The 115,973-nt window shown below is 32.2% G+C and overlaps 6 protein-coding genes and 5 pseudogenes across 6 annotated transcripts; all 11 read right to left on the bottom strand.

Moving 5' to 3' along the window:
- Nucleotides 1-19,438: 19,438 nt before the first annotated feature.
- On the bottom strand, nucleotides 19,439-21,114 carry LOC100262973 (cytochrome P450 81Q32-like; annotated as a pseudogene).
- Nucleotides 21,115-22,960: 1,846 nt separating this feature from the next.
- LOC100257845 (cytochrome P450 81Q32-like) lies at nucleotides 22,961-25,800 on the bottom strand (annotated as a pseudogene).
- A 6,126-nt stretch (nucleotides 25,801-31,926) lies between these two features.
- On the bottom strand, nucleotides 31,927-33,950 carry LOC100254242 (cytochrome P450 81Q32; the record flags this gene model as incomplete). Its single annotated transcript, XM_059737739.1, has 2 exons — nucleotides 31,927-32,564; nucleotides 33,045-33,950. Coding segments are annotated over 2 exons (1,515 nt in total), but the record flags the coding sequence as incomplete, so codon positions are not given.
- Nucleotides 33,951-35,903: 1,953 nt separating this feature from the next.
- On the bottom strand, nucleotides 35,904-37,903 carry LOC100247305 (cytochrome P450 81Q32-like; annotated as a pseudogene).
- A 5,435-nt stretch (nucleotides 37,904-43,338) lies between these two features.
- On the bottom strand, nucleotides 43,339-45,221 carry LOC100249138 (cytochrome P450 81Q32). Its single transcript, XM_002283464.4, has 2 exons — nucleotides 44,273-45,221; nucleotides 43,339-44,088 (listed from the first exon to the last, which is right to left on the bottom strand). The coding sequence occupies exons 1-2, from the start codon at nucleotides 45,173-45,175 to the stop codon at nucleotides 43,477-43,479; spliced, it is 1,515 nt and encodes a 504-aa protein (XP_002283500.1). The 5' UTR covers nucleotides 45,176-45,221; the 3' UTR covers nucleotides 43,339-43,476.
- Nucleotides 45,222-58,184: 12,963 nt separating this feature from the next.
- LOC100243973 (cytochrome P450 81Q32-like) lies at nucleotides 58,185-60,123 on the bottom strand (annotated as a pseudogene).
- Nucleotides 60,124-74,952: 14,829 nt separating this feature from the next.
- On the bottom strand, nucleotides 74,953-76,911 carry LOC100266303 (cytochrome P450 81Q32). Its single transcript, XM_002283756.5, has 2 exons — nucleotides 75,965-76,911; nucleotides 74,953-75,780 (listed from the first exon to the last, which is right to left on the bottom strand). Exons 1-2 carry the CDS (start codon nucleotides 76,865-76,867, stop codon nucleotides 75,169-75,171), a joined length of 1,515 nt encoding a protein of 504 aa, XP_002283792.2. The 5' UTR covers nucleotides 76,868-76,911; the 3' UTR covers nucleotides 74,953-75,168.
- Nucleotides 76,912-79,119: 2,208 nt separating this feature from the next.
- LOC100259279 (cytochrome P450 81Q32-like) lies at nucleotides 79,120-83,964 on the bottom strand (annotated as a pseudogene).
- Nucleotides 83,965-93,676: 9,712 nt separating this feature from the next.
- Nucleotides 93,677-95,675, bottom strand: LOC100261095 (cytochrome P450 81Q32). Its single transcript, XM_010654455.3, has 2 exons — nucleotides 94,592-95,675; nucleotides 93,677-94,468 (listed from the first exon to the last, which is right to left on the bottom strand). The coding sequence occupies exons 1-2, from the start codon at nucleotides 95,504-95,506 to the stop codon at nucleotides 93,863-93,865; spliced, it is 1,521 nt and encodes a 506-aa protein (XP_010652757.1). The 5' UTR covers nucleotides 95,507-95,675; the 3' UTR covers nucleotides 93,677-93,862.
- A 7,148-nt stretch (nucleotides 95,676-102,823) lies between these two features.
- On the bottom strand, nucleotides 102,824-104,686 carry LOC100249057 (cytochrome P450 81Q32). Its single transcript, XM_002279002.5, has 2 exons — nucleotides 103,761-104,686; nucleotides 102,824-103,575 (listed from the first exon to the last, which is right to left on the bottom strand). Exons 1-2 carry the CDS (start codon nucleotides 104,661-104,663, stop codon nucleotides 102,970-102,972), a joined length of 1,509 nt encoding a protein of 502 aa, XP_002279038.1. The 5' UTR covers nucleotides 104,664-104,686; the 3' UTR covers nucleotides 102,824-102,969.
- Nucleotides 104,687-107,106: 2,420 nt separating this feature from the next.
- On the bottom strand, nucleotides 107,107-113,805 carry LOC100243905 (cytochrome P450 81Q32). The gene is made up of 4 exons (XM_019221008.2): nucleotides 113,654-113,805; nucleotides 113,389-113,539; nucleotides 107,878-108,777; nucleotides 107,107-107,786 (listed from the first exon to the last, which is right to left on the bottom strand). Exons 1-4 carry the CDS (start codon nucleotides 113,803-113,805, stop codon nucleotides 107,160-107,162), a joined length of 1,830 nt encoding a protein of 609 aa, XP_019076553.1. The 3' UTR covers nucleotides 107,107-107,159.
- Nucleotides 113,806-115,973: the final 2,168 nt, after the last annotated feature.

The following is a 115,973-nucleotide window of genomic DNA, read 5'->3' as shown; positions in this document are numbered from 1 at the left end:
AAATTGTTTTTGGGCAGAGATCCACAGACGAGCAAACTTATTTTCAAGAGAAGACACGCCCAGAATCTTTGGGGAGTGGTAAAGGACTTCAAACATTAAGGGGCTGCCACTTTGACCATCAAGAAAGCATTTTTCTTTTCTGAAACAAAACAGGTTAGTTTTTCTTTGCTTTCAACAGAACACTTTTTTCGGTTTAGATTTTGCATATCAGTTTAATTAATTCTTTGTGATAAATTCTTTTAAACTTTAACTCGCTCAATTTTTTTATTTCTCCCGGATTAGATATCTTTTCTTTGTGATAGTAGTTTTTTTTTTTAATCCCATGCTAGTTTATTTTGATCCATATGATAATTTAAATGTGTTTGTGATTTTAATCTAATTCGTTTTGTCTTAATTTATTTATTTTTTAGTTTAATTTTGATTGCTGATTGGGATTTATTAGATTAATTCATTTTTTTTTTCTTTTTAGATAGAGTTTAATTTCAATCTAATTTAGTTACCATTTGTTCTCTTAATTTAAGCGTGTTTGTGATGTTAATTCCTTAGTTTAGTTTCATTGTTGATTTTGACTTATTAGTTTAATTAATTAATTTTCTTAGGTAGGGTTTAGGTTTTGATTTGGTTTATTAATTTATTCTATTCATAATTTTAATTCAATTGTCTGATTAAACCTTTAGAAAGATTGCATATTGTTTTTTTCGATTTCGATTATTTTGATTTGATCCCTATTTAATTTTGATTGATTGCTTTAGATTGAAAGGTTAAAATTTTATTTAATTTATTTTTTTTATTCCTTGCGTTATTTTGAAATGTTTGAATTTTGTTTAATCTAGTTTTGATTTTTTTATTATTAGATTGAAAAGTAAATTTTTGTTTGCTTAGTTTTGATTCATTACTTTGGTTTAAAAGGTGAGAATTTTTTTGTTTTATTTTAATTTTGATTCATTATATTACATTGAAAAATTAGAATCTTTGTGTAGTTTGGATTTGATTCCTTGCTTAGTTCGAAAAGTTAGAATTTTGCTTAGATCGGTGTTAATAGATTTAATTTTAAAAGTCTGTTTTTTTAGGAGTCAGCTTTTTATTTAGTTCAAGTGTTTTATAATTTTTAGTCTATTATTCTAATTGATCCTATGTAATAAAGTTTATGTTTTTAAGTTTATTTTGCTCACGTTCTAAAATTGATGATTCTAGTTTTTGATTAGTTAATATGTTTTAGAATTCTATGTGCTTGTGTTACTATATTCACATTATTATAATTACATGTTTAGGTGTTTGGTTGATTTTAAATTAGTTCTAGATTGTTTATCTCAATTTATGTGTTTGATTGATCCTTATAAATTCCCGATTAATATCTTATTAGTTTTATTTGATCTAAAGTCGTTTGGTTTGTTGCTTTGGTGAATATTTATTAAATTTGATTTTTAGAGGCCATTGGAAAATCATGAAGATTGGCCTCTACCATCACCATTATCATTTTTGTTAATTACTAAAAAATTTTATTTTGAGGTTTCATTTTTTTGTTTTGTTTGGTATTTTATTTCTTATATTCTATTTCTTCCCAAATTAATCCCTTTTATTTTAAAATAAAATACTTTTCTCAAAAAAATCATTTTAAAAATCTATTTCAAAAACTCATTTAGAGTCCTCAGGATCAAAATCTTTATTTATTTATTTATTTATTTTAAAAAATAATATGCAACCATATTTTGTTCGGTTTGCATCCTTCTCGGTTTCTAACAAAAAGTTTGGTTTTGAACAAAAACACGAATCAAAGCTCGTGGTCCCACATAATGGGATAATTCTGGGCTAAATTTGTGTATAATAATTTGGGGAATTGGTGAAACCCCTACATAAGAAAATCTTTTCAAAAATTATTTTTGTTGCCATTTTTGTCACTTGTTGAAATTATGTCTATCTTTTTTTAGAAATTGTATACAAGATGTGTGTGATAATTAATGTTTTCATATGCTTTGATAATTTTTTTTATGCTAATTAGATAACAAGCATGCTAGGGTTTCTTTATTTTATTATTATCTAATCCCTCATGTCTTATGGAAGCGCATTGTAAGTTATTTATGCTATCCAGGTACGCCCCCCCTATCACCTACTTTTCTAAATTTTGTAAACAATCATGTCACTGTGAAGTATGCATATGTTTGATAATCCTTAGGTGTTTAGATGTATGCTTGATTCACTATGATTAAATACATGTTGTGTGTTATACTTCTATACTAACTCTGATGTTTTATGATAGCGCTTGAAGAGCGGTTCAGGTACGCACCCTAACTCTCCGTTTTTGTGATTTGATCTTGTTTAGCATGCAAATCTTTTGAAATCACCTAGCCTACTTAGGTATCCATAATTAACCGATTAATTGCCATATTCCCCTTAACTTAATTAGTAGAGACCTCTTTAGGGCTTAGAGGGGTGCTACCTCCTAGAGGTACCTTCCCAATAAGTAACTTGATCCCCGGACCAAGACTTGGGTTTTCAAAGACACGCTTTTCCAAAAATTATGGAGTCATTTTTTTTAGGGTTTTATTTCTTGTTTTATTTTCCCTTAAAAAATAAAAATAAAATAAGTGGCGACTCCAACTTTTTTTCAAAAAATCAATTTTTCACAAATAAATAAAAAGCGAGTCTCGCCGATCGAGTGGGGACGCACGTGAAAAGTGCGGGTCCACAAATTGGCGACTCCACTGGGGATTCTTGAGGATCAAGCTTGAACACTAGTTGAGGAAAATGTGGCGTTTAATTGGTCGATTATTGGGTACCTCTTTTTTTTAGGCAAGGTGATTTGATTTGCTTGCTTGTTTGGTTTGCTATCTTAACATGTTTGATTGCCTTGGATGATCACTTGATTGTTTTGCTCACTTAGCATGATTCACTCTCACATATGTTAGATAGGACTTTGTTTGTTTGATATTTATTTGATTCGCATGACTGTTTGATGTGATCACTTAACTGTTTGTTTAGCATGATTCACTCTCATATATGCTAGATAGGACTTTGATTGTTTGATACTTATCTGCTTCGCATGACTGCTTGTTGCATGACAACCCTTTCTCTTGCATGTTCATATGATTGCTTGTCTTCGTTCACTATCTCACTTTAGATCTTAGGTTTTTTTCGGATGCACCCACATCCTTCATTGTGCACTTTAGATTATCCTTGAGTGTTGAGAGACGGGAGAGCCTTCACCATTAAGAAACCCCCTGGGAACGCGAGGAAGTGCATGTGTGGAGGTGATGACCACCTTGCATGGAAGCACCCCGTCTCCTTGGAGACGTGCAGAGGGTTGCGTACCGCCGGAGGGTACGATCGCTTCTGCTAGGGATCCTTTGACCCACCCATTTTATCTTATAGAGCCACCTTAACCTTGTAGGTTAGCCTAGATCCAATTAAGATTTCACTCCTACACGTGGGTGCGTCTATGGACTTTCAAAGCTGCCTTGGTCACAATTGGGTTCAGTTATCCTCTCCGTAGTCTCCTTTTGGTGTGCTCAGAGATTGGTGCATGTTTGAGTTTCAGTTGGGCCACCTTTTCTACATTGTGATTAATGTGTCTCCACCTTTTCTGAGTTTTCCTTCATGTCATTTATCTTTTCGTGCCTTTGTACCTTATAGGAGGGTTATTTGCTTCAGTTTAGATTCGACTTCTTAGATCAGAGTTGGAGATAGATTGGTCAAGGTTTCAAAGAAGTCAGGTATGGATCCTCAGTATGATACAGTTGATCGACTTACAGTCACCATGACTCTATTCAAGAGACATTAGCAGGTTTGAGCCAGAGGATTGATGGACAGTGAGATAGATAGTATCCAGTTCAGGATGAGATGTCGTATGATTCATTACCACCCACCCCCACCACCCAGTTAGCCAGTGACATTGTTAAGGGTGACTTCGTACATATGATGAGTTTAGTGGATTATGAGTCAAAGTTTATCAGATGAGAGTTCTTATAGAGGACATTAGTTTTTCTCAGATGGGAGATTTGATTGACATGGTTTTCTTCATGATGGGCCTGAGATGGACATGTTGGATGATAGTTGGAGTGGGCCTTATGTTATCCGAGAGTTGACTCCAAAAGGGGCTGCATGGTTGACAGACTTAGATGGAAACCAATTTTCAGAGCCTACCAACGTGGATCAACTAAAGAAGTATTATGTTTGAGACCGTGGTCGCAGGATGGGTGGCCATCATTTCGGTTAGCCTTACACCTTATCACCTTTATTGAAATATTAAACCATTGCTAGCCCATTGAGCCTCACGTGGTATATTATAGCCTTATTTCTTTCTTATAGCTTTGATTACCATTTCTATACCCGGGTTGGGGCCCTTTGATGTATATGCATGCTTTGCTAGGAAAGTCTCATGAGCTTTAGACTTATAGGTCTATCTTCTCATTTTGCTACCATCCTCTTATCACCCTATTTGTTCTATTTTATTATCATCATAAATTCATTCTCTTTCTTTTCTCTATCATTATTTGCTTCATCTTATTATTCTCTTCCTTGGGTTGATGATTCTTCACGTCTTAGTGCAAAGAAGGCAGTCATATCACTCTATTCATTCCATCATTTGACATTGATTCGGAGATCTTAGTTTGAGAGGTTGTCTCATGGGTTGGGGTTCATGTATTCATCAGTGGTCAGAGAGAGTTTGTTCATTTCTTATATTTTTCCATTGGAGTTTGATTTATTGATGATCAGAGCATGCGCAAAAAAAAAAAAAAAAAAAAAAAAGCGCAATGACATGTTTGTGTATGGTATCTTGCTCCATTGGGTACTTATATCACCTTTTGAGGTCTATTTACTGGGTATATTTGACATTGTGGGTTCTTGTGGGATGTTTATATGAGTTTTCACTCCTTGAGCCACTTTTGTTACGCATTTGGAGTGTCGAGGGTTCATGTGAGAGTTCTATGAGATCCTATGCTGCTTGGATCATGATTGATATATATTAGGTATGAGAGATGAGTGATCTTTTTACTAGGGTCTCCGGATCATTGTCTTATACCCACCATCCCATCATTGGTGATATGACTTTCCTTTATTGTATTAACATGGGTTGATCATCACTCATCCCACTTTCTCATTACCTTCTTTTGTATCCCATTACCTCTTTCCGGATCTTTGTTCCGCCTTTTATTCATTCCCTACATATTGATACCCATTACTGATTTGATACCTTCTTCACATCATTCACATATTTCATTGATGGTTTGACCATTCATCATTTCTCTCATTTCGTTATCAGCATTCCCTTTGGTTACTTCTAAGTCCATGACTCATGAGATTTTTCTATGCATTACATCTTGTACACGAGGGTACGGGTTTGATCGTTGGGTATTTGAGCCTAGTTTTCCTTCATTTCTTTCACCCTATCACCTTGGCCTACGTTACGTCCCGTGTCTTAAGACCACCCTGAGGCCACGAGATCAGACGTTATCTTTGACAGTCTTCACTTGGACAGGTTTTTGGTAGATTGGTTGAAGTTTGGTCGTTACTATGTTCTCTTTTATGGAAGATACTTTTGGAAGCATTTGGTATCTCTCTTGCTTGGCATATTGATGTTCGATGGATTTTTGGGTTTGGAGACAGTTCATTGAGGATATTAGATTCATCCTTTGGTTGTGCATTAGATGTCCATATTGGGGCATATTCCCCTTTCATTTGGTTGAGATGAGCCCCTAGTGGAGCACTTTCTTTGGGTCTGGGTATTTTCACCGACCAGAGATCCCTAGTGAGGTATGTTGAGATGATATCAGTTTTAGTGGAGCATTGTTGAGTTCATTGATGACTTTCATGATTCTAGGTTCCATTTGCGGAGTATTCCTGAGATAGACTAGTGGATTATTACTGAGTTAGAGGCAGTTTTCAGTGCAGTGTATGGATCTGGCATACTGGAGCATATTTCCCCATTTTGAGATTACCAGATTCCTATCAGATTCAGTCAGGGATTCATTAGAGACGTGCTTCTACTCCTAAGATTACCACGTCCTTCATCATTTTGGCTATTCATTTGAGGTTGGATTTAGAGTGTCTCCCTTGAGGCATTGGTCGGTACTTCATTCTGACTTCCTAGCAGATTGTTGTTGAGCTGAGGACAGTTGATTGATGATGTTGGATTCACCCTTTGGTTGTGGATTAGATATTCACACTGGGGCATATCCCCCTTTTTCTGAGATTCCTATCTGTTATTGGACGGCATGACTATCTTTATTCATGGTTATAGAGATGTTTGGTTGTTTTTAACAGACTCTTTATTGTGCATTAGATTATCCACACTGGGGCATATTCCCCTCTCCTTGATGAGATTGTGTTTGGACAGCGGTACGAGGATGGATGATCGTTGTTAGTTTGTTTGCCTCACGACTTCGACGTCCGATATCCATATTGGGGCATATTCCCCTCTCCATTACGAGATTTATTTGGGCAGTGATATGAGGATGGATGATTAGTGTCGGTTGATTAGCTTATGACTTTGACGTCAGATCTTATACTGGGGCATATTTCCCCCATTTTCTTTGAGTATCCTTGAGATTGAGACAGTGGCCAGCTTGGTTTTAGATTGAGCACTAGCCCAGAGCTCCCGACGATCAACTGTATCAGGGCCTCCCTACATGGATTTGTTGAGATAGAGACGGATCGCATCAGGTTTCACCCGAGGAGTGTGGGCGGATCCTTTAGCCAGGTGTTCATGAGACAGATTTGTTTTCATCATTGTTACCTTGCAGATTGGATTATCCAGATGAGCAGCATTTTACGTACCTTGAGGTTTACTTTTAGATGAACCATGATATACACTCTTTGAGATTTACCTTTTGAGATTCACCGACAGAGCAGCTTTTCAGATATAGAGGGTTCCTTCAGTTTAGACTTTTCAGAGGTTTGTCACGATGCATCAGTTTCTGACCTATTGATTTCAGCGGATGATTGATTTACTGGTTGTTTCGGTAGTGTGAGCACCCTGGATACTGGGGCATATTTCCCTTCTTGGTTTCAGTAGTCCAATCCTTGACATTTTGAGTATGTGGCTTTGAGCCAATTTATTCCATGTCCACTTTCGAGTTGGTCTTCTCTATTATTCCTTTCTAGGCCCTAAGCCTCATAACTTTGAGTTATTCATTCCTTCTAGACCCCGAGTCTTATAGCCTTGAGCATCCTCTTTCCCTTAGGCCCTGAGCCCGCTAGCCCTGAGCTATCCTTTTTTTTTAAGCCCTGAGCCTCGTAGCCATGAGTCATCCATTCCTTCTAGACCCTGAGTCTTATAGCCCTGAGCTATCTTTTTTCCCTTAGGCCCTGAGCCCGCTAGCCCTGAGCTATCATTTCCTATAGACCCAGAGTCTTTCCAGCTCTTAGCTGAGCTTTCATCATTTGGTCGCCCATGAGTGGTTTGACCTGGAGTTTGCGTATCGCATTCTCCTTCTAGCCGATCAGTCATAGAGCCCGGAGCTCATAGCCCTGAGCTATTCATCGACCTAGAGTCATTTTCCATCTTGACCCAGAGTCATTCTTTCCTAGTTAGAGCCCAGAGCTCTCGACCCAGAGTCATTTTCCATCTTGACCCAGAGTCATTTATAGCACCCCGAGCCCTGAGCTCACGACCCAGAGTCATTTACATCATTCTAGCCACTTGTGAGTGGCCTCGACCCGACACCTTGAGTCGGAAAGTATCCTGATCGGCTATCTATTTAGAGCCCGGAGCTCTCGACCCAGAGTCACTTTCCATTTCGACCCAGAGTCATTATTTCCTATTTTAGAGCCCAGAGCTCTCGACCCAGAGTCACTTTCCATTTCGACCCAGAGTCATTGTTTCCTATTTTAGAGCCCAGAGCTCTCGACCCAGAGTCACTTTCCATTTCGACCCAGAGTCATTATTTCCTATTTTAGAGCCCAGAGCTCTCGACCCAAAGTCACTTTCCATTTCGACCCAGAGTCATTGTTTCCTATTTTAGAGCCCGGAGCTCTCGACCCAGAGTCACTTTCCATTTCGACCCAGAGTCATTATTTCCTATTTTAGAGCCTAGAGCTCTCGACCCAGAGTCACTTTCCATTTTCGACCCAGAGTCATTGTTTCCTATTTTAGAGCCCGGAGCTCTCGACCCAGAGTCACTTTCCATTTTGACCCAGAGTCATTATTTCCTATTTTAGAGCCCGGAGCTCTCGACCCAGAGTCACTTTCCATTTCGACCCAGAGTCATTGTTTCCTATTTTAGAGCCCGGAGCTCTTGACCCAGAGTCACTTTTCATTTCGACCCAGAGTCATTATTTCCTATTTTAGAGCCCCGAGCTCTCGACCCAGAGTCGGTTTTCCATTTAGAGCCCAGAGCTCTCGACCCAGAGTCGGTTTTCCATTTAGAGCCTAGAGCTCTTGACCCAGAGTCATTTCTTTTCCATTTAGAGCCCAGAGCTCTCGACCCAGAGTCGATTTTCCATTTAGAACCCAGAGCTCTCGACCCAGAGTCGATTTTCCATTTAGAGCCCAAAGCTTTCGACCCAGAGTCGATTTTCCATTTAGAGCCCAGAGCTCTCGACCCAGAGTCGTTTTTCATTTATGACCCAGAGTCATTTCTGTTCCATTTAGAGCCTAGAGCTCTTGACCCAGTGTCGATTTTTTCACTTATGACCCAGAATCATTCTTTCTGTGCAAAGCTTTGAGCTCACGACCTGAAGTTATTCCCTTTTTTGATTGCGTCCCCGTGTTTAGATCTTACCTCTTCATTAGCTAGGACAAAATCTCTGGTCCTTCTTTAATTCTTCGGTATAGTTCACTTCATTCTGCTCATTACTCGTATTTCTACTCACATTCTCTACACTCGTGATCTATACCAAAGAGGGGCATATTTGTAGACCCTCAATTTTGTCCCTTTAGCACATGTCTTTAAAATTCGTTTTCAGTGCTTCAAAATAGTTCCTTGGTGGCCCATTACTACTCGTACAACTTACCTTTTTCTGAGTCACCTCGGAGACTTTGGTTGAGGGATTATCTGACCCTTTATTGTGATCCTTGGCAGTCTTGATTTAGACTTAGGCTTTTCTTTCCTTTTTAGGATAGTTCTTAAGCATGTTTAGGTCACTTAGACAATATCCCGATCACTTTAGGACACTTAGCTCATTAGGCACCCATGTAGGCCCGTTTAAACACTTCATCGGGCTTAATTTTTATATACATATATATATATATATAACTTTTATTATTATTATTATTATTATTGCATGCATTCGATAATTATATTTACTTTGTTTATTCATTTTCATTTTTTACCTTTTATTTGTTCATCATTATCATTGTCATTATTATTATTATTACTATTTTTATTTTTTTATTTATTTTATTTATTCACTCATGTAATAGGAAATTGCTCGAATTGTTTAGACTCCAAAATGTGCAAATAACCCTTGATTGGATGGTGGAATTATATAACCTGGTTTCTCTTTCTTGGCTTTTAAAATCGTATTTCGTTTTATTATCAATCTCATAATTTTTATCAGTTTCTTCTCTTTTCTTTTACCCTTTTTAAATTTTATTTTATGATGTTTTGCATGAGGAGCACCGGAATTTCTCAAGAAGGATCCTAGGCACCAAGGTCTCAGAGACTGCTAGGAAGAAATCTCTATGCATAGTCGCACATGGGAGGGACGACACAAAGAATGCCACTCAAGAAGAATGACACATGTGAAGTGCCACTGAAGAATGATCCACACACACGACTGTAACGCTCCAAGGGTTGCATGATTGTTTGAAAGGCATTGACACGTGGAGAGGCATGTGGGCTCTATTGGGAAGACAACACGCAGCCTGGTGATATGGGTCTGGGGCAGCACGCGGGCTCCATTAAGCAAAAGAACAAACAACCGCCACCCTTAGACATCTTTACACGCTGCCGTTCCAAGGATGCCAACACGCTGCAAGGTGGAACACGCTCTCACAGAACGACTTCAAGATTCCGTTACAAAAAGCAGGGCCAGCTGGAACCTTTTGGGGCTGCACTTTCCTCTGCGTCAAAAGCTGGGACCCATATCAAGCATAGAGGTAACCGGTTCTACTTGAGTTCGTCAGGGTCTTCATTTCGATCACGAAATTCCCCGAGCCCGGAAGACCTTCCCAGATCCGTTGTGGCTGAGATTCTCGGCGACGTAGCGAGTTTTGTTTCTGGTGAAGTGAGTCATAGCGAGAACTGCAACAATGGTGGCTGGTGATAAGCAAACAAGGCAGTGTTTATGGAGTTCACTCCCCGCCAACCGTATCGCCACGAGGACGTCATCACCAGCACCATCACCAGTCGTTCCGACGGGAGGTCCCACTCAAAGCCAAATAAGTGTGATCTTTAGCATAAAATCCAGCATGTTGAATCCGCCTTCAAACTGTTTTCTCTTCGAGGATAACTCCGCCGACATGATCTCTGCTACTGCAGTTTTTTATTCCGACTCGGCCTCGCTTAGAGGCTCGAAAATAATGCTCTCCAAAACCGCCTTGCCCAGACTGAATCAAATGCTGGCAGCCATCACCAGAATGAATGAAGATTCATGCCGAAAAATCCCAACCCGGTGTAGAGGACAGTCGACACGAGACCTGAACCAAATATCGACATGATCGACATGAAAGGATCAACATTGAAGCATAGATGGAATCCGTTTGGTTTGAGAGACCTATGCCAGAGACCGAAAAGCCCACAGCCACGCATTCGCCATTGGAAAGAAGAGAAATCCTGTGCGTGGTGGTGCAAGATAAGGTTCCTGTGATCTTCAGCCTGATCAATACAAAACGGCCATGCGATCACTAGGATTTGGACACTTACCAAAACAACATGTGGCTGCATCCTTGGGAATCTTCAATGTGAACCACATGTATGCACCTTCCTATATCACGTGCATCTTCGGAAAGGAAAGGAAATATGAGAGTGAGGCTGCCATATAAGAAAGGAGGCCATCCACGTGCGTTGGAGAAAAAAGAAGGAAATAGAATATTCCATATAAAGGAAAGAGAGTATTTCATAAAGGAGAGTGCTGTCATATAAATTAAAGAGGGATTCACACGGAGAAAGATTTTTTTTCTGGAGCAAAGAGAGGATTTTTGGGGCTTGAAAAGGAGAAAGGTGAGAAGGTTTTCTTTTTTGAGAGCAAAGGGATTCACACGGAGAAAGATTATTTTTTCTGGAGCAAAGAGAGGATTTTTGGGGCTTGAAAAGGAGAAAGGTGAGAAGGTTTTCTTTTTTGAGAGCAAAGGGATTCACACGGAGAAAGATTATTTTGCTAGGGCAGAGAGATCTAGGCACGGGGAGGAAATTGTTTTTGGGCAGAGATCCACAGACGAGCAAACTTATTTTCAAGAGAAGACACGCCCAGAATCTTTGGGGAGTGGTAAAGGACTTCAAACATTAAGGGGCTGCCACTTTGACCATCAAGAAAGCATTTTTCTTTTCTGAAACAAAACAGGTTAGTTTTTCTTTGCTTTCAACAGAACACTTTTTTCGGTTTAGATTTTGCATATCAGTTTAATTAATTCTTTGTGATAAATTCTTTTAAACTTTAACTCGCTCAATTTTTTTATTTCTCCCGGATTAGATATCTTTTCTTTGTGATAGTAGTTTTTTTTTTTAATCCCATGCTAGTTTATTTTGATCCATATGATAATTTAAATGTGTTTGTGATTTTAATCTAATTCGTTTTGTCTTAATTTATTTATTTTTTAGTTTAATTTTGATTGCTGATTGGGATTTATTAGATTAATTCATTTTTTTTTTCTTTTTAGATAGAGTTTAATTTCAATCTAATTTAGTTACCATTTGTTCTCTTAATTTAAGCGTGTTTGTGATGTTAATTCCTTAGTTTAGTTTCATTGTTGATTTTGACTTATTAGTTTAATTAATTAATTTTCTTAGGTAGGGTTTAGGTTTTGATTTGGTTTATTAATTTATTCTATTCATAATTTTAATTCAATTGTCTGATTAAACCTTTAGAAAGATTGCATATTGTTTTTTTCGATTTCGATTATTTTGATTTGATCCCTATTTAATTTTGATTGATTGCTTTAGATTGAAAGGTTAAAATTTTATTTAATTTATTTTTTTTATTCCTTGCGTTATTTTGAAATGTTTGAATTTTGTTTAATCTAGTTTTGATTTTTTTATTATTAGATTGAAAAGTAAATTTTTGTTTGCTTAGTTTTGATTCATTACTTTGGTTTAAAAGGTGAGAATTTTTTTGTTTTATTTTAATTTTGATTCATTATATTACATTGAAAAATTAGAATCTTTGTGTAGTTTGGATTTGATTCCTTGCTTAGTTCGAAAAGTTAGAATTTTGCTTAGATCGGTGTTAATAGATTTAATTTTAAAAGTCTGTTTTTTTTAGGAGTCAGCTTTTTATTTAGTTCAAGTGTTTTATAATTTTTAGTCTATTATTCTAATTGATCCTATGTAATAAAGTTTATGTTTTTAAGTTTATTTTGCTCACGTTCTAAAATTGATGATTCTAGTTTTTGATTAGTTAATATGTTTTAGAATTCTATGTGCTTGTGTTACTATATTCACATTATTATAATTACATGTTTAGGTGTTTGGTTGATTTTAAATTAGTTCTAGATTGTTTATCTCAATTTATGTGTTTGATTGATCCTTATAAATTCCCGATTAATATCTTATTAGTTTTATTTGATCTAAAGTCGTTTGGTTTGTTGCTTTGGTGAATATTTATTAAATTTGATTTTTAGAGGCCATTGGAAAATCATGAAGATTGGCCTCTACCATCACCATTATCATTTTTGTTAATTACTAAAAAATTTTATTTTGAGGTTTCATTTTTTTGTTTTGTTTGGTATTTTATTTCTTATATTCTATTTCTTCCCAAATTAATCCCTTTTATTTTAAAATAAAATACTTTTCTCAAAAAAATCATTTTAAAAATCTATTTCAAAAACTCATTTAGAGTCCTCAGGATCAAAATCTTTATTTATTTATTTATTTATTTTAAAAAATAATATGCAACCATATTTTGTTCGGTTTGCATCCTTCTCGGTTTCTAACAAAAAGTTTGGTTTTGAACAAAAACACGAATCAAAGCTCGTGGTCCCACATAATGGGATAATTCTGGGCTAAATTTGTGTATAATAATTTGGGGAATTGGTGAAACCCCTACATAAGAAAATCTTTTCAAAAATTATTTTTGTTGCCATTTTTGTCACTTGTTGAAATTATGTCTATCTTTTTTTAGAAATTGTATACAAGATGTGTGTGATAATTAATGTTTTCATATGCTTTGATAATTTTTTTTATGCTAATTAGATAACAAGCATGCTAGGGTTTCTTTATTTTATTATTATCTAATCCCTCATGTCTTATGGAAGCGCATTGTAAGTTATTTATGCTATCCAGGTACGCCCCCCCTATCACCTACTTTTCTAAATTTTGTAAACAATCATGTCACTGTGAAGTATGCATATGTTTGATAATCCTTAGGTGTTTAGATGTATGCTTGATTCACTATGATTAAATACATGTTGTGTGTTATACTTCTATACTAACTCTGATGTTTTATGATAGCGCTTGAAGAGCGGTTCAGGTACGCACCCTAACTCTCCGTTTTTGTGATTTGATCTTGTTTAGCATGCAAATCTTTTGAAATCACCTAGCCTACTTAGGTATCCATAATTAACCGATTAATTGCCATATTCCCCTTAACTTAATTAGTAGAGACCTCTTTAGGGCTTAGAGGGGTGCTACCTCCTAGAGGTACCTTCCCAATAAGTAACTTGATCCCCGGACCAAGACTTGGGTTTTCAAAGACACGCTTTTCCAAAAATTATGGAGTCATTTTTTTTAGGGTTTTATTTCTTGTTTTATTTTCCCTTAAAAAATAAAAATAAAATAAGTGGCGACTCCAACTTTTTTTCAAAAAATCAATTTTTCACAAATAAATAAAAAGCGAGTCTCGCCGATCGAGTGGGGACGCACGTGAAAAGTGCGGGTCCACATTCACTTTGTTTGATTTCCATTCCAAGGAAAGAAGTCATCAAACCTAGATCCGTCATCTAAAAAACTTTCATCATCTCTAGCTTAAACTTCTTCACAAGACTAGTGTGGTTCCCAGTCACAAGTAGATCATCCACGTACAATGAGATGATAAGAACGCCAGCTCCATTGTGCTTGGCATACAATGTTGATTTAGATAAGCTTTTAGCAAATCCTAAATTCATCAAATGTTCATCGATTCTACTGTATCAAGATCTTGAAGCTTGTTTCAGGCTATAAAGAGCCTTCTTGAGAAGATAAACCTTGTTTTCTTCTCCTTCTTTCACAAAGCCCTCAGGTTGCTCAACATAGATTTCTTCCTGCAAGTAACCGTTTAAGAAGGTTGATTTGACATCGAGTTGATACACTCTCACTACAAGAAAATGTACTTTTCGTGACAAAAATTTAGGGGCGAATTCTACTTTTGTCGCTAAAAGTAACTTTTACCAATGAAATTTTTGATGTTGTCAATAATGCCAATTTTCTACAAACTTTTCCTAACGAATTTGAAATTTTTTTCGTTGAAAGATGTGGCGGGAAAATTTGACGCTTTTTTTTGGCGCAAACACTTTTGTGACAAAAATAAACTATTTCCCTACGAAAATATTTATCACTAATTATAATTTTTGGTGATGAAAATAATTTCCTCACTAAAAGTTACAACTTTTTATCTATTTTTGCTTACAAAATGGTTTCGTCGATAATTATATTACTTCCTGACAAATTGAGTAATTTTGTCACCAAATAATATTATTAAATTGTGATATTAACAAAGAATATTAATAAATAAGTAGATGGTTTATACTATGAAATAATAAAATATATATTTGTTGACACTTAATATTTATACTATAATATTTTATTTATATAAATAATAATAAAAATTAAGGATCCATAAAATTAAATGCTAGAATGTAGATTTATTTAAATTTAAATGTTCTATTATGTAATAATAGTATTGTTATGAAATAACAAAAATGTAAATTATTTAAGCAATTAATATTTATAGTGTAATATGTTATTTATATTTTTATATATATAAATAATAACAATAGATAATCCAAGATATGTAAGATTACATCCTATGATATAAATTTATTTAAATTTCAATATTATTATATGGTGCTACACATATATAAATACTACTAAATGATTTTTATTATATTAGGTAAAAGTTATCCATACAAGTCAAATGTAGTATTAAATTTATGTTAGCTATGAATAAGTTATAGTCCTCTAATTTGTTCTCATTCAAAATCATACCTTATCCACTCAAGAAGTAAATTTATACTAACATTTAGTTACCTAGTTTAAATTAATAGTTTTTTTTTAATTATTACTTAGTTTTTAAATAATTGGTCAGAATTAAATTTCTCAAATAAATTGTCTAGTGTTTATAAAAACAAAACCTACATAAAAATCCAAATATTATTTATGTGTACGAAGATATCATATATTATTAATAAATAAATAAGTATAAGTTAAATATTATATGATATAATATATTGCAAGTACTATATGCCTAGCTCTATTTTCATATTTTCAAAATAAAAAATGTCTAATATATATAGCACATGTGAAATTCTACATAAATATAAAGTTTTTTTAAAAAGTTTTCAACCACATCTTTATTAATAATTGGTTATTTTATTTTTTATTGATCAATTATATATTTACTATTTTTAATTATTAATTACTAATTTATCAAAATTGATTAGTTATTAAGAATGAAATCTTAAATTATATCGCAACATAGTAACTTCTATGGCTACTAACTTGTAAAGGAGTTTTTATACTTGTATGCATTTTTAATCAAATATTTAAAACAAATATAGTTATAAAAATAATTGACATATATCATAAATTATTATATGATTTATATTTATAGTGTTTCATTATGTTTGATATTTTTGTTTGGAATAGATGAGAAAGGGAAAGAAAAAAAAATGATGTAGAATCCTACTTTCATTTTGATCATTATTTTATTAATGTCAATATGAGTATTACACTTTGGCATTCTCCTAACATTGTCTTTCAATTGTACTTTTATTTTATATTTCAAATTTATCACTTTAATCCATAAGTCTGAAATTGAATTTATTCTAGCTATTAATAAACTATAGTCCTCTAATTTGTTCTCATTCAACATTAGGTTTGTTTAGAGGTGACAAAATTTGATATGACTTGTCAATATGACTTGAATCTAACACCCTTTCATGATTTTGGGTTGAGTATAATTGAGTTCAAGTCAAATTCATGTCGACTTGCATACCTTATTTAATAAATAAATAGTGCATGTTGGCCTTATAGGGGGGCCAACGACCACCCTAATGGACTATGGAGAGTGAACTTAAATAATATAAGATCCCTGTTCTGATCACCAATTGGTTTTCAGAACAAATGGGGGCTTTGTCATAAAATACTCTATAGTTAAGCGTGCTACAACCAAAGAAATCTTAGGATAGGTGACCCACTGGAAAGTACAGAGCACCTCGATCAACAAGTGGTATTAGAGCCTGGTCACATGTTGACGAGTGAGCTAGCATTGTGGGTGAATGGCGAAGGCTTGGGGCGTGGCCAAGTCAACTAACAGAGACAGTAGGCCATCACTAATGAAATTAATTTGTTACCAAAAATATTTGGCAACAAAAATAAAATTCGTCGGCATTAAATATTGACGACTTATGAGACAAATTTTATTTTTTTTCATCACAAAAATTCTTACTTTTGTCGATGAAATATTTCGTTGGAAAACACCTTCGGTGACAAAATTTTATTTCATCAAGGAAAACTTTGGGCGATGAAATAAGATTTTTGTCATGAAACTTTTAGCGACAGGTCTAGGGTAACGAACAAGGCACGGAAGAATTTTCGTTAGGGAATGTTTTTGTAGACGAAATTTAGACTTTCAATGACATAATATTTTATCATTGAAAGTCAATTTTCATGTAGTGTCTCAAATCCTTTTGAGTAGCTACAACAAGTAGCAACCTGATGGTATCTAATCGAGCAGCTGGAGCAAACGTATCTAAGTAATCCATGCCAAAAATTTGATTATAACCTTTCACAACAAGTCTTGCTTTGTTTTTGTTAATAGAGCCATCAACATTAGGCTTAGTTCTATACACCCATTTAACTCTAATCACCTTCCTATTTCTAGGTCTTTCAACAAGAATCCATGTTTTGTTTTTCTCTATCATTGATAGCTCCTCTTTCATTGCAATCATCCAATTCTGATTATTCATTGCTTCTTCATAGTCTGTAGGTTCACATACAACAATATTACATATATGATATACATCAGAAAGCAACATCATGCCTTTGATTGAAACATCATTTACCATGTCATTATGCTAAACTCCGTTATTCTATTTTTCATCTTCCTAGTTTCATTTTTTATCTTCCACAAAGTGCACATCCCTGCTTATAACAATATTTCCAGTTTGTGGCTGAAAAACTTTATAAGCTTTTATAATTGAGTTGTAGCCAATGAAGATGCTTAGAAGTGCTCTTTTATCCAGCTTATCTCTCTTGATATGTTGAACGTGAGTGAAGCACAAACAACCAAATATTTTAAAGAAGTGCAAGGATGGTTTATAGCCATACCATGCCTCAAAGGGTGTTTGATCCTTCACTACTCTTGTGGGAAGCCTGTTTTGCAAGAAGACAACTATATGTGTTGCTTCTACCTAGAACTGCTTAGGTAGATTCTTCTCATGTAACATAAATCTTGTCATCTCCAAAATGTATATATTTCATCTCTCACTTACTCCATTTTGTTGCAGAGTATTTGGAGTGATAAATTGATGTTGAATGCCTGCCTTCTCATAGAATCGATTGAATGATTCAGATGTGTATTCCTTGCCATTGTCTGATCTGAGAGTTTGAATTCTACAACCACTCTCATTTTCAACTTTGACTTTAAATTTCTAGAAGACTTGTGCTACCTCCGATTTATGCTTCAAAAAGAAAATCCAACACATCTGGGTAAAATCATCAATAAATACAACATAATAAAGACTACCTTTTAGAGAAGGTGTTCTTTGAGGGCTTGCAATGTCTAAATGAATCAATTGCAACTTCTTTGATGCTCTCCATGTCGTCTTGGGGAGTGGTTTTATGTTTTGCTTACCAAACTGCTTTGCAATTTGGAATGTGATCATCAAGGTCTGGAAAGTCATTTGCCATCATCTTAGATTTCATTTTTAACAACCCTTGATGATGATAGTGCCCAAGCCTTTTGTGCCACACTGTGTGATATTTTCTTTGATTGGGAAAGTGATTTGCTCCTTCTCCAATGGATTTAGAGTAAAGTTTTTCCCTCTCATTTTTACCCTGAAAATATCTTAGCCAACCGCATCTTTAATCAAGCAATTTTTGTCTTCAAACACAACTTTATAATCTTTTTCAATTAGTTATCCAACACTTAACAAATTTTGATCTATTTCAGGGACATACAACACATCAGAAATGAGCTTTGTACCTAAACAACTTGAAATTGCAACTGTTCCCTTTTCTTCCACGGTTATGTACTAGCCATTTCAAATTCGCACCTTCGACATGTTTGTGCTTCTTAGTTCCCTAAATAGATCTTTGTCATGTGTCATGTAGTAAGTGCAACCATTGTTAATGAGCCAACTCTTACTTGATTCCATGCTAGAGAAACATGTAGCCACAAACAGTTGATCCTCCTCTTGATCAGCAACCTATGCCTCTTCACCATGTTGTTGATTTTTGTTTTTGCAGATGACAGCTTCATGCCCCATCTGGTTGCATTTGGTGCACTTGGTAAGTCTTCTCCAACATTTGAAATGCGGATGAGATTTTCCACCACAATGCTGATAGAGAGAATGGGGCTCCTTTTTGTTTCCAGCTTTGCTCTTGTTGTTGATGGTTGTATATTCTCCATTTAGCCTTGATGTTTTTTACCCTTCTTGTTCTTGTTCTTGTTATTTCTTCTATTCATGTGATGCTTGACTGGTAAAGCACATGATGTAATGGTTTCAATTGCCAACCATTTAATTAATTATTCACATATTTTATTTTCTATTATTCCATATTTAACTTAATTTTAATATGAGATAAATGATAAAAGATTAAAGCGATGTTTGGGGAAAGCATTCATCAAAAAATAATTTTTTTAAAATTATTTTAAGCGATCAATGGTCACTAATTCTTTTTTTTTTTCTTTCTTGTTTTAACTCTCTTGTTTTTGCCACTTGAATTCAAGGGGCATGTGGCTTCTTGCTTTAGAGCACAAGAGCTACAACCAATTATAGCATAAGTGATTTGTCTTCAGGATAAACTTTACTTTAACATTGAATAGCAATAAAGAAGGGACACATACTTGTTATGACTATGAGCACAATAATCATAAACTACCTGCTGTATGTCGATTGCATCTATCCACACAAATACAAATCTTAATGCTAACAGGCAATATTTAATTAACCATTGTCTCTTCATCCTGAAGGACTTTTTTAACTATTTCATATGCTCTACACATGGCTTCCAATGGCTCCATTTTGGGCATGGTAAGTCCTTTCCCTTCCATCATATCAACTTTTTTCTCACTGATCCTCTCCCATTCATAGCATTGAATCAGTGACCCTAAAGTCAAGCCAACCACCTTATTGGCCAAACCAGACCCAGGACATGCCCTCCTTCCGGTTCCAAATGGTAATAGCTTATACGTTTCACCTCTTTCTCCACCTTCAAACCTCTCCGGCTTGAAGCTAGTGGGATCATCCCACAATTTAGGGTCTCTGTGAAGGGTCCATGAATTGACCAATAACATTGTGTCTCTAGGTATATCGAATCCCCCTAATTGGCAATTTTCAGATGACATGTGAGGCAGCCAAAGTGGAGCAGGTGGGCAGAGTCTAAAGGTTTCAGAAATGATATTTTGAAGGTAGTGTAGTTTGGGAAGATCAGCCTCTTCTAGCAACCGTTCTTGTCCAACACAAGTGTCTAGTTCTACTTTAGCCTTTTTCAGCACATCGGGATGGTTAAGCAAAAGGGACATCGCCCATTCCATTGTTGCTGCCGCTGTGTCAGTTCCGGCAAAAACCAAGTTCTGCATACAAGAATTCAGAGATTAATAAAAAATCTAAAATTAATATAGTTCCAAAAAGTAAATAAAGAAGTGTTTCACTGACCATTGTTACCCCTTTAATGATTTGATCTGTGTAGTACTCTGGCTCTGATTTTTGCAGGGAAAGCAAATGATCGATCATAGTATTATTACCCATCAAACCCTTCTTACTATTACTTCTATGCTCATCAATCAAACCTTGCAAGATGGCATCTAACTCTCTACTGATATTGGCCATCATACCCCCCGTAGTCCATCCATCTTAATATGGGCAAAAAATCTCCTGGATTTGATGCCGCACTCAATAGAAAACTTTTTCTTATGATCTCCCGGAAATGCTTAGCCTCCTCAAAATCCGCCCCTTCCCCGTAGTACCGTTTTCCTGCAACCATCCTCGTTATGATATTAAACGTTAGCTCTGAAAACAATGATTTCAACTCTACCTTTGCAAAATTATCCCTTGAGTCCCGACCCAGTCTGCGGAGTAGATGCTTGAGTTCATCCTTACGGATGCCTAGAAACATGTTAAGTCGATTCGAGGAGAAGATTTCTAGCGCGCAGAGGCGGCGGAGGTTGCGCCAGTGTTCGCCGTATGGTGATGAAACTAAGCTGGTGCACTTGTACTCCAGGTACTCGCTGACCATTAAGCTGGGGCGGTTCGCGAAGATCACATCGTTCTTGGTAAAGCATTCTTCAACAGCGGAAGAAGAGGAAATTACAACAACGAGTTGGGATCCGAAGCGGAGGGAGAAGATAGGGACCGTAGGTTTCAGAAAGATGGTGTAGAGCTCGATGGAAAGGCCCTTTCAGGAGGTGGAGATGGCCCAGAATAGGAACGGCAGGTGGACCTGGTGGGAGGCTTCCATGGGTTCTTTTGCTTTGAAGCCAGAGCTTGAAAGCAATTAAGAGAAAGACAACAGACAGAGATGTGTACAGCCAGGCGTCTTCCATGGTTTTGTGGATATAAAAATCCAAGGTAGATGTGGTAAATATAAGGGCCACCATCAAACCTTGGTAGGTTCGCAGCCCCAGCCTTTAACCCGACCCGAATTTTAGGACAAAATTAAAGGATTATTTTTAATATTTAATATTTGAATTGAGTTTAGGTTAAACTTGTTAATATTGAAAATTGAAAATTGAAACTCAATTAAGATTAGAATTGAGAAAAGGTTTTGACAATTTGAGTTTGATAGAAACAATTTGATATTTTTATAATATTCATAATTCATATTATTTTATATAATAATATTTATTTGTTATTTTCTCCTTTTTTTAAATGTATTTTCATATTAAATTATAATTTTTCATTAAAGATATATAAATTCATTTTTTTTTATCACTATCTTCAAATTTTGTCTTATTTACTATTTAAGTTTTTGTATAAATATGCAATGTTTAAAAAATATTGTACAGACAATTTTGAATCATACAACTAACTTGGTTGAATATGAGCTTAAAAACATAATATTAGTTAGAATTATGTTGAGTACTTTGGATTCGAAATCATGTCGGGATGGGATCGAGCTAATTACTTCTTTAACTCACAAGATCTTATTGTCCAAGCCAGATCTTAACCACTTGCAACATTTTGCACTATATTATATTTTTATTTTGATACATTTCTTTAACAAAACCAATTAAAGTATAATTTTGAAATGATAGAATGATAAAATTAATTATAATTATGTTAAGTTAAATATAAGTTAATAGATCATGTCAAGTTAAATACAAGTCTAATAAATTTGGTTTAGAAGGTATAGATTTGATTTTCTCACAATTTTTAATTTGATTTTGATTATTAATAATTAATCTAAGCTATATATATAGAGTATGTATATTATAACCCGTCATGACTATGAGTAAACATCCGTGTATTGTTTTGATCCACATCTTATAATTCATGTTGGTCAAAACTTTATCACTAGATGTGGTGGTTAATTATCATATGAAAGTGAAGGTATATATATATTTTTGTTTTTGGAAATAAGAAGATAGACATGAATGTTCATATATTTAATTTTTTTTTTTGGGGATTAAAAAGATATGCATTACCAACCAAAAAGATTAAAAATAGAACAAAATAGTACGTTCCTATCATTTCACACCATAATCAAATATGATCATATATTGATCGATAACAAATTCTTAAACAATTCTTGTGTCACCATCGTAGACCAAATGCAATGATCCAAATTCAATCAAATCTTAAATATATATCATAATTTGGATGAAAGATTCAATTGTTGGAATTGTTGTACATATATGAATTTTTTTATTTTAAAATTAAGTCAATTTTACACATCAAAAATCGAGATGGATTCCATTTTGAAGGATTAGAGTCTTTTGGCCTTGCAAGGAAACTTAATAAATTAAGAAAAATAAATTTAATTATACCATGAAATTCAAAGTCATGATCATCTTCCAATGACCAAGAATTTAATATTATGTTAAAATAAACAATTTGATCCTCAAAACCTAACTTATCAAGTAGCTAAGGGTTAATATCGAGCTATCTAATTTAAGTTACACCCCCGACAATATAGTAAATTACAATTCAACTAATTTCAATGTCAATTTTTCCTTTAAAAAGCCAAAAAGGAAAAGTGGCTTCATTTGAATAATCTAAGCTAATTAACCACTTTTGCCACTCCCAAAAAAGATGGAAATAGAATAATGCAAAATGGATACTAATCATCAATGTCACCATTGACAATGTTGATAGAATAGGCCAAGTACCCAACTAACCACTACAAATTTTTATTATTTATATAAGATATTCATGTATCTTATTACATCATCAACACAAATACATGAATTATGATGCCCTCAAACGATAATATCTTGTATAGTTTCAAACAACCATCTTGATGATATCACGAGCTTTGCACATGGTCTCCAATGGTACAACCTTAGGCATGGTGAGTCCTAGCCCTTCCGCCATATCAACTTCTTTCTCGCTAACCCTTTTCCACGTACTCATAACATTGAATTAATAACCCTAAAGTCAAACCCATCACCTTGTTTGCTAGACCACTCCCAGGACATGCCCTCCTTCCAAGCCCAAATGGAAATAATTTGTAATTATTATTTTCTTCGCTATTAAATCTCTTTGGCTTAAAACTTGTAGGGTTATCCCATGCCTTAGGGTCCCTGTGAATAGCCCATGCATTAATCAACAACATGGTGCCTTTTGGTATATCAAATCCTCCCACTTGACAATGACTTGATGTCATATGGGGTAGCAAGAGTAGAACTGCAGGGTACAATCTATGGGTCTCAGAGATGACATTTTGAAGGTGTTGATACCTCGCGTCTTTGATGATCCACGTAGTTGCCAGATGGATGGACACGTGATTTCAACCCATAAAGGTTCTTGATCCAGTCGTTATACCTACAAGAAGGCATCCGGACAGGGTGTCCGGACGCACCCTCCGATGGTTTTGTTAGCCATGGTCAGAGAGAGAGATATAAATCAGTTGGCATTTTACTAGGTATCAGGAGATTACCAGGGGATCACCTTCCTCTTCGTGTGAAGGCTTATATATATACAATTTCAGGGGTACTGTTCTTCTCATTAATGGTGAGGAGATATTTTATATTGTTATGATGATAATAGGCGTCAGCAGGAGCATCATCACCCTACAAGCGGCTGTCAGAAACCATGGTAGGTGATGCGGCTGTCAGATATCGTGGGAAGTGATCATGTAGAATGATCGTGGGAAGTGACTTGCTGTCACTTCATCTTGTCTTCTCACTCTGCAGGTGATAGGATGTGGGCCATGGCTGTTTGTTGTGATAGCGTGTAAGACTCGCTTTACTTTAATTGATGATCCGGACGATTATATCCGGATGGCACATGCTGATTATCCGGATGTATTGCGGAGCGGATGCATTATGAAGGTTGTCCGGATGTCTATGCTCTGCCAGCGTCGTTTGCTCTTCCTTGGATAGGAGAAGCTGAAACGTCATTTGCCTTTCCTTGAGGCGGTCCGGATAGGAAAACTGCATCATGCATATCCTTAGGGGAATCCGGATGATGATGGTCCGGCTGATAACACGTGTCATGTGTCACTGTGAGATGCGTGCCACACGAGGGAGGGGTCCCTACAGAAGGTACCCCAATTTGGAGAGATCTGATTCTTCCATCAATCTTCCTTGTCCAAGTGAATGTCTATCTCTTCTCTAGCTTTGTTTAACGCATCTGGATGATTGAGTAGGAGAGCCATCGCCCATTCTATTGTTACCGCTGTTCTCTCACTTCCACCTAGGATTAGAACCTACATGTGAAAACATGTAGATTTTAGAAAAATTAAGACTTGTTTATTAACCTTTATGTAAAAAAAAGAAAAGCATGTTAGATAATAAGAAAATAAAATTAAATTTTTATTAGGAAAAATATTAATGTTTTAAAAAATAATTAGACAAATATGAAGAATACTTAAAAATATATTATCATATATAAAAATTATTTTACAATGTATTTAAAAATAAAAAAAATAAATTAAGAATATTTAAATTTTTAAAAATTATTTTAAAAAGCATTTTCCATATAGACTCTAGATCTAGGGATGTCAATAATGTTGAGTCAACTCATCCTAATCTTTCAATTTGATTCGGAACTTGAAATGATCCTCAAATAAATAATAAATTTAATGGTTAATTCTTATCCCCATCTCCTTGACCCATTCACAATTTTTAGGGTTTTTAATTCTATTATTATAAATTTTTTAATTTTACTAGAAGTAAAACTTACCAATATTTTTATTTTATTTACTTTTGAAATAGGGAAAATGAGGGAAACAAAGATAGAACAAAATATATTTAAACAAGCATATGGACACTTGTGTGGAAAATGTTAAATACTGAGCCACAAGATTCACTTACCAGTATTAGTCCTTTGATGATTTCATCAGTGTAGTACTCTGGTTCTGATTTTTGCAATGAAAGCAGATGGTCGATGGTGGTGCTTTTATCCTCTAAACCCCTCTTCTTGCTATTTCTACGCTCATCAATTAAACATTGCAGCATCGCCTCTGTCTGTCTACTGAGCTTCATCAGCTTCTTCTTGTAACCCCCATAGTCAACCCACTCCAATATGGGCAACTAGTCCATCGGGTTTGAAGTCCCACCCAACTCAAAAATCTCCCCTATGATCTCCCGAAACTGCTTAACCTCCTCCATACCCACTTCTTCGCCATGGTATCGCTTCCCTGCAATCGTCCTCGTTATAGTATTAAACGTCAGCTTTGAAAACAATGATTTCAACTCTACCTTTGCAAACTTATCCCTGGAATCCTGAGACAGTCGGCGCAACAGAAGCTTGGCTTCATCACTGCGGATGCCTAGAAACATGTTAAGGCGATTGGAGGAGAGGATTTCGATTGAGCAGAGGCGGCGGAGGTTGCGCCAGTCTTCGCCATATGGTAAGGCGTCCACAGTGGTGTGGTTGTAGCCCAGGTGCTTACCGCTCAAGAAGTGAGGACGGTTAGCGAGGACGATGTCGTTCTTGGTGAAGCATTCTTCGACGGCGGAGGGAGAGGAGACGACAACAACTGGGCGAGACCCGAGGCGGAGGGCGAATATGGGACCATACTTTTCAGAAAGAGTCTGTAGAGCTCGATGGAAAGGTAATTTCACCAGGTGGAGATCATGACCTAGTACAGGAAAAGCAGGCGGGCTTGGTGGCAATTTTTATTGAAGGGCTATTGCTTGGATGATTAGAATATGGCAAACGTGGAAGTGCCTCACCAGCTTCTCTAAAAATCTTCTCCAACAAGGTGAAGCATAAAAATATTTCATGGGGTCTACTTACTAATTTATAATTAAAACAAAGTATTGGCTTTTAACAAATCATTGACCCCGTCAAATGATAAACGCACACCCAAAAAGAATGTACACAACGACAAACAAAAAATTTAATTTGATATCTACATTGATCGAAATGTACATTTTGTTAAGGTGGAGGTAGGTGGTGAATAAACTTGGATGTTTCATAGAGTATTTCTCCATGAAAAGTTTCACATCCTTGTATCGGTTATGTGGTTGCCAGGTTATCTACTCATCATCCTTGTATTTGTGGAAAGGAAGATTGAGTGCATCTAATGAAAATATTCACCTCAACCCGGCCTCTCTTTCTCTATGCTTGGAGTGGAACCGTCCACCTTTTTGGTACACGTTTGAGGTTGTGGAATAAGTTTCATATATCACTTACAGTTAAAGAAGCCCATAAATGTTTTAGGTGGTTATTAAATGTGCATATATATAACTGAAAACTAAAAAACTAGGATTACAATCAACTCTGATAGACGGTGAACTTGAAATCTTGACTGTTTTGAGTCATCATGGATGGTCACCTCTATTTGAATACTACACTGCTTCCCTTGAAATGATTTTATATGGATTTGTCACTAAGGATCATACACGTGGTAGTCCAAGTGAAGTTTCTAAATTCTAAGCCATCAATGTGTTCTCATAACACGTATGCAATTACTAGGCAACATTTATAGTAAGATCCGGTAACCGTTTTTTTTAAATAGTAATCAGATAGGACTTTATGTCCTTTGAAAACTGTTTTTAAAAACAATACTCTTCCTCTATACGAAATAAAAGAAAAACACATTTGACAATTATAAAATCAAATTTGATTTTTTGTTTTAAAAAATAAAAAATATAATATTTTTAGATAACATCTTTCACTTATTTTAAGTTGTTTTTATTTATTTTCTAAATAATGTTTTAAAAAACAATTATATGGAGAATGATTAAAAATAGAACATAATTACTAAAAATTATTTTAAAAATGTAGAAAATAGAATAGCAGGAAGGCTTGGTGGTAGGTGGGGGTGTATTAATCTTCTTCTTCGGAGTAGGAGTTTGAAAGCAACCCATAAAAAGAGAAGAGAGAAATATGTGTTTAGCCAAGTGACTTCCATGGTTTTGTTGATGACAAACCTGATAGAAAGATGAGTTATTTGTAAGGGTTGTCAAGAGAGTCGTGACAAAGCGATATTGACCAAGGAATTAATAGTGACAAAGTAATATTGTAATACCTAGTACTAATGAATTAAATAGGTAATAATGATTATCTTAGTACTTAACTTTAAACATGTTTAATTAGATGTTAAATCTAGTTTAATGCTAATCTTGTTTAATTATGAATTAAACTTTGATTAAGGTTAAGTGAGATTAGTTAATGACTTAAGTATGCTTATTAGGTTCTTAGGGGCTGATTAGGGTTATGAAAACCTAAAGGACTAATTGAAAATTATAGGTTTAATTTTTGATAACTTGCAGGACTAAAGTGCAAAATTGGGAGGTTGGGGATTGGTGGCAGCCATGTGGCTTGCCATCTCATGCTTGGCTGCATGGAGACCCCTTTATAAGGGGTTGCAACTCATTTTGCACCATTTCACCTGTAGCAGTTTGGGTTAGAGAGAGGCTCTAGAGAGAGAAAGTGAAGATTTGAGGTAAGTAAGTTGTTTAATTTTGTAATTTTGGTTTATTTTGGTTCCTAATGGTATGTTGAAACAAATTAATGGTAAAATTTGTGTAAAAGTTAAGTATAATTAGCTATAAACATGTTTTAGTTAAAAATCACAATTAATTAAAGATTAAAGTATTTTAGTTAAATTATTTTATTAATGGTAAGATTAGCATAAATCTTTGTTTAATTTGGTTTGATTGAAAAATAAATTGATAAACCTGTTATTAATTAGGTCATTTTGACAATTAGGACTTGTTAATGGGTTAGGCTTTAGGAAAAATCAAAACAATTAGTGTTTGGTAATTAATAGGGGAATATGAGAATTAAAAATTAATAACAGTAAGTTGTAAAAAATTAGTAAGAAAGGAAAATTTCATAAGTTTTAATTGAATACATTTTCATGGTTAGGAAACCTAAATTATGTTGTTTCATTTCATTTCCTTGTAATAAGTAAAGATCACCTACATAGAAGAAACACAAAAAGGAAGTTAGTGTAAGGTAGGGAATTTTATGTTATTCTATGGTGTATTTGATTTCTTTCCTTGAATCATTTGTTGGAATTTCATGTTATTTCTATGATTTCATAAAATATTTTAATGTGTCATTGCATTTCGGTTTATTGCATTGAAATGATACAATGATATTGGGACGTATATTGGTATGAAGATCCATGGTTCTGTGTTGTCAAAATGGTTCACGGTGTGGTTTCATTGCAAGAAGGATATGGAATAATCACAAATGATATTTAGAGAATTGATTGGTGGGAAGTGTTTATGTGATGCCACAGGCATTATCCTTTGATATATTGTTTATGTGGGACCGTGGGTCCTTCGGTGAAAGTCCCTAAAGCCCTCGAGGAAGACACTCCAATGTGGGTGTATGGGGTTGGTCATGCCCCTGGGTTTTAGTCCCTAAAGACACAGGATTGGTCCTACCCTTGGGTATGAGTCCCAAAAGACACGGGGTATGACTTGCCATTGGGTGATGTCCCAGAATAGTCATTATTATATTGACCGAGTATCTTGTGGAACATTGATATTTGATGTGTAGATTGGTGGGGGGTTAGCAGTTTATCAGTTGTGAAAGGATGGATGAGGAAAAACAAAGATGAAACCAGCAAAAACATGCATACATGTTTGACATGATTACATATTTGTTAATGGATATAAAATGTTTATCATGCATGCTATTAAACATTTAATTCAATATTTTTAAGGGTATGCTTAGGATGATTATAAACTTTCCTACTGAGTTGTAAACTCACCCCTTCCACCTTTAGATGCAGGTCAGAAGACCTATACAGGAAATAATGCTTGAGCAATGTTTTACTGTGATTGGATGTTGTTTGCTCGCATTGAAAGTGTTTTAAGGTTTTATCTTTTGTATTAAAGATTGAATCTTTTTGTAGGAATGATATAATATAAATATATATATATATATATATATATATATATATATATATATATATATATATATATATATATATTTGTCAGGTACACTTGTAGTATGGGCTACCCGTAGTGAACCATGGGGTTTTAGTATATGTAAATTAATGTAGTACAAAATTCTTTTGTGAAATGAAACATATTTTGTTAACTAATTGTTACAAAGTTTAATACAAGATGTACTCTTTATAACATGTTTTACATATTCTCTTTTTAGACAAAAATCAAGTAAAAACTCAACATTTAAATTTTTGTATCCCCATATTTTGAGAGCACTTATATTGTATTTGAGTATCAATTGTTAAAAAAAAAAAAAAAAAAACCGGGGTGTGACAAATATTGACAGCCAACCTCGGTTGTCAACACTCAAAAATAGTTTTTTATTTTTATTTTTATTTTTTTTCGTAGTTTCATATGATAATATACTGTGCTTATACTAATCGGAGAGAGTGAAGGGAAGTGTTTTCCTAACCTTTTTTATGCACTCAAAATACCTACATTCCAATAATTGTTTCTTTTCAATAATGAGCTACTTCATGCAATTCATGTTTTTATTTTTAATCGATGTAACCCCCAGTAGCTATTTTCTTCGAGCCTTATTCAAAAAATGGGCCGCTAGGACGTGTGGCAACCGCCCACAGGTGATGTTAACGCTTGCTTAGAAGCACTACAGCGGGTTGTAACTTGTAAGTGACCTTATGCCTTTTTATTTTGTTTCTTCATGCAATGTTACTACTGACAGGAATTTTATACGAATCAATTTTATGTCAAGCGTTGCTCCGTATGACATAAAGTTGCTTTCAATAGTGACTTTCATTGAATAAAAATTTGAACTGTCTTCCTCTTGTTCTTGCATGTCCATCGTTAACTTTGGTGATGATAATGGAAAAGAGATGTTGATCATCTTCATTGCCACCATTATTTCTTTCTGAGAATAGTGAACGATCCAAATAATGTGTGGATTTTTGTTCATTTTAAGTTTAGGTTGCTGATGGCATAGTCAAAATAGTGTTAACAGGTGAGCTGGGTATGATTCATGAATGATTAACAGGTGAGATGGCTCTAAAAGAGTCATAGCCTGAATGAATGGGCACCTAGTACTTGTTATTTATTTGTAAATGGGCTTTTGTTTACCTGCTGATTGATTGATGGATTGAAAAGTCATCGAAAATCTTGACTTGGTGGTGGGAGGCTGGGAGCAGGGGTGATTTCCGCATAAAGACGAATAAATCATTTAGGAGTGTGATAAAGTTCAAATTTAAATACTAAAAAGTTAATAAAAGTAAAAAATATTTAATATTATTTAAATTAAGTTTTGAATTTATATTTTCATCCTTTGATGACAGAAATAACCTAAGTTTTAAAATTATTACAAATTCAACCTTATATTTGTCATATAGAATTCTTTGAAATTAAATTTAAGAATTATACATAATACCTAAATGAAGATAAAGACATATTATTTAAGTGAAGTGGTTAAATTTTTATTTAATAATATAATTTTTTTAATTATGATTACAATTATATTAAAAAAAAAAAGTATTACCCATTTTTTATTTTATAATAATAATTGTTTAATCATCATTATTATAAAGTAAGGATAAATATTTAAAATTTTTCTAAATAGTTACTTTTCATAAATTCACCTGGTCGTTTCTTTTAACTTTAAAATCTTAATTATAAGATAAAAATGAGTTAAACAAAAAATTTATTTATAATTCTATTTCTTTTACATAATAAAAACTTTATTTTAAACGAAATCAAATTTATTTTCAAAAGATTCATATACTTCTCATAAACCATCACCTTTATTACTATATTTGTCATCTTAATTAATATAATTTGATTATAAATAATTTAAATTTATGAATAAATATAATTTAACTTACCTTAAAAGTACCTCATAAATATTTAATAACAATAAAAATTTCAAATTATTTAATTTACTTTTTTATAATATTTTTTTGCTTTTAATAAAAATTGTTTAGGGTATTTATGGTTCTCCCAAAATGATAGAAAAAGGGAAAAATATTAAAAAAAATAAAATCATTTTCTTCTATTTGGCTCTCACGGAAACCAATGTGACAAAAAAAAAAAATAAGAAAGTAACATAAAAAGGTTTTGAAATATTTTTGGGAAATTTTTCATCATAAGGAAATAATCAAAGTTTGAAAAAGTTTACTTATTTAATTTCATTTCTTTCAAATTTTTTATAGATGATAATTTAGTTTTAATCTATTCATGTTTTCTTTTCCTTGTATTTTTTTAATTTATTTTATAAAAATAAATTACGAAGTAAAGGATAAATAAATATAATGTAGTACCTAATTTATTTCATCATAGTATTTATTTTTTTATCAATTTTTTTTTAAATGTTATGGTAATTCTTAGTTTTTTGTTAACCCTTTAACAAAATATTACTTTTTATAAATGAATTAAGTAGCGAATTTATTTGGAATTCTAATTTGATTATATTAAATAACTAAAAAAGATTTTATTTTAAAAGGAAATTTAATTTTAATACAAAATTGATTTAATATAATTCTTACAAATAAACTAAAATAGTTTCATAATTTTAATTTTATTACATGAATCAACTAATAATAAAAATTTTGATTTAAAAGAAAACAAATTTTAGTATAAAATTATTCAATGAAAATTTTTTATTTTACAAAAAAGATAAATATGAAATAAAAATTATAAAATTTCAAAATTTACTATAAAAAGTGGAATATTCTTCGGTCATTTTTTTCTAGATAAAAAGCTTTGGGATGACACAAGCAAAAAATTTTACAAAATCAAAGGTTGAGTGCATTTTTCTTGGACTGTTAAAATAATACATATTTTGGTTCAATAACAAACACATACACAAATATATGACTATAATGCTAACAAAAACCAAACATCGCTTCACTGTTTTAGAACACCTTTCGGATAATAGCACGAGCTTTGCACATGGCTTCCAATGGCTCCATTTTGGGCATGGTAAGTCCTTTCCCTTCAGCCATGTCAACTTCCTTCTCGCTAACCCTCTCCCATTCATAACATTGGATCAATGACCCCAGTGCCAAGCCTACTACTCGATTAGCCAAGCCAACACCGGGGCAAGCCCTTCTTCCCAAGCCAAATGGCAGTAGCTTGTAAGTCTCAGTTCCTCCAATATTTTCAAACCTCTCTGGCTTGACACTTGTAGCATCTTCCCACAACTTAGGGTCTCTGTGAATCGCCCATACATTGGCCAATAATATTGTGTCTCTTGGTATATCAAAGCCTCCTATTTGGCTATTTTCTGAAGACATATGTGGTACCAGAAGCGGGGCTGCTGGAAACAATCTTAAGGTTTCAGAAATGATATTTTGAAGATATTGTAATTTGGGAAAATCTGATTCTTCCATCAAACGATCTTTTCCAACGAGAGCATCCAATTCTACTCTAGCTTTCTTCAAAACGTCTGGATGATTGAGTAGAAGGGACATGGCCCATTCTATTGTCGTTGCAGTAGTGTCAGTTCCAGCAAGAATTAAGTCCTGATTTGTGAAAAATTAAACCAAATGTCACACCAACATTACCATATATAAATGAGTACAAAAAATGTGTAAATTTCATATTCCAAATATACGTGCTTCTCTATTTTTTGTTTTTTGTTTTAACAACCATAGAAAATTAAGGCATCTTATATTTGTTGCATTTATCTCTAATTTCCTCACATTTGCAAAATAGTATAATGAAAATAAAACTATATATGTAGCATTCAAATATCTTAAAATAAAATTTCCTGATTCCCCAATTTTTAATATTGTTGACTTTCTCCACCTGAAGGCCCAGTGGCATATATACGATGCAGTGTTTTTAACAAAAATAGAATCATTTATGCTAAGTGTCTTTTTTCAAAGAAACAAACTTTCAAGTTTAGAGGGGAGAAAAGCATCTTAATAAGATGAAGTAGTTTGCATGCAGTACTAAATACATTCAGTAGTATCCTGGCTGCTATACTGAATTCCACTCACCAGTGCAAGTCCTTTAATGATTTCATCTGTGTAATATTCTGGTTCTGATTTCTGCATTGAAAGCAGATGATCGATCATAGTGTTTTTATTCACTAGACCGGTAGGACTTCGATGCTCGTCGATAAGACCTTGGAAGATCACCTCTTTCATTCTATTGATCTTCACCAACTCCTTCTCATAACCCCCAAAATAAACCCATCTTAGTGAAAGCAAAAAGTTTCCAGGATTCCTTGCCCCAGCCAATTCGAAAATCCCTCTCATTACTTCCCGAAAATGCTTGGCTTCCTCGAAATCCACTGCTTCCCCATAATACCGCTTTCCTGCAACCATTCGCATTATAATATTACATGTTAGCTCTATAAACATTGGTCTCAACTCTACCCTTGCAAAATGATCCCTTGAATTCCGAGACAATTGGCTCAATAGAAGCTTGATTTCATCCCTGCGGATACCCAGAAACATGTTAAGGCGATTTGAAGAGAAGATTTCCAGAGTGCTGAGGCGGCGGAGATTGCGCCAGTGCTCACCATATGGTGCTGAAGCAATAGTGCTGTAGTTGTAGTCTATGTGCTTGCCGAACAAGAAGCAAGGGCGGTTGGCAAAAATGATGTCGTTCTTGGTGAAACATTCTTCAACAGTGGATGGAGAGGATATGATAACAAGAAGACGGGATCCGAAACGGAGGGAGAAGATAGGACCATATTTTTGAGAAAGAGTCTGTAGATGCCAATGAATTGGTTGTTTCAAGAGGAGATGGAGATGACCAAGAATTGGAATAGCAGGCGGGCTTGGTGGGAGGCGGGGATGCGTTCTTCTTTGGAGGAAGACACTGAAAGAAAACAAGAGAAAGAGAAGAGATAGAGATGTGCCTAGCCATGTAGCTTCCATGGTTTTGTTGATGACATATTGATCAAGAGAAAGATGTTATATGCACATGCTATTCAAACTTAACTTAACGTTGACTATTGAAGGTAAGCACTAGAGTACGTAGTGGAAACAACCACATTAATTTTTTTTTTTCTTCACGCAAGCTTATATTCAAAAGCTACTTTACTTGCACATTTTAAATTGTTTTCCTCGTGATCTTATCCATCTTTAACTGTGCCAATGACAAAAATATTTATGGAAATCCAATGAAGGAGATTAGATGTAAGAGATGGCAGTTGTCACGCGTCTTGCCTAACAGGGTTAGGGAACGTTGCGGCCGAATGCCAAATATCATTCATTGAATAATTAGGCAAGGTTTTGGGTGGAATGCCAAGTATCATTCATTCGATCATTATACAAGCTTTATACAATTTTCATACGCCAAAATACATAAAATCTAGCAACAAATCTTATAAAAATAAATGATACCACGTGCAAAAGAACGGACTAAAATATAAATTAGACGCAAGTAATAAAATTAAATTATGCATATAATCTATTATAATTAGTCTTATTTTTTATAGAAGCTATCACAAAATTTATCCAACAAGGTAAGTCGAAGGAATTTGGAGAATGAATGTATATACAATCACTCTATTTAATTTTGAAAAGGCAAACCAATGTTTTGATTTGAATTGATTAATAGATTAGCCCTCTTCTTCAATGATGTTGTGGGAAGTTGGCTACTTAAGAGGCTAACTGATGAAGGAGAAGCTTTGATGTGGTGATCATCTTGACAAAAATGATGGAGTTGGGGAGTTGGGTTTCTTCTTCACCTTCTGCCTTGCTTGTTGATAATGCCTTGCTTGTTTAAATCCTCCTATTTGGCAATTATCTGAAGACATATGTGGTACCAAAACTGGGGCTGCTGGAAATAATCTTAAAGTTTCAGAAATGATACTTTGAAGATATTGTAATTTGGGGAAATCGGATTCTTCCATCAAACAGTCTTTTCTGTCATGAGTGTCCAATTCTACTACTCTAGCTTTCTTCATAACATCAGGATGATTGAGTAGAAGAGACATGGCTCATTCTATTGTTGTTGCAGTAGTCTCAGTACCAACAAGAATTAAGATCTGCATACAATATTTGTAGCTTTGAGAAAAATTAACCCACATGTGACACCAACATTAATATAAATACTCAAAAAAAAAAAAATTGGAAATTTCATACTCCAAATACTAGTTGCGTTTGATATACTTTTTTTTTTTTCACTCTGTAATTCCTCACATCTGCAAAATTGTATTGTCAAAGAAAATAAAACTGAATATGCAGCATTCAAATATCTTGAAAGAAAATTGCTTGATTTCCCAACTTTTGTTGGCTTGCCTCTCTTGCATGCTTAATGGCATATGACCTAATTTTTTTTAAACAAAAATAGAACCATTTATGCTGATCAGTGTCTTTTCTAAGAAGCAAACTGGCCAATTTAGGTTTGAATAGCATTATTCTTTTGGCAAAAGTAGTATATCTTAAAGAGAATCAGTTTGCCTGCAATACTGAAGTTACCAATGAATGCCCTTTTATGATTTCATCTGTGTAATATTCTGGTTCTGATTTTTGCATTGAAAGCAGATGATTGATCATACTGTTTTTATTCACAAGGGCCCGGCTAGGACTTCGATGCTCATCAATAAGACCTCGGAAGATCACCTCTTTCTTTGTTTTGATCTTCACCAACTTCTTCTCCTAACCCCCGAAGTCAACCCACCGTAGTAAAGGAAAAAACTCTCCTGGATTCGATACCCAGCCAATTCAAAAAACCCTCTCATTACTTCATGAAAGTGCTTGGCTTCCTCAAAATCCACATCTTCCCCATAGTACCGCTTTCCTGCAACCATTCTCATTATAATATTACATGTTAGCTCTGTGAACATTAGTCTCAACTCTACCCTTGCAAAATTATCCCTTGAATTCTGAGACAACCGGTGTAGTAAAATCTTGATTTCATCCCTGCGGGTGCCTATAAAAATGTTGAGGCGATTTGGAGAGAAGATTTCCACTGCGCTTAGGCATGGTGATTCCTTTCCCTTCAGCCATGTCAACTTCCTTCTCGCTAACTCTCTCCCACTCATAACACTGAATCAATAACCCCAAAGTCAAACCTATCACTCGATTAGCCAGGCCAGCACCAGGGCAAGCCCTTCTTCCTAAGCCAAATGGCAATAGCTTGTACGCCTCACTTTCCTCATTTTCGAACCTCTCTGGCTTGAAACTTGTAGCATCCTTCCACGACTTAGGGTCTCTGTGAATGGCCCAAGCATTGACCAATAATATTGTGCCTCTTGGTATATCATATCCTCCTATTTGGCAATTGTCTGAAGAAATATGTGGTATCAAAAGTGGGGTTGCCGGAAACAATCTTAAGGTTTCAGAAATGATACTTCGAAGATATTGTAATTTGGGGAAGTCTGATTCTTCCATCAAACGATCTTTTCCAGCATGAGTGTCCAATTCTGCTCTAGCTTTCTTCAGAACATCAGGATGATTGAGTAGAAGAGACATAGCCCATTCTATTGTCGTTGCAGTAGTGTCAGTACCAGCAAAAATTAAGATCTGCGCAATGCAATATTTATAGATTTGAGAAAAATTAAACCACACGTCACACCAACACTAGTCTAAACACTTAAAACAAAAAAAAAAAATTGTGTGAAATTTCATACTCCGAATACTAGTTGCTTTGGATATTCTTCTATTTTTTGTTTTTGTTACAAATATTGAAAACGAAAAGTAGGACATCATTTCTTGTTGCTTTTTCACTCTTTATTTCCTCACACCTGCAAAATTTTGTTATCAATGAAAATAAAACTGAATATGCAGCGCTAAAAGAAAATTGCTTGATTTCCCAACTTTCATTGTTGGCTTGCCTCTCCTGCAGACTTAATGGCATATGAATCATTTATGGTCAGTGTCTTTTCTAAGGAGCGAACCAGCAAGCCAAGGCTTAAATATAATTATTCTTTTTGGCAACCTGTTTTTGAAAGACAAAACGCAGAAGTTCATTCACCAGTGCAAGCCCTTTTATGATTTCGTCTGTGTAATATTCTGGTTCTGATTTTTGCAGTGAAATCAGATGATCGATCATGTTTTTATTCACTAGACCCTGGTCAGGACTTCTATGCTCGTTAATAAGACCTTGGAAGATCACGTCTTTCTCTCTATTGAGCTTCACCAACTTTTTCTCATAACCCCCAAAATCAACCCACCGTAGTAAAGGCAAAAAATCTCCTGGATTTGACGCCCGAGCCAGTTCAAAAATCCCTCTCATTATTTTCTGAAAATGCTTGGCTTCCTCACTATCCACATCTTCCCCATAGTACCTCTTTCCTGTAACCATTCTCATTAGAATATTACATGTTAGCTCTGTAAACATTGGTCTCAACTCTACCCTTGCAAAATTGTCCCTTGAATTCTGAGACAATCGGTGTAGTAAAATCTTGATTTCATCCCTGCGAATGCCTAGAAACATGTTGAGGCGATTTGAGGAGAAGATTTCCAGTGCGCTGAGGCGGCGGAGATTGCGCCAGTGTTCACCATATGATGCTGAAGCAATAGTGGTGTAGTTGTAGCCTATGTACTTGCCAATCAGCCAGCGAGGCCGGTTGGCAAAAATGATGTCGTTCTTGGTGAAACATTCTTCAACAATGGACGGAGAGGATATGATAACAACAGGACTGCATGGATCCGAAGCGAAGGGAAAAGATGGACCATATTTTTTAGAAAGATTCTGTAATTGCCAATGAATGGTGGTTTAAGGAGGAGATGGAGGTGACCAGGAATCGGAATAGCAGGCGGGCTTGGTGGGAGGTGGGGATGTATTCTTCTTCTTTGGAGGAAGATATTGAAAGCAAACAAGAGAAAGAGAATTCATAGAGATGTGCTTAGCCATGTAATTTCCATGGTTGTGTTGATGACAAACATAAGAGAAAGATGGGTTCTGGGTTCAGATCTGAAGGCTGTTAAGAGTCCTGATAAAGCCAAAATTTGTTTATGATATATCTTTGCTTAGGTGTTCTAGATTGTCAACATGCAAAAAAGCATATGTGGTTTTGTTTCGCTTCGTGATCCATGAAATTGTATTTTATTCATTTGTACCAATTATAAAAAGGAAGAATCCCAATTTTCCCTTTTTTATCTTCATTTCTTTTTCTTTTTTCTTTTTGTGTAAATCTCAATGAGCAGTACTATTATCTTCTAGATCTTGCCCATCTTTTGTGAAGAATCTCAATGCCACCAACTGGTTATTAGGCAGTGTAAGCAGTGGAGTTCAGCTCCTCTTCCATAAGCAGATTGCAGCAAGAGCTTTCTTAAATGATAGCATGACGACTTGGCTGCATAGTAGGTCCAATGCTGAAATGTTAAAATTCCTCTGAGGCCCACCAATAATAGAATACATCTGCCATTCCAATTTGTTTGAAATGAGACCTCATTGATGGGGTTTTTTTATTATTTTAGTTGTATGGTAGGTTTGATATTTTAAGTTATGAGTGGAAAAAGATATGAGATGAAGATAATGATCTCATAAATATAATACGAGGTAGAAAGAAATGTAAGGATGTATCAAAAACATTCGATAGAATGAAGGATTTCTTTATTAAGGTGTAGATGAAAGTTGGAATTAATATATATGAGATGTTTCTAACCTAATAATTATATCTAATTTCTATTTGGGTAGAAGGCGAAAGTGGATATTTGAGATTAGATGGATGACACCACTGTTCTCTTTTTCTTTATTTTAACTATTAGGTTGCTGAGGATAGAGCCAATATTAGTTGAACATTTATTTGTAAATGGGTGTAGGTCAAGATGTCACCTCATGCTATCAGATTTACAAAGACCGACGAAATCAGCAATCTTTGTCTACAATTTTTTTAATTAGGTTATTTTAACTTGGCATGATACTTCCAAAACTATACAAATTTTTAAGTTAGGTGTTAATTTATTTTTTCCATTGATGTATACTTCTCGTTGTCTTGACAAGATTTGTCTTCTTTTTTTTTCGTTCCTTACACTGGAATATCCTATTTCACAAAATCTTATTCAATCCTTTTTTTGAAAAAAAAAAAAAATCCTTTAAATGCTATGTCATGGATGGTATCTACCCTTTTTTTTATTTGGGTTGGATGAAAGTCATGGACTTCAGCCCATTACCAAATGTATAAAGTTATTAGCAGTTTGTTTTGATGATTACTCATTGATGGAGTTTTTTATTATTTTAGTTGTATGGTAGGTTTGATATTTTAAGTTATTGGTAGAAAAAGATATGAGATGAAGATAATGATCTCATAAATACAATATGAGGTAGAAAGAAATGTAAGGATGTATCGAAGACATTCGATAGAATGAAGGATTTCTTTATTCAGGGTGTGGAGGAAAGTTGGAATTAATATATATGGGATGTTTCTAACCTAATAATTATATCTAATTTCTATCTGGGTAGAAGGCGAAAGTGGATATCATTATTATATTTGAAATTAGGTGGATGACACCATTGTTCTTTTTTTCTTTATTTTAACTCTTAGGTTACCGATGATAGAGCCAATATTAATAGAACATTTATTTGTTAATGGGTGTAGGTCAAGATGCCAGCTCATGCTATCAAATTTACAAAGATTGACGAAATCAACACTCTCTGTCTACAATTTTTTTAATTAGGTTATTTTAACTTGGCATGATGCTGCCCAAAACTATACAAATTTTTAAGTTGGGTGTTAAATTTTTTTTTTTCATTGATGTATACTTCTCTTTGTCTTGACAAGATTTGTCTTCTTCTTTTTTCGTTCCTTACGCTGGAGTATCCTATTTCACGGAAACTTATTCGATCCTTCTTTTGAAAAAAAAAAAAATTCTTTAAATACCATGTCATGAATAATATCTGCCCTTTTTATGATTTGGGTTGGATGAAAGTCATGGACATCGGCCCATCACCAAATGTATAAAGTTATTAGTCGTTTGTTTTGATGATCACATATTAATTTTTTTTTAAAAAAATCTTTAATTGATTGTTTTGATGATCCATGTTTAATTTGTATATTTAAAAAAAAAATCGTTATGATATCATTAATTAATTATGGTTATGTATAAAGTTGATATATTTTATTTATTGATTGGTGTCTGTTAGGGTTAGGGTTAGGTTTGTTATTTATGGGCATATTCTCACTCAACTTAGGCCCTTGATTATATGAGATAGGTGGGTTAGGTTACTCATTTTGGTCTTCCATGGGGTCTTTTGTGGTTGTTTATTGGTAATGATCATAGATATTAATTAAATGGTATGTCATCCTACACTTTTTTGGAGTGGTTACAGTTAATACTTTGTGTGTTTTATTGGCAAAAATATTACTTTTTCATAACCTTTTCTAAACAAAATTAATTTTGAAGCTTTTCTTAAAAATGTTATCTTAGGTCACTAGGGTTTAAAATTTCTTTTATATGAAAGGAAACGCAACCAATTTTTAACGGTATGCATCTTTTCATTATTTTTTTAAAACATTAATTTCTTTTTTTTGAAACACAAATCAAAGTTCATGGTTCCAAATAAAAATGGAATGATTCTTAAGCTTGAAGAATTTACTAATGTTCACATGAGGTTGAGGATACATAAATTAAACTAGTGTATAGTAAATAGGGATTTGGTGAGCCCTACATACTTTAAATTCTCAAAAGGCTAATGCCACTGTTTGATGTATTTCTAACCATTAAAAACAAATGTTTTAGGGTTTTTCTAAAAAAATTTATATATCTGAAATATGTTTTTACTTCTTAAACTTGTTAATTAAACTTTGTTTGGGCTTAAAATCCTCTTTCAATTAGGAGAACTATGTTTTTACACATGCACCTTGTTTTGGACTTGATTGTGAAAAACTAAGTTATTTCTTTTTCTTTTCTTTTCTTTTCTTTTCTTTTCTTTTTTATATATATTTTTTATTTAATCTAAGCTTCTTAATTACTTTACATTCTTGATTTGTTAAAAATTAATTCCCCAAGTAGGAGAAAAAAATTATTTTTCCACTTACTTACCTATCCTGCAATCAGGGTCTATTTGTCTTATTTTAAAAATCATTCTTATGTGATTATAAAGTAGACATGTTGAATTAATTGTGTGAATTTTGGTAGAATTTTATCATGCTTTTAAATAGGTTAATTATATTTGTTTTTATGTGTTATTGAAATATGCTCTGTCTCTAACCGACTTGCTTATGATTTATTCTGGTATTAATTGGGGAATAGTTTGATGATCAGGTCTTTTGGGTTGTAATCTAAACATATAATATATGTTATTCAATTTTTTTTATGATAAAATTCTATATTTAAGTAATTTTTTCAGATTTATTTTATCTGTTGGCCCACTGTGCTATGTTGATGAATGTTTGGAAAAGTGATGTTGAATTTAATTTAATATGGAATAATTGGTGGTGAATTGAATTGATTTGACACTTGGGTTAAATTTTAGATACTTGGAGAATGATGTACATCTTTTTTTTTTGTTTTGATAAAATATCACTTCTGAGTATTTTTATTTTTTTTGAATTTATGTTGTTTGTATCTCTATTTTTTTAAATAAAATTATTTTTTTAAAAGATGATTTCTTAAATAAATAAATAAAATCTTAAAACAAAAATCATCCTTGAGGAGACGATTTTAGTTTTCTCCAAAAGATAAAAAAATACAATTATGCTGAAATAATTTCTTACAAAGACGTTTCTTATTTTTAATCATATTTTAAACTAATAATATATATATTTTTGACAATACAATTTTTTCAAAAAGAAAAAATAATAATTCTAAAAAACAATGTAGTAATGCTAATATGGTTTGAGACTATATTTTTATAACAATAAAATTATTTAAAATATATGTATTATAAAATTATTCAATTTTATGTACTAGATTCAATATATAAATAATAATAATTAATTATTGTGGATATGTTATTTATAAATATTAATATTATCAATTAATTGTTAGATATTATTTCTAAATAATAATATTTATAAAAATATAATTATTTTAATCATGGATATATTGAAAATTAGATATTCGTATTCTCATGCATCTATAAGTACTTAATTTATAAAATTTAAATTGTTTTCAAAATATTTTAGATATCATTTAAATATAGTTTTATTGTTATTCTAATAATAAAGTTCAGGGGAATATTTTGATTTAGAAATAACCAATAATGTTAAAATCAGCATGATTTAAATACATGAGATTCATTATTTACCATTCTTTGACCTTGTCATATCCTCACTTAACACTATTTCATAGTTAATAGTGGTGAGTTTTTTGCTTAGTTGAGAAATAGTAAAGAGTTTTAAAATTCTTTTTCATGAAAGAAAAAGAAAAAAAATATGGAGAAAAAATAATGTTGGTTATTCATACCTCTTAATTCATTTTCATGATCATTAATAAATTCGATCCTCCTATCCAATAGGCATAGGCAATTATACCAGGTAACGTAAATCTTTTATCATTTTTATTTTCTTTATTTTTCAAAATGCATTTGGGCATTGTGATCTTTTTAGCAAGTGGTATTAGAGTCGTAATGTGAAAACCATAGAAAAATTATTTTAAAGATGATGTTGGTATAAAATATGATAGTAAGTCATTTGATGGGAAAAAAATCATTTCAGTATTTGGCAAAATATGGTTATAGATATTTTGGTGTATTTTGGTGCAACAAGGACTGTTTAAAGCGTTACAAGATAAGAAACCAAAGAGCATGGTGAATGAATAATGGGAAGAATTAAAGCAAAAGCAGTAAATGTTATTTGTTTAAGTCTAACTCTTCAACTAAAATATAGTGTTTTGAATGAAAGATCTCCTTCTAATTTATGGCAAAAATGAGAAAAAAAACCTTATATTTTGAAATCTTTAACAAATAGATTATATTTGAAGAAGTAATTATATGAGTTCAAAATGGATGAAAGAACAAATCTTAAGTATCATATAAATAAATCTAAGAATAGCATAACTCATTTATTGAGAATAAAAGTTGAGATTAAAGGTGAAGATAAAATTATTATTTTATTGACAGCCCTGCCAAAATCACATGAGACAGGTGGCTACACTTTCAATAAGAAAGACAATAATCGATTATGAATGAGGTGTAAACAATTCTTTTTAATACAAAAAATATTAAGCAATCAGAGAGTTTGTCTTATATTGAGTAAACTCTTGTGATAAAGAGGTATTCAAAAGTTAATCAAACACCTTTTTTTTTTTATAGGAAATGTATCAAACAGCCAAGGCTGTCCTTGAAAGTCTAAGCCTGAAGCGCCGCCACCCTCAATGAGTGGAGGCGGCCTGTTTAACACAGATTCTGATAAATTGATTTTAGTAGCGGTGAGGGTAATCGAGAAAATTAAGAAAATTAAGAAATCTGCTTATTGCATATGATACATATTTATAACGGGGACGATACTCGAAATGCATCAGAGAATGCTTATTGCATCAATACAAGCAAAACAGCAGAGTACTAATACCAACTAAATATTGTTTTCTAGTTCAAGTGAACCTCGTTTATAATCTCACGTGCCTTACACATGGCTTCCAATGGCTGCAGTTTGGGCATGGTCAGCCCTTTCCCTTCAATGGTGTCAATAGCGGTGTTGCTAATCTTCTTCCAGTCATAGCACTGAATCAACGACCCCAAAGCCAAACCCACCACTCGCTGAGCTAGGCCAGCTCCAGGACAGGCTCTTCTTCCTATTCCAAATGGTACTAGTTTGTAATTCTCACGTTCTCCATTTTCAAACCTTTCAGGTTTGAAACTTGTAGGATCTTCCCACACCTGAGGGTCTCTGTGAAGGGCCCATACATTTACCAGTAATAATGTGCCTCGTGGTATATCAAAACCCCCTATTTGACAGTCATCTGAGGACATATGGGGCAGTAACAGAGGGGCCACAGGAAATACTCTCAAAGTCTCAGAAATGATACTTCGAAGGTACCGCAGTTTGGGAAGATCAGATTCTTCTATCAAGCGGTCCTTTCCAACGTGCATATCCAACTCTGCTTTAGCTTTCTCCAAAACATCCGGATGATTGAGGAGAAGGGTCATTGCCCATTCCATTGTTGCTGCTGAAGTGTCGGTTCCAGCAAGAATTAAGACCTGTATTGAAGAATTTGTGAGATGAAAAAAGAAGTAAAAAAAACCCGCAAAAAACCAACATTATACACTTCAAAAACCAAGTTTCCCACTACAAGTATTAAACTGCACTTTTATTTTTGTTTTCTGTGAAATTTTAGAATAAACTTTGAAAATACAGCAGATACGAAAACAGCGCGTCACTCACCTGTACAAGCCCTTTAATAATGTCATCTGTGTAGTACTCTGGTTCTGTTTTTTGCAAGGATAACAGATGGTCGATCATAGAATTATTATCCACCGAACCCTTGTCATTACCACTTCTATGCTCATCAATCAAACCCTGCAAGATCGCCCTTGTCTCTCTCACGATCTTCTTTAGCTTCTTCTCATGATATCCGAGCCCAATCCATCGCAATATGGGCAAAAAATCTGCTGGATTTGATGATGCCCCGCCCAGTATGAAAAGCTGGCTGATAATCTCCCGAAAACGTTTAGCCTCCGTATATTCCACGTCTTCTCCGTAGTATCTCTTTCCTGCAACCATCCTCGTTATAATATTAAAGGTTAGCTCTGTAAGCATGGGTCTCATCTCTACCTTTGCAAAACCCTCCCTCGAATCTCGAGCCAGTCGGAGGAGTAGACGCTTGACTTCATCCCTGCGGATGCCTAGAAACATGTTGAGGCGATTGGAGGAGAAGATTTCCAGGGCGCTGAGGCGACGGAGGTTGCGCCAGTGGTCGCCGTATGATGCCGCGCCAATGGTGGTGTAGTTGTACCCCACGTACTTGCCGGACGCAAAGCGAGGGCGGTTGGCCAAGACGACGTCGTTCTTGGTGAAGCATTCTTCGACGGCGGAGGGAGAGGAAACGATGACCGCGAGCTGGGATCCTAATCGGAGGGAGAAGATTGGACCGTACTTTTGTGAAAGGAGTTGTAGAGATCGATGAACCGGTTGTTTGAGGAGGTGGAGATGACCTATAATCGGAACTGCAGGCGGGCTGGGTGGGAGATTCCCATATCTTCGTCTTCTTGGGAAGAAGATTCCGAAAGCAAGCAAGAGAAACACGAAGAGAAGAGAGAGCGATGTGTGAAGGGAAGACACATCCATGGGAGTGACACTGAAGAAGTGAAAGGAAAGGTAGGCTTAGATACAAGTGCATTCCCTGGTTATTTATGCTTTATTTATAGAATGATCAACAAGGAAGAGGACAAAGTTTTTTACCTGATCATGTTTCAATTTTAATGATTTCATTGCTTACCTTAATAATATTTGAATTATCTACATTAATTCAAATATATTTTCTCTAATTATAACTCCAAAACCCAATTCACATTTATGTAAATATTCACTCAAATAAATTTTTTAAATTAATATTAAAAATAAAAATTTATGATTTGATGTTGTTAATTACTATAATAGAAAATTTTAAAAATAATAAATTAACCATTTAAATAAATAATCAATACATCCAAATATGTGTCACATACAACCCATAAGTATTTCATAAAACTTTACATAAAATATTTCTAACATTTCTTAGCAACCAAATATAATTTAAAACTTTAATTACTATATAATTGCTAATTATTTTATATCATTAAATTTTTTGTTATTATAATGTGATCTGATATTTTAGGATATTTAAAAGTATGTTAAATTACTTATTTTTTATTTCAAATATCTTTATCTTAATTATATAAAACAAGAAAAATAAATAATTAATATTTTTACAAAAATAAAGCTGATTTATTTAGTGTGTAATAATATTTTGAAATATCAATAAATAAATAAATAAAAACAAGCTCAGTGTTTAAATTTTAAAACAATAAAATATTTATAATGATTAATTAATGAGCTTAAGTTGTATTTAACCTTAAAGCAAATTATAGTACCAAAAAAGTACAAAAACCACCCACTATCTCTCATCCGACTTCTTTGACTCCATCCTCCCTTTCTGCCTGCCTCAATTGTCCACGAATGAAATTATGAAAGGAAAGAAAAAACAGCTACTACGATTGGAGAAGGGGTCCAAAAAAAATGATGTCATGCATGAGGTTGACCTACGAATGATGTCAGGCACGACGCGAAATGTGGAAGAATTAAAAACTTCTTGTAATTCTTAATAATAAAAACCTTTCCACGCTCACAAAATCCAAAGTCCAAACACGTTGAATAATCTTTTAATTGTCTAATAATAAATTGTCTTCTTAAGAATCATACTATTTTCTAATAAGGGATTTTAATTGTTTTCGTTATTTATTGGAAATTAATTGAAAAATAGCTACATAAAATAAAAAATATTGAAAATTTATTTGAGTTAAATATATCTTATTCTATCAACCTTTTAATTTATTTTATATTTTATTTCCTCACATTTAATATTATAAATTGATATTACAAAGGAACCAACCTTATAGTCTCATAAACTAATTTGGTATCATTTTTAAAACATTAGAATGAGTTAATGTCTCATTACTATATATCATGTTAGTTAGCTATTCAAAATGACTTGACTATAGTTGGCCAAGTGAATATTCTAATCAAGAACTTTACTCCAATTAAGTTCTTTATAAATAAAACCCAACTGCAATAAAGTTCAAGTGAATATTTTGAGTTAGAATCGACCAACAATGTTGAAATCAATATAGTTTTAAATATTTGAGATTCATTGTATGCCATCATATGAGATTCATTGTATGCCATCATTTGACCTTTGTTATATTGGCTCTTAATACTATTTTATATTTAATAGTAGAGAGTTTTTTGTTTGGTTTGGTAATAGTAAAGTAAGGGTTTTAGAAATCTTTGTCATCAAAAGAAAAAAATAAGAAGAAAAAATAATATTGGTCATTTATATATCTTAATTCATTTTCATGACCATTAATAAAGAGGGGATGAGAGAACTTTAACATTTTTTTATTGTAAGGAATAAAGAAAAGAAAAAAAAGGTAAGATGAAAATAGTGAGAAATCCTTATGTTGGAGAAAAATAAAAAAACAGAAGGGTATTTTTTTCTATAAGGTTGTGTTTTATGTTTTTTTTTTTTTAATGAGTTATTTATACAAATAGAGTTGTTATTTCAACCTCTTACCCAAATAACCTTAGTGGATTCTTTTCTCAAGTAATAATTTCCTACATGATTACTCTATTTTTAACCCTTCTTTAAGACATTTGTACGGTTGAGTAGAAAAAACTTGCTCATATTATTTTTTATTTACTTTTTATTTTTTAAAAAAATTATTAATAATAAGATTCATGTTTGACCATGTTATTTTACATAATATTTTTAGACAATAAAAAAATGAGTGAAGAGTCAAAACATATAGACAAAGCTTAAATGAGTTTTGGTTAAAGAAAGGTTAGGAAAGTTTGAAAATATGAAATTTAAAGTACATTTAGAAATGATTTCGATTAAAGCACTTTTATCTACAATATTTTATAAAAGTATTTTCGAAAAATCATGCATCAAGTTATTTTCCTTTAATCAACTCAAGTAATTTTTTAGACTGTTAAAAGAGAATTTGAAAAGTTTATCAAATACCTAATTTTGTATAGGATGCGTTTCCAAGTATAGTGACTACTTTTAACTCTCTCAAAATCAATCCCAAACCCATTGTTAGTTTTGCCTTATCTCTCTCTTTTTATATGTATACACCACTAAATCAATGATTCAGACCACAATGACAACCCATAACATTGTTTCAAATAGTCAATTGTATCCTTGAAAGTCTAAGTTTGAAGCGCCGCCACCATCAATGAGGCAATGGAGGCGGCCTCTTTTTTTATGATGGTGTGAGGAAGGCCTCTCCTCAAACCAAAGTGTTGCGAGTTGGTTGCATGGAAGGCCAAATGCTGAAAAAGAACTCATATAGTAAGAATGGTTGATATAATAGTCTTAACGAGAATGGTAGTGTTGAGTTTCTTTTACAACTTCTGTCATTCTTGTTCAATCTTGCTCCATCCCTTCGCTAAAACTGTAACATATGTAAACCACAATCCTCTATTTTGTAGGTAGAAATAGTCATATGCATGTTTTGAAGTAGCTCACATCAGGTTTACATTAAGATTACTATGAGACTCTCTTAATATATTGAGTATATGCTATTCAATTTTTACTGATGCAGGTAGGCTTCAGCAGTCTGAGGACAATCTTTAGAAATAGAAACAATACATGATGTACCATGTATGCTCTATATCACGCGTGTATATATATATATATATATATTAAGATATATATTAAGAGGTGTTTTGACAATTTTTTCTTCCAAAAATAGTCTTATTATTTCTATTATATGTGATTATATCCTCTCATTATTATATCTAATTAATTCAAATGGTGTTTGTTTTTTCCAATGACAACCTATGCTTTATAAAAATTATTTTAATCTATCTTATATATAAAAATACGAAGTGTTTGTCCACTTTTTTTCCTAAAATAGTATTATCATTTCTATTATATGTGTTTATATTTTATCATTATTATATATAATTAATTCAAATGATATTTGTTTTTTCCAATAACAACCACTTTTTGTAAAAATTATTATAATTCATATTATATACAGAAATACCAAGTATTTGTCCACTTTTATTTTCTTAAAATAGTATTATCATTTCTATTACATGTTCTCATATCTCATCATTATTATATGTAATTTTCCTATAGTCTATTTTCTTGCACATAAAACTCTGGAATTAATGACCCCACAGCCAAATCCACACTATGGTTTGGTAGGTCAATCCCAGGACACGCCCTCCTTCCCACTCCAAAGAGCAGTAGTTTGGATGTATCTCTTTCCCTATTCTCAAACCTCTACAGCTTAAAACTTTCGAGGTCATTCCACAAGCTTTAATGATGTCATCTGTGTAGTATTCTAGTTCTGATTTTTGCAATGATAATAGATGGTCGATCATAGTATTATTACCCACTAAACCATTTTTATTGTATGCTCATTAATCAAAACCTTGCAAGATCGCATCTAACACTATACTATTTGCCATGCATCTTCCTCTCATAACCTCCATAATCTATCCATCGCAACAGAGGCAAAAAAATCTATTGGATTTGATGTTGCGCCCAATTCAAAGATCTTCCCTATAATATCTTGGAAATGCCTCGCCTCCTCAACGTGCAGGTCTTCACCATAGTAGCGCTTTCCTGCAATCATCCTCATTATAATATTAAATATTAGCAGCAACTCTACCTTCACAAAATTACCCCTGGAATCCCAAGACAAACGATGAATAAATGACTGATTTCATCGTTACGGTTGCCTTAGAACATGCGAAGGTGATTGGAAGAGAATACTTCAAGTGTGCTGACGAGGCGGAGGAGGGTGCGCCAGTGTTCCAGCCAATTCGAAAATCCCTCTCATTACTTCCCGAAAAAGTTTGGCTTCCTCGAAATCCACTGCTTCCCCATAATACCGATTTCCTGCAACCATTCGCATTATAATATTACATGTTAGCTCTATAAACATTGGTCTCAACTCTACCCTTGCAAAATGATCCCTTGAATTCAGAGACAATTGGCGCAATAGAAGCTTGATTTCATCCCAGCGGATACCCAGAAACATGTTAAGGCGATTTGTGGAGAAGATTTCCAGTGTGCTGAGGCGGCGGCGGAGATTGCTCCAGTGTTCACCATATGGTGCTGAAGCAATGGTAGTGTAGTTGTAGTCTTGCCGAACAAGAAGCAAGGGCGGTTGGCAAAAATGATGTCGCTCTTGGTGAAACATTCTTCAACAGTGGATGGAGAGGATATGATAACAAGAAGACGGGATCCGAAACGGAGGGAGAAGATAGGACCATATTTTTGAGAAAGAGTCTGTAGATGCCGATGAATTGGTTGTTTCAAGAGGAGATGGAGATGACTAAGAATTGGAATAGCAGGCGGGCTTGGTGGGAGGCGGGGATGTGTTCTTCTTTGTGGAGGAAGACACTGAAAGCAAACAAGAGAAAGAGAAGAGATAGAGATGTACTTAGCCATGTAGCTTCCATGGTTTTGTTGATGACATATTGATCAAGAGAAAGATGGGTTCTATGCATATGCTATTCAAACTTAACTTAATGTTGACTATTGAAGGTAAGCACTGGAGTACGTAGTGGAAACAACCACCTTAATTTTTTTTTCTCACGCAAGCTTATATTCAAAAGCTACTTTACTTGAACATTTTAAATTGTTTTCCTCGTGATCGTATCCATCTTTAACTGTGCCAATGACAAAAATATTTATGGAAATCCAATGAAGGAGATTAGATGTAAAGGATGGCAGTTGTTATTCCTTGTCACGCGTCTTGCCTAACAGGGTTCGGGAACGTTGCGGCCGAATGCCAAATATCATTCATTGAATAATTAGGCAAGGTTTTCGGTGGAATGCCAAGTGTCATTCATTCGATCATTATACAAGCTTTATACAATTTTCATATGCCAAAATAAATAAAATCTAGCAACAAATCTTATAAAAATAAATGATACCACATGCAAAAGAACGGACTAAAATATAAATTAGACGCAAGTAATGAAATTAAATTATGCATATAATCTATTATAATTAGTCTTATTTTTTGATAGAAGCTATCACAAAATTTATCCAACAAGGGAAGTCAAAGGAATTTGGAGAATGAATGCATATACAATCACTCTATTTAATTTTGAAAAGGCAAACCAATGTTTTGATTTGAATTGATTAATAGATTAGCCCTCTTCTTTAATGATGTTGTGGCAAGTTGGCTACTTAAGAGGCCAACTGCTGAAGGAGAAGCTTTGATGTGGTGATCATCTTGACAAAAATGATGGAGTTGGGGAGTTGGGTTTCTTCTTCACCTTCTGCCTTGCTTGTTGATAATGCCTTGCTTGTTTAAATCCTCCTATTTGGCAATTATCTGAAGACATATGTGGTACCAAAACTGGGGCTGCTGGAAATAATCTTAAAGTTTCAGAAATGATACTTTGAAGATATTGTAATTTGGGGAAATCGGATTCTTCCATCAAACAGTCTTTTCTGTCATGAGTGTCCAATTCTACTACTCTAGTTTTCTTCATAACATCAGGATGATTGAGTAGAAGAGACATGGCCCATTCTATTGTTGTTGCAGTAATCTCAGTACCAACAAGAATTAAGATCTGCATACAATATTTGTAGCTTTGAGAAAAATTAAACCACATGTGACACCAACATTAATATAAATACTCAAAAAACAAAAAAAAAAAAATTGGAAATTTCATACTCCAAATACTAGTTGCGTTTGATATACCATTAATATGCAGCATTCTATCCATATACGTTCTGATCGCCAACTCATACTAGATCCAGTTGTATTTTATTGTAATTGAGAGAATAACCCATATAGGAATACATTTTACTTTACTCTTTTTGTTTACGAAGTAACTCTCATCAACTAGCACTATTCTGATGTGAACCTTTAGGCGTAATTCATCGAATTGGTTAAATCTAAAATAATAACATCCCCCTCATATGATCCCCTATAGATATCTACATACATATAGATTTCCATTTCAAACAGAAACTACAAGATATAAAAGAATACGCCAATCCTAAGGATCCATAGGATTAATTGTGGATCTAACACAACAATAGAAAATTTGAGTTGTTTAGTCTTAGATTTTGTATTGTATATCTAGATAAGTATGTATCTATCCAAAATATATACATACAATAGTCTTTTTGTATTCGGGTCAATCCTTTTTTTTTAGTAAAAGATTGGGCCGAGTTTAATTGCAATTCAATTTAGGAAACGAACAATAATTACTGGATTACAAAGTATCCATTGCTGGGAATTCAAATTAGATTTCCTTCCTTAATTACTTCACAAGCAGCAGCTAGTTCAGGACTCCATTTGCTAGCTGCATGGATAATTTCATTACCCTCATGAGCAAGATCACGTCCCTCATTACGAGCTTGTACACATGCTTCAAGAGCTACTTGATTAGCTACGGCACCCGGTGCATTTCCCCAAGGGTGTCCTAAAGTTCCTCCACCGAACTGTAGTATGGAATCATCTCCAAAGATCTCGGTCAGAGCAGGCATATGCCAAACGTGAATACCCCCAGAAGCCACTGGCAGAACACCTAGTAGAGTGGATAGAACTTATAACGAGGTCTCGAAAAATAAGTAATTTTTGTTGGGCCTTTATCCTTTTTTTAGGTTCATTAGGGTTCTTATTGGTTGGAACTTCCAGTTATTTTGGTAGGAATTTGATATCTTTATTTCCGTCTCAGCAAATAATTTTTTTTCCACAAGGGATCGTGATGTCTTTCTACGGGATTGTCGGTCTCTTTATTAGCTCCTATTTGTGGTGCACAATTTCGTGGAATGTAGGTAGTGGTTATGATCGATTCGATAGAAAAGAAGGAATAGTGTGTATTTTTCGTTGGGGATTTTCTGGAAAAAATCGTCGGATCTTCCTCCGATTACTTATGAAAGATATTCAGTCCATCATAATAGCAGTTAAAGAGGATATTTATGTCTTTGTCCTTTATATGGAAATCAGAGGCCAGGGGGCCATTCCTTTGACTCGTAGAAAAAAAATTGCTTGATTTCCCAACTTTTGTTGGCTTGCCTCTCCTGCACGCTTAATGGCGCGCATATGACCTAATTTTTTTTAACAAAAATAGAACCATTTATGCTGATCAGTGTTTTTTCTAAGAAGCAAACTGGCCAATTTAGGTTTGAATAGCATTATTCTTTTGGCAAAAGTGGTATATCTTAAAGAGAATCAGTTTGCCTGCAATACTGAAGTTACCAATGAATGCCCTTTTATGATTTCATCTGTGTAATATTCTGGTTCTGATTTTTGCATTGAAAGCAGATGATTGATCATACTGTTTTTATTCACAAGGGCCCGGCTAGGACTTCGATGCTCATCAATAAGACCTCGGAAGATCACCTCTTTCTTTGTTTTGATCTTCACCAACTTCTTCTCCTAACCCCCAAAGTCAACCCACCGTAGTAAAGGAAAAAACTCTCCTGGATTGGATACCCAGCCAATTCAAAAACCCCTCTCATTACTTCATGAAAGTGCTTGGCTTCCTCAAAATCCACATCTTCCCCATAGTACCGCTTTCCTGCAACCATTCTCATTATAATATTACATGTTAGCTCTGTAAACATTAGTCTCAACTCTACCCTTGCAAAATTATCCCGTGAATTCTGAGACAATCGGTGTAGTAAAATCTTGATTTCATCCCTGCGGGTGCCTATAAACATGTTGAGGCGATTTGGAGAGAAGATTTCCAGTGCGCTTAGGCGGCGGAGATTGCGCCAGTGTTCGCCATACGGTGCTGAAGTAACGATGGTGTTGTTGTAGCCTATGTACTTGCCAAACAAAAAGATGGGCCGGTTGGCAAAAATGATGTCGTTCTTAGTGAAACATTCTTCAACCGTGCATGGAGAGGATATGATAACAAGAAGACGAGATCCGAAGCGGAGGGAGAAGATCATCATTATATTATATCGGAAAATAGGTCAATTAATGACCCAAATATCATTGTTTTATTCCTTTATTTTAACTTTTAGGTTGCTGATGACACAGCCAATGTTAGTAGAAAATTATTTGTTAATGGATGCTGATCAAGTTGGATTAAGCATCCTTCTCCATTGATTTGTGTTTCCTTCTTCATCTATTAATTATTAGGTAGAAAACAGACACGAAAATAAGTTTGCAGGCTAGTGGTTGTTATAGAGGTATAAATTATGGCCCCATTCCTACACAATTTAAGTTCTCAAGTCAATTGATAGCTCATGCTATCAGATTTACGAGGTCATGATACTATTTATTCCCTCATCCTATTTAGTTTATCTGTTATTTTGGTCAATTATCCATAAGATTACTCAGTCGTGTTTGGCAATTATTTTCTAAAATAGTTATAAAAAACAATTTTTGAAAATAATTTTTAAAAACTGTCATCTAATATTGTGTAAAACAAAAGTACGTTTAGAAACCTGAAATGTTTTTAACTTATTTTTAATATGTTTATCCAATGTTTTATTTTTAATCATTTTACATAATTGTATAATTCTTTTTTAAAATAACCCTTAGAAAACAAGTGAAAATAACATAAAACAACTAAAAATTGTTATCTTAAAATACCTTGTTTTCTGTTTTTAAGAACAGTAAACAGTTTCTAATTGCTAAACATGTTTTCTTGGTTTTAATTTTTAGAATAGAAAATTATTTTCGAAAACAATTACCAAACAGTCCTTAATTTATATAAGACTATGTTTGGTTCTCGGGAAATTTAAGGAAAAATGTGAAAGAAAGAAAATAGGAAGGAAAATGGAATGAAAGAAAATTTGAGAAAAAGAAAATTTGAAATTAATAAATTATTTTCATATGGTTCTTCAAACTCATTTCATTTATTTTTTTTAATATATACAAATTAAATAATTTTAAAATATATAAATTTGTAGTTAATTTTCATTATATTTGATTTTATTTTGTATCTTTTTATATTAAAACCAACTTTAACATTTTTTTTCCTCATTATTTATGGAAACCAAACATAGACTAAGAAATAAGATACCATAACATTTTTACATAATTACCTATAAGAGTATGCAAGATTAAAGTTAAATTGAATTCCACTTGTGAACATGTACGATGTAGAATTATAATATTCTATTATAATTATTGGCATTTTTTTCTAGACTAAAACATATATTGTTGAATTAAAGGTTGATGAATGAAGAGCTAACAAAAATGACCAAATCAACAATGCTTGTTATTTTTTTGGCATAAATATTACAATTTTTATCCGTTTATTTTGACTTGGCATGATACTGCCAAAACCATACAAAATTAAAAGTTGGGTTTAATTTTTTATTTTTTGAATGTACATTTTTCTTTTACCAATACTTAGCCAAGTCTGATGATCATGTAACTTTGTTGTGAGGAAGTTGAAAGTGAAACTAACATTTCTATGGACAGATAGGAGGTTTTCTAAGTACATATGTAATACTAATCATGTTTATAGTGATAATTTGAATGAAATTAACACTGTGTTTGATAGTACGTAATTTTGAAAAATATTTTTACCATTTCTAATTCTTGAAAAATAAATATTTCAAGTATGAAAAAGACTAAAAAATATTTTCTAAAATCATTATCAAATACACTCTATCTCCTTATTTATTAATTAATTTTGTCCTATAAGAAGCTATGTGGATACAAAGCTATTTAGTGTCCCTAACCTTTTTTTTTTTTTGTAATTATTATGGATGCAAGAGACTTTCTTAGATCATTATTTTTTCATTTATAATAAATATTGGTATTTATCTCAATTTCATTATCTTATTATCTTGGCTTGAAGCTATTTTTTCTTTTCTTTTCACTTTGAGTTATAATGATAGTTTGAATCATATTAACTCTTATTTATTAATTACGTTGAAACAAAGTTTACATGGATACATAGCTATTCAACTCTCAAACCTTTTTCTTTTAATTATAAATTGGAAGTATAGTGTAAATATGATTAGTTTATTATGTTGAAAAAAATGTAAAAACAATAAAAGATCAAGAAAGGTGAAAAGCTAGAAGAGTAGAGCTACCAACAAGTGGTATAAGAATAAGAGTATTGTTCATATCAAAGCCAAAAGATTACGGAGGGTGAAAAACGAGAAGATAAGTACCATAATACCTAAGAATATGCAAAATAGATAACAAGAAAGTTACAATTTGGTCAGCGATATTATGACGGTAAATAATTACAAATTAATTCAACCTCAACTCTTAAAATTCACAAGTAAGAATTTTAGTAACTAGTGGATTAAATGTATGTCTTATTTAGATCTTAAGATTTATAGCGTTTAATAGATCATGACTATAACAAAGTGGTTGATTCAAAAGAATTTGAGACACTATCAAAGGAGTAAAAAGACTTATTGAAATATTCTTATATATATATATAAGCACTCTATGCAATATTCTAAGCAGAAAATGAATCCATACTTGAGAAAATTTCAAAAGTAGAAGCATAAAAATAAATAAAGGTATAAATTAATCTACACAAATTATATAAATTAATGTAATGATCATGTCAAGTGAATGGCGCTACGAACATTAAGATGTGAATTCAAGTCTCTCCGTATGATTAATGACTCTAAATTGATCTCACATTATTTTGATTGGGTACTTATAAACTAGATGTGGGTTAATGGTGAAAGGCTTGATGATTAAAAAAAATATAAGAGAAAGTCATACATACGATCTTTACATGCAAAATTTGAATATGTTGTTGTAATTAAATGAAGAAAGAAGAAATATCTTCACTTTCACAATTGAAGGGTTGATGAGCGTAAGTATTCACGTGAATAATGGATGAATAAAATAATTGACTCTACTAGTTTGGAGTAGGTCTTGAAAAGTAAAACGTCTACAAGAGGTCACGATGATCAATAAAGTAGCAAAGGTCAAGGTTATGGATGTAGAGGAGGACACAACAACTCCAATCATAGAGATGGGGATATAATAAAAATTATTCTAGAGGAATGGTCAACATTCTTGGATCTAAAGACAAGTCACACTTATAATGTTTTAGATGTAAGTGGTATGGACACTACAATTCAAAATGTCGAATGAAATTATAGAATGAACAAATAGAGTCGACAAACACCATTGAGGTTGAGTAGAATTTGATATTGGTCTATAATGTAACAACATCTAACATAAACCATAAAGATGTTTGGTTCTTTGATACAAAACGGAACAATCACACGTGTGATAAGAAAAAATTGTTTTTGCAATTTGATGAATCAGTTAAATGAAAAGTTAATTTTGGAAGTAAATTTAAAGTCTCAATCATGGGCAAAGATAATATTAAAATACATTTAAATATGTCACTAATGTTACCATAGTAGATCTATTTTTTGTATTAGATTTTTTTTTAATTTGTTTAGCATGGGACAATTAACAAAAAAAAACATATCATTAGTATTTTTAGTAGAGTTTGTACTCTTAATGATAAAAATAAGAAGATGATTTCAAATGTGTAGATGACAAAAAAATATGATATTTCCTATGTTTTTTCAACCAAAACTTCATTTTATTTGAAGGCAATTGTAGAAGATTGCAATTGGCTTTGACATCTTCCCTTTTGTCATCTCAATTTTCATGGGTTGAAGCTCTTGGTGCATATGAATATGGTGATAGGATTATCACTAATTGATGATCCATATCATGTTTGTGAAGAATGTCTACTTAGGAAACAACATAGGAATCATTTTTCAATTAGAATATCCAAAAGAGTTAAACCTTTAGATTTGGTGCGTGTGTATATGATTTGATGAGATAAAATCTCTTAATTATAACAAATATATATTGACCTTTACAGATGATTTTATAAGAAAAAACTTGGATTTATTTGTTAAAAGAAAAATATAAGGTTTTTAGCAAGCTTAAAGATTTCAAAATTCTTGTTGAAAGACAGAATAGTTGCAATATTAAGATATTAGAATCTGATAATTATAGGAGGATTTACCATCAATGAATTTTATAATTATTATAAAAGTCAGGGCATTTGACAATAATTAACAATTAACTATACACCTCAATGAAACGGTATAAACAAAAGGAAGAACATAACCCTAGTAGAGATGACAAGAAGCATGTTGAAGGTCAAGACACTTCCAAAAGCTCTTTGGGAAAAAGCCATTGCATGTTGAAACCCAAAAGCATGTTAAGACAATTTGAAGGGAATATTCCAAGAAAGCCAAGGTGGGGGAGATTGCCCTATTGGGTCACCATAATGTGCTAAGGATGCATAACATGGCATAATTGTAGGCAATTTAACTGCCTTTCGAGAAGCAAGGACTGCAAGCTTTAACATATTTTTTAAAAATAGTTGGTAATGGGACTAATTGATGCAATATCTATAATTATTCAATTTAGGTTATTGTATATGATGAATGTTTAATATTTTTGGCATGAAAACTATATAACAAAATTGCTCATTTAGATAAGAAAAAAATAACAAAAAAAAGTTTACATAATCATAATCTTTTATTTTTAGACTAGGCTAGCTAAAATAACATAACAAATATATATGATGAGCACACTGATAAAATGTATGACACAAATATATGACAATTAATAATGCTAACATCAACCAGATGTCGCTTCATTGTTTTATAATACCTTTCTGATAATAGCACGAGCTTTACACATGGCTTCCAATGGCTCCAATTTGGGCATGGTGACTCCTTTCCCTTCAGCCATGTCAACCTCCTTCTCGCTAGCTCTCTCCAACTCATAACACTGAATCAATAACCCCAAAGTCAAACCTATCACTCGATTAGCCAGGCCAGCACCGGGGCAAGCCCTTCTTCCTAAGCCAAATGGCAATAGCTTGTATGCCTCACCTTCCTCATTTTCGAACCTCTCTGGCTTGAAACTTGTAGGATCTTTCCACGACTTAGGGTCTCTGTGAATGGCCCAAGCATTGACCAATAATATTGTGCCTCTTGGTATATCAAATCCTCCTATTTGGCAATTGTCTGAAGAAATATGTGGCATCAAAAGTGGGGTTGCCGGAAACAATCTTAAGGTTTCAGAAATGATACTTCGAAGATATTGTAATTTGGGGAAATCTGATTCTTCCGTCAAACGATCTTTTCCAACATGAGTGTCCAATTCTGCTCTAGCTTTCTTCAAAACATCAGGATGATTGAGTAGAAGAGACATAGCCCATTCTATTGTCGTCGCAGTAGTGTCAGTACCAGCAAAAATTAAGATCTGCGCAATGCAATATTTATAGATTTGAGAAATATTGAAAACGAAAAGTAGGACATCATTTCTTGTTGCTTTTTCACTCTTTATTTCCTCACACCTGCAAAATTTTGTTATCAATGAAAATAAAACTGAATATGCAGCGCTAAAAGAATATGCAGCGCTTGATCTCCTGCAGACTTAATGGCAAATGAATCATTTATGGTCAGTGTCTTTTCTAAGAAGCGAACCAGCAAGCCAAGGCTTAAATAGAATTATTCTTTTTGGCGACCTGTTTCTGAAAGACAAAAACGCAGAAGTTCACTCACCAGTGCAAGCCCTTTTATGATTTCGTCTGTGTAATATTCTGGCTCTGATTTTTGCAGTGAAAGCAGATGATCGATCATGCTGTTTTTATTCACTAGACCCTGGTCAGGACTTCTATGCTCCTTAATAAGACCTTGGAAGATCACGTCTTTCTCTCTATTGAGCTTCACCAACTTTTCTCATAACCCCCAAAATCAACCCACCGTAGTAAAGGCAAAAAATCTCCTGGATTTGACGCCCCAGCCAGTTCAAAAATCCCTCTCATTATTTTCTGAAAATGCTTGCCTTCCTCACTATCCACAGCTTCCCCATAGTACCTCTTTCCTGCAACCATTCTCATTAGAATATAACATGTTAGCTCTGTAAACATCGGTCTCAACTCTACCCTTGCAAAATTGTCCCTTGACTTCTGAGACAATCGGTGTAGTAAAATCTTGATTTCATCCCTGCGAATCCCTAGAAACATGTTGAGGCGATTTGAGGAGAAGATTTCCAGTGCGCTGAGGCGGTGGAGATTGCGCCAGTGTTCGTCATATGATGCTGAAGCAATAGTGGTGTAGTTGTAGCCTATGTACTTGCCGATCAGCAAGCGAGGCCGGTTGGCAAAAATGATGTCGTTCTTGGTGAAACATTCTTCAACAGTGGACGGAGAGGATATGATAACAACAGGACTGGATCCGAAGCGAAGGGAGAAGATAGGACCATATTTTTTAGAAAGATTCTGTAATTGCCGATGAATTGGTGGTTTAAGGAGGAGATGGAGGTGACCAAGAATCGGAATAGCAGGCGGGCTTGGTGGGAGGTGGGGATGTATTCTTCTTCTTTGGAGGAAGATATTGAAAGCAAACAAGAGAAAGAGAAGACATAGAGATGTGCTTAGCCATGTAATTTCCATGGTTGTGTTGATGACAAACATAAGAGAAAGATGGGTTCAGATCTGAAGGCTGTTAAGAGTCCTGATAAAGCCAAAATTTGTTTATGATATATCTTTGCTTAGGTGTTCTAGATTGTCCGGGTATTTTATGACACGTTAACATTTTTAGTTTAAAAAGTCTTATTTTGTGTTATGATTGAAAAGTCAAAAAGAAAAGTATTTGGAGAACACGTGTCAATTTCGGATTGGTGAATTTCGTTTTATTGTGTCGGTCAATTAAACGAGTTGAAATTTTATGCCATGTCAGCCTTAGGGTAGAAAATTTCTTAGGATTTTAGAAATTGAAATTTTCCGGAAAATTAAAAAAAAATGAATTGGAAATCAAATAAAACAATTAGAATAAAGAAAAGAAAATAAAATAAAATAAATAAAATAAAAATATTCATTGGGCTTTAAATATTGGCCGTTTAAGGTAATGGGTTGTAAAAGAAAAAAAATAATAATAATAATGGAGTTGGGCTTAAGTGGGTGATGTCATGGATTAGGCTTAGATATGGGCTGGTGGTAGGAAGTCTTTGTTGTTAAAAAAAAAAAAGGAAAAAGGGGAGAATTGGAAAATGGGCAGCACGCGGGGAGAGAGAGAGAGAGAGGGGGGCTACTGCAGAAAATTTGGTCACTCGCCGGATCTTTGACCGGCCGTTTGGATGGGCAAACAACCTCTGTTTCGGCCCAAATTCGGTGGAGGTGCTCTATTCGACTAGAGGAACAAGTCTACGATGGCTGATTTCGTTTTTAACGGCCAAATTTTCATATATGAGGTAGGGGAAAACTAACCCTAAAACTTAAATTTAATGTATTTTTCATTGGAAAAAAATTATAAATCTGATAATTATGAGTTAATTAGGTAATTTTGATGTTGTGTGAATTTTTTGGAATGATTTGGGATTTTTTTTGGATTTTTTTGTAATTTCCGGAATTCTTTGTAATTAATAAATAATTATTTTAGGTTGTTAAAAATTGCTAGAAATGTAGGAAAATTCCGGAATTAGGGCAAGATTTTAAATCTAGTGACTTATGAATTTTTGAAAATTGATTGGAATATTTGCGGTAATTTTATTGTGAAAAATTAGTTATTTTCAAATATTGGGAATTATTAGAGTTTTTGAAAAATTCTGAAATTGTGATATAAATTCAAGTATATTGATGTTTGAATTTTCGAAAATTTTTTGGTATATTTTCGGGAATTTTAATGTGAAAATTTTATTTTATTGGGTTATTGAGAATGTTGAAATTATTGGAATTGTAGAAATTATTAAGGAATTTTGGAATTTGTGGCATTCATTTGCATCATGGTTGTATGAAGAAATGAAAAAAAAAAATTGTGAAAAGTGTATGAAATGGAAAAAAATAAAATAGTGATGAAAAGTGAAAGCCCGTGTGAGACGAACTAAGAAGGGAGAGAGATCCCTAGGGTGAAAGACCCAAAAGTTTACCCCGGGAAGACTCCAAATGGGGAGTATATTTGGGTGCGGACGCGTATCTTTCGGTGAAAGCCCGAGAACGATAGTGCATTGTATGATTGTGTGTCACACGTTTATATGTATTCATTTAATGAGTGGATGTTGTGGAATTAAGTATAGTGTTGTATGTTAAATTGTGTGACTTGATTTATATTGGTGAATTGTTGCATTTGGGTTCTTAAAATATAGTAATCCTCCATTAACCATTTGGGTGTTAGGCACCCTACTGAGCAATGTGGAAATGCTCACTCCTTTCTTTTTATATATTTTTAGATGCAGATATCACTCCTAAGGATCCACAGATGGGACAGGGAGGACTTCAGGATGCCCCTGAAGCGGTTTAGTGGAAAAGGTTTTTTTTTTTTATTGTGTTGTGGTATTGAGACCTTGTAATAAGTGAATTATGGATAATGTAATAAGACCTTAGTTTGATTAAGGGGATTTTTATGAAATTTTATTTTGGGATGCAATGATGTTTATTAAATCTTGATGTGTTTAAGTAAGGTTTAAAATATTGTTAGTTGGTGAGAACCCTAGTGGGACTTATATGAAAAAAAAAAAAAAAATTAGAGTGTTTTAGTTGACTGCCAACGTGGAATAAGAGAAACCCTTGGGGTCAAACCTTTGACCTAGGATCACTGGCCAAATTTTGGGTCGCCCGGAATTTGGGTCATGACATTGTCAACATGCAAAAAAGTATATGTGGTTTTGTTTCGCTTCGTGATCCATGAAATTATATTTTATTAATTTGTACCAATTATAAAAATGAAGAATCCCAATTTTCCCTTTTTTATCTTCATTTCTTTTTCTTTTTTCTTTTTGGGTAAATCTCAATGAGCAGTACTATTATCTTCTAGATCTTGCCCATCTTTTGTGAAGAATCTCACACCAACTGGGTTATCAATGGCAGTGTAGGCAGTGGAGTTCAGCTCCTCTTCCATAACGCAGACTGCGGCAAGAGGTTTCTTAAATGATAGCATGACGACTTGGCTGCAAAGGAGGCCCAATGCTGAAATGTTAAAATTCCTCTGAGGCCCACCAATAATAGAATACATCTGCCATTCCAATTTTTGTGAAATGAGACCTCATTGATGGGGTTTTTTTTATTATTTTAGTTGTATGGTAGGTTTGATATTTTAAGTTATAAGTGGAAAAAGATATGAGATGAAGATAATGATCTCATAAATATAATACGAGGTAGAAAGAAATGTAAAGATGAATCGAACACATTCGATAGAATGAAGGATTTCTTTATTAAGGTGTAGATGAAAGTTGGAATTAATATATATGAGATGTTTCTAATCTAATAATTATATCTAATTTCTATCTCAGTAGAAAATAAAAGTGGATATCATTATCATATTTGAAATTAGGTGGATGACACCACTATTCTTTTTTTCTTTATTTTAACTATTAGGTTGCTAATGATAGAGTCAATATTAGTATAACATTTATTTGTAAATGGGTGTAGGTCAAGATGTCAACTCATGCTATTAGATTTATAAAGACCGACGAAATCAACACTCTCTGTCTACAATTTTTTTAATTAGGTTATTTTAACTTGGCATGATACAGCCAAAACTATACAAATTTTTAAGTTGGGTGTTAATTTTTTTTTTCCATTGATGTATACTTCTCATTGTCTTGACAAGATTTGTCTTCCTTTTTTCCATTCCTTACACTGGAATACCCTATTTCACGAAATCTTATTCGATCCTTCTTTTGAAAAAAAAAAATCCTTTAAATGCTATGTCATGAATGGTATCTACCCTTTTTTTTATTTGGGTTGGATGAAAGTCATGGACATCGGCCCATTACCAAATGTATAAAGTTATTAGTTGTTTGTTTTGATGATCACTCATTGATTGAGTTTTTTATTATTTTAGTTGTATGGTAAGTTCGATATTTTAAGTTATCAACAGAAAAAGATATGAAATGAAGATAATGATCTCATAAATACAATATGAGGTAGAAAGAAATGTAAGGATGTATCAAAGACATTAGATAGAATGAAGGATTTCTTTATTCAAGGTGTAAATGAAAGTTTGAATTAATATATATGAGATGTTTCTAACCTAATAATTATATCTAATTTCTATTTCGATAGAAGTCGAAAGTGGATATCATTATTATATTTGAAATTAGGTGAATAACACCATTGTTCTTTTTTTCTTTATTTTAACTCTTAGGTTGCTTATGACAGAGCCAATATTAGTAGAACATTTATTTGTTAATGGGTGCAAGTCAAGATGCCTGCTCATGTTATCAGATTTATAAAGATCGACGAAATTAGCACTCTCTATCTACAATTTTTTTTAATTAGGTTATTTTAACTTGGCATGATACTTCCCAAAACTATACAAATTTTTAAGTTGGGTGTTAAATTTATTTATTTTTTTCGTTGATGTATACTTCTCATTGTCTTGACAAGATTTGTCTTCTTTTTTTTTTTTTCATTCCTTTCACTAGAGTATCCTATTTCACGAAAACTTATTTGATCCTTCTTTCGAAAAAAAAATAAAATCCTTTAAATGCTATGTCATGAATAGTATCTACCCTTTTTTATGATTTGGGTTGGATGAAAGTCATGGACATCGGCCCATTATCCAATGTATAAAGTTATTAGTCGTTTGTTTTGATGATCACATATTAATTTATTTTTTAAAAATCTTTAATCCATTGTTTTGATGCTCCATGTTTAATTTGTATATCTAAAAAAAGAATCGTTAATTGATTATCAATTTAAACATTTTTTTATAATAACATGTTTTGATATCATTTATTAATTATGGTTATGTATAAAGTTGATATATTTTATCTATTCATTGGTGTCTGTTAGGGTTAGGGTTAGGTTTGTTATTTATGGGCATATTCTCACTCAATTTAGGCCCTGATTATATAAGATAGGAGGGTTAGGTTACTCATTTTGGTCTTCCATTGGGTCCTTTTGTGGTTGTTTATTGGTAATGATTATAGATATTAATTAAATTGTATGTCATCCTACACTTTTTTGGAGTGGTTACAGTTAATATTTTGTGTGTTTTATTGGCAAAAATATTACTTTTTCATATCCTTTTCTTAAAAAATTAATTTTTAAACTTTTCTTAAAAATGTTATCTTGGGTCACTAGGGTTTAAATTTTTTTTATGTAAAAGGAAATGCAACCAATTTTTAATTGTATGCATCTTTTCATTATTTTTTAAAAAATTACTTTCTTTTTCTTCGAAACACAAATCAAAGTTCATGGTTCTGGATAAAAATGGAATCATCCTTAAGCTTGATGAACTTACTAATGTTCATATGAGGTTGAGGATACATAAATTAAACTAGTGTATGGTAAATAGGGATTTGGTGAGCCCTACATACTTCAAATTTAAGCTTGATGAACTTACTATAATGTTCATATGAGGTTGAGGATACATAAATTAAACTAGTGTATAGTAAATAGGGATTTGGTGAGCCCTACATACTTTAAATTCTCAAAAGTCTAATATCACTGTTTGATGTATTTCTAACCATTAAAAACAAATGTTTTAGGGTTTTTCTAAAAAAAAATTTATATTTGAAATATATTTTCACTTCTTAAAACTTGTTAATTAAATTTTGTTTGGGCTTAAAATCCTTTTTCAATTAGGAGAATTAAGTTAGTTTTTACACATTTCCCAATCTGACCTTGTTTTGGACACTCAAGTTGATTATGAAAAACTAAGTTATTTCTTTTTCTTTTCTTTCCTTTTCTTTTCTTTTTTTTTTTATTTAATCTAAGCTTCTTAATTACTTCATATTCTTCATTTGTTAAAAATTGATTCCCCAAGTAGGAGAAAAAAATTATTTTTCCACTTACTTACCTATCCTGCAATCAGGGTCTATTTGTCTTATTTTAAAAATCATTCTTATGTGATTATAAAGTAGACATGTTGAATTAATTGTGTGAATTTTATCAGGCTTTTAAATAGGTTAATTTTTTTTTTTTTTATGTGTTATTGATGAAATATGCTCTGTTTCTGACCGACTTGCTTATGATTTATTCTGGTATTAATTGGGGCATAGTTTGATGATCAGGTCTTTTGGGTTGTAATCTAAACATATAATATATGTTATTCAATTTTTTTCATGATAAAATTCTATATTTAAGTTTTTTTTTTCAGATTTATTTTATCCGTTGACCCACTGTGCTATATTGGTGAATGTTTGGAAAAGTGACGATGAATTTAATTTAATATGGAATAATTGGTGGTGAATTGAATTGATTTGACACTTGGGTTATATTTTAGATACTTGGAGAATGATGTACATTTTTTTTTTTTTTTTTTTTGATAAAATATCACTTCTAAGTTTTTTTTTCCGAATTTATTTATTTTGTTTGTATCTCTATTTTTTAAATAAAATTGTTTCTTTAAAATATGATTTCTTAAATAAATAAAAAAATCTTAAAACAAAAATCATAGTTTTCTCTAAAAGATAAAAAAATACAATTATATTGAAATAATTTCTTACAAAGACGTTTCTTATTTTTAATCATATTTTAAACTTATAATATATATATTTTTGAAAATATGATTTTTTCAAAAAAAATAATAATAATTCTAAAAAAAATGTAGTAATGCTAATATGGTTTGAGACTATATTTTTATAACAATAAAATTATTTAAAATATTTGTATTATAAAATTATTTAATTTTATGTACTAGATTCAATATATAAATAATAATTATTAATTATTGTGGATATATTATTTATAAATAATAATATTATCAATTAATTGACTTACACATTATTTCTAAATAATAATATTTATAAAAATATAATTATTTTAATCATATTTTAAACCTATAATATATATATTTTTGAAAATATGATTTTTTCAAAAAAAATAATAATAATTCTAAAAAAAATGTAGTAATGCTAATATGGTTTGAAACTATATTTTTATAACAATAAAATTATTTAAAATATCTGTATTATAAAATTATTTAATTTTATGTACTAGATTCAATATATAAATATTAATTATTAATTATTGTCGATATATTATTTATAAATAATAATATTATCAATTAATTGACTTACATATTATTTCTAAATAATAATATTTATAAAAATATAATTATTTTAATCATGGATATATTGAAAATTAGATATTTGCATTCTCACATGTCTATAAGTACTTAATTTATAAAATTTAAATTGTTTTCAAAACATTTTAGATATCATTTAAATATAGTTTTATTGTTATTCTAATAATCAAGTTCAAGGTTGATTTAGAACTAACCAATAATATTAAAATCAGCATAATTTAAATACATGAGATTCATTATTTATCATTCTTTGACCTTATCATATCCTCACTTAACACTATTTCATAGTTAATAGTGGTGAGTTTTTTGCTTAGTTGAGAAATAGTAAAGAGTTTTAAAATTCTTTTTCATAAAAGAAAAAGAAAAAAAAATATGGAGAAAAAATAATGTTGGTTATTCATAAGTCTTAATTCCTTTTCATGACCATTAATAAATTCGATCCTCCTATCTAATAGGCATAGGCAATTATACCAAATAACATAAATCTTTAATTATTTTTATTTTTGTGGACCCCTCTTGGACCAATATTTTTTTCTCAAATCCGAAAAGAGTCATTCGAAAGTAGGGGACAACTTCCAGGTGAACCCGCATGGGACATGTGGCAAAGACGGCATGGTGGTAGCAGGAAGCAGGTGCAGACTTGTGGGAGAAGAAAAACTGAGCGGGAAGAAGATTTTTGAGGGGAGAGAGAAGAAAAAAAAAATCGGGAGAAATGGGGTTCTTTTGGGGTGAGTTTTCCAGAGATGGAGTGGGGTTCTGGGGAATTTTTGAGAGCTTGAGGGCGGGAGATATTTTGGAAGAGTGAGAAATTAGAGAAACGGAGAGAAAAGAGGAAGAAGAAGATTAGCAGGGGAATTTTCAGTTTGTAGAGAGAGAAAGCTTGAGAGTTTTCTTCAATGGTTTTGATTGTGACCTCCTCTTCTGCCATTTCTGGCCCAATTTCCATACGCTTCCTCTGATAACAAAGCTCCTCGAATTGGATCATTTTGGCTTGCGGATCGATCCAATGTTTTGTTGGCAGCCGTGAGTTTTTCACGGAGACGAAGAGCAATGGCCGGAGTTTGAGCCTTTTCACCGCCGTTGTTCTGACGGGAAACATCTTCATCACAAAACACCACAGCTCCTCTCACCCCCAGGTTCATCGTCCATTACCCCCACAGCATGATCTCGCCTCGAAAAATGGTTTCCGGGCTCCCCATCTTCAAGTTTTGGTATGTTGTTGTGAGCTGTTTTTGGATATACAGCTGAGGGAAATAGGCCTTTATTTTGGTATGTTGTTGTCTACAGACCATTACTCGTCATAAGGGTTCTTTATGCAATCAGTTTTTTTTTTATTCACCATCTGGTTATCCAGATTCTAAGATGTAGTGGAACAGCTGACACTTGTTAAGTATAATCATGTATCTTCCACGACTGATTTGGCAAAACCACATAATACTGATCTCTTTGAACCCTTAGAAATATCACCTGATGTTCTTCCACATCTTTCATCTCCTACAGAACCTTTTTCACCAATGTACCCATCCTTTCCGGCTACATATGAGCCAATCTTGACAGGGAAATGCCTTATGAATTTTTCTGCTATTTCAAGTACCCTGAACAAAACAACACCTGATTGTTCTCAACCTTCGGTTGCAATCCTGATAGCAACCCCGGGCCCCATTTTGCATGGCCACTTTTGGCCTAAATCACCATACCTTTATTTATTTACCTATTTATTTTTGTTATTTCTTCGTGTTTTGATATCCAAGTTAATTTTTCCAAAACTCCATTTTTAAATTTAATTATACAAAATATCATTATCGAAATAATTTCCTGAAATTTGATTTTAAATTTAGTTTATAAAACTTTGATTACCAAAAATTCAATTTAACTAAACTTCTTTTTTTTTTTAAATTCAATTTTCCAAGTTTCCATTTTCTAAGGTTCTAATTTTAGGCCTAATTCTCCAAGATTCAAATTTTTAAATTTAATTCTCCAACAAAATTCCATAATTTCGAATTTAATCTTTTTTAAAATGTTATCTTCAAATAAATTTTCGCAACTCTATTTCCTTTTAAATTAAATCTTCAAAAATTTCATTCTCAAATAAATCTTCAAAATGCCATTTTCTTAGACTTAATCCTCCATTTTTCACTTTCAAATAATTCTTCAAAATTCCGTTTTTCAAATTTAATTTTCAATATCAAAAATTTTACTATTCACGTTCATCGTATTATTTTTGTTATTATTATTATTATTTCATTTATTTATTTATTTTAAAAATTCCAATCTTTAAACATATTTTATAAATAAAAAAAAAGAATTTCGTCTTTCAAATTTAATTTTTAATCTCAAAAATCCACTATTCACGTTCATTCGTTCAAATATTATTTTCGTTATTATTATTATTATTATTCCATTTATTTATTTATTTATTTCTTTTAAAAATTTCAATCATTAAAGTTCAATTTTTTAAAATTCCGTTTGCAAATTTAATTTCCAATCTCAAAAATTCAACTATTCACATTCAGTTGTTTAATGATTATTTTCGTTATTATTATTATCTCATTAATTTATTTATTCACTTATTCATATATTTAAAATCTCATCTTTAAATAATTTTCTCAAATTTTCAATCTCTAAATTCAATCTTCAATCTCTAAAATTCTATTTTTCACAATTATTTATCTAATCTTTATTATTTTGTCATTATTATTATTTCATTCATTTATTTATTCACTTATTCATTTATTTAAAATCTCATCTCTAAATAATTTCTCAAATTTTCAATCTCTAAATTCAATCTCCAATCTTTAAAATTCTATTTTTCGCAATTATTTACCTAATCTTTATTATTTTGTCATTATTATTATTCCATTCATTTATTTAAAATTTTATCTCTAAATAATCCTTCAAATTTTCAATATCTAAATAATTTCCAATTTCTAAAATTTTACTTTTCGCACTTATTTATCCGATCTTTATTATTTTCGTTATTCAATTCATTTACTTATTCACTTATCCATTTATTTAAAATTCCCTCTCTAAATAATTCTTCAAATTTCCAATTTCCAAAATTCCCATCTTCATAATTATTTACTCAATCATTATTATTTTCGTTATTCTATTCATTTATTTATTCACTTATTCATTTATAATTCTTTAAATTTTCAATCCCTAAGTTCAATTTCCAATTTCCGAAATCCTAACTTCCGTAATTATGTATCCAATCATTATTATTTCGTCATTATTATTATTTCATTCATTTATTTATTCACTTATTCATTTATTTAAAATTTTGTTTTAAAATAATTTTTCAAAATTTCAATTTCCAAATTTAGTTCTCTGAAATTCCAATTGTCCAATTTTCGAACTTAATTTTCATTTTTATAATTCAATTTTCATAGTTTCTACTTCTCAAATAATTTTCAATTCTAATTTCTTTTAAAATTTAATTTCCAAAATCCCAATTTTCGTAATTTAATTTTTTTAAATCCCAAACTCTCAAATAACTTTCAAAATTTCTTCAAATTTAATTTTTAAAATTCTCATTCTTACATTTAATCTCTAAAATATCAATTTTCAAATAATCTTTAAGACTCCAATTTTCAAAAATCCAGTTTTTCCTCGAACAATTTTAATTTTTGTTTGGTGATACAGGTGATATGTTTTGTGTTCTTTATTGTACATTGACCCCATTTTTTATGATAGCACATTGCTCATTCGTGGCCCAGGTATGCATCTACTCTCATTTTGGTCATTCTTTATGCATGTTTTGATTCTCATAGGTGCATAATCGATTTGAGTATCCATTGATTTCCATATTGATTGCCACATCAGCTTCATTTTATTAGTAGAGACCCGATTTTAGGGACTTAAAAGGGTGTTACAGTCTTTACCATACCTTCCTGATAAGTAACCTAACCCTCGAACCCGATCCGATTTTTCATAGACCACCTTTTTCAAAATAATGAGTCACACTTAGAGTTTTCTTTCTTATTTTATTTACCCTTTTAAAAAATAAAGTAAAAATAAGTGACGACTCCAAGTCATTTTTTAATAAATAAAATCATTTTCAAATAAAAATTGAGCTCGCCATCGAGTGAAAACGCATGGGTCGAAATGCGGAGTCCACAATTTTCTTTATGTTTCAAAATACATTTGGGTATTGTGATTTCTTTCAACAAGTGGTACTAGAGTCATAGTGTGAAAACCATAGAAAAATTATTTTAAAGATGATGTTTGGTATAAAATATGATAGTAAGTCATTTGATGGAAAAAATCATCTCCGTATTTAGCAAAATATGGTTATAGATATTTTGGTGCAACAAGGACTTTTTAAAGCATTACAAGATAAGAAACCGAAGAGCATAGTGGATGAACAATGGGAAGAATTAAAGCAAAAGTAGTAAATGCTATTTGTTTAAGTCTAACTCGTTAACTAAAATATAGTGTTTTGAATGAAAGATCTTCTTCTGATTTATGGCAAAAATGACAAAAAAAACTTATATTTTAAAATTTTTAACAAATAGATTATATTTGAAGAAGTAATTATATGAGTTCAAAATGGATGAAAGAACAAATCTTAAGGATCACATAAATAAATTTAAGAATTGCATAACTCATTTATTGAGAATAAAAATTAAGATTAAAGATGAAGATAAAATTATTATTTTATTGACAGCCCTGCCAAAATCACATGAGACAGGCGGCTACACTTTCAATAAGAAAGACAATAATCGATTATGAATGAGGTGTAAACTATTCTTTTTAATACAAAAAATATTAAGCAATCAGAGAGTTTGTCTTACATTGAGTAGACTCTTGTGATAAAGTTGCATCATACTGTGATAGGAATAGATAAAGAGGTTTTCAAAAGTTTATCAAACACCTATTTTTTATAGGAAATGTATCAAACAGCCAAGTTGTCCTTGAAAGTCTACGCCTGAAGCGCCGCCATCCTCCATGGGGCAGTGGAGGCGGCCTGTTTAACACAAATTCTGATAAATTCATTTTGGGAGAATTGTGTTTTGGTGAGCCAAAATTAAAATCGATTTCATATATCTTTCATAATTAAGTCCAACATCCAAAAAAAAGTTTGAAAATTGAGAAGAATAATATTGTCTTTCATTAATCCCTAAAATACCCTTAACCCTTACATAAGCACATAGTGAGTGTGAATTTTAATTTTTTTGTGTTTTTTTCCCTTTTCTATTCCCTATTAAGTATTACCCATTTCTAACTTTTTTTTTTCCAATCTATAATTCTATTTTATGTCAAATAAAAAGTAATAATATTTTTATTTTTTTTAATTTTTATTTTTAAATATATTGAATCTTTTTACTCTTATTATAAGTAAGGATAAAAATTTTGGAATTTTTCATCCAAATATTTTTTATCTTTTGTATTTATCTTTTAGTTTAATTTTCATTTTTTATTTTAAATTTATATTACCCTTTCATTTATACTTTTTCTCTTATTTTTAATTATTTTTTATATATTCTACATTAACCATATTTAAAAAATTTTAAAAATGACTATCACTTCACTCTTATTATATATCCTTTTAGCTTTTTAATTTTTAATGTTTTTATTTTAAAATTTTTTAAAAGATAAATTTATTGAAAAAAATAACTAAGATATAAAGTTCTAATATTATATTAATAATTTTTCTTATATAGATAGACTAATACAAAGTATTTTGACTCACAATAAGAAAACTGTCAATACAATTTATTGAAAGTGGTATTTAATTTTTTTTATTAACTTTCAAACTTATCTAATTTTTACTTGAAAGATAATAGAACATGTTTATAAAAAAAAATTAGTTTTTCATTTTTTTAAATAAATGAGTATAAATATATTAAAAAAATTAAAGATAATTTTAGTAAAAAAATTTGATAAATATGATTATAATTTTAAATATAGATTAAATTGGATAAAATTTCACAAAAAAAAATAGTGGAAAGAAAGAACATTACTAAAACTAAAAAAACGAAATATGCAATTACAAAATTTTGATGATAAAATTTAAAAATAAAATTCGAAACAATTCTTAAGTGAGAGAATTTGAGTGCGCAAAAATCCTTGAGTTAAAAAAATGAGAAAGTTTTTCAAAATCACTTGAAATCCTTAACAAAAAGTAATCTTATACACCTTTATACAATTAGTAAATTTGTCTTGTACAGTTAGTGTAACACCCTTGTATAATAACTCAAATTTCATACATCATTTCATGAATATCTGACAATAATTCAGTTAACCATGTTTGCATTAGTTTGGTTTTAAAAAAGAAGAAAAATTGTTGTATAATTTTATTGTACAATCATCATAAGTGAGGTACTTATTTAAATGACCATATACAAATTAGATAAAATGCATGAAATGAATGTATACTTAACCAATGTGTGTAAGGAATGTCATCTATCATCAGTTAGGAAAAATAAATAAACAAGTTTTTCAGAATCACTCAAAATTTTTCACAAATAATAGTCTTGTACACCCTAATACAATTAATATATTTATCATGTATACTTAGTGTAAATACCTTGTACAGTGACTCAAAATTTCATATACCCCTACTCAATGTGTAATCATACGTAGATTAACCATGTTTTCATTGGTTTGGTTCAAAAAATAGTAGAAGATAGAAAAACAAAATTTTCTTTCAAACATCATTAGTGGGATAAGTATTCGAATTGTCATATGCGAGTTAAATAAAACGTTATTTTATTTTATTTTCAATACAAAATGTAATTAAAAATAAGACAAAGAAATTACTTAAAAATTATTATTTAAGCCAAGTTTATTTATTTATTTCCTTTTATTTTTGGAAATAAAGAAAAAAGAATAAAAAATTTATTTAATCATAAGAAATATGAATATAAGATCAGTTAGAAAATACCAAATTTATTTATTTATTTATTTATTTTATTTTGGAATTAAAGAAAAAAATAATAAAAAATTTATTTAACTATAAAAAATATTAATATAAGATATGTTAAAAAATAGAAATAACCTCAAATTTATTTACTTATTTCATTTTATTTATTTAAATTAGAAATTAATTTATTTTAATAAATCAAAATGTGTACAATTAATCTATTACTTTGTTAATTATGGATATATTAAAATTTTCTATTATACAAAAAATAAATAAAGAAAATAAAATTAAAAATAGTAATAAACATATATAATTTAGTTATTTAATTATTTTTCATGTAAAAGATAGTCACATAAAAAAACATATAATTAACCAATTCATTTGTTTAATTGTAAACCAACTATATTTTTATTATTATTATTAAAATAACTAATGGAAAAAAAATAAAAATGGATAATCAATAAATAAAATTTAATTCTTTTTATTATTTTCACATAAAAAATAGTACTAAACAAGGTTTTCAATTTTTATTTTTAAAAATAGTTTTCATTTTTTAATTAAATGTTTTTTCAAAAATAAAATATAAAAAATATAAATCATATTACCATTTTTTTAGAAAGTATTTTTTAAAATAGTTTTTGAACATAATTTTTCTTTATTTATAATTTAAAATAGAAAATAATGTTGATTTTCAATTATTTATAATAAAAAATTAAAAACAATGAAAAATTCAAATTGTTAAAATAGAATTATTATGGTTGCATGAATAGTAGTGTAAAAATTATTAAAATCCAAATTTTAAAAAAGCTTATCCGAAAGGTTATTAGGTATTTTAGTTCATCACTATTTTATATTTTTAAAAGGTAATATATAAAAATTTGAAAGGTGTATTGATTTCTTAACATCTTATATTATTTTTATTAGTTATGTAAATTATATGAACCAAATATTAATTTTTGAGTTCAGTTGGATCCAAAACACAATTATCCATAGTGGAGAGGATAATCCAGAAAATTAAGATAAGACTGAATGATATGAGATTCTGGACTAAAGAAAATTTAAGGCCCACGCAATAGTATGGTCAGGCTGTCTGCTTTAATTTGGAATGAGCCTCGACGAATGGAAATTCTCGTTACGTTGGTCAACATGATAATCATGGCGTTGAGCTTCAACTTTGGGTTGAAAAGTGATGTGAAATTAAAGTCATGGGAGAGGATAATGGAGGGAGATTTTTCAAGTCAGAAAAATGATATAATATGAATTAGACAAAGTTAGAATGATCGTCAATTTGACACATATTGTTAGTCCATTATCATGCAACAGTTCATTCATCTGCACAGCATTGGCACACATTCTCAAACAAAAAATAATGATTTTTTTTTTCATTCTCAAATATATTCAACAGAACCATTAAGTTTTAAAATCAAAGAGGAAAACGATCAATTTAAAAATTTAACAGGCAAAAAAAAAAAAGGCATATTCAAATGAGAAATTAAATATTTCAATATTTTTATTATTATGATTTTAAGATTTAGATTTCCACTCTGCTCTCCAAAGCAAAAGAAATCTGCTAGTATGATAATCGACATAACGACAATCTTAGCATATAATACATATTTATAACGGGGACGATACTCGAAATGCATCAGAGAATGCTTATTGCATCAATACAAGCAAAATACCAGAGTACTAATACCAACTAAATATTGTTTTCTAGTTCAAGTGAACCTCGTTTATAATCTCACGTGCCTTACACATGGCTTCCAATGGCTGCAGTTTGGGCATGGTCAGCCCTTTCCCTTCAATGGTGTCAATAGCGGTGTTGCTAATCTTCTTCCAGTCATAGCACTGAATCAACGACCCCAAAGCCAAACCCACCACTCGCTGAGCTAGGCCAGATCCAGGACAGGCTCTTCTTCCTATTCCAAATGGTACTAGTTTGTAATTCTCACGTTCTCCATTTTCAAACCTTTCAGGTTTGAAACTTGTAGGATCTACCCACACCTGAGGGTCTCTGTGAAGGGCCCATGCATTTACCAGTAATAATGTGCCTCGTGGTATATCAAAACCCCCTATTTGACAGTCATCTGAGGACATATGGGGCAGTAACAGAGGGGTCACAGGAAATACTCTCAAAGTCTCAGAAATGATACTTTGAAGGTACCGCAGTTTGGGAAGATCAGATTCTTCTATCAAGCGGTCCTTTCCAACGTGCATATCCAACTCTGCTTTAGCTTTCTCCAAAACATCCGGATGATTGAGGAGAAGGGTCATTGCCCATTCCATTGTTGATGCTGAAGTGTCGGTTCCAGCAAGAATTAAGACCTGTATTGAAGAATTTGTGAGATGAAAAAAGAAGTAAAAAAACCCACAAAAAAACCAACATTATACACTTCAAAAACCAAGTTTCCCACTACAAGTATTAAACTGCACTTTTATTTTTGTTTTCTGTGAAATTTTAGAATAAACTTTGAAAATACAGCAGATACGAAAACAGCGTTTCACTCACCTGTACAAGCCCTTTAATAATGTCATCTGTGTAGTACTCTGGTTCTGTTTTTTGCAAGGATAACAGATGGTCGATCATAGAATTATTATCCACCGAACCCTTGTCATTACCACTTCTATGCTCATCAATCAAACCCTGCATGATCGCCTTTGTCTCTCTCATGATATTCTTTAGCTTCTTCTCATGGTATCCGAGCCCAGTCCATCGCAATATGGGCAAAAAATCTGCTGGATTTGATGATGCCCCAACCAGTACGAAAAGCTGGCTGATAATCTCCCGAAAACGTTTAGCCTCCGTATATTCCACGTCTTCTCCGTAGTATCTCTTTCCTGCAACCATCCTCGTTATAATATTAAAGGTTAGCTCTGTAAGCATGGGTCTCAGCTCTACCTTTGCAAAACCCTCCCTCGAATCTCGAGCCAGTCGGAGGAGTAGACGCTTGACTTCATCCCTGCGGATGCCTAGAAACATGTTGAGGCGATTGGAGGAGAAGATTTCCAGGGCGCTGAGGCGACGGAGGTTGCGCCAGTGTTCGCCGTATGATGCCGCGGCAACGGTGGTGTAGTTGTACCCCATGTACTTGCCGGACGCAAAGCGAGGGCGGTTGGCCAAGACGACGTCGTTCTTGGTGAAGCATTCTTCGACGGCGGAGGGAGAGGAAACGATGACCGCGAGCTGGGATCCGAATCGGAGGGAGAAGATTGGACCGTACTTTTGTGAAAGGAGTTGTAGAGATCGATGAACCGGTTGTTTGAGGAGGTGGAGATGACCTATAATCGGAACTGCAGGCGGGCTGGGTGGGAGATTCCCATATCTTCGTCTTCTTGGGAAGAAGATTCCGAAAGCAAGCAAGAGAAACACGAAGAGAAGAGAGAGCGATGTGTGAAGGGAAGACACATCCATGGTAGTGACACTGAAGAAGTGAAAGGAAAGGTAGGCTTAGATACAAGTGCATTCCCTGGTTATTTATGCTTTATTTATAGAATGATCAACAAGGAAGAGGACAAAGTTTTTTACCTGATCATGTTTCAATTTTAATGATTTCATTGCTTACCTTAATAATATTTGAATTATCTACATTAATTCAAATATATTTTCTCTAATTATAACTCCAAAACCCAATTCACATTTATGTAAACATTCACTCAAATAATTTTTTTAATTAATATTAAAAATAAAAATGTATGATTTGATGTTGTTAATTACCATAATAGAAAATTTTAAAAATAATAAATTAACCATTTAAATAAAAAATCAATACATCCAAATATGTGTCACATACAACCCAGTAAGTATTTTATAAAAGTTTACATAAAATATTTCTAACATTTCTTAGCAACCAAATATAATTTAAAACTTTAATTACTATATAATTACTAATTATTTTATCATCATTAAATTTTTTGTTATTATAATGTAATCTGATATTTTGGGATATTTAAAAATATGTTAAATTACTTATTTTTTATTTCAAATATCTTTATCTTAATTATATAAAACAAGAAAAATAAATAATTATTTTTACAAAAATAAATCTGATTTATTTAGTATGTAATCATATTTTGAAATGTCAATAAAAAAACAAGCTCAGTGTTTAAATTTTAAAACAATAAAATATTTATAATGATTAATTAATGAGATTAAGTTGTGTTTAACCTTAAAGCAAATTATAGTACCAAAAAAATACAAAAACCACCCACTATCTCTCATCCGACTTCTTTGACTGCATCCTCCCTTTCTGCCTGCCTCAATTGCCCACGAATGAAATTATGAAAGGAAAGAAAAAACAGCTCGTACGATTAGAGAAGGAGTCCAGAAAAAATGATGTCATGCATGAGGTAGACCTACGAATGATGTCAGGCACGACGCGAAATGTGGAAGAATTAAAAACTTCTTGTAATTCTTAATAATAATAAAAACCTTTCCACGCTCGCAAACTCTGAAGTCCAAACACGCAAGTGAATATTTTGAGTTAGAATCGACCAATAATGTTATATTGGTATAATTTTAAATACATGAGATCCATTGTATGCCATCATTTGACCTTTGCTTGGTTTGGTAATAATAAAGTAAGGGTTTTAGAAATCTTTGTCATCAATAGAAAAAAATATGAAGAAAAAATAATATTGGTTATTTATATCTTTTAATTCATTTTTCATGACCATTAATAAAGAGGAGATGAGAGAATAATGAGAACTATAACAATTTTTTTATTGTGAGGATTAAAGGAAAGAAAAAAAAAGGTAAGATAAAAATAATGAGAAATCCTTATGTAAAAGGAAAATAAAAAATAGAAGGATATTTTATCCAAATAACCTTAGTGGATTCTTTTCTTAAATAATAATTTCCTACATGATTACTCTATTTTTAATATTTTTTTAAGACATTTGTACGATTGAGTAGAAAAAACTTGTCATATTATTTTTTATTTACTTTTTATTTTATTTTTTAAAATTATTAATAACAAGATTCATGTTTGACCACGTTATTTTACATAGTATTTTTAGATGGTGAAAAAATCAGTGAAGAGTCAAAACATATAGACAAAGGTAAAATGAGTTTCACTTAAAGAAAGATTAGGAAAGTTTGAAAATATGAAATTTAAAGTACATTTAGAAATTATTTCCATTAAAGCACTTTTATCTACAATATTTTATAAAAGTATTTTCGAAAAACCATGCATCAAATTATTTTCCTTTAATCAACTCAAGTAATTTTCTAGACTGTTAAAAGAGAATTTGAAAAGTTTATCAAATACCTAATTTTGTATAGAAAGCGTTTCCAAGTATGGGGACTACTTTTAACTCTCTCAAAATCAATACCAAACCCATTGTTAGTTTTGCCTTATCTCTCTCTTTTTATATGTATAAACCACTAAATCAATAATCCAAGACCACAATGACAACCCATAACATTATTTCAAACAATCAACTATATCCTTGAAAGTCTAAATCTAAAGTGCCGCCACCATCAATGGAGGCAGTGGAGGCGGCCTCTTTTTTTATGATGGTGTGAGGAAGACCTCTCCTCAAACCAAAGTGTTGCGAGTTGGTTGCGTGGGAGGCCAAATGCTGAAAAAGAACTCATATAGTAAGAATGGTTGATATAATAGTCTTAACGATAATGGTAGTGTTGAGTTTCTTTTTCAACTTCTGTCATTCTTGTTCAATCTTGCTCCTGTTACCTCCCTTCGCCAAAACTGCAACATTTGTAAACCACAATCCTCTGTTTCGTAAGCAGAAATAGTCATATGCATGTTTTGAAGTAGCTCACACCAGGTTTACGTTAAGATTACTATGAGACTCGCTAAATACATTGAGTATATGTTATTCAATTTTTACTGATGCAGGTAGGCTTCAGCAGTCTGAGGGCAATCTTTAGAAATAGAAACAATACTATATCATGCGTGTATATATATATTAAGAGGTGTTTTGACAATTTTTTTTCTTTCAAAAATAGTCTTATTATTTCTATTATATGTGATTATATCCACTCATTATTATATCTAATTAATTCAAATGATGTTTGTTTTTTCCAATGACAACCTGTTCTTTATAAAAAATTATTTTAATCTATATTATATATAAAAATACGAAGTGTTTGTCCACATTTTTTTTTCCCTAAAATAGCATTATTATTTTTATTATATGCGTTTATATTTTAGCATTATTATATATAATTAATTCAAATGATATTTGTTTTTTCCAATAACAATTACTTTTTGTAAAAATTATTATAATTTATATTATATATAGAAATACCAAGTATTTGTCCACTTTTATTTTCTTCAAATAGTATTATCATTTCTATTACATGTTCTTATATCTCATCATTATTATGTGTAATTTTCCTATAGTCTATTTTCTTGCAAATAAAACTCTGGAATTAATGACCCCACAGCCAAATCCACCCTATGGTTTGGTAGGCCAATCCCAGGACACGCCCTCCTTCCCACCCCGAAGAGCAGTAGTTTGGATATATCTCTTTCCCTATTCTCAAACCTCTACAGCTTAAAACTTTCGAGGTCATTCCACAAGCTTTAATGATGTCATCTGTGTAGTATTCTGGTTCTGATTTTTGCAATGATAATAGATGGTCGATCATAGTATTATTATCCACTAAACCCCTTTTATTGTATGCTCATTAATCAAAACCTTGCAAGATCGCATCTAACACTATACTAATATTTGCCATGCATCTTCCTCTCACAACCTCCATAATCTATCCTTCGCAACAGAGGCAAAAAAATCTGTTGGATTTGATGTTGCACCCAACGTGCACGTCTTCACCATAGTAGCGCTTTCCTGCAATCATCCTCATTATAATATTAAATATTAGCAGCAACTCTACCTTCACAAAATTACCCCTGGAATCCCTAGACAAACGATGAATAAATGACTGATTTGAGAAAGAGTCTGTAGATGCCGATGAATTGGTTGTTTCAAGAGGAGATGGAGATGACCAAGAATTGGAATAGCAGGCGGGGTTGGTGGGAGGCGGGGATGTGTTCTTCTTCTTTGGAGGAAGACACTGAAAGCAAACAAGAGAAAGAGAAGAGATAGAGATTCCATGGTTTTGTTGATGACATACTGATCAAGAGAAAGATGGGTTATATGCATATGCTATTCAAACTTAACTTAGTGTTGACTATTGAAGGTAAGCACTGGAGTACGTAGTGGAAACAACCACACTATTTTTTTTTTTCTTCACGCAAGCTTATATTCAAAAGCTACTTTACTTGAACATTTTAAATTGTTTTCCTCGTGATCTTATCCATCTTTAACTGTGCCAGTGACAAAAATATTTATGGAAATCCAATGAAGGAGATTAGATGTAAAGGATGGCAGTTGTTATTCATTGTCACGCGTCTTGCCTAACAGGGTTAGGGAACGTTGCGGCCGAATGCCAAATATCATTCATTGAATAATTAGGCAAGGTTTTGGGTGGAATGCCAAGTATCATTCATTCGATCATTATACAAGCTTTATACAATTTTCATATGCCAAAATAAATAAAATCTAGCAACAAGTCTTATAAAAATAAATGATACCACATGCAAAAGAACGGACTAAAATATAAATCAGACACAAATAATGAAATTAAATTATGCATATAATCTATTATAATTAGTCTTATTTTTTTATAGAAGCTATAACAAAATTTATCTAACAAGGGAAGTCAGAAGGAATTTGGAGAATGAATGTATATACAATCACTCTATTTAATTTTGAAAAAGCAAACCAATGTTTTGATTTGAATTGATGAATAGATTAGCCCTCTTCTTCAATGATGTTGTGGCAAGTTGGCTACTTAGGCCAACTGCTGAAGGAGATGCTTTGATGTGGTGATCATCTTGACAAAAATGGAGTTGGGGAGTTGGGGAGCTGGGGAGTTGGGGAGTTGGGGAGTTGGGGAGTTGGGTTTCTTCTTCAGCTTCTGCCTTGCTTGTTGATAATGCATCCTGCTTTATACATGGCCTCCAAAGGCTCCAATTTGGGCATGGAATGCCATTAAGGAGATCCAGTTCATCAATCAAGCAATTGTATCCAACTTGGCTCAATGCTGTCCAGCACCTCTGAAAGGCTCGGCATGAGGGATTATCACAGATGTGTTATCATGTCCCACTAGAGTTAAACATTAATAGCAATATATCCACTAGTTTACAAACTGGTACAAGTCTCTTGATAATTTAGTGTGGCTCTGATTCTTGCAAGGTAATTAAATTATTAGATATAGGATTCTATTCGCCAAATTGCCCTGGCACATGAATTGGCTCTGCATAAATGCATCCATCTTTTTCCCAATGTTCATCCCCTGCTCTCTTCTTATAGGTCTGATCATTAATCCATCATAAATTTGAAAGCCTTTCTTGAATTTCACGCCCCACCAAATATGAGGATCTCTATGCTGATTATAATGCTAACATCAGCCAATAGTTGCTGGATTGTTTTATAACACCTTTTTTATAATAGCACGCGCTTTACTGCCTTCCAATGGCTCTAATTTGGGCATGGTGATTCCTCTCCCTTCAGCCATGTCAACTTCCTTCTCGTTAGCTCTCTCCCACTCATAACACTGAATCAATGACCCCAAAGTCAAACCTAGCTGTTACTCGATTAGCTAGGCCAACACCAGGGCATGCCCTTTTTCTCAATCCAAATGGCAATAGCTTGTAAGTCTCACTTTCTCCATTTTCAAATCTTTCTGGCTTGAAACTTGTAGCATCTTTCCACAACTTAGGGTCTCTGTGAATCGCCCAAACATTGACCAATAATATTGTGTCTCTTTGTATATTAAATCCTCCTATTTGGCAATTATCTGAAGACATACGTGGTACCAAAACTGGGGCTGCTGGAAATAATCTTAAAGTTTCAGAAATGATACTTTGAAGATAGTGTAATTTGGGGAAATCGGATTCTTCCATCAAACGGTCTTTTCTGACATGAGTGTCCAATTCTACGACTCTAGCTTTCTTCATAACATCAGGATGATTGAGTAGAAGAGACATGGCCCATTCTATTGTTGTTGCAGTAGTCTCAGTACCAACAAGAATTAAGATCTGCATACAATATTTGTAGCTTCGAGAAAAATTAAACCACATGTGACACCAACATTAATATAAATACTCAAAAAACAAAAAAAAAATGGAAATTTCATACTCCAAATACTAGTTGCGTTTGATAGACCATTAATATGCAGCATTCAAATATCTTTAAAAAAAATTGCTTGATTTCCCAACTTTTGTTGGCTTGCCTCTCCTGCACGCTTAATGGCATATGACCTAATTTTTTTAACAAAAATAGAACCATTTATGCTGATCAGTGTCTTTTCTATGAAGCAAACTGGCCAATTTAGGTTTGAATAGCATTATTCTTTTGGCAAAAGTGGTATATCTTAAAGATAAGGAAAAGTGGTATATCTTAAAGAGAATCAGTTTGCCTGCAATACTGAAGTTACCAATGAATGCCCTTTTATGATTTCATCTGTGTAATATTCTGGTTCTGATTTTTGCATTGAAAGCAGAAGATTGATCATACTGTTTTTATTCACAAGGCCACGGTTAGGACTTCGATGCTTTTCAACAAGACCTAGGAGATCAGCTCTTTCTTTGTTTTGATCTTCACCAACTTCTTCTCCTAACCCCCAAAGTCAACCCACCGTAGTAAAGGAAAAAACTCTCCTGGATTCGATACCCAGCCAATTCAAAAACCCCTCTCATTACTTCATGAAAGTGCTTGGCTTCCTCAAAATCCACATCTTCCCCATAGTACCGCTTTCCTGCAACCATTCTCATTATAATATTACATGTTAGCTCTGTAAACATTAGTCTCAACTCTACCCTTGCAAAATTATCCCTTGAATTCTGAGACAATCGGTGTAGTAAAATCTTGATTTCATCCCTGCGGGTGCCTATAAACATGTTGAGGCGATTCGGAGAGAAGATTTCCAGTGCGCTTAGGCGGCGGAGATTGCGCCAGTGTTCGCCATATGGTGCTGAAGTAATGATGGTGTTGTTGTAGCCTATGTATGTTAGAATCCGTGTGAAAAATAAAGAAAACGAGAAAGAAAGAACACACAGATTTAACGTGATTCGCAAATTGCCTACGTTGACGGGAACAAAGAAGAGGATTTTTATTAATATATCAAATTAGGGTTACATAAAATGGTATTTATACTAACCCTTCAGAATGAAATTCCAAAAATACCCTTAAACCATACTGGGATCAGCGCCTCTCCAACCTATCGTTCACCTACAACAATAGAAATACAAGCCTAAATAGCAAATGTCGTCATTCCGATATTTGCCCTTTTTTTTCTATATGTCTTTCACTCAAATATGAGCTACATACTATAACAATGTACTTGCCAAACAAAAAGATGGGCCGGTTGGCAAAAATGATGTGATAACAACCTATCTTAGTGAAACATTCTTCAACCGTGCATGGAAAGGATATGATAACAACAAGATGAGATCCAAAGCGGAGAGAGAAGATCATCATTATATCATATTGGAAAATAGGTCAATTAATGACCCAAATATCATTGTTTTATTCCTTTATTTTAACTTTTAGGTTGCTGATGACACAGCCAATGTTAGTAGAAAATTATTTGTTAATGGATGCTAATCAAGTTGGATTGAGCATTCTTCTCCATTGATTTGTGTTTCCTTCTTCATCTATTAATTATTAGGTAGAAAACAAACACGAAATAATTTTTAAATATTGTTCTCTAATATTGTGTAAAATAAAAATATGTTTAGAAACTTGAAATGTTTTTAACTTGTTTTTAATATGTTTATCCAATGTTTTGTTTTTAATCATTTTACATTATAATTAATTTTTACAACAACCTTAGAAAACAAATGAAAACAATTAAAAGATATTATTTGAAAACACCTTGTTTTCTGTTTTTAAAATTAAACAGAAAATAATTTCTAATTATTAAACATGTTTTCTTGGTTTTATTTTTTAGAACATAAAATTATTTTCGAAAACAGTTGCCAAATAGGTCCTTAATTTCTGTAAGACCGTTTGGTTCTCGGAAAATTTAAGAAAAAATATGAAAGAAATAAAATAGGGAGGAAAATGGAAGGAAAGAAAAATTGAGAAAAAATAAAAAATAGATTTGAAATTAATAAATTATTTTCATATGGTTTTTCAAACTCATTTCATTTATTTTTTTAATATATACAAACTAAATAATTTTAAAATATATAAATTTGTAATTAATTTTCATTATATTTAATTTTATTTTATATTTTTTATATTAAAACCAACCTTAACATTTTTTTTCCTAATAACTTATGAAACCAAACATAACCTAAAGAAATAGGATACCATAACATTTTTACACAATTACCTGTAAGAGTCTACATGATTAATGTTAAATTGAATTCCACTTGTGAACATGTACGATGTAGAATTATAATATTCTTATATAATTATTGGTATTTTTTTTCTAGACTAAAACATATATTGTTGAATTAAAGGTTGATGAATGAAAAGTAAAAAAAAAAAGACCAAATCAACAATCGCTTGTTATTTTGCCGGCAAAAATGTTACAATTTTTATTAGTTTATTTTGGCTGGGCATGATACCGCCAAAACCATACACAATACTAATCACATTTATAATGATAATTTGAATGAAATTAATAGTGTGTTTGACAGTAATTTTAGAAAGTGTTCTTACCATTTCTAATTCTTGAAAAATAAATATTTTTAAGTATTATAAAGATTAAAAATATTTTTTAGAATCACTATCAAATTCACTTTAATTTCTTATTTATTTATTAATTTTATCTTTATAAGAAGTTATGTGGATACAAAGCTATTTAGTGTGCCAAACCTTTTTTTTTTTCTTTTTGTAATTATTATGGATGCAAGTGTTGAGATATAAGGAATGCTTTCCTTATATCATTCTTTCCTTATATCATTTAGTGTTGAGATATTAGGAATGTTTAGATATTAGGAATGTTTAGATATTAGGAAAGTTGAGATATTAGGAATATTGAGATACTAGGAATATTGAGATATTAGGAATATTGAGATATTAGGAAAGTTGATATATTAGGATATTAGTTGTTATTTCCTTATATCATTCTTTCCTTGTATCATTCTTTCCCATTCTTAAAATGGTGATTACCCTCTATATATACTCTGTACATGAACGAATGAAAGTATGAATGAAAAAAACTACTATTTATCAATTTGAAGATGGTATCAAAGCCATGGAACTAAAATCTTGGATATTTTGTCACTATGGTAGTCCGACAACGATCAACCATCCTAAGACAAACCCTAATATTGATAAGTCAACCTTCAAATGCACTCACTTCAATAAGACTAGTCCCACCAGTCTGGATATCCCACAATTTCAAAGCAACGACTCTTGGTATGACCAGGAAAACAATAAGAAACCGAGGGTTTGAACCATGGACCTTTAGATCATGTTTAGGCTATCAACACTTTGTTATTAATTATAATAATTGTGATCAACGGAAGAAAGATCCCAAGAAAACCTCGACTGCAACTGTTGCCGAAATAAAAACAGAGACTAATGTTACTAAGAAAGCCTTTGCATTGGTAGCCGCTACTGATCATGGTGGTAAGTTTTTAAATACTTTTACACCTGTTATTAATAGTGCATGGATAATTGATTCTGGTGCTACAGATCATATGACTTTTGATTCTAGACAGGTTTCACCCCTTAGACCTTCCTCACAAAAAATTGTTTCCACAGCCAATGGTAACACAACCCCAGTCATTGGGAAAGGATCCTTAACTCTTACTGATACTTTGAATTTGGATTCTGTTTTAGTTGTTTCATCTTTATATTACAATCTTTTGTCAGTTTCTCAAATCACTACAGCCTTATCTTGTATTGTCATTTTTTGGCCTGAATTTTGTGTGATTAAGGACATCCAAACAAGACAGACGATTGGTTGTGGTATTAAACGGGGAAAACTCTATTACTTGGACTTGCAATCAAATGATTCAAATAAATTGCAATAAGCCTTGATGGCAGATGGATCTGAGGGGGAGAAGAAAAAATCTGAAATTTGGTTATGGCATCGACGTTTGGGACATGTTTCCTTTGGTTATTTAAAAAAATTGTTTCCTAGTTTGTTTGCAAAGAGTGATATTTCTGGTTTCCGTTGTGATATTTGTGAATTGGCTAAAAGCCATCGTGCTTCGTTTCCGTTAATTTTGAATAAAAGTCCGTTCCCTTTTATGGTTATACATTCTGATGTTTGGGGCCCATCCAAAGTCCCAACTTTGAGTGGCTCACGTTGGTTTGTTACTTTTATTGATGATTGTACCAGAATGACATGGTTATGCTTGATGAAGACCAAAGGTGAAGTGAACTTGTTGTTTCAAAAATTTCATAAAATGATTGAAACTCAGTACAATGCAAAGGTTCGGGTTCTGCGTAGTGATAATGGTGGAGAATATCAAAGTTCTAATCTTCAAAAGTATTTGGAAGGACATGGCATCATTCATCAGACTACTTGTTCCAATACACCCCAGCAAAATGGAGTCGCTGAACGAAAAAATCGACACTTGTTAGAGGTTGTTCGTGCTTCCTTGATAGCAGCAAAAACACTAATATCTTATTGGGGAGAAGCAATCACATTTGTCACATACTTGATCAATCGGGTACCTTCTAGCTCAATTAACTTTCAAACACCTCTCCAAGCTCTTACTAATGTCATAGTTGCCCCAACCGTCCCAAATCTACCTCCTCGTGTTTTTGGTTGCGTGGCATTTGTGCATCTACACAAGCACCAACGCACCAAGTTAACTTCCCATGCATTGCAATGTGTGTTTGTTGGATATGCATTGCACAAAAAGGGATATCGATGTTACCATCCTCCAACTCAACAAATGTATATTACAATGGATGTGGTGTTTCATGAAGATTCAATGTATTTTTCATCTGAGTCTAAACTTCAGGGGGAGTATCATAAAGAAATTCAGACTCTCGATTATGATTATCATATCTCTGAGGAATATGAATCTGGACAATCTGAACTAGTGAACCAGGAAGTGGGTGAGTTGGATATGAGTGGTCAACAATTTGGGTCCGAAGATGTCTTCACTGAAATACCAAACCAATCGTCGTCTGTTGAGGGTGTTCTTAATTTGGAACCTGATCCATTCATGAAACGGTTACCACATCGTCATAATAGAGGTATTCCTAAACCCACATATGAACCTGAATTGTCTACTAAAGTCAAATATCCCATGAGCAACTATGTGTCTACCCATCGTTTGTCTAAATCAAATAAGTCATTTGTAAATCAATTATCTACTGTATCTATTCCTAACAGTGTGCAGGAAGCCTTAGCTGATCCAAGGTGGAAACCAACCATGAATGAAGAGATGAAATCATTGCAGAAGAATGAAACATGGGAACTCGTAGAATGTCCACCAGGAAAGAAGCCAGTTGGGTGTCGTTGGATCTATACTGTGAAGTACAAGGCAGATGGTAGTATTGAATGATTTAAAGCAAGACTGGTAGCAAAAGGGTACACTCAAACTTATGGAATTGACTACACAGAGACATTTGCACCTGTAGCTAAGATCAACACAATTCGAGTATTATTGTCTTTAGCTGCAAACCTAGATTGGCCATTACAACAATTCGATGTGAAAAATGTCTTTCTGCATGGCGAGTTATCTGAAGAAGTATATATGGATCTTCCACCAGGATGCATGGTGTCAGAAGGTGTGCAAATTGAAGAAGTCATTGTATGGGTTGAAGCAATCCCCGAGAGCATGGTTTGGAAGGTTCACAAAGTCAATGAGAGCTTTTGGCTATCGTCAAAGTAATTCAGATCACACTTTATTCCTAAAAAAGCAACATGGTAAGATTACAGCACTCATCGTATATGTGGATGACATGGTAGTTACAGGAAATGATCCTGAAGAAAGAAAAGCTCTGCAAAATTATCTATCTAGAGAATTCGAAATGAAAGATCTAGGTCCTCTGAAATACTTTCTTGGGATTGAAGTTTCTCGATCAAGTGAAGGAATTTTTCTATCTCAAAGAAAGTATGCCTTAGATCTTTTATAGGAGACTAGAATGTCGGGATGTCAACCTGTTAATACACCAATAGAAGAAGGTCTGAAATTGTGTGTTGAGCCTAATCAAGTATCAACCGATAAGGAAAGATACCAGAGACTTGTGGGGAGATTAATGTACTTAGCTCATACATGACCAGATCTTGATTATGCATTGAGTGTAGTGAGTCAATACATGCATAATCCTGGAGAGCAACATATGAATGCAGTCATGCGTATTTTGAGGTATTTGAAGAATGCTCCTGGGAAGGGAATTTTGTTCGCTAAAAATGTTGATCATCAGATTATAGAAGTATATACTGATGTTGATTGGGCCGGTGCAGTGGATGATAGGCGATCTACATCTGGTTACTTTACCTTTGTAGGTGGTAATCTTGTGACATGGAAAAGTAAGAAGCAGAATGTCGTCGCTCGTTCAAGTGCAGAAGCTGAATTTAGAGGTATGGCTCTAGGACTTTGTGAGGCATTATGGCTAAGACTCCTCTTACAGGATTTAGATTACCTATCTAGGCAACCAATCCGATTGTTTTGTGACAATAAAGCCGCATGTGACATTGCTCATAATCCAGTACAACATGATCGTACAAAGCATGTCGAGGTGGATAGATTCTTCATTAAGGAAAAGTTGGATGATAAGATTGTGGAATTGCCTAAGATTCGATCAGAAGATCAATTGGCCGATATCCTTACCAAAGCTGTCTCAAGTTAAGTGTTCTCAAAATTTTTAGACAAGTTGGGCATGTGTGACATCTATGCACCAACTTGAGGGGGAGTGTTGAGATATTAGGAATGCTTTCCTTATATCATTCTTTCCTTATATCATTTAGTGTTGAGATATTAGGAATGTTTAGATATTAGGAAAGTTGAGATATTATGAATATTGAGATATTAGGAATATTGAGATACTAGGAATATTGAGATATTAGGAATATTGAGATATTAGGAAAATTGATATATTAGGATATTAGTTGTTATTTCCTTATATCATTCTTTCGTTGTATCATTCTTTCCCATTCTTAGAATGGTGATTACCCTCTATATATACTCTGTACATGAACGAATGAAAGTATGAATGAAAAAAACTACCATTTATCAATTTGAAGAGCAAGAGACTTTCTTAGATCATTATTTTTTTTTCACTTATAACAAATATTGGTATTCATCTCAATTTCATTCTCTTATTATCTTGGCTTGAAGCTTCTTCTTTTTTTCTTTTCACTCTGAGTTATAATGATAGTTTGAATCATATTAACTCTTATTTATTAATTACATTGCAACAAAGTTTACATGGATACATAGCTATTCAACTCTCAAACCTTTTTTTTTTAATTATAAATTGGAAGTATAGTGTAAATATGATTAGTTTATTATGTTGAAAAAAATGTACAAACAATAAAAGATCAAGGAAGATGAAAGGCTAGAAGAGTAGAGCTACCAACAAGTGGTATAAGAATAAAAGCCTTGTTCATATCAAAGCCAAAAGATTACGGAGGGTGAAAAGTGAGAAGATAAGTACCATAATACTTAAGAATATGCAAAATATATAACAAGAAAATTACAATTTGGTCAGTGATATTATGACAATAAATAATTATAGATCAATTCAACCTTAACTCTTAAAATTCACAAGTAAGAATTTTAGTAACTAGTGCATTAAATGTGTGTCTTATTTAGATCTTAAGATTTATAGGGTCTAATGGATCACGACTACAACAAAGTGGTTGATTCAAAAGAATTTGAGGCACTGTCAAAGGAGTAAAAAGACTTATTGAAAGATTCTCAAAAAAGAAATATCAAAAAGCACTCTATGTAATATTCTAAGCAGTAAATGAATATATACTTAAGAAAATTTCAAAAGTAGAAGCATAAAAATAAATAAATAAAGGTATAGATTAATCTACACAAATTATATAAATTAAAGTAATGATCATGTCAAGTGAATGGCGCTACGAACATTAAGATGTGAATTCAAGTCTCTCCCTATCAATGGCTCTAAATTGATTTCACATTATTTTGATTGGGTACTTATAAACTAGATGTGGGTTAATGGTGAAAGGCTTGATGATTAAAAAATATAAGAGAAAGTCATACATACGATTTTTACATGCAAAATTTGAATATGTTGTTGTAACGAATGAAGAAAAAAGAAATATCTTAACTTTTACAATTGAAGGGTTGATGAGCGTATGTAGTCACATGAATAATGGATGAATAAAATAATTGACTCTACTAGTTTGGAGTAAGCCTTGAAAAGTAAAACATCTACAAGAGGTCATGAGGATCAATAAAGTAGCAAAGGTCATGATTATGGATGTAGAGGAGGACACAACAACTCCAACAATAGAGATGGAGATATAATAAAAATTATTCTAAAGGAATGATCAACATTCTTGGATCTAAAGACAAGTCACACCTATAATGTTTTAGATGTAAGTGGTATGGACACTACGATTCAAAATGTCGAATGAAATTATAGAATGAACAATAGAGTTGACAAACACCATTGAGGTTGAGTAGAATTTGACATTGGTCTATAATGTAACAACATCAAACATAAACCATAAAGATGTTTGGTTCTTTGATACAAAACGCAACAATCACATGTGTGATAAGAAAAAATTGTTTTTGCAATCTGATGAATCGGTTAAATGAAAAGTTAATTTTGGAAGTAAATTTAAAGTCTTAATCATGGGTAAAGATAATATTAAAATACATTTAAATATGTCACTAATGTTACCGTAGTAGATCTATTTTTTGTATTAGATTTTTTTTAGAATTTGTTTATCATGGGACAATTAATAAAATAAAATAAAAAACATACCATTAATATTTTTAATGGAGTTTGTACTCTTAATGATAAAAATAAGAAGATGATTTCAAATATGTAGAAGACAAAATATGATATTTCCTATCTTTTTCCAACCAAAACTTCATTTTATTTGAAGGCAATAGTAGAAGATTGCAATTGGCTTTGACATCTTCCCTTTTGTTTCATGGGTTAAAGTTCTTGGTGCATATGAATATGGTAATAGGATTATCACTAATTGATGATCCATATCATGTTTATGAAGAATGTTGTGAGACCAAGGTTTGGTTAATCTCAATTTTGATGATAACAAAACAAGGTTTAGAACTAATAATTATATTTCAAGTGTGATTAGGTAAAACGATTTCCAAAATGGCAATCACAAAGACAAATCAAGCCAAAGAGAAATCATGAAGAAGAAAACCACCTCAAAGAGAAGTTTTTTTTAAGACCCAAGCGTCATAAGATCTCTTTGTAATATTGTTGGTGCACTAGGATTTTCATGCATTACATTCTTTACTTATACACCAAAATCATCCAAGAGTTATTTTGTTTTAAATATTTTAAAATTTGATGATTTCATGTTTTCAACTAAAACCTTGTATCAAATGTTTTTCTAACTTGTTTAAAAGGTTTTAAATTGAAAAAATTGGTTTTCTAGGCCAAAACGTTGAACCGGTCAAGGCACTAGGCCAACCAACTCAACCGGCTAGGGTACCGGTCAATCGGTTCCCTTTACCCGATCGAGGAGTGCTAAAAAAAATCTCTCTCTTCCAGTAGTCTTTCCTTCCCGGTCGACCTCCGATCGAGGTCCGGTTGAAGCAACGGTAACTGCCAAAGCATTAAATGATCCAACGGCTAGTGAACCGGTTGACCCCTAGCTCGACCAATCGAACCCCTAACAACTAGTTTGGTCGTTTTCTTCTATAAAAAGGCTCCAAATCTTCATTGTTAAAAAACTCAACCTTCCCAAACCTTTCTTGAATATATTTGAGCCTTGGAAGAGTGTTTTGAGTGCACCATTGTTCTAAAATTTGCATATCATTAGTGCACCATTCAATCCCAGATTTCTTGTATCATTTGAACTTAAAATTTTTGTACTAGGATTTTGTAAGATCAATTATTTGTATATCTTTGAGATGAAGATTCTCAAGTGTGGGGTAGCACTTGAGAGGTTGTTCACGAGTGGGGTATCTCTTGAGGATTGTAAAGGGTACTTGGAGCCAAAAGTCCAAAATGGTGGATTGGAACCATAATCCAATTGTATTGCTTGAAAGCTTGATTTGGAAGCCTTGAACTAGTGGAACCTCAAGCTTGGGATTGAAGTTAGAGGAGAGTGGATGTAGGTCAGGTTGCACCAAACCACTATAAAATCTTGTGTTTGCATTCTCTCTTCCCTACTCTTTTACTTTATATGCAATTGTCTTTATATCGTTTTATTAAATACTTACGTATATTTGTCTCTAACATTCACATAGTTTAAATTTGCAAAAAGAGACCATCACTCTATTCACCCCCCTCTAAAGTGATTACCATAAGTTGGATTAACCTAATTTTTCTAACAAATGTCTCCTTAGGAAACGACATAGGAAATATTTTTCAATTAGAATATCCAAAAGAACTAAACCTTTAGATTTGGTGCATATGTATATGATTTGATGAGATAAAATCTCTTAATTATAACAAATATATATTGACCTTTATAAATGATTTTATAAGAAAAACTTGGATTTATTTGTTAATAGAAAAATATAAGGTTTTTAGCAAGCTTAAAGATTTCAAAATTCTTATTGAAAGACAAAATAATTGCAATATTAATATGTTAGAATTTGATAATTATAGGAGGAGGATTTACCGTCAATGAATTTTATAATAATTAACAATTAACTATACATCTCAATGAAAGGGTATAAGCAAAAAGAAGAACATGACCGTAGTATAGATGACAAGAAACGTGTTAAAGGCCAAGACACTTCCAAAAGCTTTTTGGGAAAAAGCCATTGCATCTTGAAACCCAAAAGCATGTTTAGACAATTTGAAGGGAACATTTCAAGAAAGCCAAGGTGGGGGAGATTGCCCTATCGGGTCACCATAATGTGCTAAGGATGAGTAACATGGTATAATTGTAGGCAATGAGTAACATGGAATAATTGTAGGCAATTTAACTGCCTTTCGAGAAGCAAGGACTGCAAGGATTGCAAGCTTTAACATATTTTTTAAAAATAGTTGGTAATGGGAATAATTGATGAAATATCTATAATTATTCAATTCAGGTTATTGTATATGATGAATGTTTAATATTTTTGGCATGAAAACTATATAACAAAGTTGCTCATTTAGATTAGAAAAAAATTACAAAAAAAGCTTACATAATCATAATCTTTTATTTTTAGACTAGGCTAGCTAAAATAACATAACAAATACATACGATGAGCACACTGATAAAATGTATCGACACAAATATATGACAATAATGCTAACATCAACCAGATGTCTCTTCGTTGTTTTATAATACCTTTCTGATAATAGCACGAGCTTTACACATGGCTTCCAATGGCTCTAATTTGGGCATGGTGACTCCTTTCCCTTCAGCCATGTCAACTTCCTTCTCACTAACTCTCTCCCACTCATAACACTGAATCAATAACCCCAAAGTCAAACCTATCACTCGATTAGCCAGGCCAGCACCAGGGCAAGCCCTTCTTCCGAAGCCAAATGGCAATAGCTTGTATGCCTCACTTTCCCCATTTTCGAACCTCTCTGGCTTGAAACTTGTAGCATCTTTCCACGACTTAGGGTCTCTGTGAATGGCCCAAGCATTGACCAATAATATTGTGCCTCTTGGGATATCATATCCTCCAATTTGGCAATTGTCTGAAGAAATATGTGGTATCAAGAGTGGGGTAGCCGGAAACAATCTTAACGTCTCAGAAATGATACTTCGAAGATATTGTAATTTGGGGAAGTCTGATTCTTCCATCAAACGATCTTTTCCAACATGAGTGTCCAATTCTGCTCTAGCTTTCTTCAGAACATCAGGATGATTGAGTAGAAGAGACATAGCCCATTCTATTGTCGTCGCAGTAGTGTCAGTACCAGCAAAAGTTAAGATCTGTGCCATTCAATATTTATAGATTTGAGAAAAATTAAACCACACATGTCACACCAACACTAGTATAAACACTCAAAAACAAAAAACAAAAAAAAAAAAAACAAAACACAGAAGTTCACTCACCAGTGCAAGCCCTTTTATGATTTCGTCTGTGTAATATTCTGGTTCTGATTTTTGCAGTGAAAGCAGATGATCGATCATGCTGTTTTTATTCACTAGACCCTGGTCAGGACTTCGATGCTCGTCAATAAGACCTTGGAAGATCACGTCTTTCTCTCTATTGAGCTTCACCAACTTCTTCTCATAACCCCCAAAATCAACCCACCGTAGTAAAGGCAAAAAATCTCCTGGATTTGATGCCCCAGCCAGTTCAAAAATCCCTCTCATTATTTTCTGAAAACGCTTGGCTTCCTCACTATCCACATCTTCCCCATAGTACCTCTTTCCTGTAACCATTCTCATTATAATATTACATGTTAGCTCTGTAAACATTGGTCTCAACTCTACCCTTGCAAAATTGTCCCTTGAATTCTGAGACAATCGGTGTAGTAAAATCTTGATTTCATCCCTGCGAGTGCCTAGAAACATGTTGAGGCGATTTGAGGAGAAGATTTCCAGTGCGCTGAGGCGGCGGAGATTGCGCCAGTGTTCGCCATATGATGCTGAAGCAATAGTGGTGTAGTTGTAGCCTATGTACTTGCCGATCAGCCAGCGAGGCCGGTTGGCAAAAATGATGTCGTTCTTAGTGAAACATTCTTCAACAGTGGACGGAGAGGATATGATAACAACAGGACTGGATCCGAAGCGAAGGGAGAAGATAGGACCATATTTTTTAGAAAGACTTTGTAATTGCCGATGAATTGGTGGTTTAAGGAGGAGATGGAGGTGACCAAGAATCGGAATAGCAGGCGGGCTTGGTGGGAGGTGGGGATGTATTCTTCTTCTTTGGAGGAAGATATTGAAAGCAAACGAGAGAAAGAGAAGACATAGAGATGTGCTTAGCCATGTAATTTCCATGGTTGTGTTGATGACAAACATAAGAGAAAGATGGGTTCAGATCTGAAGGCTGTTAAGAGTCCTGATAAAGCCAAAATTTGTTTATGATATATCTTTGCTTAGGTGTTCTAGATTGTTAACATGCAAAAAAGCATCTGTGGTTTTGTTTCGCTTTCGTGAGCCATGAAATTATATTTTATTAATTTGTACCAATTATAAAAATGAAGAATCCCAATTTTCTCTTTTTTATCTTCATTTCTTTTTCTTTTTTCTTTTTGGGTAAATCTCAATGAGCAGTACTATTATCTTCTAGATCTTGCCCATCTTTTGTGAAGAATCTCAATGCCACCAACTGGTTATCAATGGCAGTGTAGGCAGTGGAGTGCAGCTCCTCTTCCATAACGCAGACTGCAGGAAGAGCTTTCTTAAATGATAGCATGACGACTTGGCTGCATAGGAGGCCCAATGCTGAAATGTTAAAATTCCTCTGAGGCCCACCAATAATAGAATACATCTGCCATTCCAATTTGTTTGAAAACTGCCATTCCAATTTGTTTGAAATGAGACCTCAATAATAGAATACATCTGCCATTCCAATTTGTTTGAAAACTGCCATTCCAATTTGTTTGAAATGAGACCTCATTGATGGAGTTTTTTATTATTTCAGTTGTATGGTAGGTTTGATATTTTAAGTTATGAGCGGAAAAAGATATGAGATGAAGATAATGATTTCATAAATATAATATAAAGTAAAAAGAAATATAAGGATGTATCAAAGACATTCGATAAAATGAAGAATTTCTTTATTCAAGGTGTAGATGAAAGAGTTGGAATTAATATATATGAGATGTTTCTAATCTAATAATTATATATAATTTCTATCTTAGTAGAAGGCGAAAGTGGATATCATTATCATATTTGAAATTAGGTGGATGACACCAGTATTCTTTTTTCTTTATTTTAACTCTTAGGTTGTTGATGACAGAGCCAATATTAGTATAACATTTATTTGTTAATGGGTGCAGGTCAAGATGCCAGCTCATGCTATCAGATTTACAAAGACCGGCGAAATCAGCACTCTCTGTCTACAAATTTTTTAATTAGGTTATTTTAACTTGTCATGATACTGTCAAAACTATATAAATTTTTAAGTTGGGTGTTAAATTTTTTTTTTCATTGATGTATACTTCTCGTTGTCTTGACAAGATTTGTCTTTTTTTTGGTTCGTTACATTGGAATATCCTATTTCACGAAATCTGATTCAATCCTTCTTTTGAGGAAAAAAAACCATATCCTTTAAATGCTATGTCATAAATAGTATATTCTCCTTTTTTATTATTTGGGTTGGATGAAAGTCATGGACATAGCCCATTACCTAATGTATAAAGTTATTAGTTGTTTGTTTTGATGATCACATGTTAACTTATTTTTAAAAAATCTTTAATAGATTGTTTTGATGATCAATAATTAGTTTGTATATTTTTTTATAAAAAAAAATTAATTGATTATCAATTTAAACATTTTTTTGTAATAACATGTTTGATCTCATTTATTAATTATGGTTATGTATGAAGTTGATATATTTTATTTATTGATCGGTGTCTGTTAGGGTTAGGGTTAGGTTTGTTATTTATATAAGATAGGTGACCATAACCTTTTCCAAAAAAAAAAAAAAAAAATTTAAACTTTTCTTAACAATATTATCTTGGGTCACCAGGGTTTAAATTTTTTGTATATGAAAGGACATGCAACCAATTTTTAACCGTATGCATCTTTTCATTATTTTTTTTTAAAATGAATTTCATTTTTTTGAAACACAAATCAAAGTTCATGGTTTCAAATAAAAATGGAATGATTCTTAAGCTTGATGAACTTACTAATGTTCATATGAGGTTGAGGATACATAAATTAAACTAGTGTATAGTAAATAGGGATTTTGTGAGCCCTACATACTTTAAATTCTCAAAAGTCTAATGTCACTGTTTGATGTATTTCTAACCATAAAAAACAAATGGTTTAGGGTTTTTCTAAAAAAAATTCAACTTCTTAAACTTGTTAATTAAATTTTGATCGGGCTTAAAATCATTTTCCAATTACGAGAACTAAGTTAGTTTTTACACATGCCCCAATCTGACATTGTTTTGAACACTGAGTTGATTGTGAAAAAATAAGTTATTTCTTTTTCTTTTCTTTTCTTTTTTGATATTTTTTATTTAATCTAAGCTTCTTAATTACTTTATATTCTTGATTTGTTAAAAAATGATTCCCAAAGTAGGAGAAAAAAATTATTTTTCCACTTACTACATTGACCTATTCTGCAATCAGGGTCTATTTGTCTTATTTTAAAAATCATTCTTATGTGATTTAATTATTCTGTAATTTTTTCTATAAAGTAGACATCTTGAATTAATTGTGTGAATTTTGGTAGAATTTTATCATGCTTCTAAATAGGTTAATTATATTTGTTTTTATGTGTTATTGAAATATGCTCTGTTTCTGACCAACTTGCTTATGATTTATTCTGGTATTAATTGGGGCATGGTTGGATGATCAGGCCTTTTTGGTTGTAATCTAAACATATAATATATGTTGGTGAATGTTTGGAAAAGTGATGATGAATTTAATTTAATATGGAATAATTGGTGGTGAATTGGATTAATTTGACACTTGGGTTATATTTTAGATACTTGGAGAATGATGTACATTTTTTTTATTTGATAAAATATCACTTCTAAGTTTTTTTTTTCGAACTTATTTTGTTTCGTATCTCTATTTTTTTTAAGTAAAATTATTTCTTTAAGAGAAGATTTTTTAAATAAAAAAAATCTTGAGACAAAAATCATCCTTGAAGAGACTATTTTAGTTTTCTCTAAAAGATAAAAAATACAATTATGTTAAAATAATTTCTTACAAAGATGTTTCTTATTTTTAAACTAATAATATATATATTTTTGAAAATACGATTTTTTTTAAAAAAAATAATTCTAAAAAATGTAGTAATGCTAATATGGTTTGAGACTATATTTTTATAACAATAAAATTATTTAAAATATATATATTTGTTGAACCAAAAATTTATCTCAATTTTATTTTTATATTAATTTTGAATTCAATTTTATCTTTAAATTTTAAATCCCAATTATATATAATATTTTAACTCATTCATCATCTAATTATTAATTTTTATTATTGTGTATATTATTATTATTATTATTTTCTTTTTCTTTTTTTTTCTTTTCTTTTTTTTTCTCTTTTTTTTTTTCTTTTCTCTCCCCTCTCTCCTCTCTCTTCCAACCTTCCCCCAACCACCCCAATCCATACCTCCCTCTCCTCTCTTCTCTCTCATCTCTCTTCTCTTTTTCCATTTTTACTTTGGGCTTTTTCCTTCCCATTGGCAGCTCTCTTTGGGGGCTCCCTCTCACTCACAATGGACTGGAGGAAAAAAAAAAAAAAACACTCAGAGCCCGGATTTTTTTCGGCTTCTTCCTTCCCTCATTTTCCCTCCCTAAACACCCTTCTTTTGATTCCTTGTCATTTTCTTTTCTTTCATTTCTTTTAATTATTATTATTATTATTTTCTACTATCCTCTCACCATACCCATTCTCTCTCCATCCACCACCCTCACCGCCATTGTCGATCACCACCAACCATCGCCCGCCATTGCCAGCTAGCAATCGGGCCATCCATAATTCTTTAAAAAAAAATTTGGTAAATTTCTTTTTTACATTATTTTATTTTCATGTTTTTATCTTTTTTTTTTTTTTTTTTTTTTGCACAATAATTGATTTAAACTTAAGTCTATTGCTTATTGGTTATTTGTTTGGGTTTATTGGATTAGGTTTGAGATATAATTTCCTTTAACGATGTATATTATTAATGTGGGCTTGTTATTTGGTTATTTGTTTGGGCTTATTAGATTGGACTTGAGATATTATTTCCTTTGGTCATGTATGTTATTAATGTGACCTTGTTAATTTATATAAATTTTAAGTCCACAATGTGGATGAGATTTGTTGGATGACTTGAATATTTGATATAGGTTTTGCCAATTTGAACTATTTAATTTAGACATGGGACAATTGTGGTGTTTATTAAATTAGGCTTAAATTATGGAATATTAAATTTAGGCCTAGTAAAATTTATTTTAATTTATCCAATTTTAGGTTTGGTTGATTGTATTTATATTTTTGGTTATTAATTTGGATATTTTGGACTAAGACCTATTGTAATTTGAGCTCATTTTAATTGGCAAAATTTATGGGACTAATTTGAAATTTGAATTTGGGTTTGAATATTTGTTTGGAATTTTGTACATCTCTAAATATTTACATTTAGGTTTTTTTTTTGTTTTTGCATGGACTTATTCTACAATCTTGTTAGTTGAATACGAATTTATAACATATGGAACATGAAATTTCATGAAATAAAGTGAAACTCAAAAAGTTGTAGGAAGACATTGAACTTGTTGTAAGTTTATTTAGGTATACGTTTTATTTCCCACTACTATTTTATTTTATTTTTATTAGTTTTTGTAAATATTTGTTTATATATATTTACTTATTATGTACAAAATTAGATATCGAACAAACCAGAAATTTTGTTTAAATAAGAAGAACAATTCAGTAAACATGTTTTAATATAATAATAATTTTAAAATATTATTATTAATAAAATAAAGTTTTTTTAAATAAAAATTCAGAAAATTCTTTTAGAAAAATCCCAAAAAAAAAAATTAATAGAATTTGAAAAATTATTTTGTAAATAAAGTTGTCCCAAAAATTAATTTTTAATAAAATTATCCAAAAAAATGTTTTTTTAAATGAATTATTTTTCCTTAATTAAAATGGGATTAAAAGTATTTTTTTGAAATAGAGGATTTATTTTTATTTTTAATTAAAAATTATTTGCAAATAAAGTTATATATTTTTAAATAATTTGTATAAATCACTTTTCTTAAATGAAAACAAATTGAAATATTTTTGTAAATAAAATTGTAAAAATTCATTATTTTTTTGTAAAAACAAGTAAAAATAATTTTTGTTGCCAAATTGAAATTTGGAATAAATTTTTTTGATACAATAAGTGTAAATAAATTTTTCTGAAAATTAAATATAAATGAAATTGAATCAAATCACTTGAAGAAAATATTTTATAAATAAATAAATTGAAATCACTCATTCAAAATTGTTTTTAATAAAATCCTTTAAAATTTTCGGAAAACTAATTTTTTTCAAATATTTTTTTTAATTAGTCCAATAAATCAATTTGCATAATTCTATTGTCTTTAATTTGTACATTCTTGTAATTTTATTTTGTTGTCATCTTTATGTATATTGTCTTATTCCTTTAATCTTGGTATCTATGATTAATTAATTAATTACTACAATTTTCTTAATTCGTTTAATAGAGACCGTACTATACGGGTTTAGAGGGGGGTGCTACGACTCACCATCGTACCTTCCCAATAGGTAACTTGATCCCCAGAACCAGATTCAGTTTTTCATATACCTGTTTTTTCTTCAAGAGTAACACTTAGGGTTTTTATTTCTTATTTTGTTTTTTCCTTCAAAAATAAAATAAAAATAAGTAGCTAGTCCAAGTCTTTTCTAAAAATAATATTTTTCACCAAATAAATAAAAAGTAAGTATTGCCATTGAGTGGGGACGTACGTGAAAAACGTGGGTCAACATTATTATAAAATTATTCAATTTTATGTACTAGATTCAATATATAAATAATAATTTTAATTATTGTGGATATATTATTTATAAATAATAATATTATCAATTAATTGACTTACATATTATTTCTAAATAATAATATTTATATAAATATAATTATTTTAATCATGAATATATTGAAAATTAGATATTAGCATTCTTATGCATCTAAAAGTATTTAATTTATAAAATTTAAATTGTTTTCAAAACATTTTAGATGTCATTTGAATATAGTTTTATTGTTATTCTAATAATAAAGTTCAGGTCAATATTTTGATTTAGAACTAACCAACAATGTTAAAAAAAGAATTTAAAAACATGAGATTCACTATTTACCATTATTTGACCTTGTCATATCCTCACTTAACACTATTTCATAGTTAAAGTGGTGAGTTTTTTCGCTTAGTTGAGAAATAGTAAAGAGTTTTAAAATTCTTTATCGTGAAAGAAAAAAGAAAAAAAAATATGGAGAAAAAATAATGTTCGTTATTCATATCTTTTAATTCATTTTCATGACCATTAATAAATTTAATCTTCCTATCCAATAGGTGTAGACAATTATACTAAATAACGTAAATCTTTTATCTTTTTTATTTTCTTTATTTTTCAAAATGCATTTGGGTATTATGATTTTTTACAATAAGAGGTACTAGAGTCGTAGTATGAAAACCGAGGAAAAATATTTTGAAGATGATGTTTGGTATAAAATATGATAGTAAGTCATTTGATGGAAAAAATCATCTCAGCATTTGGCAAAGTATGGTTATATATATTTTGGTACAATAAGGACTTCTTAAAGCGTTACAAGGTAAGAAACCAAAGAGCACAGTGGATGAACAATGGGAATAATTAAAGTAAAAGCAGTAAGTGCTATTAATTTAAGCCTAACTCCTCAACTAAAATATAGTATTTTGAATAAATTAAAAGATCTCCTTCTAATTTACGACAGAAATTAGAAAAAAAACTTATATTTTGAAATCTTTAACAAATAAATTATATTTGAAGAAGTAATCATATGAGTTCAAAATGATGGAAAAACAAATCTTAAACATCATATAAATAAATTTAAGAAGTGTATAACTTGAGAATAAAAGTTAAAGATTAATGATGAAGATAAAATTATTATTTTATTGACAGCCCTACCAAAATCACATCAGACACTGGTGACTACACTTTCAATAAATAATTGATTATGAATGAGGTGTGAACTATTCTTTTTAATACAAAAAATATTAAGCAATCAGAGAGTTTGTCTTATATTGAGTAAACTCTTGTGATAGAGTTGCATCATATTGCAATAGGAATAGATAAAGTGGAAGTAATATGGAAGGAGAGATAATCTCTCCCAGGCACACATTTGGAGGAATGTGAACTACCACAAAAACGGTACATAGTCCTCTTAGATTGCAGCTAGATCAACGTGATAATCATGGCGTTGAGCTTCAACTTTTGGGTTGAAAAGTGATGTGAAATTAAATTCATGGGAGAGGATAATGGAGGGAGATTTTTCAAGTCGGAAAAACGATATAGTATGAATCAGACAAAGTTAGAATGATCGTCAATTTGACACATTGTTAGTCCATTATCATCTAACAGTTCAATTTTATTTTTTTTAATAATTTAAGAAAGTCTCTGAGCTTTGACAAATTGATATAACGACAATCTTAGCACGTAATACATATTTATAACGGGCACGATACTCGAAATGCATCCGAGAATGCTTATTGCAACAATACAAGCAAATGACCAGAGTGCCAATACCAACTAAATATTGTTCTCTAGTTCTAGTGAACCTGGTTTATAATCTCACGTGCCTTACACATGGCTTCCAATGGCTCCAGTTTGGGCATGGAGAGCCCTTTCCCTTCAGTGGTGTCAATAGCGGTGTTGCTTATCTTCTTCCAGTCATAGCACTGAATCAACGACCCCAAAGCCAAACCCACCACTCGCTGAGCAAGGCCAGCTCCAGGACAGGCTCTTCTTCCTATTCCAAATGGTACTAGTTTGTAATCCTCACGTTCTCCATTTTCAAACCTTTCAGGTTTGAAACTTGTAGGATCTTCCCACACCTGAGGGTCTCTGTGAAGGGCCCATGCATTTACCAATAATAATGTGCCTCGTGGTATATCAAAACCCCCTATTTGACAGTCATCTGAGGACATATGGGGCACTAAAAGAGGGCCCACAGGAAATGCTCTCATAGTTTCAGAAATGATACTTTGAAGGTACCGCAGTTTGGGAAGATCAGATTCTTCTATCAAGCGGTCCTTTCCAACATGCATATCCAACTCTACTTTAGCTTTCTCCAAAACATCCGGATGATTGAGGAGAAGAGTCATTGCCCATTCCATTGTTGCTGCTGAAGTGTCGGTTCCACCAAGAATTAAGACCTGTATGGAAGAATTTGTGAGATGAAAAAAGAAGTAAAAAAACCCCCACAAGAAACCAACATTATTCACTTCAAAAACCAACTTTCCCACTACAAGTATTAAATTGCATTTTTATTTTTGTTTTCTGTGAAATTTTAGAATGAACTTTGAAATTACAGCAGATACGAAACCAGCATTTCACTCACCAGTACAAGCCCTTTAATAATGTCATCTGTGTAGTACTCTGGTTCTGTTTTTTGCAAGGATAACAGATGGTCGATCATAGAATTATTATCCACCGAACCCTTGTCATTACCACTTCTATGCTCATCAATCAAACCCTGCAAGATCGCCTTTGTCTCTCTCGTGATCTTCTTTAGCTTCTTCTCATGATTTCCGAACCCAATCCATCGCAATATGGGCAAAAAATCTGCTGGATTTGATAATGCCCCAAGCAGTTCGAAAATCTCGCTGATAATATCCCGAAAACGTTTAGCCTCCGCATATTCCAAGTCTTCTCCGTAGTATCGCTTTCCTGCAACCATCCTCGTTATAATATTAAAGTTTAGTTCTGTAAGCATGGGTCTCATCTCTACCTTTGCAAAACCCTCCCTCGAATCTCGAGCCAGTCGGAGGAGTAGACGCTTGACTTCATCCCTGCGGATGCCTAGAAACATGTTGAGGCGATTGGAGGAGAAGATTTCAAGGGCGCTGACGCGCCGGAGGTTGCGCCAGTGTTCGCCGTATGATGCCGCGGTAATGGTGGTGTAGTTGAACCCCACGTACTTGCCGGACGCAAGGCGAGGGCGGTCGGCCAAGACGACGTCGTTCTTGGTGAAGCATTCTTCGACGGCGGAGGGAGAGGAAACGATGACCGCGAGCTGGGATCCGAATCGGAGGGAGAAGATTGGACCGTACTTTTGTGAAAGGCGTTGTAGAGATCGATGGACCGGTTGTTTGAGGAGGTGGAGATGACCTATAATCGGAAGTGCAGGCGGGCTGGGTGGGAGATTCCCATATCTTCGTCTTCTTGGGAAGAAGATTCCGAAAGCAAGCAAGAGAAAGACGAAGAGAAGAGAGAGGGGTGTGTGAAGGGAAGACACTTCCATGGCTGTGACGTTGAAGAAGTGAAAGGAAAGGTGGGCTTAGATACAACTGCATTATGTTTATGCTTTATTTATAGAATAATCAACGAGAAAGAGGAGAAAGTTTTGGACCAAATATTTCAATTTTTGCGATATGATTCCTTACCTTAATAATATTTATTTCCACTTATTAATTAATTATTCACTACAATCAATAATTTAATCAACATTAAAAATAATAAGTTTATGACTTGATAATGATTACTAGAATATAAAATTTCAGAAATGATAAATTAACCATTTAACTTTTAAATTAAAAAATTAATATATCTAAATATGTGTCATTAATAGTGGTTTGTTAGTTATTATAGGAAGCATTTCTAATACTTTTAATACTTAAAAAAATTTATCTTTTAAGTGTTAAAAGTGTTAAAAACGCTCTTTATAATCACTGTTAAATAGATTTTTTAAAATCCGTTTGATAGTGATTTTAGAAAGTGTTTTTATGAAAGATAAAAATTTTTAAATATTAGAAATATCATAAACATTTTTTAAAATTACTATCAAACACATTTTAAGTATTTAATAAAATTTTACATAAAATATTCTTAATATTTCTTAGCAATCAAGTATAATTAAAAAACTTAATTATGATATAATTATTAATTATTTTAACTAATTAGATCATCCTTAAAATTTTTGTTATTATAATGTAATCTGATTTTTTTGGATGTTTAAAAATATTTTAAATTACTTTCAAATATTTTTATCCTAATTATATAAAACAAGAAAAATAAATAATTATTTTTATGAAAATAAAGATGACTCATTTAATATGTAATAATATTTAAAAATATCAGTAAAAAAACACCTCAGTATTTAAAACAATAAAATATTTATAATGATTAATTAATGAGATTAAGTTGTATTTAACATTAAATCAAATTTAAAGTACCCAAAATAATACAAAAGCCACCTTCCTCCCATTCTTAACACACCTAGTACGAATTAGTGAAAGGGTCTACGACAAGCATTCATTTGACCCGACGACCTTTGACTTTTCTTTAAATGTGGAAGGGACACGTGCATTCATTTGACCCGACCACCTTTGACTGTTTTTATTGTATTTTGGACCAAGTCAAGTAAAAAATTAAGTTTTAGTCTATATAAGTTTATTATTTAAGCTCAAAACTTAGAAGAAGCATGAAAATTAAGAAGAAGAATATGAATTTTTTATCTTTCAAAAAATGATTTTTATTAACTACGAAAAAAAGAGTAAAAAAACAATAATTTAAATTTTATTCTTTTTGTAAACCTCAATAAAATTTAATTTAATTTAGTGATTTGGAAAAAAAATATATCATTTTCCAAAAACATAAAAATAGATTATTATTACTATTATTTAAAAATTAAACATCTTGAAAAATATATATATTTAAAATTATGTGCATAAAAAATAACTAATGTCAAAATTATTTTTTTAAAATGATATATTTTTAAAATATATTTTTTAAAAAATTAGTTTTCTAAAAACAATAAATTTTCAAAATAATTATTAAAAAAATTAAGATGAAATATGTAGAAAATACTCAAAATAATTTTGAATGGTATATTAGTCTCTTCACATTTTATATACTTTCCATCAATTATGTAACTTTTATGAATCAAATCTTAATTTTTAGGTCTAATTAGATCTAAAACACAATTATACCAATGTGGAAGCAATAAGCACAAAAAACGACAAGGAATAATTTTTATTTATTTTCTTAATAAAAATTCTTGAAAGGACTTTAACTGGTTTCATTGTTTATTAGAAGTTATTTCAAAAAATAATTACATATAATAAAAAATATTAAAAATAATTTTTCATCATTCTATAATTTATTTTTTAATACTTACTCTTTTACAATATACAAAATTATTTTCGACTTATCTTTGTTCATTTAATCTCATCAATATTTAATCACATCTGGAATTCGTTAAAAGAGTAATACTTAACCCGCTCAACTTGTTAAAAGTTAATGAAATAAATGTTAGATAAAACTGTTTCCAATTCACCGAACCCGAAAGCTAAGGACATCATAACCATTTTACATATCAAATCTCAAAATTCAACAACGATAAATACAATGGTTATCATAAACACTTAAAAAAAATTTAAAAATCAATATTAAATTCAGTCTTAGGTAAAAATCTTAAATAATCAATTCTAAAATTGTTTCTATCTCCACGGTGGAGCCACCCTGTGCACTCCCCCCAAAAAATTATGTTGGTTAACCTATGATTTTGAGTAAATATGGATAGTGAAACATGTTGACTTAAACAAAGATTTTACATCGTATCAATATATATTACTTATTAGAACGAGTACTTGGTTTTTTGGGAATAGAATTGAATATTTAAAAAGTGGAACGTTGGGTTCCCATTTAGCTGATATTGCCACGTCAGCATAAAACTAAAGTAATGCATATTTATTGTATATGACATTCAACGCATAAAATTCAGAACTCATCATAACGCCTACAAGACAGTTTTATACCCTTCAAAAACCTTTTTGAGGACATCACGTGGTTTACACATGGCCTCCAGCGGAGTCTTCTTTGGCATGGTGAGTCCTTCGGCCCCACTCATATCAACTTCCTTGTCGCTAACCCTCTCCCAGCTATAACACTGAATCAAGGTCCCTAACGTCAGTCCAATCAGTCGGTTCGCCATGCTTGCTCCAGGACAAGCTCTCCTTCCTACTCCATATGGTAGGAACTTGTAAGTCTCTGCTTTCCCAGTCTCAAATCTCTCTGGCCGAAAACTTGTGGCATCGGGCCATAGTTTAGGGTCCCTTTGAATGGCCCATGCATTGACCATCACCATTGTGTGTTTTGGTATATGGTATCCCCCTATTTCACATTCCTCAGAGGATACATGGGGCACTAGCAATGGCCCTGGTGGGTACAGTCTCAGGGTCTCCCTTACGATATTTTGAAGGTAAGGCAGGTTGGGGAGATCGGTTTCGTCCATTATTCGTTCTTGGCCGACTCGATCGTCTATTTCTGCGATTGCTTTTTTCAACGAATTTGGATGGTTGAGCAAAAGAGCCATTGCCCATTCCGTCGTTGTTGCAGATGTCTCAGTTCCGGCGAGAATCAGGACCTGCAGTTTGAAATTAGTGATCGAGTACTTGAAGAAATAAAGGAATTTAAATAATGAAAACGGACGGCATGTTTAGTTTATCTCCACTGACCATAATAAGCCCTTTGATGATGTCATCTGTGTAGTACTCTGGTTGGGATTTTTGCAGGGAAAGGAGATGGTCAATCATGGTGTTTCTACTTTCCAAAGAGCTTCTGTCACTTCGGTGCTCATCGATCAAGCCCTGCATAAACACATCTGACTTTCCACTAACCTCAATCATCTTCCTCTCAAAACCCTGATAATCAATCCATCGAAATATGGGTAGTAAATCTGCGGGATTAGTTGCCTCAGCAGATTGAAATATCTCGTTTATAAGATTCCGAAAATTGAGTGACACCTCAGCATCCACGTCTTCTCCATAAAAACGCTTCCCTGCAACCGCTCTCGTTATGATATTAAACGTTAACTCTGAAAACTTAGATTTCAACTCTACCTTGCCAAACCCATCCCTCGAGTCCGGAGATAGCCTTTGCAGTAGACATTTAACTTCATCTTTCTGGATGCCCACAATCAAGTCAAGTCGACTGGGGGAGAAGACCTCAAGTGTACTAAGGCGACGAAGGTTGCGCCAATGGTCTCCATATCCCGCCCAAGCCAGAGCCGTAAAGTTGTAGCCAAGGTACTTGCCCAGGAGGAAGAGAGGACGGTTTGCCAAAACAATATCGTTTTTGGTGAAGCATTCTTCCACCACTGACGGAGATGAAACAATGACTGTCGGTTGCCACCCGAGCTGGAGAAACAAGATGGGACCATACTTTTCAGAAAGGCTTCGAAAAGTTCGATGAAGTCCTCCTCCTCTAACAAGATGAAGATGACCTATAATCGGAAGAGGAGGAGGACTTGGTGGAAGGTTTCTATGTCGTCTTCTTCCTCGTACAAACACCTTCAACAGAATCAAACAGAAAATAAAAAGAGCTGTGTACAACATGTTATGCCTTCTCTTTTCCCTCTGATAAAATACCAATATCAATATCATGTCCAACAATAAAGAAATATATAAATTATCATTTTTTTAGCTATTTTTTGGAGTGAAATTCTGTATCTATTTTCTAGTAACATCTTTGATGCAATAAATGGCAACAAATCATCATGGTCTGGATGTTAAATAAAGTAATTAATATAATTTTATTTTTAGTATCTATAATGAATAATAATTTTATTTTTGCTAAAAAAAAAAAATCTACCATATAAGACTTTTATACCAAACAATACAGATCTAAAATTTGATACCCTCTTTTAGTTTATATTGGGAAAATATAATTTTTTATAGAAACACACCACATTTAAAGTAATACTATGCATTTAAAGCTATAATAATTTGTAATAATTAATAATATTTTATATATTACCAATGGGGTATGTTATATACTATATTAATATTTCATTTTTTTTAAACAAATGAAAATTAGAATATAGAAAAAAGTATATATATGAAATCTTTGTCGTATGAAACATTATTTAGATATCTCTACAATTTACTCTTTCATACATGAAAAAAATATATACATAATATTAATAATTAAAATGTTTAAAATTTTATGAACAAAAATATTAATATATATTAAAATGGTCTATTTGGCAAAGTGATCATATAAAAAAAATTCAAAAACTATGAATAGAAAATAAAAAAAAAATTAGGATCTGTTTGGTAACTATTTTAGGAAACAATTCTAAAAATTAGTTTTTGAAAATTATTCTTTGTGTGACAAAAATTTGTTTGAAACTTAAAGATAATTTTAACCTATTTTTAATATTTTTTAAATATGTTTCAAAAATAATTTTTATATATAATATCTTATTTTTAATTAATCTATATGTCTATATAATTATTTTTTAAAATATTTGTAAGAAAATAAGTGAAAATAACAAAAAAAACAATTAAAAATGTTTTTTGAAAACATTATATTTTATGTTCTAAAAAAACAATTTTTGATAGTCAAATATGTTTTCTATATTTTTTGTTCTATAAAATAGAAAATTGTTCTCAAAAACAATTTTCAAATAAAACTTTATATTCCACAAATTTGTATATCTCATGTAAAATCACTATTCATTAAATCCCATATAAATCTATTAAAAAGAGGGAAGATAAATTAATTTATATTTAATTCTGAATCAAATATGTATTCAAGATAAATGGTGGGATCATTGCCAAATAAGTATAGAGTATGATTTATTATTCCTTTTGTGATCATATCATATTCATATCTATGAAATCAAATATAGTATTTAAGTATTTTAAATTAATAATTATTTTGAAAAAACATTTATTAGTTATGTCCATTTGAGGAACCAAGTCCTGCAATTGTATTCTGGCATTGACTGCCAAAAAAAATATATATATATTGCTTAAAAATAGAAAATTTGGAAAATGACAGCTTTCTAGATCTTTAATGTATAAGATAGAAACTTATAAGCCAAAAAATCAGCCAATTTAGCGGACTTCACGGAATTGATTGAACCAATACCTTATTTAGTTAAAATACCAAAAATCTCGTATTTACATAAAAAGAAAATTAACTTTTGAAAGGAATAAAATATTAATTTTGATATAATTATTTTCAAAAATCAACTAACCTTGGATTTAATTATATTATTTTGGAAAAAATTATCCAAAATTATGAAGTAATCGAAATATTAAAACATGTACTAAAAATGATGTTTGAGAAATTATTATTATTAATAAAAACAATTTAAGCAAATTTCAATTAAATAATTTAATATTATTATTAGTATTAGTATAACTAAGTTTATTTTTATCGATATTGTAGAGGGTTTTAACAAATACTTTTTTTATACCCGGGTTAGGTTTTTGTTAAGTTTTCTTAATGTTAACTCAATTTCGAGTTGGATTTGACAACTTCAACCTTAAACAAAGTTGATTTAATATCTTATAATATTTGTAATTTATCTTATTATACCAATATTTTGTTTATATTACTTTAAATAATTTTAAAAGAAAAAAACATCAAATTTAGTTATATTATTTATTATTTTATATTTTTAGAAAGACAATTATATTTTTTTATTATTATTTCAAAATGATATGTTATTTGCTATTTAAAGTTCGGTATAAATGTACAAAATATAAAGTTAAAAAAACAATTACATATAGGTTTTATCCAACTTGTATCTAATTTAATCAAATAGGTTCCACCCACCTTCTATCCCATCTAATCAATATGAACCTAATCCAAACTTAATTTGTGACAAAAAAATGCGGGAATGAGTTAAGTTTGGATTAAGTATTTTTTAGGTTTCATCAAACTTGTGTCAAATCTAATCAAGTGACTAAAAATGTGGGAATAGGTTAAGTTTGAATTAAGCATTTTTAGCTTTCATCAAACTTGTATCCAATCTAATCAAATGACTAAAAATGTGAGAAATGGGTTAAGTTTAGATTGAACATTTTGATTAGAGGTTGAATTAGAATTTTGGTTGAATATTTATTAATTAAAGTTAGCTCCAAATCCAATCCAACCAACCCAACTTAAAGTTGTTGTTAATATTATCAATTTATTATTTAAATATTTATTATTATGATGTCATCGGATACAAACTAACGTTAAAATATATAATTTAAAAATTGTGTTAATTTTACAACATAGATACCCAAAAAGTATGATGAATCATTATATGAATTAATTATAAATTAAAATTTTTTTGGATTGTTTACATAAACAAACACTTGTAGGAGGTTGGTATTAAAAAATTATAAGACATAAGTTTCATTATAAAATATTGATAATAAGAATGTGTAGACCCTCGTTTTGATCTATAAGTCTTTAGGATATTTGAGGGCTTATTTTCACCACTTTGAGGAGCTTTTGGCAGCTGGTATGAGAGAGTGGCATGAGAGGAGTGATCCTAGAGGTAAGAAATCAGGGATTGACACGTTGCATGGGGGTATTCTGGCAGTAGTGAGGCACGTATTTTTCTGTTATATGAGGTAGGTGCTGATTGGTGCAAGGGAACCTTTTTGGCAGGAGGTGGTGCTTTTTAGAGGGCTGCCTGGAGATATTGTTAGGGGGCCTTTGCTTGAAAGAAAAGGGAAACGGAGGAAGTTTCTGGAGAGAAGAGGGAGTGCATTGTGAGTAGCAGCAGAGAGCTTAGGTGAGGAGTTGCAGAGAGGGAGTTTTCGGGAGCTTAGAGAGACATTCTGGAGGAGCAAGCTGGATATTCAGAGGGAGAGCCTCTGTTGAGGACGAGAAGGAATACGTAGGAGAAGAGTTTTGAAGGAAGAAGGTTCAGGTATCATCTCTATAGGCTTTAGTATTTTTTTTTATGTTCATGCTTTTTGTTTGGGTTATCTGGATATTAATGAGTGTTGGTGTTTGAATGTGCTCACTGTTAGTTGCTCATTTGATACATCCTTGATTTCTAACCGATTCCGTGCCCTCTGCCTTTGGGATTTTATGGGAAATATTGGTGTTTATGTCCTGATTTGGTTTTAAAACTCATTAGAAAAACTGTTTTGACCCACTCTAATATCTGAGCCCATTGATGAATGCATGAAATGAGGCTCGCATGGATTCATTTAGTTCCCATTTATTATACTCTGTTTTGGATGTCTTCTTCTGTTCTTGGTATTCTTCCATGGCACATATCTGCTCCCTCACCTCCGCCTGAAGAAGCTACACGAGGGCTTTCAGTGGTTTTTTCTGAGTTCATTCAGACTTGAGATGCTCTTGTTGTTGAGAGTCTCCAATTTCTGGCTCATTTGATGGCCTCTGATGTAGCTGGCATCGTTGATGGAATCATTGTAGCAAGAGATGGCTCGTTTATCCTTCTTTCGGACCAAAGCTGGATTTACTTGAAATATCAAGATCCATGAAAGAATTTCATGAAGGATGAAATCCGTGAAGAGATTGTCAAAGCCACTGGGTTCTGTTACAATTTATTTGGCATTTGGGTTGATTGTGAGGGTTGAATGCCATTTGATATCGAAATCTAAGTTTCCGGGACCAAGAAAAGCCATGATTAAAAGATTTGATGCGTGCGTGGTGCCTCAAATTGCTGGGAGTGTTCCTTATTAAAACTGCTATGTATACCGATGGGTCGCTATACGACTGAATCTCTTTGATAGAGATCAGTGCAGCAGCTGTAGCCAAGAAGTCACCATGCCCATATATCCACCCTTCATGCATGTCGTTTCGTCATTACACCCAGCGTTCCAATGCCAATGCACCCAGAGCTATATCCCATTTTCTCCATTAATTACCCCATACCATCATACCCATAACCTCATGCATGACTGAACCCATTCATACCCATCACCCTCTGTTCATTTCCTACACCCTGCATAACCTCCAAAATCCATCCAAAGTCCTCATCAAAGTTCCATGTTCACCCATCCATGTGCATGAGAACCCCGCACGTCACTCACCTATATCCTTCATACCCCTCATCTATCCTCTATTCCCTATCCCACGTGCACGGATACTCATTAGCTGAGGCAGTTTGTATAACATGATAAGAGATACAGAGCAAATGAAAAGAATTATGCAGATAATGAGGAAAGTAGGTCTCCGTCTTGATGTTTTTCTGGGTATCCAAGTACCGATAAAGCTGAACTGAATCCCCTTTCTTTCCTCGGCACTACCATGCAGCTGAATGCAAGCTGTGCGGACTTGAGAATTCCCCTTGTCCATTGGCCAGCCGCACCTGATCGATGAGGTTTCATGTGAGGTTTATGTGGCAGCTTCCTAGGCCTGACCAACCACCCAAATTAGATGAACACGCACTGACAGAAATGATGAAGAAACTGTTCAAGAATTACAAAATATGGGGCAAGTACTTGGATCCGAAAAGTGGCTTTTGGATACCTGGCACCTGAATCCACACGCAGGCCCACTTCGGTGTGCATGCTACTAGCTTTGGGCTGGTTCCTAGCCCTAAGTAGTCTACTAGACGATGATGAGAGAGTGACAGGTGGGATGCATGCCTGGTCAGGCCCATCAGCAGTTTTCATGAGCATTGCACCCCTCTAAGAGATAGTACCTCAGCCTATGTGTTTGGTTTAATTGGAAGGAGGAACAAAACAAAGAGGTTGACCTCATTCAGATTATGGATGCCATGATAGACTTGTTTACCATTCCAATATGAACCTTCATTTGGATTTCAACTCAGGTTTCAGCATGTCAACGTGGAGGTGATGCTTCCAATTAAATTGACTTCCAGCAAAAGTGAAGGGTTCTCAATGAGCCATGTGTCGATTCATGTTTGGACTAGTGATGCATAACATGGCCAAGGATGACATATGGGGCAGCTACATTAAGGAACATCCTGACTGAGAGTATGAGAAGCACTAGCTGCCAAATTTACAAGCAATTATGCATGACCACCTTTTGGATCACGTGTCCTTTATTCATTTATTTTTTTTATTTCTTCATCTTCCATTTTAAAATAATTTCTAGGTTTCCAGTGTTAGAATAATTTCCAATTTCTCCATTTTCAAATAATTTTAACTTTTCAAATCTTCATCCTTAGTTTTAGTTTTATTAGGCCTCCAAATATCAATTTTAATAAAATTTGCTTCCACTTTCTATTCGGCAAGCAATTTTCAAATCCTTCGTGATCTTTTAAAATGTTTTAAAAATAAGCAAAGATTAATTCCGTAATCCCGAATAATGGTTTTATTGGAATTAATTCATGCAAAATAAAACGGGCTTTGGTGGGGGCCCCACATAGGTGATTTTATAATTGATTGATTGATTGATTGATTTAATCGCCATTCATATCTGATTTATTATGTTCCTTGACATGCGTATAAGTATATGTACATGTTCATTTGTTCACTGATCTTGCTTTCATGATAGCGCATTTGTCACTGGAGGTCCAGGTACGCACTCATTCTCATTTTGATTATTCTCTATGCATGCTCTTATTTTCATATGTGCAAGTTTGATTTGAGTATCCGCTGATTTCCTCATTGATTGCCACGTCAGCTTCAGTCTATTAGTAGAGACCCGACTTTAAGGACTTAGAGGGGTGCTACGGTCCATACCGTACCTTCCCGATAAGTAACCTGACCCCCGAACCCGATCCGGTTTTTCGTAGATCACCTTTTCCAAATAAGGAGTCACATTTAGGGTTTTTCTTTCTTATTTTGTTTACCCTTTTAAAAATAAAACAAAAATAAGTGGCGACTCCAAGTCATTTTTCTTAATCAATAAAAATCAATTTGTCAAAATAAAAATCGAGCTCACCATCGAGTGGGAAACGCATCGAGCAATCGAAATGCGGGGTCCACAGAATGCATCTAATGTATGATGGTAATAATGCATTAATATAGAAGTCAATGTGATACACCTCCTAAAATATTGGTATGACGTGAATATACTAACTTAGAATATTAGTATTGGTACAATGTGATATTTATTAATTATTTATAAAGAATGAAACAATAATCGAAAGGAATACAGATAACCCACATGGGTATACTTGACTTTTATTTTTCTAATTTTTTTTATAACTTATGTATATAGATAGAGAGAGAGGGAGGTAGAGAAGTGTTATATGAGTTATACAAATTTTGCCAAGCTTATGAATTGTTTTATTTTAAGTCATGCATGAATTTAACATATGATAAGAGAAGATGAGACATAAAATAAGTTATTTCATCACTTGTCTCGCTTAATAAGATATGTAATATTAACATATTCAATCTTTTTATTATGTCACCAATTACCCTATTTAGAGAATGACTTTTAAAATATATTTATTTAACTGAGGAAAACTTGTATATAATGTTTTTTTAGATGTGGGATATCACAAATGTTATTAGTTTGGTTGATTTTTTCATATACCTTAATTTGTTTCGAGGTAAAGCTACACACGTTATAATTAGGAGGGTAGAGTCAATCATATTTATATCGTGTTTAACCACATTAAATATCAATGTTATTAGTCCAATGTCACGTTAAAAAGGGAAGGTCATCTTATAAGTATAACATTAAACCTGATTTTTTTTTAATGAAAAATTATGTATGTGAATATCACGAATATTTTCATTGAGCTTAAGGTGATTTTGTTTCTTAAATTAATTTAGTGTTTATTTGAATATATTTCTTATTTTGTATTTTTAAAATAAGAGAACATTAATAATTTTTATATAATATATAAGAATTTTTATAGGTTTAATAT

The sequence above is a fragment of the Vitis vinifera genome, chromosome 7 (assembly GCF_030704535.1).
Source record: "Vitis vinifera cultivar Pinot Noir 40024 chromosome 7, ASM3070453v1".
NCBI classification, from domain to species: Eukaryota; Viridiplantae; Streptophyta; class Magnoliopsida; order Vitales; family Vitaceae; genus Vitis; species Vitis vinifera.
Note: the sequence above shows the minus strand (reverse complement) of the source record. Positions and strands in the feature narration are given on the sequence as shown.

What these genes read in the sequence shown, in the direction of transcription:
- LOC100243905 (XM_019221008.2), bottom strand. Translation starts at nt 113,805, where the DNA reads ATGCTCATGAAAACTGCTGATGGGCCTGACCAGGCATGCATCCCACCT. An exon ending in CGTGTGGATTCAGGTGCCAG is followed by an intron (nt 113,540 to 113,653) that starts GTATCCAAAAGC and finishes GTGGTTGGTCAG; the next exon opens with GCCTAGGAAGCTGCCACATA. An exon ending in TCATCAAAGGGCTTATTATG is followed by an intron (nt 107,787 to 107,877) that starts GTCAGTGGAGAT and finishes TTCAAACTGCAG; the next exon opens with GTCCTGATTCTCGCCGGAAC.
- LOC100249138 (XM_002283464.4), bottom strand. Translation starts at nt 45,175, where the DNA reads ATGGATGTGTCTTCCCTTCACACATCGCTCTCTCTTCTCTTCGTGTTT. An exon ending in TTATTAAAGGGCTTGTACAG is followed by an intron (nt 44,089 to 44,272) that starts GTGAGTGACGCG and finishes TCTTCAATACAG; the next exon opens with GTCTTAATTCTTGCTGGAAC.
- LOC100266303 (XM_002283756.5), bottom strand. Translation starts at nt 76,867, where the DNA reads ATGGATGTGTCTTCCCTTCACACATCGCTCTCTCTTCTCTTCGTGTTT. An exon ending in TTATTAAAGGGCTTGTACAG is followed by an intron (nt 75,781 to 75,964) that starts GTGAGTGAAACG and finishes TCTTCAATACAG; the next exon opens with GTCTTAATTCTTGCTGGAAC.
- LOC100249057 (XM_002279002.5), bottom strand. Translation starts at nt 104,663, where the DNA reads ATGGAAGTGTCTTCCCTTCACACACCCCTCTCTCTTCTCTTCGTCTTT. An exon ending in TTATTAAAGGGCTTGTACTG is followed by an intron (nt 103,576 to 103,760) that starts GTGAGTGAAATG and finishes TCTTCCATACAG; the next exon opens with GTCTTAATTCTTGGTGGAAC.
- LOC100261095 (XM_010654455.3), bottom strand. Translation starts at nt 95,506, where the DNA reads ATGTTTGTCATCAACACAACCATGGAAATTACATGGCTAAGCACATCT. An exon ending in TCATAAAAGGGCTTGCACTG is followed by an intron (nt 94,469 to 94,591) that starts GTGAGTGAACTT and finishes TGAATGGCACAG; the next exon opens with ATCTTAACTTTTGCTGGTAC.